Source organism: Sardina pilchardus, chromosome 2 (genome assembly GCF_963854185.1).
Source record: "Sardina pilchardus chromosome 2, fSarPil1.1, whole genome shotgun sequence".
Lineage (NCBI taxonomy): Eukaryota > Metazoa > Chordata > Actinopteri > Clupeiformes > Clupeidae > Sardina > Sardina pilchardus.
Window position 1 is genome coordinate 34,287,720 of NC_084995.1, and position 111,148 is coordinate 34,398,867.

Consider the following 111,148-nt stretch of genomic DNA (forward strand, 5'->3'; position numbering starts at 1 on the left):
TGAGACTTCTTTCAGACCGTCACCATGGTCTACCTGTGGATGGCATCATTCATAGGTATACCGTGGTGACGGTCTGAGGGATGTGAAAATAGATCTATAGCGAGAGGACTTGGAGAACTGGTTAACTTTCAAACTGTGGAGAAGTAGTAAATGCGACTAAAACTGATGGTTTTGCTTGTCGTACCACCTCAAGCTCATTTTAACTGGTGTTGCTGGTCTACATTGTTGGTTTTTACTGGCCATGCCAGCTTATGTTGGTCATTCTAGCAAGCCAGCATGACCATCTCACACCAACAATGTCAAGCTTGGCAGGCTGGTCACCAGCATGACCATCTAACACCAGCGGTATCCCACACGACAGGCCATGACCAGCTTCCTCAGATGGTCACGCCAGCATGTCAACCTGGTGGCCTAACCAGCTACACCAGCTAGCAGCAATAGCTGGAAGAAAACTAGCAAAGATCAGCTCAAACCAGCTACCAGCGTACCAGTAGGGATGTTTCACAAATGACCACTGTCACTTTATGGTCCTGGCACACAGGCCGTGTGCATTTGGAGCAGGAGAGGGTGACTTTTCTATCACTGGCAGTTGGACAAAGGCTGCATCGCTTTCTCTTGGATTTTCTTGTCTTAAGTCCTCTTGTGGCTGGGTTGTCTCAGCACTCCCCATATCGCCATGGTCTTGCAAATATTATAGTTACATAAAATGGTTCACATAATATTCATTATCTTACTCACAATCACACTTTGCAGACACAGGTCATTTCTGACCCATGTGTTCAATCATTGTATTGTTTCACAAAACTTAGTCACATTCATGGAGTAGGCATAGAGGAATGAATATAATTATTGGTGTTTGTTAAAATATTAATATGTAATGGTAAATTTTAATATGAAATGACAAATGACACTGATTTCAAAGAGTACTGCAAATAAATTTTGATTATAGGTTCATTTTACATAGGAAATGAATGCGGGTCATTTGTGACCCATGTGTTCAAATGTAATTTAGGCACATAAAAAGTGTTAGAATTCAAGGAGTGACCATCAATTAATGAAAATAATGATTGGTGTTTGGAAGAAACTAAATAAGTGATGGAAACCTGGAATATTAAATTATAAATTGAATTATTTTCTTGAAAATAGCTGAGAAACCCTAACCCTTCAACAAAACTCCATTGAAAATGAATGCGGGTCACTTGTGACCCATGTTATGAATTAGAGGGGTATTGACAGAAAAGTGTTTTTCTTTAAAAAGTTTAAGAGAAAAAAATACAACTTAGTCTTGTAATGAACAAAAACAAGTTAATTGAGGAATTCATGGAGTGCTGGGTCATGAAAATAAGTTTTTTTTAAAGAAATTGCTAAGAAACCCTAGCCCTTCAACAAAACTCCATAGAAAATGAATGCGGGTCACTTGTGACCCATGTTATGCATTAGAGGGGGTTTCAATAGCTCATGCATCAAAGGGTTAAGCTGTAACCATATAATTCCACTTAACTGGGAAATGTGAACTGTGAAATGGAATACACTGCAACTGCACACTAAAGTAATAAAATGACGTTGTACTTCAGCTTTGTCTCATTCATTCATTATGTTGAGAAGAAATATTCCACATGGCTAGCTCCTAAAGAGACTGCAGTGGTACACTATGTCCATTCTCCTTTTTGATTAAAAGATTTGATTCATTGGGCTATTAGGGACCTTGTGAACACTCAATCATACATACAACCTTTTGAAGCCGGTAGAATGTACCAGTGTGTTGTGACACTCTAAAATAACGTTTAAAAAACTCCAATTAATACATGTTTATGTATATATATATATATATATATATATATAAAATACTATTCATTCTGAAAAAACACTTAAACCCATTTTAACCCAAGTGTAACCACACTCACTCTGTTTGAAACCATAGATGGGGCCTAACTGATATTAAACCAAGAAGAGGAAATTACTTTGATCTCTCTTCATGAAAATACATCTGTTTGCCTCTGAGTTTTTGTACAGCATCACAGTGAGTTTGTATCACTGGGCGACCTGCAGAGCACAGTAGTAGAGGCCTGTGTCTGCCAGAGTCAGACGTTTAATATTGAGCTCAGTGGATGATTCTGAGGCTTTGGAATCATATCGTTTGTCAGGGATGACTGCAAATGAACCACCTTTTCCTTGTGTCTGTAACAAATATACCGGTGCTTGGTAAGGATACTGCCTGTACCAAAGAAGATATGCAGAGCTACTGCCTGTTCCATAAGAGCATTTCAGTTTGACAGCTTCATCTTCAACCTTGGTAAAATGTTCCTGTGTGGGATTGATGTGGTCAGCAGTTACATCTGCAAGAAAGACATTTTTAGGAGACAGTGCTCAACAACAAAAGCAATATGCAAACAGGTCATCCACAATTTCAGTGTCATTTTTAAGGGTAGACGAAAATAGAAATGTAAACTGTTAGATGCGTGATGCGTAATTTTCTATGGTAATGAGCATCAGAAGTAGTTCACCTGCTGCCATGATGAGGATGAAGAGCAGTGCTGTCTCCATGTGGAATACACTGTGTTCTGTGTTGGTGCTCACAGCCATCAGAGCTGGTACTGTGTGTGTGTGTGTGTGTGTGTGTGTGTGTGTTGTTACACCCCACTATAAACATGGCCCTCTAGGGGTGAACAATAATCCACCACTGACCCCAAATTCTAATAAACAAGAATGCCTTCTTAAAATAACCCAACCAGTGGGATTTATTAACATTTAGACATACAATCACAAGACACTAAATAACAACATAACTAAAGTCCAAATCAAGGTAACAAGACAAAATCCCAGATGAGAGGCAACGAGACAGTCAGCAGTCCCCACGCAAAAAGCCTCTCCTGAGGAACTGGATCCTGGAGCCTTTAACTCCCAGTCAATCACCAGGTCAGGTGCTGCCAATTAAGGTCGTTGCCCGCATGCACCTGAGCAGAGATAGGAACGGAAGAGGAACAGGGACAAACAGCACTAGGAACACACAATACAAGAAACACATACAGTCGTAACAGTGTGTGTGTGTGTGTGTGTGTGTGTGTGTGTGTGTGTGTGTGTGTGTGAAAGGAGGGAGATTCTGCTTTGAGGACATCTGTAGATCGATGTCAGCCTGTACACAACACGACTCTGTGAGGTTGACATTGTATGGATTTAAGTCTGTTAAATTGATGATAAACTGATCATATTGATCATAATAGTTTGACATTAGATGTAACATTACTGACGTGGGCTGGAATAATAAGAGCAATAAGAACACTTTAAAGGAACACTCCACCGTTTTTTCATATTAAACTACGTCATTCCCTTAACCAAGACGAGTTGATACATACAGTACTGTACCTCTCACGTGTCAATGTGTGCACTCAAAGGCTCTGACGCACGGTGCTACTTTGGTAGTACTTAGCTAGCGCAGTTCATTCATTAGGATCCAAACAGAGATGAAGTTAGAAACGACCAAACACCTTCATGTTTTCCCTATTAAAATACAGTTACACGAGTAGTCACACGACCAAGTATGGTGAGACAAAATAAAACCTGGTCCATTTCTAAGCGGATAAGAAGGATAGCTATATTGTGTGGCGGAATAGTACTTTGACTCGGCGCAGTAATATCATCACTCTTGCACTTTCAGTTTCACTTTGGAGTGAGCTGCATTGAGTCTTAATTGATCACAATGGCAAGAATTGCTTTCTCTTGGAAAATCAGCTAATGTAAGTTTGTATATTTTTTATTTAGATATTCATGGTGGAGCATGATGTTTTTGTACAGTGTTGTTGGGTTTCCTGTCACTGTGGGCCTCAAAGCACAGTAGTAGACAGCAGAGTCAGACACTTGAAGATTCCTGATTGTCAGAGGAACTGTCTTTGTAGTTTTGTTGAGTTCAGCAAGAAATCTTTTTTCAAATTCCTTTTCTCCATCACCACCTCCAAATGAATATCTCGCCAGCATATATTGAGGATGATCATTAGGTTTCTGTTTATACCAGAACAGGTAGGCATTATCGGCAGTTGTATCATAACTACAACCAAGTATCATGGTTCCTCCTTCTGGTGCAGTCTCAGACGTTGATAACTGGTCAACAGTGTCCTCTTTTCCTCTGCACACTGCAGATACATTCAGATACAGATTAGATCAAAACCAAACAGCCAAACCAGCAGAAATTAGCAGTGACTGTCTCAGTTTTAGTCTGTGATTGCCTGCTCAGTTTCCAAAGCTGTAAACAATACTATACATATATTTAATTTCAAACACATGTACAATTATTCAATATTAAATCTGCAATTTAATCTGTGCAAATAAACAAACATAAACTAAACTTGGCATCCACTGACTACAGTTTAGTGATGGATAGTAGACAGAAAGGAAATCACAATAGTAATATCATACCAAAACATGTTGCTGCAATAAGAAGAGAGACCCTCAGCCAGTGATGCATGATGACAAACTGTGCTGATTTTGATACTGAAATGAATCTCTCTCTCTCTCTCTTGTTCCCACTCTCTTTCTCTCTCTCTCTCTCTCTCTCTCTCTCTCTCTCTCTCTCTCTCTCTCTTGCTCCCGCTCTCTTTCTGTCTCTCTCCCTCTCTCAATTTAAGGAGGAGCTTAGGTATGTTGTGGCAATGACATTAGTAATGAATGAAAAATGCAGAAACTTAAGAATGAGCAGACAAATGAGCATAATCACCAACACCGATGGTCAGAGAGGGTGAAATGGCACCGAGATTAGCAGTGAATTACTTCTCGAACTGTGCATCATTTTTCCCAGTGTCAGTCCGAGTACCATCTCAGCCCAGGCTTCCTGTGCTGCTACCAGTAGAGATTTGGAAATTGTGAGCTGCCGCTCTACATGCTGAGAATCACTGAATCACCCCTAGGTATACCTCCAAGTCCATCTGTCTGTCTTACTGGGTCTTCAGCTCAGGGGAAGCCCAAGGGGTGGCAACGTACATGCCAATTCACAACAGTACATGACATGGAAGAAAGTAAAATGCACCTTTCCTCCCCTTTCCATATACCTTGTTCAATGAAATGACACTAATAGACTGATTATTAATAGTAGGACATGTGCTATTTCCACCTTGCCTGTGTGGGTTTTTTGTAGGGAGCAATTGGGTCTTCCGTCACTGTGGGCCTCGGAGCACAGTAGTACACAGCAGAGTCAGACACTTGCAGATTCAGGATTATAAGAGGAGCTGAGTTTGAGGTGAGACTGGCCACAAATCTCCTCTTAAAACCTTCATCATGATCAGCCGTGCTTGCGGACCGTCTCAGCATGAATACAGGGAGTCCATTAGGTTTCTGCTGGTACCAGAACAGATATGGTGCTAGCAGTCCTGTGCTAATGCGGGTGTAATTGCAGGGCAGAGTTACTGAAGCTCCCTCAGTAGCAGTGATAAATCCTCCAAGCTGATCAACAGAGTCCTTAGCTCTGCATTCTGAAATCAGAAATAAAACAACATATTATCATTTAACTTGCAACTAAATGTGGTGTTATTGCAAAGATGATGACAAATGGTGACCATTATGAACCCACCAAAGCAACAAAGAGCAAATAGGAATATGTTCCACAGTCGCAATTCCACAATTTCCATGGCTGAACAGCTTTTCTGAGGAGAGGAGGAATTCAGTTCAACAGGTTGTCATCTCAGTGTGTAATGAAATGCAGTGTTTCTGCTGCCTTGTACAGAATGAATGACATAGTAAGTGCTCTCTCAGTGTAGGGAGCTGTAATGGCGCCACCATGTGGTTGATGGTGATGGTTGGGGACTGGTGATTTCTCAGACTGAAACCCCATTTGACTATAAAGGATAAGCCCAGTCTAATAACAATAAGCACACATTTGAAATCATATTAAGTCTGAATTGAAACAAATATTATATAATGAAGTGTTTGATTTCCCCAAATATCTCCAATGACACACAGACTGACCGTTGGTAATGATTTTTGATAAGGAGGATCACAGTTTCTCTCGAGGCCTGTGATTACATGTTATGTTAAGTTGTATGTGGAACATTATTCCTGTGTCATGCAAGGTAACTGTGACCAAAGATACAGTATGTCACTTTTCACCATTTTCAAAACTCAGACAAAATGTGCAGTGCTATTAAAAGTGATGATGACTCTACTCAAATTGATTTTACCCAAATAGTCTTTTAGCAGTAGAGTGTACTTATTGATAATGAAAGGTTAGCCCACTCATTATAATTCAATTCAGCTGCCCTTGCCTGTACAATATTTGGCAGCAGTAGTGATGGGGATTCACTATTTAACACAGAGAACAGGTGTGACCACAAACACTCAGTCAGGCTTCCACCATAGAGTTGTGGTGCATTGCTATCTGAATTAATCAGGAAATTCCTTTGATCTACAATCTTTTCAAAGGCATAATTTGTGTGCAGGTTTTTGTACAGCATCTCAGACACTTTGTATCACTGGGGAAGGTACTTCTCAGAGCACAGTAGTAAAGAGCTGTGTCTGCCAGAGTCAGATCATTAATATTAAGGTCAGTGGAAAACTGGGATGCTATGGAAGTAAAACGACGATCACGCTCATCAGAGCCAGCTGATGAGCGAGCTGCTTTGTAGAGTAGATACTGTGGTGCCATGTTAGGATACAGCCTGTACCAGTAAAGGCGCACATAGCTGCTGCCTGAATCATATGAGCACTTTAGAGTCACTGACTCTGACTCCTTTTTATTTACTAAGACGTTGTCATCTTTTGGACCAATTGTATCTTGTGCAGACGTATCTGTAAAACAGAGGAAATTATGTCATAGAACGTTGCTATTGTTTTGTTTGTATTTATCCTGGAGAAAATATTGTGTGTATTGAAAATGCCTACCTGTGGCCAGTATGAGAATGATGACCATAAGTGATATCTCTATCTGAAACATGTTTGCTCAAAGCTCTCTGAGCTGTTGCTACATGAGTGCATGAGTTGTGAGAGAGCATTAAAGGTATGAGTCATGACAAGAGAAACGTTTTGATTGGTTAATGGGCTTTCCTGGAAGCGACTGATGTAAACTGGTATGTGACAGTACAAACTTTGAATTCAAACGGTTTCTTCACAATTAATGAGTTGAAACACATCGTTTTGCCCAGAACATTTTCAGTCTGTTAAGAGGCAAAAAGGCACGTTTAGATTACGTCCCCAGACCTAGCATTGTAGATCACTGGGAGCACTGGCCATTTAGCTGCAGCTACAGTTGTAGCACAGATTTTTTTTTTTCTTTTTCAATTTCAGATGCATGTCCAGAATATTAATGTTTATGCATGTCACTCAGGATTACCAGTTAATCTCCATTTATGTGTTGCCATGTAGTAACATATCATGTCCATTTGGTGACACTCCAAATATTTCCATGCACTAATGATTTTATTTTTCTGCATGTTGATTAATCTACAGGGAAAATATTTAGGATCTGACTGTAGCTTTCTTAAAGGAATATTTCGGTATTTTACACTTTAAGCCCGTTTTCTGTATTGCCTAGCATGAAAACGAGTGTTTGATACCAAAATCTTGACGATTGAGCCTGTTTGTGGAATTTGGCAGCTTTAGAATGGAGCTCTGTATGGCTTTAACATTGCTCGCTTTGTAGCCTACATGGACTATTCTGTCCTTAAAACACCCCTAAACGTTCGTTTTTAAAAAATGTGCAGCTCCCCGAGTGGTTACTGGTCTTCAACTATCTTCTATAGCAAGTTTAGCAGCAAAATACAGCTTCTGTCATCTTTTATCATGATTTTCGAAAAAACCCAGAAGTACTTTTTCAGATTCCTCACAACCACTGTGTGCCTAATATCACACACCAGAATTTGAATTTCACTGTGAAACTTGCTATAGAAGATCGTGAGCCATGTGTTTTTCTGCTGGTCAGAACAGGTACGGCACTGAACTGGTGCTGGTGTACTGTAAGTACAGGGCAGAGTTACTGAACCTCCATTTGTGAGAAATCCTCTTAGCTGTAGAACAGATAACATCTAACCATACATCTAATTTTAATGCAATGTTGAAAATGGTTGGACACCTACCAAAATGAAATAAGATAGAAATAAGAAATAAATGATCATGGCTACATTACATGGTGTCTTTCAAGAACAGTGTCTTTCAAGAGGGTTTTATCAGCTGATTTTCTTTTCAACTTGATTCTTCAGAGTCTTTGACAGGCTTACAGTAATAACCTACAGCGAGTAGGGATGTCATGTTGCCACCTGTGGATGAATAACAGAACTGTAAAAAGGGACTAATGCTGTTGAATGTGGAGAGCAACACAGAGGAGCAGAGAGAGAGAGAGATGCCTGAGTAAGGGAGGGGAACAGTTGCATGAGGGAGAAGAAAAGGGCCAGGGAGAGGTGAAGCAAGAGTAGGCAGATGAGTAGATGGACCTGCACAAGTGAGTTGGACCAGAACAAAAGGGAGAAGCAAGGTTGGGAGACTCTGGTGGCGTTCAAACAACAGTGAGAGTTGCTGTCTCTGATCAAATATGGAACAGCACTTTTGTGTCCCTTCTGTGAATTTTTTACTGTATTTGTGTATTTTATTATGACACTTTTGGAAACAAGGGGTGATTTATGTCAGATGTCAGATGAAGAAGACTTAATTTCCCACATTCAAACAAAAAGAAAGAGGTTCAGTAAAAACGATGGTTCAAATAATGCAGTTTTTGAAATGACACCAAATGTTAGTATTTTCAGCTGGTGTACAGTGATTGACTAAATGTTCCTCTTGGATAAACAAAGACCCTAATTTAAATGCTTTGCAAAGTTATTGTGCAAATATTTACGCCATTATATTATATATCTGACCCATTGCATAGCATTTTGCATAGCTATTAGTCAGACTTTGGACTTTGCACATCCCAGCAAAAAAACAACAACAACAAAAAAACCAATCTGACACTTAAATAATAAATAGGATAACTTTAACTACACTGATAATAAACATTTTTGGGAAATTGTGTCAAAACATTCTGGCCGTGGCTTGTTGAATTTACTCAAAGATTGTTAGCATTCATATGGTATTTAAATTTGCCTGTGTACTTTACGTAAAACATGATTAGGGGGGAAAAAAATACATATTTGTACGTTTTAACCTTTTTGGGATTAGACCGTGTCATCTTGAATTTAGTTCCATCCACAGTCAGGTTTTTGTACAGCAGTCTGTCGTTTAGTATCACTGTGGGCGCCATGGCACAGTAGTACAGCGCAGAGTCAGAGACTTGAACAGAGGAGATCTCCAGAAACACTTTAGTTTTCTCTTGGTTTAGTTTGCCCATCAGGCGAGGATGTTTGCCTGGACTCAGGTCTTTCCCAGTGGCGTGCAGCATAAGCAGGAGGAACTGTGGAGCTGATTGGGGATACTGGACATACCAATGGAGATAATCTGCAGAGGAGTAGCTACAGGACAAGCTAACATTTAGTCCTTCCTCTGTGAACACTTCAGTGCTGTCTGGTGTGATTTTGTTTCCCAAAACAGTACCTTAAAACCAGAAAAGATGAAAACAGTGACAAAAATATTACCATTACAAACATATTTTGTGCATAACAGCATTTTCTTCTCATCAAAGCCCATATTATATAGGCCTAATAAATGGCATAACTTACTTGCTAAGGCACTGAGTAACATAAGTCCAGACAGCAACATTGTGGAGGTGTTTACTGAGTTCAGTACAGAGCACTCATTGCTACTTCAATCCTCTTCACAGAGGAAACATCCCACCTGCTGCTGAGCTCCTCCTCTTGGCTAAGCGCTCAGACTTCAGCTCTGGGATTCTGACTGGAGACGAGATCACACCACACACCCAAACAGTGCTCAGTATTTGAAATGTAACATGCCATGTAATTCCACTTAACTGGGGAAATGTGAGCTGTAAACTGGAATGCACTGCACACCGAAAATAGTGAAATTACTTTGTACTTCAGCTCTGTCTCATTTATTCATTATGTAGAGAAGAAGCATAGATAAGTATTAGATAAGAAATTAAAAAATGTCAGATGTGCTTTGTACTACAATATTCAGATAGGACACCAAGTGGAGGGAACGTTCCAACAGCATGTTGCAGGGTCTGATGTTTTATTCATATGACTTTTTGACATTTTTTGTCTGCACAACTATTCTAATATGTTGTGTTCTCATAACCAGGGATAAAGTGCAACATTCGGAAATTGTTAGAACTGAAGCTTGTCCTCTAGCTCCTCTTCTGAAGAGCCTACAGTATGTATGTTCATATCCTCCTTTTGGATTAAAGATGCTCTAAGCGATTTTTTTACACGGTTTCTAAGCTATTATCACATACAGCAAACATCACCTCATCATCCACAAGCTGCCTGTGCCCTGAATGCACTGTAAAAAAAAAATACAGCCTCTGTGGACAGCCCCCTCAGAGTCAGTTGGATGCATTGACACATCATTATACACCAATGCCAGTTACACATTAAAACTTTAAATCCCCTCATGTGACTTTACAGTAAATCACTATTGTTTTTGTGCTGTTCCCATGCATCTTGACTGTGAGGCTTTTTGTTGAGTGCAACAGGGTTTCCTGTCACTGTGGGCTGCATGGCGCAGTAGTAGACAGCAACGTCTGATACTTTAGCAGATGACATCTCCAGGAACACTTGTCTTGCTGTCTTGTTATGTTTGATTGATATCCCAGGAACAGGGGGAGTTGCATTGGTGATAAAACCTTCATAATCCAGAATGAGAAACTCTGGCACAGACTGGGAGAACTGGCGATACCAGTGCAGACTGTAATCAGTTCCATTGTACCTGCAGGAGAGCTGAACATTTTCTCCTTCTGTAGCATGCGTCTCTACAGTGTCAGGAGCAATAGGGCTTTCAGTACTTTTACCTACAAATAAAGGGAAATTCAGTTCAGAAGTTCAGTTTTGCAGTATACAACTAATAGTAAGACAATGTTACGATTGGTTGTCTGCTGATGATTTTGAGTGATGGAGAGCATACAGTACCCAGGCAGGTTGAAAGCAATAGCACTGTCAGAGGAATCATCATGGTGGAGCACATTGTGTAGTTCATCGTGTGTGAGGCTGAAATCTGTTTGGAGTCATTTCTTTCATCTCATCAGATCTCACCTCCTTCAGCTCCTCTCCTGATTGGTAGACAGAGTGTGCAGCTGTGGGCTGTCAAAGCACAGTAGTATACAGCAGAGTCAGACACAAATCTCTTCTTGAAACCTTCATCATCGACCGTGCCTGAGAACCGTCTAAGCATGATTATAGGGAAGCATAGGCTTCTGTTACCTGAGCAGATACTGTGTTGATATTCTGGTTCTGGTGTAAGTAGGGCAGAGTTATTGAATCTCCCTCAGAAGCAGTGAAATCAATCATTCTGAAATCAAAAAAGTAGAACAGATTTTAATGCAGTTGATACTGTAATGGTTGGGACACCATTATCACCATTACCACGATCTGGATCACTCTGAAAATCGTTTCTTCCTTGGGTCATTTCAGACCTTTCCTGAAAATTGAATCGAAATCCATCCATAACTTTTTGAGTTACTGTATCTTGCTAACAAACAGGCAAACGAACAAACAAACCCAGATGAAAACATAACCTCCTTGGCGGAGATAATAACCTAGTTATGCTGATTTTCAGTTGTCTTGAGGAATGTGATGCTGCCATCTCATGGATGAATGACAACACTGTTAAGAGGGACTTTTTGAATGGATGTTGTTGTTCAGTATGAAGAGCAACACAGGGGAGCAGAGCTAAAAAAAAGTAATGCCTGGACCAGGGAGAGAAACAGTTGCATGAGGGAGAGGAAGAGGACCAGGGCGAGGTGAAGCCGGACTGGGCAGATGAGACATTTGACCTGGAAAAATGTGAGATGGACCAATAAAAAGACACCTGAAAGGGTGTGGTGGTATTCTAAGAAGAGTGAGAGCTGTTGCCTCTGATGAAGTATAGTACAGCACTTTTGTGTCCCTTGGGTGCATTGTTTTACTTCATTTTATTTTGAGACTTTTGGAACCCAGGGTGATTGTCAGATGTCACTGCATTTCTCAAACGTACTATTTTTTGTACTACGCATTCTCAAGAAAGTTTCAACTTGAATCGCATGTCGTATCGCGTATCGCATATTGAGTACAGAACCATTATACTATCAAACATTACACAAATCAAATTGTCCATTAAAGGTGGGGGAGCACATGCTAGAGATGAAGAGGCTCAAACTCAATCGTTCAGCTCCCAGCTCCCCCACATATAATAGTGATATCATGTAGACTGAAAATGCATTTAATAACATTATATTTGAATATTGGGAAATCCTCCCCAAAAATACACCTATTTAGGTACTGGATTAGATGTAAACAGACATTATGACAAACCCCATGGCAATCTTTTTTAATCATCCGTATAATTGCCATTGCCATTACCATATCAAATCTTTGAGTGTTTTTGTTGGATGCAGCTGGGTTTCCTGTCACTGTGGGCTCCATGGCACAGTAGTAAAGAGCAGAGTCTGATACTTCAGCAGATGAGATCTCCAGGAACACTTGCTGCGCTGTCTTGTCATGTTTGATTGATATCCCAGGAACAGGGGGAGTTGCTTTGGTGATAATGTTTTGATAATCCAGAATGAGAAACTGTGGCACAGACTGGGAGAACTGGCGATACCAGTGCAGACCATTAGCAGTTCCATTGTATCTGCAGGAGAGCTGAACATTTTGTCCTTCTATGGCACACTTCTCTGCACTTTCTGGACCAATATATTTTTCAGCACTCTTTCCTACAAATGAAGGGAAATTATTCAGTTTTGTGTATGTAAGTGTACAAGATATCATGCCGAATACAGTTGCAAACTGTTTAGATTATGAAATAATGTTTCTTACCTAGAAGCGTTGAAAATAGTAGCAGCGCTACTGAACTCATCATGGTAAAACACATGGTGTAGTTTATGGGGAGGCTGGTGAACACTTCTGCTTGGAATCAGTTCTCCACTCAATTACTTGATGTCACCACAATGCTGTTTGTCTGTCTGTTCAGCTCCTCCTCTGGCTATACAGTACGACGTGCAGGAGAGAAGACAGAAGGAGTTCTCTAGAAGCTGGAGTGATGTCATCTTGTAAACTGAAACCTGAAAAAAAGAAAAAGTTAAGATGTTCATGAAACACATAAGAATGTTTCACAACCTTTTGCACTTTTGAAACTCTAACCATTTGTGTTAGAAATGCAATACAGAATACAGTCTGAGGACAGTGATGGTTTGTTGTTGTAGTATGAAACGAAAGCGTCTAATGAAAGAATGGCATTTTGATCTTCTGAATTGGAAACTGAATCTATAATGTGAAGCAAGCGGCGGACTTTGTCCGACGCTAGTCTAGTTTTAATGAACCCAGTTTGGTCGTGGTGAACCAAATGGGGCATGAAGCACTCTAAGCGTGTCGCTAAGACCTTAGTGTAGAGCTTAACTTCACAATTCAGAAGACTAGGCCTGTAAGAGGAACAGACGTTGGATGGCTTGCCCTTCTTAAGCAGCAGAGATATTATTGCAATATTTGAACTAGCATAGAAGGAGCCTCTGTTAATGGAGAAGTTAAACATATTCAACAAAAGAGGGCCAAGCTGGGGCCAGAGGACCTCAAACAATTCTGGTGGTATTCCATCCAGGCCCGGAGACTTGCCTCTGTTCATTGCTTTAATGGCTAATCTCAGTTCTTCCAAATGAATAGGTGCCTCTAAGGAACACACAGCTTCAGGAGACAATTTGGGTACAGTAGTTGCAATGGTTTGAGGAATTCAGAGCAGACAATCCTGTGGCACCTCTGATGTGTAAAGACTTCAGTCTTCAGACTTCAAACTTCAGTCCGATGTTATGTCCCCCTCCTTAGTCCTTATAGCTGATATATTTGCTAGATCATCATTCTTTCTTAGTTTATAAGCAAGCAAACGGCTGGGACGAGCGCTGCTTTAGTAAAGATTTTGCCTAGTCCGATGGATAGTAAATTCCGCTTCCCTTCTTAACAAGCTGCCAAGTTCATCACATAATTTTTGTCGCTTACAGATGTTTTTTGGAGAAGTATTATTTAGCATTTCTTCTTCAAGGGCAGCAATTTCAGACTCCAAGCAGTTTACACAATGTTTTTTGGATTTATTGAGATTACATGAGGAAGTCGTTTTATTTCTGATGCACCCTTAAATTTAACTGCCTCCCACAGTGCACGTGGATCATCCACTGAAGGGCCATTTATTTGAATAAATTCCTCCAACTCTGCCTCCAGCTCGTGTATGAATGTGTCATTCTGAAGCAGTGATGTATTAAAACGCCACCGGACTGCCCTAGGTTGACCAACCCTTAATGAGAAACTAGAACAGCCCTGTGATTGGATAAAGCTATTGGAGTCATTGCAATACTGCAAATGTCATTGAAAAGAGTTTTGGATGCAAAAATGTAGTCTATTCTTGAGAAAGATTTATGACGAACGGAAAAAAGGTATATTCTCTGGAAGAGGGATTCATCATTCACCATATAGATGCCAGTCGCTGATCTCTGCTTATCTCTGGTACTGTATACTGATGTTAAGTTTTGCCTATTGTAAGTGAGTATACTGAGATGATGATGCTTTTTAAGTGGTACAGTATACTGCCTAGTTCTGTGTATCACATAGACTACAGCATTAGAGCCCTTGGTGTCTCAAATAGTACCAACTGAATTTGATTCACTTTCATTCAGTTATTTTCAACGGAACAGGCAACATTTATCCACTTGATGGCGCCATGTAGCCTATGTGTAAAACAGGTTCTATGTTGTGTATTACATATGTAATATGTATGTGTGTGTGTGTGTGTGTGTGTGTGTGTGTGTGTGTGTGTGTGTGTGTGTGTGTGTGTGTGTGTGTGTGTGTGTGTGTGTGTGTGTGTGTGTGTGTGTGTCTGTCTGTCTGTCTGTCTGTCTGTGAAATAGATAAATATGTGAAAACATTCTCTAAGGTTACTTCTAGCATTCAGATGGTATTCAATTGTATGTATTTGAAAGCGAATACACGCCGACTCTTTGGACAAGCTACTGATAACGGGGATATATAATATGAAATACAGAAAGAGAGTGCACACTCCAGAAGTTAATTGTGTATGCCCATATTCATTGAAATATGAATTCACCCTCAGTCAGGTTTTTGTACAGCAGTCTGTGGTTTAGAGTCACTGTGGGCCTCAGAGCACAGTAGTACAGTGCAGTGTCAGAGACTTGAACGGAGGAGATCTCCAGAATCACTCTATTTTTCTCTTGGTTTAGTTTCCCCATCAGGCGAGGATGTTTGCCTGGGCTCGGGTCTTTCCCAGTGGCGTGCAGCACAAGCAGGAGGAACTGTGGAGCTGATCGGGGATACTGGACATACCACTGGAGAGAATTTGCAGAGGAGTAGCTACAGGACAAGCTAACATTCAGTCCTTCCTCTGTGTACACTTCTGTGCTGTTGTCTGGTGTGATTTTATTGCCCAAAACAGTACCTTAAAACCAGAAAAGATGAAAACAGTGACAAAAATATTACCATTACAAACACACAGTATTTTGTGCATAACAGCAGTTTCTTCTCATCAAAGCCCATATTATGTAGGCCTAATACATTGAATAACTTACTTGCTAAGGCACCGAGTAACATAAGTCCAGACAGCAACATTGTGGAGGTGTTTACTGGAGTTCAGTACAGTGCACTCATTGCTACTTCAATCCTCTTCACAGAGGAAACATCCCACCTGCTGCTGAGCTCCTCCTCTTGTCTAAGCGCTCAGACTTCAGCTCTGAGATTCTGACTGGAGACGAGATCACACCACACAAGCAAACAGTGCACAGTATTTAAGCTGTAATATGTCATGTAATTCCACTTACCTGGGAAATGTGAACTGTAACCTGAAATCAAATATCCTTAATTACTGACAAGATAGAGCAACATAATGCATCTCTATGGAAGACAAATTCAAACAGTTCCTGTCTGCTTAAAGAGGCGTGTCGCAAAGACGTCATAGTGGGATATCGATCTCTGTCAGATTGGCAAGCAGTTCAGTTTGAATGTTAACAGGTCTGCTTAAAGGGGGATTTAGCCCCCCTCCCCTTTGCGAAGACAGAATGCGGAAATGATCGAACGTTTGCGCCTCTCGCTCCGCTTTAACCCTCTCTGCTGAAATGCACTGCAGACTGCACACTGAAAATAGTGAAATGACTTTGTACTTCAGCTTTGTCTCATTTATTAATTATGTAGAGAAGAAACATCATGCATAGATAAGTATTAGATTAGAAATAATAAATGACAGATGTGCTTTGTACTACAAAATTCAGTTAGATGTCTACCAAGTAAGGGAAAAAGTATTGTCTGCCAGTCATTATCGGAAAATAAGTCCTGACAGGGACAACAGGACACCAAGTGGAGGGAACGTTCCAACAGCATGTTGCAGGGTCTGATGTTTTTTTCATTTCACTTTTTGGCATTTTTTGTCTGCATAGCACAACTATTCTAATATGTTGTTTTCTCATAACCAGGGATAAAGTACAACATTTGGAAATTGTTAGAACTGAAGCTTGTCCTAGCTCCTCTTCTGAAGAGACTACAGTTGTACAGTTCAGACAGGAAACTCTCAGAATTAGTAAATAAGATTTTATTAGTGTAAGTACAAGGTAGTATGCTTGGTCATGGCGCCCTAGATCTGCTCAAGATGCTGCTGCAAAGTTAAAGCTGCGAAGCTGCATAAATACAAGTAACACTGTAAATTGCTGCCACAATAAATAAGACAAGCAGAAATTAACGAGAATCCCCCTTTAAGCAGATCTAGACAGGTGGAGCTGGGGAGGAGGAGGGAGCAAATAAACGGCGTCATAGCGCAAGAGCTAGGTGAATCTGACAGCGGAGACTGCGGAGAATTTAAACTAGCGCAGGCGTATAGGAGCTAAGGTGATTGGTTAGGTTGCGTTGTCACTAATTAGGGGCGTCACTCCGATTTTCCTGTATGAACTTAGTCATTACATTCATTCTCTTTTTGGGTTAAAGGTTCTCTAAGCTATTTTTTACACGGTCTCTAAGATAAAACTTTTTTTTTTCACATACAGCAAACATCACCTCATCATCCACTAGCTTCTTGAATTTCCCCTTGAGGATCAATAAAGTATCTATCTATCTATCTATCTAGCTGCCTGTGCCCTGAATAGGACCATTAGAATGTTGCAGAGTCTGGTGCTTTTTCATGATACGTTTTTACTTTTTTTTGGTCTGCACAAATTTTTTCACTGCACTTTCACTGTTGTTTAGGCTATATGTTCTGCTCTGATATACATAATTCAACATTTGGAAATGGGTAGAACTGAATGTTAAATTGCTGAATTGTCCTCTAGCTCCTGAAAAGACTCTGCAGTGGTATGTCCATTCTCCTTTTGGGTAAACAATCTGATATCATTTACTTGGTTATTAGGCACCTTGCAGACACTCAATCCACAAGTTAGTAGTTTCACAGAACAGTTTGAAGCCGTTATTCACGAAAGTAGTGTTTGACACATTACAGCAATATTTTACATTAAACTCCAGTTACTGTAATACATGTTGTGTTATTTGCAAGAAATACTGCTATTTTTAAAACTTTTTAAACCCATTTCAAAAACATAAAGTCCCTGTAAGTCATTTTATACAGAATGTTATCCACATTCAAATAACAGGTGTACACAATCGCTCAATTTAAAACCATGGCGGCTAACTGATATTAAACCAAGAAGAGGAAATTACTTTGATCTCTTTACATAAAAAATGCATCTGTTTGCCTCTGAGTTTTTGTACAGCATCACAGTGAGTTTGTATCACTGGGCGACCCACAGAGCACAGTAGTAGAGGCCTGTGTCTGCCAGAGTCAGACGTTTAATATGGAGCTCTGTGGATGTTTCTGAGGTTTTGGATTCATATCGTTTGTCAGGGATGTGTTCAGATGAACCACCTGTCCCTTGTTTCCATAGCAAAAAAACAGGTGCTTGGTGAGGATACTGCCTGTACCAGTAAAGAGTAGCATAGGTGGAGCTTGTTTTATAAGAGCATTTCAGCTCGACAGCTTCATCTTCAACTTTAGTAAAATATTCCTGTTTAGGACTGATTTCGTCAGCAATTATATCTGCAAGAAAGAAAAACATATTAGGTAGGCAGCAGAGGCGTCATGCAAGCCAAAATTCTTAGGGGGCACAATCAGCGACGTTGCAATAATTTTCCGACGGGGGGGGGGGGGGGGGGTAGTGCCCTATATTGGACTAGGGGGGTGGGTGGCCTTAGCCTATAGCGAGCTATCTGGCTACAATACACAACTGAAACAAAAGTCACAAACTCTGTAGAACCTAACTCCACATTACGGTTTCATTTACAGTAGGATAAATTGCTAAAAACTGTATTGCTCACAAATACACTGTAGCCTACGAGAATTTGAGCTGCAACTTGTCTTAGCTTTGACTTCACCTGCCAACACGTCAACGCATCCCTGAACTTGAAACGCTTCCTCTCCAATCGCGACATAGCCTATGCTTTCAATCACAACGAGTTCTAGCCACGTTCAGAGTGGTAGATAGGCTAAAACAGTTTGTCCTGGCGGGCTACATCCCACTGCCCATTCACTCCCTGAGAAGCCGGCTTCCCTGGAAATGCGATTTTGGAGTGTTTGGTGAACTTTGTGATCATCACCAACATTTCCTGGTCCACAAATAATTCCGCTACTTTTTAATATCTTCCGAATGTAATGTTGATTTATTGCATAGCCTACTTACCACTTCAACACCATTGACTGTAGCAGTCCAAACTGCAGTTTGACTGTTCAAAGTGTAGCCTAACGTTAACTGTAACAGTTCAACATAAACACAACAATGCGTGCTCACCGTGCGTGCGTTACTACGGGAACATATACAGTATGCTACAGACACCAATTTTAGGAAAAGGGCTGATGGCCGGTCATTAGCTATAGGTTTATTACACATCCAGAGTTGTTATAGGCTCTGGAATGGATTATTATGGAGCATAATCGGAGAGTTATGATTAAAAAAAATATCAGGGACGAAAAATCAGAGGGGGCACGTGCCCCCTTTACTTCAATGGGCATGACGCCACTGGTAGGCAGTACTCAACAATAGCATTGGGCAAACAGGTAATTCATGATTTGAATGTACTCTAGAGTTAGAAGAAAAATGGAGATGTAAAGCATTAGAGGTGTAGAGCATCAGAAGTACCTGCTGCCATGATGAGGATGAGGAGCAGTGCTGTCTCCATGAGGAATACACTGTGTTCTGTGTTGGTGCTCACAGCCATCAGAGCTATTACTGTGTGTGTGTGTGTGTGTGTGTGTGTGTGTGTGTGTGTGTGTGTGTGTGTGTGTGTGTGTGTGTGCTCTAGCTGTGGAAAGGGGGCAGGTTCTGCTTTGAGGACATCTGTATGCCACACTGCAGATCCATGTCAGCCTGTACACAATAAAAACTCTTACATGTCAAGGTGATTTTAGTCGGTTACATTTTCTGATAAATAAAGTGACTAAATTGATCAGAATATTTAATATTAGATGTGACATGAGCTGGAAGCTGGGATAAAAGTGAAAATAGATACCTTACACTGTAAGTATGATATCTGCAACAATAGTATCAAAATCAACTTTGGTCCATTCACATTACTGTAATAGTGTGACAATTGTGTATTACATTTTATGGAGAGTTTCTGACATCATTAATTTGTGACATTCTCATTATAATGTGCATCAACAATATCCATGTTATAAATATCCATCCTTTTGCACTAAGGACTCCACTAGTCCTTACTGATTATTGCATAAAAAAAAGATAGCCTAAAGAAAAAAACGAAAGAAAAATAATCATAAAGTCATTGATCATCATGAGATACACATGAACTGATGGCCAACACAAAAAAACAGAAAACTTTTTTTTTTCAATATACTTCCTCTTTAAGTATAACAAATATTTTTCACGTACAGTTCACCTCCTTAATCCTTGCCCTCGACAGGGACATGCACAGGGCAGAGTTGCCCGGGCAACTGCCCGTCTGTCCTCTTTGACTGAGATGCCCTCTGCAAATAATGTACGCAAAAGTGCCACATATATTGGTCAATTGCTGTAGCTCATGTAGTATCATTTTGAATGGCATTGTTTTGAAATGGCAAACATGTGACTTTATGTCAGATTGATGTCTTATGCAGAGAACCGTGTTCAGTGCATTTAAAAAGTGCCATTTTGAATTGCAAAATGTGTGCAAAGCAGAAAATGTGTTTAGACTTTTGGAGACTTGAGAAGAAGTTTTGCTCTCTCTGTGTTAGTTTAAATAATTGTGCTATGTGTGTCATTTTAGTGTGTTAGCAATTGGAAAAAACTGTAATTGGGAAATGTGAACTGGAAACTGGAACACACTGCACACCAAAATATAAAAATTACTTTGTACTTCAGCTTTGTCTCATTCATTATGTTGAGATAAAATAATCCACATGGATAAGTAAGAAATGACAGATGTGCTTTTTTTTTTTTTTTTTTTTAAGATATTTTTTGGGGCTTTTATGCCTTTAATCAGACAGGACAGTGTAGGGTGACAGGAAACGAGTGGGAGAGAGAGTAGGGTGGGATCCGGAAAGGACCACGGGGCGGGAATCGAACCCGGGTCGCCGGCGCGCGGCGCAGGCGCCCCAGCCAGTCGTGCCACGACTGGGGCTGACAGAAGTGCTTTGTACTACCAAACATGGTCTATCAAGGGATAATGTATTGTCCACCAGTCATTATCAGAAAATAATTCCTGACAGAGAGAACAGGACCATTGGAATGTTGCAAGGTCTGGTACTTTTTCTTTTTACATTTTTTTTGGTATGTCCATTCTCCTTTTGGGTTAAAAACCTGATATCATTCACTGGGCTATTATAGGGACCTTGTCACTCAATCCATAACTGAGTAGTTTCATAGAACAGCTTGAAGCCATTATTCACATGAAATGTAGTGTTTGACACTTTAAAGCAATATTTAATAAACTCCAGTTAATACATGTTTTGTTATTTGCAACAAAAACTGCTATTTTTAAAACCTTTTTAAACCCATTTTAAAAATGTATTGTCCCTGTAAGTCATACACTTTATACAGGATGTTATCCACATTCAAATAACAGGTGTAACCACAATCGCTCAATTTATAACCATAGATGGCGGTTAACTGATATTAAACCAAGAACAGGAAATTACTTTGATATCTCTTCATAAAAATACTTCTGTTTGCCTCTGAGTTTTTGTACAGCTCCACAGTGAGTTTGTATCACTGGGCGACCCACAGAGCACAGAAGTAGAGGCCTGTGTCTGCCAGAGTCAGACGTTTAATATGGAGCTCTGTGGATGTTTCTGAGGTTTTGGATTCATATCGTTTGTCAGGGATGTGTTCAGATGAACCACCTTTCCCATCTTTCCATAACAAAAAAACAGGTGCTTGGTGAGGATACTGCCTGTACCAGCAAAGAGTAGCATAGGTGGAGCTTGTTTTATAAGAGCATTTCAGCTTGACAGCTTCATCTTCAACCTTTGTAAAATATTCCTGCATAGGACTGATTTGGTCAGCAATTATATCTGCAAGAAAAAAAACCTTTTAGGCAGTATTCAACAATAGCATTTGGCAAACAGGTAATTCATAATTTGAATGTACTCATTACAGTTGGAAGAAAAATAGAAATGTAAAGCATTAGATGCGTGATTGTGATTTTCTATGGTAATGAGCATCAGAAATAGTTCACCTGCTGCCATGATGAGGATGAGGAGCAGTGCTGTCTCCATGTGGAATACACTGTGTTCTGTGTTGGTGCTCACAGTCATCAGAGCTATTACTGTGTGTGTGTGTGTGTGTGTGTGTGTGTGTGTGCTGTAGCTGTGGAAAGGGGGCAGGTTCTGCTTTGAGGACATCTGTATGCCACACTGCAGATCCATGTCAGCCTGTACACAATAAAAACTCTTACATGTCAAGGTGATTTTACATGGATTTAGTCAGTTACATTTCCTGATAAATAATGTGATTAAATTAATCAGAATATTTTTAATAGATGTGACATGAGCTGGAGTATGGAGAGTTTCTGACATCATTCATTTGTGATATTCTCATTATAATGTGCATCAACAATAGCCATTTTGTAAATATCCATCCTTTTGCACTGAGGGCTCTTAGTCCTTACTGATTGTTGCATAAAAAAGATAGACAAAATGGGAATTAAAAAATGAATGAAAAATAAAAAGCAAGTCATCGATCATCATGAGATACACATGAACTGCTGGCCAACATATAAAAACAGAAAAAGAAAATTCCTCAATATACTTCCTCTTTAAGTATTCAAAATATTTTTCACATACAGTCCACCTCTTTAATCCTAACCCTCTAAACAGGGACGTGCACAGAGCAGAGCTATAGTTGCCCGGGCAACTGCCCGTCTGTCCTCTTTGACTGAGATGCCCTCTCCAAAAAAATTTACAATATGCAAAGGCATGTTTAAAGTAATGCAATGAAGGTAAAAGAGATTTAAAACTAAATGTCCACCTTTAAAGAGATAATTTCCACTATATGATCCTTTTGGGGCTCCATATATTTTGAGTGCGATTTAATCACAGTTTATTTCATGATAAATTGCCAGACACTTATCCATAAATGTAGCTGTTCACACTTTTTGTTGGGGAAAAGAATCTGGCAATATATATAAAATAGTCTTCCTTGCCATTGAGAAACATCTATATCTATCTATTAAATCTTCTTGACCTGATCATGAGTAGCCTAATGGATAGTGACACAAACATTGAAATATCAATTGCTCAGTTTGACTTGAAACTGATATGGGCTAATTGATTTCTTACTAAGAGCCAAATACTTCCATCTCTCGCAATATAAAAAACGTCTGTTTGCTACTGACTTTTTGTACACCGTTCCAGAGAAGGACCTGGATTAACAATATAAGCTCAGTGGATGTGAAGTTTTTATCTCACCGATGAAACTGTTCTTATTATTTCAATTTATTGCACCTTTTTATTACAAACACTGATGTGAACATGAAATATTGCAGATATACTTCCCAAGAGTTTGTGATGAATATGGAAGGCCAGTAACTAATATAATGTTCTCATACTGTGCATCACTTTGAAAGTGTCTGCAAAATACCTTACCCATGATCTGAGTACCATTGGCTTGGGTTATGAACATTTTTCTCATTATTAACCCCTTGTTGTAATGAGGATCATTATTTGTGGTCTACATTCAGTGTTGCTGCTTAAAGTCCTCATTGCTGCTTCTGAGTTAGGTAGTGTAGACTTCACTGATGCAAAGCCTGCTGTGAGGATTCTTGCATGTCATGTTAGATATGCCCCTCCCCACAGCACTTTCAGCGTGTCTGCATGTAGTAGAGGGAACAGCATGTTGGGCACAATCTGGAATGTGGAATAAGAACATGAAATTGCAGAGCTAATTCTTGGAATGTTTGAGAGTGCTTTCCTTCATTCACAATAAAAGTGTTTTTTTAATTATTCTGGTAATATTCTAATATACAATTCAGTATTGTATATTTAAGCATTATTGCACGAGTGGGAGTGGTGTTGTTGGCCAATATCGCCACGGCTGTGGTTCGCCGCAGGCACGAAGCCGAAGGCTTATCTATGACAAATGTGGTGATGGGAGACCATTACTATATTTTTCACTACCATGCATCCTCCTTCAAAAGAAGTTCTGGTTGCAATATCATCAAAACGTGATTCTGTCATAACAATTAGGTAGTTCAGGGATTGTCTATCGTTTCACTCAGAGTATATTCAGGAAGTAACTAACACTAATGCCCTCTGCTGGCTATAATTATGTGTTACATTAAATTGCAAAATATTCATCATCCATTTCAGTGGTTTGCCGTAGGCTAGGACATATATTGTGCCAAATACTTTTCGCAATACATAATCATTTTTGTAATACAGTAGAAAATTGAAGTGGACAAAACTGGAATATGGCACGGAATGATGTTTAGTGCATTCTGTATTTTGACATAAGATACATGCTGGCCTAGGGCATCTATCATGTGGGCAGAATCACCTTTGTTGACAAGAGAAGTGCATTCAGCCTTATTATGTCCACAAAAGGAAGTAGTTAATTTTAGTCCATGAAAGTGTTCAGTGTTTCATGGACACAATACAATCAGATTTTTGTATTGCATGGACAAAAGACATTATGAAGCTTTATGGTTTCGTAATACATGTGTCTATTTTGTAGCACAAAATGCATTCTGTCTGCTAAACTTTTAATTGATTTATAATTATTTTGATTATTTTTACATATTTTCTTTTCATTACTGTGCACTGACTGAAGTCAAGGTTACAGGGGCACAGTACCTTCATGCAGAAGGCAGCCATGGTGTACTGGTTAGCGCATCGGGCTTGTAACCGGAGGGTTGCCGGTTCGATCCCCGACCAATCCACCACGGCTGAAGTGCCCTTGAGCAAGGCACCTAACCCCTCACTGCTCCCCGAGCGCCGCTGTTTGGGCAGGCAGCTCACTGCTCTGGGTTGTGTAATTCACCTCACTGTGTGCTCACTGTGTGCTGTGTGTTCACTAATTCGGTTAAATTGGGTTAAATGCAGAGAACTGAATTTCCCTCGCGGGATCAAAAAAGTATATATTCTATTCTAAGACCTCCACCTTTAAGCTATGGTTGAAATGTTCTCACTGTAGTGTAATTATATCAATTACAAGGATAAGCATGTGGAATTACTTGAAGTGAATATAACATAACAATGACAATAGACATAACAGCATGCTGTTCAAAACGGGAATATCACAGCCCTGTGTGTATCCTTCAAGTTTCAAATATCTGTATCCTCACCTTCTAACATTAGACCACTTTGTGTTATGAAAGGCTGGGTTTCCTGACACTGTGGGCCTCATGGCACAGTAGTAGAGAGCAGAGTCTGACACATTAGCCGATGAGATCTTCAGGAACACTTGTCTTGCTGTCTTGTTGTGTCTAATTGATATCCCAGGAACAAGAGCTGCACTGGAAACAATTCCTTCAAAATCCAATATAAGGAACTGAGGCACAGATTGAGAGAATTGACGATACCAGTGTAGTCCGTAGTCAGTTCCGTTGTACCTGCAGGACAGTTGAACATTTTCTCCTTCTGTGGCATGCATTACTGCAGTGTCTGGAGCAATGTTCCCAGTATTCTTACCTACGAATACACAATGACTGTGCATTGGAGTTGGTTATCATATTAAACACCATGCATGTTTAAAGTAATGCATAGGTATTCCCATTTTCATCAATTTACAACAACTGGATATTGATTTAGCTTGAAGAAAATCCCCAATTTGCCTTAAATAGATGAACATTTTTGTGATACCTGCAACAACATTATATACCGTAATACCAGACATTTCAGGTGTGCATCAGCTTCTCAGACATATACATTTACTGTTTTTTTTAAGTCAGTGTAGCATCAAAATAAGCTTGAAGCTTAATATCTCTTACCCAAGAAAGTTGAAAACAGCAGCAGTGCTACAGGAATCATCATGGTAATGCCCATAGTGTAGTTCATGCGGGAGGATGCTGATCGGATTCAGTTTTTCACTTTCAAACACTTTAATCTGATCAGCACAATGCTGCCTGTCTGTTCAGCTCCTCCCCTTGGGTTGGTTGGTCACAACCTGCCCTCATCTAGTCCTAAAAGACCAATTAGCAACAACTGATTATTGTGTCTAGAAAATAGTTGAGTAAATATATTTTTATTGAGATACACATTGTACACGTTATTTAGGTACAGATGATTTTGTACAGTGTTACTTTGTTTCCTGTCACTGTGGGCTGCAGAGCACAGTAGTAGACAGCAGAGTCTGACACTTGAAGGTTCTTGATTGTCAGTGGAACTGACTTTGTAGTTTTGTTGAGCTCAGACAAAAATCTTCTTTCAAATTCCTTTTCACTATCACCACCTCCAAATGAATATCTCCTCAGCATATATTGAGGATGATCATTAGCTTTCTGTTTGTACCAGAACAGGTAGGCATTATTGGCAGCTGTGTCATAACTACAGCCAAGTATTATGGTTCCTCCCTCTGGTGCAGTCTCAGACGTTGATAACTGGTCAACAGTGTCTTCTTTTCCTCTGCACACTGCAGATACATTCAGAATCAGATTAGATCAAAACCAAACAGCCAAACCAGCAGGAACTTGTTTTTAGCACTCTGTTTGTTGTTTGTTTTAGCATGCTCTAGTAGTACATCATTTCAAACACACATGTATAAGATGACTTAAATCTTAAACGTGTATCTGCAGTTCAATTTATAAAAAGTACATTGGGTAACACTGAATAGAGTTTGATGATGAGACACTCCTCAACTGCCAAACAGAAAGGCAGCAACAGTTTCAAGAAATTATCAATATCATACCAAAACTTGTTGTTGCAATAACAAGCGAGACCTTAAGCCAGAGATCCATGATGACAAACTGCGAAGATTGTGATATGACAATTAGAATCTCTCTCTCTCTCTCTCGCTCTCTCTCTCTAGGAGGAGCTATAGTAACTGGTGGTGAAATTAGATAATGTGATATCTCCAGGGCTCCCCCTAGAGTTGCAGAGTGTGAATATATTACCCCGTCATTTTCACAAGCAAGCTGATTATGTGCCACATTACTGGTGGACATAAAAGTATGTTGTCTGAGGGAGGATCAGTCAATCCACATGGACAACATAATTTGAACATAAATTCACCTATACAAAAAAGCTATCATTTTTGGGTGGTATACTTCCTCCCTCTCTCCAGTTCTTTATAATACCTCCTTGAAACTGATGCTCAATTCTACTGACAGATATAATACATTAATGTTAGTTCAAAATAAAAACCCTTTGAGCCCTTTAGGTGACTTTAATAGAAATTCGTTTATATTATGCCTTTTCCATGCATCTTGACTGTGAGGGTTTTTGTTGAGTGCAACAGGGTTTCCTGACACTGTGGGCTGCAGGGCGCAGTAGTAGACAGCAGAGTCTGATAATTTAGCAGATGACATCTCCAGGAAAATTTGCTTTGCTGTCTCATTATGTCTGATCGATATCCCAGGAACAGGAGGAGTTGCCTTGGTGATAACACCTTGATAATCCAGAATGAGAAACTGTGGCACAGACTGGGAGAACTGGCGATACCAGTGCAGAGTGATACCATAACTGCTGCTTGCATTGTACCTGCAGGAAAAATGAACATTTTCTCCTTCTGCTGCATGCTTCTCTACAGTGTCTGGAGCAATAGGGCTTTCAGTACTTTTACCTAAAAAATAAAAGGGAAATTATTCAGTTTTGCAGTATACTAATTATAAGACAAATTCAACACTGGTTTTCTGCTGATAATACAGAGTGTAGAGAAAAGATATCATACCTAAGACAGACAAAAGCAATAGCACTGTCAGAGGAATCATCATGGTGGAGCACATTGTGTAGTTCATCATGTGTGAGGCTGAAATCTGTTTGGAGTCATTTCTTTCATCTCATCAGATCTCACCATGATGCCGTCTGTCTGTTCAGCTCCTCCATGATTGGTGGAGAGGGTTGGTCATGAGCTGCACTGAGACGTACTGCTCACAGCAGTGAAATAGTTCAAACAGCACATACAAAAGAACCTTGTGTTTTTGTGACTCTTTTGGAAGCATTCCTCTCAGTATAGTTGCCAGCCAGTGCTTATCATCACATAAGTTATTTGATTGTGTCCTGTGTGATCGGAATATCGTAATCTTTCATAAAGAACAAGTTCTAAATTAAAGGAATTTTTTTCTCAAATGACTGTTAATATTATAATCGATTCATATGTACGTTTACCTAATCTGTTAACAAATCAACATCAATGTATTATACAGTAGTAACACAGTGGCACATTCTTTAAATTGATGTTTAATCAGTGCATATTCTCTGTGTGACTACCGTATCTGTGTTTTTGTATGAACGTTGAGTGTGCAGCTGTCACTGTGGGCCTCAGAGCACAGTAGTACACAGCAGAGTCAGTCACTTGCAGATTCTGGATGGTCAGAGGAGGAGTTTGAGGTGAGAGTGGCCACAAATCTCATCTTAAAACCTTCACCACCATTGTCCATGGCTATAGAACTGTCTCAGCATATGTTCAGGGAATTCATTCTGCTGGTACAGTATACCAGAACAGATACAATAGTCCTGTGCTGGTGCTGGTGTAAGTACAGGGTAGTTACTGAACCTCTCCCAGCTCTGCATCCTGAAATCCATGACCAAACAAGATATTATCAGCATATCAAAAAAAAATTGGTGACCAAATTTCCATGAACAACTCTCCTGAGGAGAGGAGGAATTCAGTTCAGCAGGTTGTCATCTCAGTGTCATACGCTGCAGTGGATCACATGATATAGGCTGCCTGTCTCACAGTTTTGTTTTGCACAGTTGCTAAACAGTACACCCCATTCTCAGAGGCCTGAACACATTTGTTGAATGAATCACTCCTTTGGCAAAATCATAAACAGTTTTCACCAGTGAAACACAATTTGCACTTCTCATTCTCCCTTGTTCGCAGACTCTAAACACTCGCATGCAATAAAGCATATTTTGCACTTGTGATACACAGTTGTATAACCACAAGTAGCCAAATATAAACACAAAAAGACATTATTATAAATTAAACACAACTCAACAACTTAGATTTTGTCCCATTTACGGTGCATTGTCTGTACCTGTCTTTTCTGTCTTTTCATTTTCACTCAATATACAGTAAATGCTGAATCCACTTAGATGCAAAATAGCATATGTACTCAATAAACATTTATTCAGGAGCTATATGCACAACACTGTGTTTCCAGTGTAGTGAAAGGCTCATTGGTCAGTGTTTTCATTTTGATCGCTTTAATGATCTGACGATATTGTTTGGTTTTGAGTAACTTTTTTTTGAGGTGATAGTCCTTGCAAAATCAAACAATCAGAGCTTTTGTAACTTGAGAATGGGGTTTTGTGTGAACAATTTTGAGGAAAGGGTGGCAAAAATGCATTTTGTGAAAAACTGTAATTGAGAGGTGCTCTAGGGAGCTCCAATGGTGCCACCATGAGGTTGATGGTTGAAGGTGAATGTAGGGGGGTATTTCTTTTAGACCAAAACTCCCAATTTACTACAAAAGATGTGTTGAGCAAGGGCTAATGGGAAAACATGAATACCATTTTCATTTTGTATCTAAAAATGAGACACTATACTTTTATATTATTCTAAGTCACAGTTGTTTATTTGGAGTTTAGGCTGTATATACCTTCACAATGCCATTACAGTTAACTTTTCATTAAAAAAAAATCAAATAAATAGGCCAAGCCGGCTACTCTTGATATTTATCTGCCCATTTTGAATTGTTTCAATATTTTCTTTGATAAAGTCTCTCCAATTATCATTTGTCGGTCCTAGTTCTGGAGAACAGAAAGCAATGACCTTCTCAAAGTGCTTACCTGTAAATAGCCTACCACAAAGGGTGAGAAATACAATCCTCAGGAAAAGTTGGGACGTTGTGTAAAATGCAAATAAAAACAGAAATTGATAATATACAAATCTCATAAACACATATTTAGCAGCGGATAGAACAAGTCAAGTCAAGTCAAGTTTATTTATATAGCGCATTTCATACAGAGGTCATTCAATGTGCTTTACATAAACAAAAACCAAACAGTAATAGCAGATAAAAGCATAGATGAGCAAAGAGGAATAATAATGATAATAATAGTAATAATGATAAAATAAAAAAATAAAAAGAAAGCAATAAAGAATAATTAACATAAAAGACATAAGGTGGAATAACAAGAAGACAGGTCTGTTTTTAACAGATAGACTTTGCCAGAGTCTAATTTAGCAAACCAGTGATAGTGATCCTTCTCAAACACCCAGAGCTGTTGCCACTCTTTGGAGATTCGTTGACGTAGGCCCATCTGTGTGCGCACACAATATTTCCTTTCTTACTGGGGAGACCTTAATGTCCAGGGCCGATAGCTCAGCCGTCCCTGACGCTGACTACCACCCAACAAAAACTATCCCCAAACGGGGGCCCTACTCACCTGAATCTCCCTTTGCCCAACCAGGGGCAGAACGTAGTACTTAAAAGGAACAAACCAGTACTACTCACCATGAGTGCAATTCTCCGGCATGTTGAGGGATCACACACATCAGGTTTCAATTTCCAAAACAAAATAAAAACTTATAAGGAAAGCATAACATCATTTAAAAATAAAGATTCATAAAGACAGCATAAAAGACTCAAGGTGAAATAATTAAGACATTTAGCAGAAAGCATCTGAGAACAATTTTGTCTTAAGTCTAGATTTAAAACTGGCTGCAGTTGGGGCCTTTTTAATGTCATCTGGAAGTTGGTTCCAAAGCTGAGCTGCATAGCAGCTAAAAGCTGCTTCACCATGTTTAGTTCTAACAACGGGTTTTACTAACAGGTTTTTCTCCTGAGACCTGAGAGGACGAGAAGGTGTGTACTGCTGAAACATGTCTGATAGGTATTTAGGTCCTGCTCCATTTACTGATTTATAAACAAGCAGTAGTGCTTTAAAGTCAATTCTGTGACTTACTGGAAGCCAGTGCAGAGATTTAAGAATTGGAGTAATGTGCTCAGTTCTTTTTGTTTTTGTGAGAACCCTAGCTGCTGCATTTTGAATCACCTGAAGCTGTTTGATAGTCTTTTTAGGAAGGCCTGTGAACAGTCCATTGCAGTAATCAACCCTGCTAGAGATAAATGCATGAATGAGTTTTTCTAAATCATGTTTTGACATTAGCCCTCTCAGTTTGGCAATATTTTTGAGGTGGTAAAAAGCTGATTTAGTTATCATTTTCATGTGGCTGTTGAAATTTAGATCACTGTCGATTAATACACCAAGATTTTTAACAGAACAGACACACTATGTCAAATGTTGACTATTCATGGAAAGTATATATTTTTGAATTAATGAATTTGATGCCAGCATCAACATGTTTCAAAAAAAGTTGTGACAGGGGCATGTTTTCCTCTGTGCTATTCATCTTTTCACTGAGCAACATTCTCTAAATGTTTAGTAACTGAGGAGACCAGTTGCTAGAGTTTTGAGAATGAAATGTTATGCAGGATGCCTGATTTAGGATTTCTGTCTTAGACAATCTTAAATATTGTTTAAATATGAAGTATTTATATAATATTCTATGTGAAATAAATGTTGCCATTGCATTGTTTTCCTGTTTCCCTGGAAAAGACATTTGCATTATAGGTTGCTCAAAACTTCAGAATTGATTGCAAGATACCCATGGTAATGCACTACCGTCATAAATATTTTGTTTCAAACTTCACTATAACAAGTTGGATACATTGGATACCTGGACAGGCATGTTCTCTTTAAGCCAGATAAGCCCATGATTTAAAAAAATTATTGCAAATTTTGATTGGTCTATAACACAGGACCCTTTCACATGTTCCATTTTTCTGTATCACGTCTAAACACAGTTTTGGCTGTTGTGTTAAGTTTACACTGGCATTTCTAAATTGACTATCAGACTGTGCTCATAATGGTTATCAGAAGTTTTCGTGAGCCCATACCATGATTTTCTTTAGAGAAATAGCTCTAGTTTTAATGCAATGCCATCTGAGGTCCAAAAGACCAAGGCCATCCAATTATCCCTTGTTTGCAAACATTTCTCTGGATTCTCCATGTTTGAATGATATTATGTTCTGTAGATGATGAACTTCCAAAATACTTTACAATTAAGTTTAAAGTGTAACTTCACCCCATAACTCCACCCACTTCACATTTCTGAAAAAGGCTTTCAAAATGGGCAGGACGTTCTGAAATTTGGAAGGTAGTGCAGCACTGCTGCAATCAACCAGTGATTTCGTGTCAATCTGGGAATGAGTGCTGCAGACATGGCATATCACAGGTAGGCTAATCAGGGTAGCAGATTGTGTTTTCTCGGGAAACAAGATTTTGTCGATATTAACCCTGGTAATAGTGTAGGTCACCACTTATGAGTAATTTCAATCAATCAACAGCTCAACAAATATATTTTAAGTACAATTACATGGTTTCATCATTTGTCCACACAGGTTTACAGTGATGAATACCCTTAGGCCTACTATGAGACCCTTGGGGTGTCCTACGAAGCTCGATTAGTGGCTTAGCGAGGTATGTTGCGCTCAAAACCAGGGTATGCTGTCATACGAAAGTGGATTTGTTTTAGCGTCGCTGGATCACCATGGTATCTTATGCTCGCAACCAAACCTGCTCGGGAGCGGGTTATGTGCTAGTTATAGCTCAAATCGTGAAATATCACCGCCCTCTGACCAATTCTAACCAATCCATTATCTTGAACAACGAAGTTATCTCACGTGTGCTAATCTGTCATACTTTGAACAGGTTCGGCCCCGCCTCTGCAAACATTTTGAATCTCGAAGGCGCTTTTAAGTATGTTGTGCGTGCAAATATGTCACTACTATGGACATGCATGCCATACAATATCTGATGACCATCGACTTTTTGATGTTATAGGTTAGACACTAAAAAAGACCACCCTAGATTTCGCTACCGCTCATAAATGCGGAAGTAATCGTTTTTAAACCTAGGCTGTCTTGTGCGTCTCCACGTTTCCCGATTGGTCAAAATCACCCCAACCACGAGAACGCGCACAGATCTGAGCTGAAAGCCTAGTTTGACAAATTTATCACATACCTGCTGTCGTAGGATCACTTAACTTAATACCCGAGCTGAGCACTGAAAAAAATGATTAGTAGAATTTACTTAAAAAAATCTTTGTAACAAAATGCACTCATTAAGATTAAGTAAATGTAATGCTGTAATATCAAGTACAACTTACTTGACAGAATCAATTAAAATGTACTTGCTACTGTCATTGACATTTCTGAAAAAATTAAGTAAGTTTTACTTGACCATGTCAATATAGAAACACCATGGTCATGAAATATGGAGTAAATCTTACATGTTTATAATAAGTAGATTTTACTAGATTGTTTTGTATTAAGAGGTCTTACACACTAAAGTTATGTAAATGTTACTTGTTTTCTTCGGATAAATGTTACCAAATGGCAAATTACACCGATCACACTATTTAAGTAAAATGCAAACTTTATTTTACCAATTTAAACAAAAATGCTCTACATAACAAATAAAATATCACTGATATTTCAAGTTAAGATACAACAAAACCACTGGGGTGCAGTCAACTTGATGGAATTAATCAAATAATGAAAAACAATAAATACAATTTCACATATCTCTCACTCAGGTGACTGCTTTTCTGTAACTTATTGGATGTAGCATTAAAACAACATTATAACCCTATGTAGGCTATAAAATATAGATGAGCATCCATACCAACTGGACTTAGTAGAGGGAGAAAGAGAGAGAGTCTCAGAGAGAGAAAGACAGAGAGAGAGAGAGAGAGAAAAAGAGAGAGAGAGAGACCAGGAGCCAGTGAGATAAGCATTAGTATACATGGAATGACTTCTTGCTTTTCATTATACACCAATGGTTCAAGAACAGAGAACACTGTTTGATAGAGAAAGATGGAGGCAGACAGGTCACCAGGTGGGTAACCTGTTACATCAAAATGATCTTTGAGTAATGGGGCGGGGGGGGGGGGGGGGGGGGGGTAATAAAAATATACAAATATATATTTGAGTAATGCAAAATGTCACACAGTGATACACAGTGATTATAGTTGTTTCTAGACAATGCTGTTTCAATGTACAACCTGTTTGTGTTTGAGAGCGCGCGAGAAAGAGAGAATGTTTAAGTGTAGGCCTATATGTGCTTGGGTGTGTGTGTTTAAGTCCGCAATTTGGATTTTAAAGCTTGTACTTTTGGTGTCAGCTTCATCCCATCCAGTTCCACAAAAAGTTTCTGAAACACCTTGAATGTGTAACGCGGTGGTTTGGGATATGCAAGATTCAGGGCATAGATCAGTCCCAAAAGTAATATGCAAGCTCTTGCTGTGTTACCACATCCACGCAACATCTCCCTGCCTTCAAGAATGATGGAGACATCAGGATCCTCTTCGGAATCACCATGGACGACCATGATACGTGACCAGTAGGATCACTGCAGTGGTCCTCCTGCATACAATTGACAAGAAAAGATAATGCTAATGAGGAACAAAACCAAATTCCTTCTATCATTCATATCAACTACATTTCATTACATTACAATGGCATGAACAATAGTGAACAATGGCATGTAATAACAGCAATAATATCCTATCACACACACACATAGATGTTTACTTGCCTGAAGTGCAGAGTCAAACGTAGGGCACTCTCCCCTGGCTCAACCCGCATGATGATGCTTGACAAATCACTGTTGAGAAAAATACAATAGTAAGACCCAAATTAATATTACCATAACATTTTCCGTCAGTATTTGAGTAAAAACGTATGCATACTGTTCTTATATAGGCACAATGTAACATTAGAGCCAGACACTTCAAGTTGACGTTTTGGTAGGTAACTGCTAGCGCTAAATGTGAACTTCAGTGAAATTATAGCTAGGCTAGCGCTAATTTAACAGTTGGAGTCATAGCACTACATTGTTTCGGGCAGTTCTTTGATTCGACTGGACCTCCTCAACCACAAACACTTCCAAATAAAAAAAATAATCGTTTTTGTTTTGAGAGAAGATATTCTAACTTAGAAGTTACCGTGCTTACTATCAAGATAACCTCCAACTCACCCCAAACGTTTGCAGACGTTAACTGACAACGACGTTAGCTTTTGATCAAAACAAATTGTAGCCTGGCTAGCAGCTAGCTGCTAGCACTACCCGAACTACGAACGGTAGTGCTAACGTGTGCTACTCAACGTCAAGCAGACAATAATCAAATTATCAACATGTACACGAACTCCTATACGACCACAAATATAAAACAAAAAGGGAATACTCACTCGTTTCGACAGTCAGGTGTAGCAAAGTGGTGACTTCTTCGGCGACAAGCTTCTTCTTCAAGTACCTCAGCTCAGACCAAAGATTCTTTTTCAACCGTCTTTGCTACCAGGCATTGTCCAACGGCGCATGCGCGAATTCAAATGCGTGAAGGTTTATTTAGTAAAAGTTACTTAAAATGTTCAGGTGTTGGTAATTAATTTAGAAACTACGAGTAAATATCTAGTAAAAAATACTCTTCCAAATCAAGAACATTTGATTACATGAATATGTTGTGTATAGTTTAATGTTTTTTTCTAGTCCCCACTGAAACTTGATATAACACTGTAATAATTGCTACATTTGAATAAGTAAATATTACAATGCCTAAAAGTCATTTTTTTGAGTGAGGCTTTGTGCAGCCTCGATATGTCTAGATAACCTAGATTTGTCTAACTTGCTTCGTAGGACACCCCACCTGCCTCTCAGATGCTCTTTCTCAAACCCAAACATGTTCCATGACCCTAATTAGTTGTGAAATATTCCTATGTTTGTTTTCTTTATCATTACACAACTTTAGCATTATGTTCTCCTGTCTCAACATTTTAAATTCAAGATTGTTTTCCACAAAATAGCCAAATTTGTCATTTTCTACATCTGACATGTTGTTGGTGTCGATATGAGTAGATATGAGTAATGATAATATTTTCAGATTATTAGCCTATACATCGTTTTTATTCTAATTTCCCCAAGTCTCAACTTATTCTGATAAAAAATTTTAAAGGTCTGTTTTGATTTTGTTCTCAAATATTTGTTGTTGTTTTTTGGTTCTTTTTTTGTTTGTTTGTTTTGTTTGGGTCTTTTTTTGCTTGGATTTGTTGTCCATAGTCCTGATTTTTGGACTGAAAATGGGCGCCTGTACACCAGAGGGCGCATTCACTTTTTTAGATATGTTGGACGCTTTCCCCCCCTCTTCACAGAAGTAGGATATTGTGATTTACTAGCGCGGGATAGATGAAAGTCGTATTGGCACCAATATGGCTAAAGCTGTGTACTTGGAACATTATCTGGACAGTAAGTTGGCTGTGAATAACGTTCGTGATGCATGACTGTCTTTTAAAAAGAGTCCAAACGCTCTTGTTTTTGTTTTTTAAAGATTTCTTTAACAGACGGGGGTTTGGTGGATGAGTGTTAGAAAGATACATTTTGCTAGCTCGGTTTGCTAGCTGGTGTACATACTTCTGGTCAATGCAATGTTTTAATAAAACTAGTGTCATCAGCTGCAGAAATACATTTGTGTTACACACTATATGGTTGGTAGGCTACTTATCCTATGTTTGGACATGTAACGTTAACATGTTAAAGTCACGGCAGAATACGCTAATAAGTTAAGTCAAAGTGTTCAAGGCCTCCTCCATAAAGTCTGTAGGGCATGCTCAAAATAAGGTTTTCGTCCTTTTCTCTCAGGTATTGAGGGCTTGCCTTTTGAACTTCAGAGGAACTTCACTTTGATGAGCGAGTTGGATAACAGAACAGAAGGTAACTTACAGCTTTGCCTGGTGACACTACTGATGCGGGCTGATTTGATCTGCCTGAACTATCTTATTTGTAAGGTTTTTTTTTTTTTTTTTTTTTTACAGAACAGAAGGCTGAGATCGATCAACTTGCAGCAGACTATGTTGCAAATGTAAAGAATTTGGCCTCTGAACAACGTGTCCAGCACCTGGAGAAGATTGAAAATGCTTACACGAAATGCAGAGAGTACAGTGATGACAAAGTGCAGCTTGCAATGCAGATATATGAACTGGTTAGTGCATATTACCAATCAGAATAGCCAGCATTTTGTTTTGAATGACATCTTAGTCAAGACATATACCCTTTTCAGGTAGATAAACACATTCGTCGGTTGGACGCTGACCTGGCTCGTTTTGAGAATGACCTGAAGGATAAACTTGACTCAAGCAGCCAGGAGAGCTCCGATGAGAAAAGACTGAAGAGTAAGTTATTTAGCTGCTTAGTATTGCTGTGGTTTGAGCATTAAATCAATTATGATTTTGTTTCTGAGTATGTTTTCATAATGCCACTTTTCCCATGAATATCATTCTACAGAGGATAAAAGTGTCAGAGACAAGAAAGCAACCAGGAACCAGAAAGATTCTGACCCAGACTCCCCTGGGAGGAAAAAGCTGAAAAACAGGTATGTTCTCAAACCTGCATATTCCACTGTTAATCATAGTAATGTTTCTTATAATGGGTTCTATTAGGTATATTATTTGACAATAATTGTGATGTAGGTACTTTCTGTGGTTTTCACAATCTGAGTGTATTTCTCTTTGTCCTCAGCCCCAATGTCACTGACTCTCTCTTGGCTATGCATCCATCCGATGTGCTAGACATGCCAGTGGACCCAAATGAACCAACCTACTGCTTGTGCAGTCAGGTGTCATATGGGGAGATGATTGGCTGTGACAATCTTGACGTAAGTTTAAAATTACAACTGTCATTTACTTACTAATGGATCATGTGCTACTGTTGTCTTTTGATCACTATATATGTCCTGACAGTGTCCAATAGAATGGTTTCACTTCGCCTGTGTTGGTCTTGCAACAAAACCAAAGGGGAAATGGTAAGTTGACAAAAAATTGTTGGCTACAATTGTTGGGTATGGTACAGTTGATGAATTGAGGGATACTTAAATTATGTTTTAACAACTTGATTTTTACGGTTGCTGTAAGCACTATTAAATCACTATTCTCTATCAGAGAGAATAGATTTACATTTACATATGCATTTTTGTTCGTATAACATGAAATTTGGCACTGCACACACTCGTGCCATTAGGATGACACCCACCAAATTTGGGAGCAGTCGGATGAGTGGTTCGGGAGTTATGCATGGGACAGACAGACAGACAGACATAAGCCCCTTTCAGACAGACGTGTATTTACGCAATGTTCACAGACATTTTACGGTAGTTTTTTTTCGTTGTGCTGTCTGAATGCATATGTCCGCATATCTACTATCGGAACTTTTCCTGCTGCCGACCTAGTCATGTTTCCGTAATGTTGCCGCCACAGCTGCTATGTCAACAGCAATCGCGGAAAAAATCTGCACTTGTCAGTGATGATCAAGGGAAGTATTAAGTGTATTTAAAGTGCCCGATATCACTGAACAGTTAGCCTACATCTCTAACACGCTGCAGATCTGTTTTGACCTCACTCTGACCGTCACTACGGTCTAAAAAGGGATGGTGACGGTCATCCCTCGGTCTCACAGATCCATAGTTCCCTTTGTAACCTACAGTAATGCAGCAAGGCTGCTCCTGGTGTGAAAACTACACTCGCATGCACAGCTGTCAGTGCGGCCGCATTTATTAGGCGTCATTATCTGCCCAGCGAACTAAAGCCCAATTGTCGGAAATTCTACATTAGATGTGAACAACAGATGGCCGTATACATTGCGCATATATGCTTCATGTCTGAATGTCCACTACCGTCAGAAATGCGGTAAGCAATTATCGCAAAATGTGCACAAAACCTGTCTGAAAAGGGCTAGAGTGACACACAGACAGACGTTCCTTGCATTAATAGATAGATGTAACTAACTTTTATCTCTGACTTTACAGGTATTGTCCATGCTGCGTCAAGGAGATGAGGAAAAAATAAATTGCTGGAATTTTTGAATATGCAATGAATGTGTTCATGACACACACACAATTCTGTAATCCTTAACAGGTTTACAAAGACTCAAGTGCTCTAATTAACCTTTCTCTTCAGTTCATAATGAATGAAAGCTAGTACATGTCCATCTTCTATTCCCAAAGTGCCATAGTAGGCCTCGATCAATGTAAATGATTTGCACTCATCCACTGTGATAACAGAGCAGCACTATCAGGAAAAAGAAATAGAAATGCAGGTTAGCCTTAAAAGACTAACGAGGAGTAAAGTAAGCCCAGGTTTCCTGGACTGATGTTGCATATTTGATATTTTAGCATTTCTGCACATTTGCTGCTCTCTTCTTTCGTGTAATATGAAATGCTTTTTAACAAGTCAGGGCAGCCTGTACAGGACAACTGCCCGAAGCAGCCAAATGCAGTCTTATTGACTGCCCTAACTCACAACTTACATATGTAAAAAGAGATGAAAATTATAGGAGTTACTGCTTCTTCCCAAAGATGTTGAGAATGTTTTAACAGTATTGCCATTCAAAATGCCACTAAACATTTGAATGTAAAACTATGCATTTGCATTAACATGTGAAATCCTACATTATTTTTGCAAATAAAGTTTAAGCAGCACAACCCAAGTCTATCAGTCAAAGTGAATCATTTTCTGTTCATCCTTGCCAAGACAGTTAACCAGTTTTTAGCTTCCTTCTGTGCTTGATGGTGAACATGGTTTTCAGTGGAACTCTGAGTTAGATGCAGTGTTTGTATTGTTTAGTTTATTGTTGGTGCTTGGTATAGAGATTAGGCCTGTTTCATATAACAAGAATGATTTAAAGACAGAGAATGTTCTGTTATGAGACACTAATCAAACGTCTGAATCCACAAATTAATCAAATAAATCCACAAGTGAAGTAGGCTATAGAGTGCCATAGAAGTTTAAACCCAGTGAAATCTGTGTTCGCCTACTTCAACCTTCATGCACAACCCTATGGCTCTGGCACAACCTATTCTAAACTCATGCCGCCTTCTCTCAGTGCTACACAAAAATGCAGTAGGCTACAATGTAGCCCATCTCCGGCTCATTTTCATGACGTAGTGCCGGATGCTGAACGATGACGGGAAACGTAGTACTGAATGTCAGCTGTTCATTTTTACAAAATCTACTGCGCTACCCATCATTCTGATGTAACCGAAAACTGTTGTTACGAATATCTGAAGGGGATTGTCCTATCAGCTCAATGAGATGGAATGGTTCTTTAGAAGACCATGTAAAAACAAATTAGACTACATTATCAGCTTTTACTGTTAAATCACTTCTAACGTCCCAGACTGGGCTGGGTCGGTAGTTCCGCTTCCCCTCCGCCATAGCGGGTCTATCCCAGGTCCAACAAGAAGATAAAAGAATAAAAAGAGATCCTCGTGCTTGAGATTGCTTTTAATATAGAAACTCGAGAGACTGACAAAATACTGTCTCTTATGACTGGTGAACACAACAGGCGGGGTTAACTTTCAAGAGTTTGTGGGACTTGCGCCGTAGTTTTGTTGGTGAGTTAATTTCTAAGTTAGTCTACACACATTGCATCTAGACATCCACGTACTTAAAAAGGTGGTGAACAGGTGAAAGAAATATTTTAGGCAAGCCATTTCACCGCAGCACGGACCTTTAAAGTAATCTAGCCTAATACGCAATGTGCTGCAGAGATTCTCTAACACCTAACACGTTTACATTGGAAGGATGGCAACTGCATTCGGAGACTTCACTGTAGCCTAATCCTCACGATTCATCAAAAAAGTATGATGTGTCATATTTGTCTGAAGTCCTAAATAATTTGTATCTTAGTTTTGTTTACGTGAACGACTTTACAAAAGCCTAGTTAACAATGCGATTACTATGTTGATTGATTTGGGTGTCATCTGCAGACAGGGTGAAATATGATTTCAGAACATTGGATGGTGTTTTGAGTGCAATGGGCTATCAGTGTGGAATGGATGTAGGCTACATATGCATAGAAGGCACGGAAATGAATGTGTAGTTGCACTCTTAATTACATCTTAGGCTACACAAGGGCATTTGCAGATTGGCAGTGGGAGAGTAGCCTGAATTAGTAGCCTAAAGTGTTTGTGATATTTTCATTCCTGATAAAGGCAGACAGAGTTTGTGTGTTAATTAGCAGGCATTTTAGGATGATTTCCAAAGTTGTTGGCCTACTAGGAGACTTCATGACTTATGGATGACTTTCCCTAGATTTTTATGTAATTGCATTCGTATTTTGATATCAAAACTGACATCAATTCAGATATGTACTTTCATAACATGACCCTGGAGGTGGTTGTTTGACTCTTGGGAGAACTTTGGTGTAAGTAAACTTGTTGAGAAGTGATTTCTCTGTCTGCTGCTAGCTGTGATTTAACTAGACGGTGGCAAATGAAGTGGTGCTGCTCTGCCCTCTGATTGTGAGCAGCGGTGTCAGCAGGCCCGCTCTCGCTTGTGGCAGCTGAGGGGGAGGGCAGGTTTTGTGTACGTCCAGGAAGCCCTGCTCAGAATTTCCTTTTATAGAAGCTGCAAAACACAAAAGGCTCCTGGACGCTCTTCCTGTAAACAATTCCTCCACATAGCCACACATCTGGGGTACGGGAGACCAGGCGTCACAACCTTTGTTTTCTAACTCTGAATTGGATTGGCTGTAGGGAGTGTGTGACCCTCTGTGGCCAAGGAACCCATGGGATAAGGAGGGCTCTCCATCTCTCTCTCCACTCCTGCTGAGGAACTACCAGTTCCTGGCTCAGTATAGCCTCTCATTCATTCATGGGAAATTGTTGACTCTGCACAGTTCTCATTCATTAAAAGAAAGTATGGTATCCCATTGAGCCTATGAGTGGAAAATGAAGAGACTATACTGGACTTTTATAAAATAAAAAAAAGAGAGCACATGTTTTATGAGCAACATAACTGGACTTGTTTGGAAAGGTAGCCTATGTGGAACTCAATCAGATCTGAAATTGCAGCGTTGTTTGTTAGCATTGTTTGTTTGTTTGTTTTTGCTTGTTTGCATGGTTTCCACTCTGGGCTATTTAGCTGTTGGCTTTGCTGCGATGAGGGCTCAGGTGCTTCTGCTGCTACTGTTACCACTTTAGTTTAGCCTGAGCCTTATGTGATGTCTGGCAGAGCCCAACTGTGAAAAACAAACATGAGCTCATGACAGGGGCTCAAGAGGAATTGTAGTGACTCAGGGGAGTCGAGGGGAATGTCCGCACGCTTCCTCTTAAAGGAGTTTCTCTGGAGTAGTGTTTTCCCTTCCAACAGCATTCCAGAGGGTTGAGAAAGCACTAGTACACTTGAACGTCCACCACTGACAGACACAAAGGTGGATGGAAAAGGACCGGGCTGGCTGAAATGTCAGAAATTTAACATCTACTAGCAATGGTGAATTTCTTTTTTTTTTGTAGACCGTAAAACACCTTAAACTGTTGTTCAGTACCTCCGACCTCAAGTAACAGGTTACTGATTCACATGAATGCAATACTGTAATTTAGTAACCTGCAGTCGATATTTAGCAAAGGTGTCGTGAAAGATATGCCTTCAGGTGATTAAAAAAAAAGCCCAGCCCAGAGTGCTTTCTTTCACCGAGCGTTATCACAGAATCTTGCTCTCCCAACCATGAACACAAACACATCTCCAGAGAGCCAGGGAAGGTCACTGGAGTGCAATCTGCTTAGATTTTTGTGCCTTGAAGGTATTGACTGCCAGAAGACCACACCCAGCTTTGGTGAAATGACTGTGTAGGAGAGCAAGTTTAGACTTGGCCACCTGTAGGTTGCTAGTCTTAGCAGCACAAGTGAACTTCTCCAGCACTCTGCCGCTGACTTTTTCCATCTAACATTTTGTCCTGTTACTTTGCCAAGCACTGTCCTCATGGTCACTGTCATCTGTGCTGCAAATAGAAGCACCCTTACGTATAAACAGTTACAATCCAGATTCTGCCCAGGGCCCTCCAGTTGGGTGAGCTCTCTCTTCTTTTTGCAATGGCTACAGCACAGGCTGGGTCGACTAGAGGATGTCTGTTGTCGGATGAATGCAAAGCCACAGGTTCGTGTCTGCCAGCCTCTCCCCACAGTTCACACAGACGTCAACCCTGTGAAGTGCCTGTGTCACATGTGACGGGGTACTTTTCTGGCCGTAGATAAGCGGTGGCAGTTCCTGTCGCTAGGCTGGAGGATGGCCTTCTCATGTCACAGCCGGAGGGGAGAGGGGGCGGTGCCTCCTCTTCTCTTCTGATGCAGATAGAACACCAGTCTGCCGCCGAACAAGACTACACTCGCAGCGCGTGGAGGAGCTATGGAATGAGGCCCGCCTGCTCGGGCTTGCCCCTCGCTCATCTCCTGACGTGGGAAGGAGAGGGAGCGACGACGGACACTTTGGACACGTAGCAAGAGTGGCGAGACCCCCCCTCCCCTCCATCTCCCACCTCCAACACACACACACACACAACCTCACTTGTGTGCCTGCCTGGCTTGGTGGTTGGTTCGCTCGGTCAGTCAGTGTTGTGGTCCGTTGTTTGGCGCACAGGAGTGAGTGTGGAGAGTGCTGGGAGAGGCCATCTGGATCTCTCCTCGCGGGGCATTTCAGGGTGAGAACTTGAAAACGTTGGTTTTTTCTGTGTTTTTTAATCCTTCGTGGGTATGTCAGTATGCGGAAATGTTGTCGGGTTCTTTTGTGAGGGGCCATGGTATGTTGTCGACGCACGGCTGTTCTAGCTTCCTTTTTCTGGTTTCCTAACAGCACGAGGGCAGTGGCTGTGAGATTGTGATCTGATGTCAGAAAATATTTCCTTTTGCTTATCGCCCAAACCTCTCTGCGTCTCAGTCGTGTTATAATGTGCTCTAATAACATGTTGCATAAGTACCTAGAGAATATTAAAATCTGCGTATTGAATTGTATAGACCTTCAAAAGCATGGGACTGGAAAGATTGATGTAGGCCTTGATTTTGGCCCCATAGTGCTGAAAAATGCTGCAGAGGCAAATACCAAGCCTGAGGGTTTATGGTATCTTGGGTTAAGTAACGTTTACTTAACTGTAAACTCAGTGGTAAAGAGGATCTTTTTTTCATTCTAAGCGACATGTTCAGCTCCTCAATCATGGGAGAGTTCTATCTCATAACATTCTGCTTTATTTCAATAACTTTTCTAAGTATTCCAGTGTTCCCATATGGTTGATCATCACTCATGGTAACCAGACAGAGCACTACTGTTGCTACTTCTATTTTTATGAAGAAAACAGGAACTAGCTCTGCCTAGCTCTGCACTGCACTGCAGTTTTGCAACAGGCAACTTTTTGTTTGTCGTTTCTCAACTTTGCAAATTGTCTCGCACCGTGTTGTTGGACCACATAGACCACGACAGAATGTTTTGCGCCGATGCTAACAGAGATATGACTAGCTTTTAGCTTTCATGTGCTTTGTGATGGCTTCATTATTTTACAATTTATTACACCAAGTTAAATACAATCACAGTTGATGTGTCAGTTAAACTTGCTCACTTAAATATGATATGGGTCTGGCCATTTGAACGATACTCATCAAGTGGAACAATTGACAGTGTTGTAGCTGAAATTTCACACACATCAGTTAACTGGAGATGGCTTAGTGGAAGGAGCCTTGGAGCATGCTCGACTGAATTGGAGGAGTTGCATGAATGCTGTGTTGTCAAAAAGGAAGCGACTGTGGTCAGGTTGAGGTCTGCGCACTTACTTGAGATTGGTAAATTCACTGTCATTGAGGCGGGAGAAGCGCTCTTTAACCTTATTAGGGCATGTTAAAATGACATGCTTGCAGAACTGTGAGCCAGCCACATGGCACTGATTTTAAAACCAATCCCCGTAGCAGTGAGCAAAAGTGAACAGGTATGCGAGACTGGGCACGTCTGTCGGTTCGGCCTACAAGCACACACACACACACACACACACACACACACACACACACACACACACACACAGACAGACTCTTACGCAAAGACACTGAATGGCCTCAACTATTCTGACTTTGAGTGTCTCACCTTCGAAACACAGTGTTGGTTGGAGAATGGTTTCGCTGTATGCTGGTCAAGTGAACATCACATTGATGTGCATTGTAGCCGTCACGTTTTGGCTGACACGCGGCACGGTGCTATTTCTCACCGGTGTCCACTTCCTGTGTTGCGTAGTTCTACACCGTGACCCAGAAATGTGAAGGGTGCACTGCACTGCTGACATGGTGGTGCACTGCTGACATGCTACTGCACTGCTGGCTGCTGTCAGGGAGAGCAGCCGTGGTTGCGCTGCTCAGGCCTCGTAGAGACGGTGCTTCCTGGTTGGCAGTAAATTAAGTCTTGGTTGCCTTCTCATCCACACAAAGGCCAGCTGTGTGGATAGTAGCCCATAACAGAGAGAGAGAGAGGATAGAGGGAGGGTGAAGTTCCCTGTGAACAACAGTAGCCTCACTAACACAAGTCTCTTTTTTACAAAATGGTGGGCCTGTTTGCATTGCATGCTTTTCAGAATTGCCTACATGCCTACAGGTAATTGTAGACCAGTTTTAAATGACCTCTGTACAGGTGCAAGCCAACTAAGGAGTAGTAACTTGAACTTCAGGCCAGTGATGTTCCTGTGTTCTAAGTTATGGAGAAAAGCAGCACCCTTTCCTATCAGTTGAATTAGGGAGGACTTCCTTATTGGGAGGGTAGAGCATCATACACTAATTAACCCAATGTTCTCATGCCCTGCAGGTTAGTCTCTGAAGCCCTGTGTTCACCTGACTGCGCCTACTTGTCATGTCTGATAACGGTGAGCTGGAGGACAAACCCCCCGCCCCCCCTGTCAGAATGAGCAGCACTATCTTCAAGGACAACCAGTCGGCCAATCACAGCTCCAAGCCTCTGCCCTCTGTGCCAGAGGAGAGGAAGCCACGCAACAAGATCATCTCCATATTCTCGGAAAAAGGTGAGCTCAGTTCCGTTATATATAGGCTGTAACATTGTCATTGATTGGCTGATCATGTTTAGTTCTGCTTCAGCTAGCCTGTGTGAAGTGAAAGTGAGCCACTTTGTCAAAACTTTCTAGTGGAAGTTTCAGTGGGCACGCCCAATACCATGAAAACCAGGATGTCAGGTAGAGAGTTGACATCAGTGTTGGTTTGACTGTGGTGACGAGGGACAGAAAAGCGGAAAAGTAACATTTTGCCTCGACGTTGTTGTGCCATGGTAGGTGGACGGAAGAAGGACAAAGATAAGGAGCGTCCAGAGATTTCACCTCCCTCAGATTTCGAACACACTATTCATGTCGGCTTCGATGCAGTCACCGGCGAATTTACAGTAAGTACTTTGCATCATGATTAAAGGAAGCAATCATTTGGGGATGTTGTGCTGTACGATAGGTAATGTGTTTGCTGAGGGAAGGACATTTGTATTTGACAAAATTTTACAAAGTTAATACAAAGGTACCTCAGTGGTGCTCCATTTTAAGGTGGCTGTTTATGTTTATCTCTCTGTAGGGCATGCCAGAGCAGTGGGCTCGACTGCTGCAGACCTCCAACATCACCAAGTCGGAGCAGAAGAAGAACCCACAGGCTGTGCTGGACGTTCTCAAGTTCTACGACTCCGCTGGTGGCAATGGCAGGCAAAAATACCTCAGTTTCTCTGCCTCGGGTGAGTGCGTCCAATCTCCTGTGCTAGCTACCTCAGACTGTCCGACTCTCTCTGTTCACTCTCTCCACTTCCCTAGGCCCCTCTCTATTTCCCTTTCTATCTCCCTCACTTTCTCCCCTCTTCTCTCTCTATCTCCCTTTCTCTCCCTCTCTATTTTTCTCTTCCTCTCTCTCTCTCCATTTCTCTCCCTCTCTATTTCCTTCTTATCTCTCTCTCTCTCTCTCTCTCTCTCTCTGTTGTGGCCCCAGTTTCTCTGCTTTTGGTATTCTGTTGTCAAACTCTGAAGCCTGGCTGTTGGTATTGCAGACAAAGATGCACAAGCAAAGAAGGGCACAGAGCCTTCGCCGTCCAACAAAGATGAGGATGATGACGATGATGACGCACCGCCTCCGATTGTAGCACCACGTCCTGAGCACACCAGATCAGTGAGTGATTATAGCCCCCTTACTGACCCTGATGTATCTACTGTAGGTGTACCTGTGTTTTTTCTTTTACACAGTGTTAAACTGTAATTCAGTAATTAACCGCTGATATCCTGTCCATTATAATCCATATAAAGAGACTAAAGAGAGTGGGTAATACAGTGCTACATCATGTTAATGTGATGTACCATACATAGTGTACTCTACGCAAATGCCTGCTGGCCTTGGGGATTTAGTATGTCCATACAATAATGACTTGCTGTATCCCAGCAACATGTGTGTGAGGATGTCAGGATGACCTTTCTTGTTGCTCTCCAGATATACACACGCTCCGTGGTAGACCCCACCCCAGCGCCGGCCGCCAGCTCAGATGAAGCCAGAGGGGCCGACAAGCAGAAGGGCAAGAACAAGGGCAAGATGACCGACGAGGAGATTATGGAGAAACTGAGTACGACACTCGCTCTCACTTCCCTCTCTCTTTCCACATGGAAACAATGCTATACGCCACAAAAATATAATTGCAGTAACGCGCCATGAGCCAGTCCAGATGTTACAAGAAGTCACAGTTCATGTTAAGACTTCAGTTGATTTATTAGGTATTGAATTATGGATTTCACATGACTACAGGCAACTCATAGGAAGTTGTGTACAGGTTTTGAGAGAAGTAGGCTTTTTATGAGCATTCAGTTTATGAGCCAGGGGACGAGAAGTTGAGCTTTTAATTTTCAACATGGTGAGACGGTCTGATTAGAACTATAGTTGAGCAAGTAATGTAGCATAGGAAGTGTTTGCAATTCGGCATCTTATTTATTTAATCAAACACCCTGCTTTTGTTGCAAGTCTTCTACTTACAAGGTAACTTTGGCTGAGATAAAAAATGATCTTATTAGACAACAAGGTTAGTAGGGTTAGGGTGGGAGGTCATGACCTCATGGATCATGGATATTTTGCTTTATGGATAATGATGCTGTAATTAAATGAATATTGATTCTCTCCTCTTTTAGGCATCTACTGTATGACCATTGCCTAATTCTAATTGGAATTGATTAAGTTGATGTCAGTCTGCAGAAGTTGTATGCTTTTGGCTTAACATGTTGATTTTTCACATTGTTTACAGGGACCATTGTCAGTATTGGTGATCCCAAGAAAAAATACACAAGATATGAGAAGATTGGACAAGGGTAAGTTCATTGAAATGTCTCTCTTTGTGTGTTTGAATGACTGCATACACTTGTTGCAGTTGACATTGAATATAATTCAGTGGGAAAAGTATGACCCTTTTCTACCTAATATGTTAACTGGAGTGGTTGAATCTCTCTCTCTCTCTCTCTCTCTCTCTGTCTATCCATTTACCTCTCTATCCCTGTGTCTTTCTCCTCTCTATTTGCAGAGCATCTGGCACTGTGTACACAGCCATTGATGTTGCCACGGGTCAGGAGGTAAGCAGTCGTCAGACCGACTGACATGAAAATGTGAAAATGAGCACACATTCTCTCCAACACATGCTGTGTAATGCAGATGATGCCTGTAAAGGCTCAGGAACAGGATCTGAATTTTGATCCATTTGACTGTCAGATGGAAAGAGGAGAGACTGACCTACTTGTCACAGACCAGTAGCTTCTTCATGAAAAAACGGCTACACTCACATGTATAGAGACCATTAAGAATGCCTTTGGCATGGCCTGAATTGGGCTCCACATGCACATTGTATTGATGCACAGTGTGTAACTACTAGAAGAAAGAATGTTGAAGCTGTGCCTGTACCATGTCTAATATCCAGACATGTTGTGCCAGCTCTCTCTCTCCCTGACTTACGACCACAAAATCCTGTTTGTTTGGAGGGCACTTGTACAGGCTTCCCAGACAATAAGCTAAGAGTGGGAGTGGAGAGAAGTACAAACAGTGGACCAATGACCACTCCTGTAGTGATATTGCAAGAATGCAGTTTTGTGGAAGCTCGGCATCTGGAGGGGGGATGGTTGCAGTGAGCGGGGTGTTGCTGAATTAGTCAGAATGTACACACAGGTGTGTGTGATTTTCTTGGACCGCCTAAATACAGCCTACCAAAGATACAATTGGGACCTCAACATATATATATAAGTGGATTGGGTTGGGACTGGAGTGGAACCTCAAAATATTTACACTCATGACACCAAATAATATGAAAGTTGTCCACATTTGTGTGCGTGTGTGTGCACATTGTGTGAGGTTGCTGAAGCATTGGTCCCCTAAATGTTTGGCTGAAGAGTGCAAAGTTGCATTTATCCACTGACTGCGTAATTTTGAAAAATGCAAAAAAATGGGTATGCAGTCAACTGTATGCCTGCATTGACTTCAAACAGTAGATGGCGTATTGAGCCAGTTTCAACCCATACTGTCCTTGATCTTAACATCAGCAATTGTAACTTTGATCACATGACAGTAATATTAGTTTACAGTGCAAAATAGTATTTAAAAAAAATAAAAAAAGGGCAGTACCCTTCTGAAACCCTAAACCTCAAAAGCCAACACAAGTGAGTTCTCACTGTTGTCCAACCACACCCTTACACCCCCCCAGGTGGCCATCAAACAGATCAACCTTCAGAAGCAGCCCAAGAAAGAGCTCATCATCAATGAGATTATGGTGATGAAGGAACTCAGGCAACCCAACATTGTCAACTACGTGGACAGGTAAAGGCCCGCTTGTTTAACCAGCCTGTTGCTGAGGTGATACTCTAATCAAGGTATTCCTGTAGAATTGTATTGTTGGTGCAGGATTAAAAACAAAAAAAAAGTATTTTCAGTTGGAGGCTACGCCAACTAAGCTGTAAGAAAGACAGATGAATAAAGTATATCTATCTATCTATTATTTAACATGCATGGTAGTGTAGGCGTATTGTAGTCGGAGAAATATGTTTTTGAGCCTTCTGTGTTTTGGTTCTGCTCAGTTTTCTGGTGGGTGAGGAGCTCTTTGTGGTGATGGAGTATCTTGCCGGTGGTTCACTGACTGATGTGGTGACGGAGACCTGTATGGACGAGGCTCAGATCGCTGCCGTCTGCAGAGAGGTGAGACACAGTGGAGGGAGGAGGAAGTGCAGGAGGAGGAGGAGGAGAAAAGCTGTGTGTGCCCTCAGCTCTCCTTGTGTCTGTGCCTCATGCTCTTGCGTTCTCTCTTTTGTCATCCACAGTGTTTACAAGCACTGGAGTTCCTGCATGCCAACCAGGTCATCCATCGAGACATCAAGAGTGACAATGTGCTGCTGGGAATGGACGGATCCGTCAAATTGAGTAGGTGGCCCTTTTCAGGCTCTCTAGCACGTCCGACTAGAATACCTCATCTATGCTTAGCTGTTTATCAGACATTCTGGGAGCATGTGTGTCCAGTTTTCCTTGACGGCCTCCTCTTTGTCTCTCTCTCTTCCGCCCTCTCCCTCCCCTCACAGCTGATTTCGGCTTCTGCGCCCAGATCACGCCAGAGCAGAGCAAGCGTAGCACCATGGTGGGCACGCCGTACTGGATGGCTCCCGAGGTGGTGACCCGCAAGGCCTACGGGCCGAAGGTGGACATCTGGTCCCTGGGCATCATGGCCATTGAGATGGTGGAGGGAGAGCCTCCGTACCTCAATGAGAACCCACTCCGAGTAAGACACATCTTCAGAGAAATCTATACTGGTTTTAAAGACCCCATCCCACACACACACACACACACACACACACACACACACACACACACACACACACACACACACACACACACACACACTCACACGATAAGAAGTGAAAAGCAGTATATAATGCTAGACAGTCTAGCATTATATACATACTGCTTTAGACATATTGACAAGCCTGGCCAGTCTGATGGACATATTGCTGTAGTTGAAGATGTTTTTTTGTGTTTTGTTTTGCCTATTAACAGGCAATTGTGCCATCTTTCCATACATCTATATAGTAATGGCTGTTAACAGATAAATGACCATGTGCTCTGTGATTAACTCCAGGCGCTGTACCTGATCGCCACCAATGGCACTCCGGAGCTGCAGAACCCAGAGAAGCTGTCTCCCGTCTTCCGGGACTTCCTGAACCGCTGCCTGGAGATGGACGTGGAAAAGAGAGGAGGAGGCAAAGAGCTCCTGCAGGTAAATGGCAGCAGAGAGACACACCATAAGCAAGGCTCAGATCTGTTTATTTAGTGTGTATGGAGCGGATAAGCCGTGTTGCCATGACAACGTCTGACCTCCTGACATTCTGGATACTTCTGTCAGTATGCTTCAGTGTAGTACACAATATACACTATGTACTTGTGTAGTGTGCATGTTTTGTTCGGGTAGTGTTGTTGCAAATTAACTACAGCTATGCTGCCCCTTAAAGGAGCATAAGCCAACATTTCGGGAAACTAACTTATTCACCTCCCCCAGAGTTAGGTAAAATGATGCATACCCTTCTCGTCACTGTGCGTGCAGTAACTGACGTACCCACTGTTAGCCTAGCTTAGCATAGCTCATTGAGGTGGTTGGAACCAACTAGCCTAAAGCTCCCAAAATCACAAAAGAACTCTCACATTTTCTTATGGAAGTGATGATTGCCATCTAAATGCCGTTGGAAATCCATTCCATTATGTAGCCAAGATGGCAACCATTTAGGGCCTGAAATGCACATCCCTGCATGCACAGAGATATACTGTATATTGCTCATATAACCTCACACAGATGTTTGGTAGCAATATGTTTTAAATTGGCCCTTGGAGGTTCAGTCATGACAAAAGATTTTAAGTATTTTCCTCGACGTCTAACAAGAGTCCTACCTAACATGAAAACTTGTCAATTTCCTTCCAGCATCCCTTCCTGAAGTTGGCCAAGCCTCTGTCCAGCCTCACTCCGCTCATTCTCGCTGCCAAGGAGGCCATGAAGAGCAATCGCTAGCCTTGCACCGACGCCAGAACTCAAGTGACCTTGTCTACTACATTAAGAGGACATCGGACTGTTTTCCCCTCTTGGCCCAATGAACTTGCACATAACATGTTATCTTTGCCAAACTGTCTGGTCACAGCGCATCATGGTTAGCTGTACAGGGAAAGGGCCATCTCACAGTCGTCATTGTTGATCTGATGAGTATTTTTGACCATTCATGGGAATGGAACAATGTAATGTGATATAACAATGTTTGTGTTTTGTTGGAGATATTGTTGTTGCCTGGCTTCACTAAGCCATAATTCACTCTTTCTTTCTTTCTCTCTGTCTTTCTTTCTCTCTCTCTCTCTCCCTCTCTCTCACTGTTTCTTTCTTCCTATCCCAGGTATACATGATACTTGAAATCTGATAGCCCTGTCCCAATGAATCTCTCACCCTGTGCTGACTACCTATTTGCCTTTTCTTGTCTTAAAAGATTTTTTAACAAAGCGGAAAATTGCTGTATGGAATGAAATGTGTTATTAACAGAGTTGGAGAAGTGAAAAATAACCTTCAAAGTTTTGTTTTTAAATGTATTAAATCCTTTTGTATATTATGTACTTTGAATAGCAAATATAGAAAGCAAAAGCAACACAAGACATCAGGACTTTTTTGACTAGCTATTTGATATTTATGTGTATGTATACTGTGTTTTATATTTTTAACTAACAATCTGACAGAATACCCCAATTTGATTTATTTCAATAGTCTCAGCCAATGATTTGCTGTATGTCTATGTATGTGAAGTCTGATTTGTTTCTTAAGTAAAAATCTATACATATCAATGGAGAATGTGTTCAACAAGACATTCCAGTTACAGAAACTTGTAAAAATGCCCAAAGTTATAAAGTGGTGAAACAAAATTGAGTCCATAATTTATGAGTAAAGTTTGACCATGAATGAAATCAACATGATAGTTTTGTCCTCAGTGGTGATTTGAGATGCTACTCAGTTCCAGCTGTTATTTACATGGCTTGACATGCTGTGGTTATGTAACACAAGGCTGCAATCAGAGAACAAAAATAGCAATTTACTCAGGTGTTCAGTGCATTCATTGGTTATGAACCAGTGTAGATCTAATGTCCTAAGACTCAAGGTCCTTTTCATGGTATTTGGATGGCAATAGCATTGCCTGCTACAGCAGAGGTTCTCAAAAGGTGCTTTTTGGTTCCAAGGGCCCCTTGTGGGAGAGAACATTTTCCATGGACCCCCTCATAATCATAACAGTTAAGTACATGCCATTTGTACTCTCTGAAGTTGTGGCCAAGTTCATTGTCTCATGTTTTCTGGCAGGTGTGTAACTTGGTCTTTTGCCAACTTTGGATTTTCCTTCACTTGACAATGTGGACCGACTCAAACATTTGTCAAGTTCAATGTTAATGTGGGTGGGTGCCAATAGACACAAGTTGGTTGATTAAAAGGGTTTTCATCTAGATATGAATTTTGAAACGATAGGCCTCATCTTCATCATTTAAAGCAAACTATTTTGCGAACCCCTTGGCTATGCGTAGCCAATGCCTCTTTGAGAAGTGTCACTGTCCTAGAGAACATATGAGAAGCAAATGTAGAGTCCTGAGGATACAGTCGTATCCCTTTTTGTGATTGATGCATTTTAATACCACTCTTACAGCAGAAATGTAGGGAAGGAACTTTAACTTACATCATGCACATTTGCAGGGAGATGTGCAGATAGTCTGCACATTTGTGAAGATAGTTCCTTTTTTCCCTTCCTCAAAAGCATCATTTGTGCTCCCACGAAATTGCAATTGGCACTGTCATACATTCTAAAGACAAACATCTCAAACAAAGGAATTCATGTTACTCCTAAATGTTATGCATTGTGCTGCATTTAATATACGTATGTGGTTAAATAGACATCCTCTAGTACCCTCAGCAGTAGCAAGCCAGAAAATAACATATAAAAGGTTTTGTTTCAGAGGACTTCAGCTTACAAGGAAGTACTATTTGAGCAACTGCTTCGCTTCCTGTTTTTGCACCTGCTCTCACAGTTAAGACTGTGACATGAAGAGGAAGTCTGTGCAGAGGCAGTTAACATTGAGGCCTGTTGAGCAAGGTTGACACTATCTCTTGACACTTCATGCAGGCTTGCCTCTATGCAAGCGTTGGTCTTTTCCTTAGTCTATTTAAAGGTTTCAGTGGAACCTGAAGTATCAACCAATTTGTTGGGTGACCAGCTCTGTTGATGGGGGAGAAGAGCCCATCCGGCTCCCCCCTCCAAGCTGAGGGGGCCAGCGGGCCAGGAGTGGGAGTGGGCATGTTGGAGAACTCGACGCAGGAGGACCAGGACAACGGAAGGCTCTCATTCGACGACGCCGGACTCCCCGTCCAGCTTCAGAGTGGCCTGGAGACACTGCGGTCCGAGAGCTCTCTGACCGATGTGACACTGCGAGTCCAAGGGGTGGATTTCCCCTGTCACCGGGTCGTGCTGGCCGCCGCCAGCCAGTACTTCAAGTGAGTCCAAACCTCCACGTCTGACTAACGGAGAGAGAGTGTTTGAATTTAGTTAAAATGTTACACTGAAATGTTGAGTTCTGTAAACAAAGTTTTAAAACAATGCCCGTCTGAAAACCATCTTCTGTTTGGGTGTGTTTACCTTCAGAGCCATGTTCTGTAGTGACCTGCGAGAAAAACATGAGGACAAGATTAGTATTAAAGGGCTCGATGCAGAGACCATGGAAATCCTCGTAAATTACACCTACACGAGCAAGGCACTCATTACTCAACACAATGTGCAGAAAATACTGGAGGCAGCCAGCCTGTTCCAGGTGACATTATCTTACATGCTTTGACTTGCCTTTGTTTTGGGGGTTTTTTCACTCATGCTTTTTTGTCCCCTGAATGCTTTTAATTAATGATTCCAGGCTGTTCGCCTGACATTCATAACAAAATTTAATATTATAGGCCTATACTTGTTGCAGACAGGTGGGGAACGCTATTTTCTTTCTTGTATTTATTTCTCTATGCCTTTTACAAGAGAAGGAGTCAAAAAACAGGATGCAGTAGTGGTCTCAAGGCACTTAGACAGGGAAGTGAAATTGACCCTTGTTTACTTGCACGCATTTTTCCATCTGGTCTAGTCTGATGGGTGTGAGCTGGGTGGCTCCACATGTTTATAGGCAGCACACTGTAAATGTCTGGTTCCATAGGCTGGGTCTAAACATCACTGAAGCGTTAGAGTGACAAAAACAACAGACAGATTTGTATCTGCGTATGGCTAGTTTTAGATATTAAAACAAATGAGAATTTCCATCTATTTAAAAAATATTGTATATATTTTGACTGATCTGATTCCTTGCATGAAGTGTCACAGTAATATACGGTTTTAAAACCCCTACAATAATCTTTGAGAGAAAACCTCAATAATGATAATAAAAACATGTCTCTTTCTAGTTCACTCGCATGGTAGAAGCCTGTGCCAGCTTCCTAGCGGAGGCCCTCCACCCAGACAACTGCGTGGGGATCCTACACTTGGCCGACGCGCACTCTCTGACGAGCCTGAAGGCCCGCGTCCAGTCCTACATCCTGCAGAGGTTCACGCTGGTGGTGGCCCATGAGGAGTTCCTGGAGCTGCCCGAGGACGTGCTGGTGAGCCTGCTGCAGCGCGACGACCTGGCCGTGTCCGAGGAGGAGCACGTCTTCGAGGTGACCATGCGCTGGGTCAGGGCCCGCGAGGCCGACAGGGCCCCCTCCCTGCCGCGGGTGCTCAAGCACGTGCGGCTGCCCCTGCTGGATCCCTGCTTCTTTGTGGACATGGTGGAGGGAGACCCACTGGTCCGCAAGTGTGAGGGACTCTTCTCACTGCTGCAGGAGGCAAGGGCCTATCACCTGTCTGGGAGTGAGGTCAGCTTATTGCCTAATTCATGACAAAAATATATTTTATTCAAAAACAGACTCATTATTGGTTAACTTGATGAGAGTGAAAAGCTGCCATGCCATACTGGTTACAGCATCTGGTCTTGTCTCAATGTTTTCCCAGGTAATTTCAGAGCGCACCAAACCAAGAATGCAGGAGTTCCAGTCGGAGGTGTTCATGATCATCGGAGGCTGCACCAAGGACGAGAAGTTTGTGTCTGAGGTGACATGTCTGGATCCACTGCGCCGGAGTCGTCTGGAGGTGGCCAAACTGCCCATGACCGAGATGGAGACAGAGACCGACAATAAGAAATGGGTGGAATTTGCTTGTATCACATTCAGGAATGAAGTCTATTTAACTGGTGAGTGATTATTTCTGTTTTCTCTCAAAAAGAGTAGGCTAATGTGAGACTTTTATATCTGGATGTGTAGGCTAATGTGTGGGTTTCAGAGTGTCAGAGTGTCAGAACTGCATTTCATCAACGATTGTGCTGGATAATACACTGCTAGTGCTAGATAATATTTGAGGAGGATGTGGAAGTTATTTTGCATTTCATAGACAGTCAGATGAACAGTATGAGGAGGAGATGGGGTGGAGGTGGGTTGGCAAAAGAGTGGGCAGCTTAAAAAAAGATGTCCTAAATGATCTCTGCCAGTTGAGCAGTTAGTCAAATTGCTGGGCATGACTCCACAGCTTGCCTGAACTAACGCTACAGTATATGTTCCATTTCTACATTCCTTCACATCATTTTCAAAAATCTGAAATTCAATTCAGCAGAGAATTTGTACATTATGTTTATTCTGTGGTTTGGGTATTGTGGTTTTAGTATCGCATTCCTCTGTTCTGGAACTGATTACATTAGGAAATACAGGCTATTTAATTAATGTCTCAGGACCAGATCAGTGTATTGTGCATGTTAATCATTATTTTGGTATTAGATATACCAAATTCTCCTCTGCTTCTATTAACGGTCATGCTCATAACTGGCATCATTGTTTGGACCCATATATTTGGAGTTGATCTCAAAGAGGCCTGACAAATGGGTTGGGGTTGGTTTCCACAGGTGGGAAGGAAACTCAGCATGAGGCATGGAAGTACAACGCCTCCCTCAACAAATGGATACAGATTGAATACATGACTCACGGCCGCTGGAGACACAAGATGGCAGTTGTGGGTGGAAAGGTTTACGTCCTGGGAGGTTTCGATGGAATCCAAAGACTGAAAAGTGTGGAGGCATACGACCCTTTTCACAACAGCTGGTCTGAGGTAGGTTGTGTCTTGAGGTCGTAGTAATGGGATTAAGGAATTATGGAGTACAGCTGCTCTGATGACAAATTGTGATAATTTTTCTTTCAGTCGGTTGATTTATTCATTTCCTTCTTTCAGGCTACCCCACTCTCCCTCTGTGTCAGCTCATTCTCTGCTGCCAGTTATGAGAAATGCATATATGTAATTGGAGGAGGTCCCAATGGCAAACTGGCCACAGACAGCATGCAGTGCTTCGACTCAAAGACAAACGAATGGACTCTCAAGAGCCCAATGCCTGTTGAGGCCAAGTGCACCAACGCGGTCACTTTCAAAGACTACATCTATGTTGTTGGTATGTATCAGACTAACTATAGGCCAGGGACATAATCACATCTCAACATCTCACTGATGACAAAAAAAAACTGACGAGTTTCTGCTCTCCTTTTCAAGGTGGCGCGATGAAGGCCCTGTATGCCTACAGCCCACAAGAGGACGCATGGAGCTTGATGACCACCCTGACCTGCGAGAGAGCCAGCTGTGGGATCGCGGCCTGTAACAACAAACTCTTCATTACCGGAGGCCGAGACGACAAGAACGAGGTCATCGCCACCGTCCTGTGCTGGGACCCTCAGGCTCAGCGGCTGACGGAGGAGTGCGTGCTGCCCCGCGGGGTGTCTCACCACGGCAGCGTGACCCTGAGGAAGTCCTACACTCACATACGGAGGATTTCACCCCCCACGTGACCACAACTTGTGCACTGACTGGGCATCAGAACTCGAAACTGCTACAAGAAAAAACTTGATATTCTGCCTGTAACTTTTGTTCAAGCACTGGGAAGTTACTGTGTACTCGGTACTTACCCTTGAAAGTATCTAATGCTATGTGCATCATGGACTTATGGTTTACATATCTTGCCTTTATGTTTGAACATGAACTGGACTTACTTTTAGATTACATTTACCATTTTCTTTTTTACAACTTATCCCAATATCCCGTGCATTACCATTCTCTTTCATTGTTACACCACAATACCCCTTAATGTATATAACCACTGAGTGTTCCGACCCACTACTCTACTATTCTACTACCTAATGTCATACAGTACATTTCATTACAAAGAACAAGGGGGTTACAAATCAGAATTTCTTTTATTTGTATTTTAAGAAAAGACATTATGTACAAAGACCTCTTTCTGTTTGACTTCATAAAAATATACTACATATACACAAACATTCGTAAATCTAATCAATAAACGCAAGCAACAATATGCTCTATGCGTTCCATCCCTGATCGTAGGTTCAACAGTTCAGTTGTTATTCCCCCGGTTTATGCCTAAAGAGCTGAGATGGACTGTAAATGTTCTGTCTTTCGGTCCCTCAGTTGAGTGGTGGCGTGGCCTGGGCTGTCTCCTGTCCGGTCGAGGTGACCGCTCAGCGCCGGTGCCGGCTGTGGCCGTGGCTGGAGTGGGACCTGCTCTGGTGCTTGCTCCGCTGGACGTGCTCCCTGGAGCGTGAGCGTTCCCGCCGTTCCCGGTGGTGGCTCCGGCTGCCGCTGCCGCTGCTACTGTGCTCGTGCTTCCGCTTCAGGTAGTCCCGGTCGCGGTCACGGCCGCGGTCCCGTGAGGCGGAGGGCGAGCGGCTCCGGGTGCGCCGCCGTTTGATGCTGTGGCGGCTACCCTCGCTGCTCCGGTGCTCGCTTTTCAGGTGGGGCAGGAGCGGCGACCGATGGCCCTTATGTTGCCGCGGTGATGGGCTGTGGCTGCTGTGAGAGCTGTAGGTTCCGGAACGACTGCGCCTGCTTGTGATTCTATTGGAACAGAAAACAAAAATGAAATAGCAGAATCAAGCCACACAACAATTACTTTCCGTTATGAAAGACTTGGAAAATATTCAAATGAGCAAACTCTGAGTAAACCGTTAACATCACCCACTATAGAACATAACTAGATACGGAATACTATGGCTATAACATAATCACTGTAATTAGCTGTGAATGGTAGCACTTACTGTCTGTGAGGGGATCGGGAATGTGACCGTGACCGGCTATGGTTTTGACCATTTTGAAAGGATTCCTTGGCGTCCTTGTTGAGGCTGAAAAGTAAAGACAGTGGTCACCAAAATATTCTCAAAGAAAAATTCTCAAAGAAACTCTTCACAGTCATGTGCCCCTAAGTAACCGCATCATGTACTTGTTGCAGGCTTCTTACCCATTTGCGGGGATTTTGGAGATTGGCTGCCTCTCTTCCGATTCCTTTGGTGCTTTGCTGACTGGTGACTTATCTTCTAGTTTCACTTCCCTTGGTGAACCTGCGAAAAACATATTGACGTCAATTACGTACAAGCATTGATGGAACACCTGACCTATTTTCGCCCCGCTATAGCTCACGTTACTATTATAATCTGGAACTGATATTTGTACTTCACTGAACTGAAAACCATTTTAAAACGTGCACCAATCAGCAACCACATGGAAAGTAAGCGTTTGAAATGTAGGTACAACAGTGATGGTAATGCTGTGTTTCAACTTTGAATGTTGTGACAAAGGAGGAAGAAAAGAAGCCCTATAGAGGTCAGTGCTAGTTGGTTAAGACTGCCCGATTCTTTGGCTTCAAAATTAATCCGCAGCTTACGTCTATTAGGATTCAATGACTGGAGACAATTATCAAAGGCGCAAAGACAGGCTGGCCCTTTCTGCCAAATGAATTTAGGTCTGGTCATACAAGGCTAACTACTTAATCTGCACAAAAGAACCAGCTGAAAACTCACAAAAACACAAATGTTAAGACACTCACATGGTTTGGATGCAGGTGAGAAACCCTCGGTGCCAGTGAAGGCGGGGGTGCTATTAGGATTCAGTCCCTTGGCCTTGAGCTTGGCTTCATCCAGGAGAAGCTTCTTCTTCTCCACTTCTCTCTCCAACTGCTCATAGTTTGGCTGTGAAAAAGAGGGGTAGGAGATCCTTCAGTGCCCCTTTCTGAGGACCGCGATCAAATAGTTTAAATATCATTCAAAATTATTGCAAACCATCTATTTCGACTCTCAGTCTAAAAATAACCACATGATGTCAGTGGGGTGTTTTCTTTGAAATGTGTATGTAATTCCACTGTATATTACCTTCTTCCTGGAATAAACCTTCAAGGTGGTGATGCAGATCTCTTTGAGGTCCTCCTCAGTACCACCAAACAGAAGAAACCAGTGTGGTTTAGAGGGCAGGGGGATCTGCAAAGCAATAGACACATTGACAGGAAATGATTAAAGTGGGGTTTTTTTTAGCTTACAGACATCAAAAAGCCCCAACATACGAATAGTATTATTTATGCACCGCAGTATATGAACAAACCTGTAGAGCTCGGGCTGCGAGGTAGATACAGGCACAGGCAATGGTCTCCGCTTCAAATCTCACAAACACGTTTGTGCGAAGAGCGTCATTCATGTAGTTCCTGTGGGTAAAGAGACACAAATACACACCTACTATGCAACACCTGACGCACTGACCTGAAGACACTTTACACACTTAATTTTGGAGTCTCAAACTTTGTCCTTTCTCTCTCAATAAAGATGTAGCCAAGATGGTGAACTTCAAGGGAGCTGTCCATAACCCACAGTATTCCTAAAAAACATTACTGACATTCTTTTGGGTTTAAACAGGGAACTACAATGGCAATTGACAATTTTTGCACTGTGCTTACCTGGTGGAACAAATTCAGTATATTGAAAAGGGGCCAAGTGATGAAAATTAACTGAGCATGAAATCAGCTCATTAACTAAAATCTGTGAGTAAGTGTTCTTCACTACAGTGATGAACACACACTCATAGTCTTTTTCCAGTTATCATTATGACAGAAGAATTTCACTAAGACAATATGTACACCATGGATAAATGACGTACCGTGAAAGGCCTAATATTTGGGCAATGAACAAAAATGGCTATCAATGGCACCCGCAAAAACAAAAAAAGAAAATCCTTGACACCCCAGGCACACAGGCTGATGTTGCCTGGTAGCAAAGGCCCCCCCATTCAGAGAATCTCCGCTGAGAGCTCTCACTGGATTGGCCATCTCGAAAAGGCCAGCCATTATGGAGGGGGGAATTCCTGAGGTCGTGCTGCAGGAGGAGTTCTGAAGTTTCTCTGACACTTACCACCATGGGCTACCCTTTAATCAAAGAGTAGAAAAAGGACAAAGTTAAAGAGAGCTCTCCATTTGCAGTGATCTAATTTGTATAGAGTAATATGCAAACTCATGTAACCAAGGAACACAGGTGTCAAAGCTTTCTGAAGACAGTTCGGCAAGACTCATTTGAAAATCAATATAAGAGAGAGTGTGTGGCCAGAACGCGAAACCCTGGCTTACCTGATTAAGTAAGTAATTCCAAGTATGGTCTGTGCCAACCAACCAACATGTAACACATGCTTTACAGTGTAGTGTTGCCACTAGATCCCGGTGTCTTTGAGCTTGGCTCACTACACAGCAATGCTGTTCAATCACTCTTCCGGCTTGATCACCTACCCACCCATCACTTATTTGGGTTGTTGACCCATTCTAAGTAGGAGAGTGTGCTGTAGAAGTTCAATCTCGGGGGGTCATGACGGTTTACAAAACCTGTTTCCTTCCAGGTTTGGACTTTCAGAGTCAAATAGAGGTCTGGAAGCCCTCCCACAATAATAAATACATAGTTTGGTTGGCTCAGGAGCTATTATATTTTGCCTGACAGTTGGGCATCGACTGCATTCACACAAGTCAACCAGTCATATCCACTGCCAAACAGTCCGGTCAAGTGGATAGACACAGGACAGACTAGTGGAAACACAGCAAATGGATATACATCTTCCCCTGTCAAACTGTGTGTCGGAGAAAAATTCCACACCATGTCCAGAGTAAATAGGTCAACAAATGTAACGGCACATGATTACAAAGAACAATGTCCTTACCATGCTGTCTGGACCAGCATCTGATTCTTCTCGCATTCGAGGACTTGAAGATACATGACGATGACCTAAAACAAACAAGAATTTGGTGATTTTGGGTGGAGATAAAACTTGGGATGTAAGAATGCACAGAGAAGCGCAGGTTGAACTCACTTTGTGTGGATGTTTGACATGAACACAGAATCCCAGTTCCTTGAGAATGCGGCGCTCTGCTTTGATGACTTGGTTTTTGGTGTTGATGTAATTCTGGTCAAGAACCAAGGATGCGAACGACCTGATATGAAAAATAAAATCACATAATTCAATGACTATCATAATGAAATGAATTGAGTGGACCTTAGATTCGGTACAATTAAAAGTGACTCACCGTTTTCTGTCCCTGTTTTGTTTCAAATGATGAAACACGTTGATCACATCCCTCACTCTTCTAGGAGACTCTTCAATTTTAGAAGCCAAATTTATACAGGACATGGCGACAATCTGGAAATCACATTGAACAAATAGGTGTTAGGACAACAACCTGTCTTTGAAGGCTTGACTGTTAGTTCAAGTCCTCCCAAAGGCAACAGCAAAAATCAACAAGTCATTATAGGGTTAAACAGGCATCCATGTTAGGTAAATTAACGTTAGTGACTCTCCCAGAGCCATACACCGTTAGAGATTCGGATTCTGCGACCCAAACCTCTATCGGATTATTCCGTGTAAATACCCCAACTTACCTCGAAACTATGCTTGATGAACGATTTAGAGTAAAAGAAGCGTTGGAAAAGTACTTGTGCCGTAGCCATTGCCACCTGTAACACATGAAAAACAGAAACTCTCAAATGCAGCCGGAGTTGTTTGCTAAGCCAGTGACTCATAGTGCGTCATGCCTACGTTGACTTGCTGCTTAGCCGGTAGACAAAGACCGCTCTCTCAACCAAACCTAGCATTAGCTAACGCTCGCTAGCTGATTACCCAGCTAAAAATAGCTGTCCAGATCATTGAATTGGCACAAAACAAATCTGATTAACACTTCATAACGGTTAAATCATTACAAATATCACAATTGTATGTATTACTGAGTGTATATCAAACCTGTGGTAACCGCAAAAGAATCCCAGCAGATTGAATCAACTCGCAACCCAAGATCCGAAGGTCCGTCTCTGTCTCGAGGTCGAGGCCATCGAGCATGGAGGGTGTCGGAGAAAGCCTTTCCTCGGGTACTATTGAACTATCAATCGCAAGATAAACCTCGGAGTAATGTTTATCGCCAATCAAAATACCCTCATTGAGGGCAGGGGTGTTCAAATGTGGCGATGCTATAATGTTACTCAAAGACATCTTCACACTCGCTTCGGTACAGAATGTTACAGTGGCAAATTGAACAGCGGAAATAAACTTCGCAACGTCGAACGAGCGTCATAGGCGGAAATGACTTCATCATCATATCCGGTAAAATGTTAACGCGAGATTGGGGGTGCGAAGAAGCCAGAGCCAAAGGTTTTACTGTCTGTGCAGAGCCCATCTTCTCACATTCTCTGAGCTCTGTGAGTAGGCATGAAAGTATTACTATAACTTATTGGCTTTGTTTGTTCTTGCTCTAACTAATCCAGGAGTAGACTACTGAAGAAATAAGTGCAGAGAGAAGACTACTCTTTCACTCATAAATCATGCCATAAATGTGGCCTCATGAAGCCTACTGTAGATTTGCCTAGCCTTGGCTATAGACATGCACAGCAGTAGGCCTGATTGCAAAGATGACTTTCCGTAACTTTTTAGGCGACTGATAAAAAAAAAAAATCATCATATCATTGAATGGATACTGAGTAATTTCGCTGTGAAGACCCCCCCATTTAATAACAGCCTAACACTACTTAGATAGATAGATATTGATCCCCAAGGGGAAAGTCAAATTCACTTCCCATTTAACAGGGTGAATGGCCAATTGGTCAATGCCTTTGGCCAATTACAATGGTTTACAACATGATAGCCTGGTAGTAAACCAGACCCTGAAATCTTTCAGAGTATGGGTCTGGCCTAGTCTGGTTTTCACCATACTAAGCTCAATCTTTTAAGATTGAACATTAGTCTGGTGAGGCTGCGCTTTGATTCTACTGCACAAGAGGCGTGATTAATGAGCATCGTTCAAATGACTCTGTACGCTTGGATAGCCCTTCAACCAATCAGACCAATGATCCGGTGCGCCTTTTGGATGATCTAGTTTCTGATTGGAGCCAAAGGTTCTGGCAGTAAACAGAGGAGATAGATCTGCTGGTTTCCAGCCTGAGCCAGGCGAAATTCAAATTCCCTGGAGGTTCAGGCAGGGTTCACCCAGCCTAGGTCTGGCCACGAATAATGAAAATGGCCCAACTCGAGGGGCAGCACCAAGCATACATTTGAAAATCTCACTGCAGTGCACGCAACTGGATAACACTATGGACAATATTTACTCCGACTGATTCTGGACTTCGATGCATTTGGATACATACACCACGTCCAAAAACGAAAGTTGTCATCAGTTTAGCTCGCCCACACCTTTTTTGGTTACCCCAGATGGTTGGAGTAAACGTAACGTGCACTGAACGTGCATCATTGCTCGTGGCCAGAGTATCTTGCGGACAAAATTCAAATTGTGCTCTCGCAAGAACTCCGCGTTTGTAGATGTCATATAGCCTAGGCCTATAGCAATGAAAAGCTTATTATATTTATTAGGGGTGGGAATTGGCAAAAGAATGACAATTCGATACTATTGCGATATTTGGGCCAAAATTCGATATTATTGCGATTCTAAACATATTGCGATACAACAAGTATTGCGATTCGATTCTGCGATATATTGCTATTCATGTCTCTCATATTATTCGAAGGCATTACAAAAAATAAGGAAAATAACACTGTTCAACTCACTTTGTCATGGCGTGGTGCATATCAAGGTCCTTACTATTTGCTTTTTGTTGAAAACCGAAATACACCCACACTTTCAAAGTGATGGAGGGTCGTCTATAACAGGTTGTGATTGTGAAGCCATTTTTATTTGAAATTGCCGTTGAATGCACAATAAAACGCCACAACAAGCGCCACCTTGTGAGTGTAATATCTTGAAATTCCCCTTGGGGACTCAAATAAAGGTAAAATAGATAATTACATTCTATAATTAAGTATTGCGATACTTTGAGCTACTAGTATCGATATAATTGCATGCACAAAATATCACGATACTGAACAGAATCGATTTTTTCCCCCACCACTAATATTTATCCACCTAACATCTGAAATTTCAGAGATAATTTTCCAAGAATGAATCGTCCTCTGATGAAACAGCTTTGCCAATTCATCCACTTCGGCCTGCAATTGTGTGCTATTGATGCAGTATAAGACTGAGGGTAACCACCTTGAAGGAAACTCAGATATACTGTATCATCTTGGACACTTTAATCAAGCTAATCACTGTTACTTCTGGCAGGGATTAAGAGATTTCCTCGTGTATTCCGGACTTTCCCTTACATGAAAAACAATGCTCTTATGCCTCGTTTGGGGGTTAGGCATTGTTAGCACTTTTGACCTATACTGGCAAAAAGATAACATGAAAGTCTACAAGTTCCACAAGCATAAAGCCCAATATAATTAAATGTACATTGTAGCATCTGTTAAAAATCAAAGTTGGGACTCTGAATTGTTTTTCAGCCACAGCTACCTGGGAAACCATGTAATTAAAATGTCATTTGTATTATGAGTCATCAGTTCCATAGACCATGGGGGTTGGTGGGCTACACAGCTATCACCCACACTCCAGAGACTTTGTGCAGATGTGGCCCCTGAGACAATTACATATGTGGCCTTCCACAGATAAACAACAGGCATGTATCAACTAATGAGCCATGTCTGACACCACAATGGACACCGTCTCTCCACCTGTAAGACATGTTTGTCTGCTGTGGTCAGAATCCATTTCCCTGCTACTCTACGTTTGCACCCAAAATGTATACCTTTCACAAGAAAAGAGAGAGCAGCTGAATTTTCCCCTCACACTGTAATGTTTTCTTTGGGCCCTGTGGCAAAGAGGCTTAGCAACAAGGGACAGGCCCACAGCACTGCGGAGACTGGAGCCAGCTGATAGTAAACACAGGGCCACTGTTTTGGCTCTCCCTGACCCTCTCACCTCTCACTTCACTCCTTTGCATCTCAGCGTGTAAGGCCTGAGGTCATTTTTCCCATTTTGCAGTGTGGCGTCAGTGGAAGGATGCCAGGGTGTGCGCTGGGACTATTACTAAGGGTGGGGACAGGAGTGGAGTGTTAATAGAAAAAAAAAACCATGCCACAGTGCCCCCACTCAAACACACAGCCTACACACTGAGAGCCACACACAGCCACACTCCTAAAACATATGCATACGTAAATGCACACAGTCTCATGGAGTGACCTAGGGCAGAAGGTATGGAGCGACTGACCAGCGCTCCGCATAGATGATTTGTGAGGCATTAAGCTTCAGCTACACCCAGCCTCATTACTTCTCAGCAGGTATTAATAGTTCAAGACTAACTCGTCACCTATACCTCTGCACCTCCCAGAGTCATTTGAACTTTTCAGTCATGCACGTCTGCCTCTGTTGTGGTGTTCCCAATAAAGGGGCAATGAAACACCTCATTGGAAGCCTGTGAGTATTTCCAAAACATATTTCTGTACACTGTGCAAAGTAATCACATCCGCAGCAAGTTGTTCATGGTCCTGAGCACATTTGTAGAACACACGAACTCTGAGTTGCCCCAATTTTGCTGTGCGCAATCCCCCTGTCAGCCCCCTCAAGGCTAAAAAGTCTAAATATTTCCATCTCCAGATGTTTTCAATTTTCTCTTGACTGAGAGGGGAGCACTGTTCTGAATAAACTGAACGGTTCTATGATCAGCACTGAAGAACTATAGCCTTAACACTGGCTATCAGTTTTAAAGTCTATAAACAGTGCTTATGATATTTAATTTCATAATGTTCGTAAAATAATGTTATCAATGTGATGGATCAATAGCGGCTGTTTGACTTAAAGGCAGGCAGCATAAGGAGGTGTTGAATTTAAGAGACAGCATTAAGATTACATCTGCTGTTACACGTTTTCTATGGGTGAGAAACAGAGTTTACAGTAAGTCTTCCCCAAGCCTTGACAAGCAGCACTGACATGATCACAGAATGATCAAACAAATGTGAGTGTTTACCTGTTCTTGACAATTACCATTATTTTGTAACAGGTCTGACAAATGAACAAATGAATGTGTTTATGTACACACTTAGATTACAACACAAGACTTGCAATAGTAAATTATCTGTGTAATTTTTCATTTGTAAATTTGACTTCCCATTCATGTGAGTTCAATTGTTTTCTAAATTTACATTGGTATTTACATTGGTAAAAGGACATGACATTTCTTGTCATGGATGAGTTATTTCAGATTAATATCGAAGCATGTCTCTTATTTGTTACACCTTTTTACACCACCAGCAATTTTTGAATGTATGCCAAGTAAAACATTTCCTTCAGCATCTGATTTGATTTAAACATATAAAACTGTGACCGTGCTGAAGCATTCAACTCTCGTTGAACTGACAATTGCATGACTTACTGAAAGCTGTTGGCTCTAATGCATTATTGTTTGTCCTGTATATCATAATATTTCATTCATATTTGCTTGTGCATTGTATTTGTATTTGCCTGAAATGCAGGTTTGGGATTAACTTTTTTTTCTTTAAAAAAATAATGCTTAGATGTCCAAACCATACAACAGAGTTTATGTGGCGTCACACTGTTTGGCCAAGAGGAAAATACCCGGATTAAGCATAACTTTGTCTGTCCTCTGATTATGGCGGCTTGTAACTCATGGGGTTCCAAATTGGGATTATAATATCATGGATGAGTTAGTTAAATAAAGCTGGCACTGGAGGTTCCGGCTGCAGTGTCAACATTAGAAAATCTGCCAGTCACTGGGTTGCGATGAGGACGTGAGATGAAAGGGGAAACGGTACAACAGAATTCATGAGCGACATCTACATGGATGAGGCCTGAAGCCGCATCTATGAATGCATAACAGAGTGAAACATTTTGAATTATTAAAAAAGTATGCATTCAGGAATTTATGCATTTTTGATTCAAAAGGCAAAAGACAAAGGTTTTGTTTTGACAGTCCTCAATAGATATTCAGGGTTTTGGATTATTCACAACTGCTTTGACACAGATGTCATAAGGAAATGAGCAACTAAATATTTATCAATATAGAAATATAAACAAACAAACACTGATTCATGGTTGTTGTCATTTTCTTGGCTTCCCTGTGCTTGGTGATTGACCTGCTTATCTAAATACGTCCCTTTGAACTGGAGCATATGATCCCATTAGGATGTTTAATATTTTTAGCTGTATTTATGACTTGCATTTCTCAAACATCGGGTGCATGTTCCCTGTAATTACATCAAGGGTACACAATGCGCGTAATTTTATTTGCAAAGTGTGCATCCATAATAGTAGTGTAAATCAGCAATTCAGCATGCATGCATTATTGGTGTTGTTCATTCCAAGAATAAAAAGACAGTGGACAAATGATTAATATTAAGAGAGAGCAGCAGGACTGCAGAGAAAATGGATGGATTAGTTGTGTCCATTTGTCCATGTGTCTAAGACTTACTCCTAAGGGAACTTCAATCACCTGCTCCTTCTGTTTTAATGGGTGTTTGTAACCTTCCTGTGACACATCCTCTTTGAAGCAGGCGTGACCCACCCCAGACATGGCCATGTGCCCCCAGGTTACCGTGGGAGGACTTAACAAGCGGATGTCATCTCGGCTATAAATTACTCCAGGTTGTTGTTTTTCAGTTGTGTTCCTCATTGGCAGTGGGTGGACAGAACAGTCTATTCTGGTGCTTATAACCCGAATCTGATTTAAAAAGTGAAGGGGCAAGGTCTTCTCCAGGGCAGAAGGGGGCATGTGTCAGTATACCACATTATGACTTCCAGGTGTTGAGGCTGGGAATGATTTAAAACATTGTTTTGAGGGTGTAAACTCATAACTCTAGAGGGATTAACATGATTTACCTATTTTCTTTTTTGTTTTGTTTAAAAACAAAATTACATGTATATGTGCTTCATGCTTCTTTTGAGTGATGCTGACTGTTGTATTTTCAGTGAGGGTCTAATTTGGCATGATGGAAACCAGTCCACATAATCTGACAAGATCAAACAACCCCTTAGTTTATCTGAGTGTCAGAATTCCCAAAAGCATTTTTTCCATTAAAGGCGCATGTGCAAAGCCTCTGTTCTCAGTCAAACCTTAATCCTTTGGGATAACTTCTGCCAGACTTCCCATAGCAAAGGAAACTCTCCCTGCCTCCTTGCATGCCCCGTCTCCCCCCACACCCCCCTTGAACATGTCTTGCCCAACCACCAGGAGAGGCTGTGTGATATTTGAGCATCTCCCACGGACTGCCCCGTATACTGCACGTCCGTGGGCCCCGCGTGAGCCGGGCTTAAAAGAGAGTGCCAGCCTCGTGTTGGCTCAGTCAGCTCGCTGGCCAGTGCATACTTCACATCAGGGGACTCTGGCTAGCCGGCTGCCCAGTGATAACAAAGGAGGATTTTTGGAATCCAAGGCGAGGCAGGGGGGGGGAGAGGGCAGTAGAGTCTGCTGCTGCACTGACTCCTCTTGTACACCTCAGGCTGGTCTGACAAAATAACAAGCATGTGTCTGTCACGGGGATTAGTGGCCCTTTGCATCGCTTCCATGCTGTGTGGCATAGAGCTCGGAAATGGAGAGGACATAGATGTGAGTTATGCAGACTCCTACTACAATGAAATTTCAGAGGATGACCCCTCAGAAGGTAAGGCTATAGACACTTATTATTCTGTTTTGAGAATAAATATATAAACATTGTTCTGTGAATATGGAGGTCTAAATTAGTGGATGGTTTACCTTAAAAGAAGACCTACATTTGAATGCGGACAACTGGCTTTTTATGAGTCCATAAAACAACTTGACAGCTCATTATGGCACAACTTCACCTTATTCTACAGTAAGCTTTGTCTAAATAAAATTAATGGAATTAGGATCATGAGCTGAATTCGTATTGTTTAAATTTGTTAAAAAATGGGTACGGTTTGTCTGTGTTCATCTTGAATAATGTTGGACATAATGTACACTTCTACGAGAGGCACAATCACCATGATCATTTCTGTCAAAATTCCCATTGTTTGCAACAGCATTTATGTTTTGAGCTGAACATAAACTCCATGTGTGCATCTTGTGTTATTTTTTGTATAAAAATTCCACTCTACAAAGTTATAGCCAAGCCTCTACTACTACTACTCTTCAGCCTAAAGATTCCCCTCTGTCCCTTGCTCTTTCAGCGGTGACCCCCACAGTGGCTCCCTGTGCTACTCGGGACCTGAGCAGGTGGGACAAGCTCTTCATCATGCTGGAGGACTCCCACATGCGCCAGAACATGCTCCTGCAGCACGTGGACAACATAGTCCGAGTGGAGCTCCACTCCCTGAGGGACGAGATGAGGCGCCTGTCAGCGGGCAACAGCGGGGCCTGCGTCAATGCCCTGGAGGGCACCTGTGCGGGGCTTGGCGAGCAAGTGAGCCGGGGCTTCGAGCGCAGCCAGCGTCAGCTCCGGGAGGCGGAGGAGAAGTGCCAGACGCAGCACAACGCCACGCGTCACCTGCTGCAAGACGTTCAGAGGGCTCAGGCTACCTGCCTGGCAAAGCTGGAGAGCGGGCATGGGCACAGGGGGACTCTGGGACAGGTGCCCATGAAGACTCTGCCAACACATCCCAAGGAGCAGGATGCGACATCTGCAGTTGGAACCAAGATGGAGAGGACTCTTCTGGCCATAGCCTCAGACCTCCAGAGAGTGCAGGCACAGTTAGCAGTCTTCCAGAGGTCATATGCCTCTCGATACATACCCTCAGGTTAGTGCCAAATTCTGTTTCTAAGAGTTCATTCACAATAGTAGTATAAGACACATAATTGCTTTCATTATCATGGCTACTGATATTTTTATTTGTTTATTTATTTATCGTCTTTTATTTTGTCTGGGTTTCTCTTGGGCTTTTCAGGCTGTGAGATGGCCATGTTTTTCCCTATGCGCTCTCAACAGGCCCTTGCCACAGTGAAGCCCGACATACCGATGTCCTTGCGCTCCTTCACAGTCTGTCTCTGGGCCAAAGTGACCGAGTCCCTCAACAAGACCGTGCTCTTCTCCTACGGCACCAGACAGAACCCTCAGGAGCTCCAGCTCTTCCTGTCGGGCCAATCGGTTCACTTCACCGTCGGCGGGGAGTCTCGGCTGGTGGGGGCCCAGAGCACGGCAGACTCAGGCCAGTGGTGGCAATACTGTGGCATGTGGAGCTCCAACCAGGGCCTGGCTTCCCTGTGGGTCAACGGGCAGCAGGTTGCCCGCTCCCCTGGGGTGGCAGAGGGGCACGTCTTGCCTGGGGATGGCACAGTGGTGCTGGGGCAGGAATGGGGAGGTCCCGGGCTGGAGAGAGAGATTGACCCGACGCTGGCCTTCACGGGCAAGATAACGGGGGTGAATGCGTGGAACCATGTCCTACCTGCAGAGAGGATCTCGAAGGGGGCAAGGCCAGAAGGCTCATGTGATGGCCGTGGAAATGTGATTGGCTGGGGCGTCTCGGAGATGACACTGCATGGCAGTGTTCAATACATCAACTGACTGTCTTTCCATGGATATATCCGGGAAAGAGGACTTTGAAGGACAGATTTCCTTTGAGGGTTCCATATTCATTGCAATAGAAAAAAGAAATACAGAAGTTAAAATGGACAAATGTGTGTATCTGAAAGAAGAAATTATTGACCAATTTAAAATCCCTTTATAAACCAGATAACAATTTTGTTCTACCAAATGGTCCCCTCAAGACCTTTAGTTATAACCTGGGTACAGGTGACTTGCCAATGTATTATTTACTTGATGAATTCACCAACATCTTTTGTGATATTTTTTTCATCAGCCTTTCAAAGATACTCCAAATGTATGCTTATGATTTAGACTGTTATGTCAGTCTTTGGATTCCCCTCAACTGTGATACATATAGGCCTACTGATGCTCTCTATATAAAATGGAATGTGATTCAATGTTGTGGTCCTTAAGAGGGCCGTAGGCGAATGCGAAGGAGCATAATGTATAGCCTAATGAGCAAACAGGAGGACTACTTTGATGTTAGTTTTAGTGTACCATGAAAATGAACGAAAAAGAAAATCTATGTACCTGTAAATAATTGTCTTTTTTAAATAAAGGCCAATAAAACATATCATGGCCCTGAACTGTAGGCCTAATTTTAAATACGTGTATTTTTCCATCTTTTCCATTTTAATGATACAAGGTGGAGTTGGTCTAGTCTTGGAGACATACTTAACAATTAACACTGTTTACATTGTTCAGTGCTAATCAAAAACAGATATGCTTTTTTTCTTTCTCTGTTGTTAATGTGCCATTTATAGTTGGCTTGCCCATTATAGAACTGCTGTTTGCTATAGGCCTACTGAGAATTATGTTGTCAGTCTGACCACAAGGCCAGTGAAAAGAAAGCCGTTGCCAGTCATATGCCCAGCCCATATTGACGGCACTCTTGAAATTACGCCCACATGTGTATCATGAAATGTTTATTGCAATGAAGAGAGTTTTCCAGTTGTGTTAAAGGCGGAGACGGCTTTTGCCAATGATCCGTGCCTTTGCCAATGGCTCCGTGCCTTTAAAAATGTCAACACAGTGCCCGGTTATGAATAATCATCAGTCTGTTGAACGTCTAGCTATTGGACGTGATAATGGGTTTTGAGACAATGATTACATAGGCTAGAGTATAATTACTTGACAAACATAGACAGAAGTTGCAGTCAAATTCTTAAGTCTATGCAGGAGCATTTGAATGGTTTTGGTGCCCCTTAGAGGAATTCGTTCATATGACTGCTCTGTGATGTGATGTTGGGTAGTCAGAAAGTCAGACGAGCTCATCTTCCTGAGCCATGTATATTACAGTTGTGTATAGGCTTAATGCTGGAGAGACGTCAGAGGAAAACGTAATTTAAAGGAATTAGGAAAACATCGATGAGTGCATGCATTGCATTTGTGCACATTCTTTTGCTATACAAGGCTATTCCATTTGTGGATATGCTGCATACATGCTATACAATGTAATGCGCTATATTCTCAACTCAAACGTCTGTGTCTTAAAGATAAGTTGATTCATGCAATTAAATCAAACATGATTTAGGCGTCTCAACAGAACTGTATCGGCTGAGCTATTGCGGGAGGAGGGACTTCCTGAAGAGGAACCTTTCCACTCAAAACTTCTTCACAGTCCTGTGACACGTAGCCTATTAGAAATTGTGAACAGTGGAATTTGTGTGCTTCTTTTCCTTGGCTCCAAACTACTAAGAGATTACGAAGGGATGGGCTTTGTTTTTACAGTCGTCAATTATTCTGCAAAATGAGTAACGCCTTAGATAAAGTCGACGCAAACCAGTAGCAGATTTGAGCAATTTTTCACAAACTTGCGAAAACTATGCATTTACCATAGTAAAAAGGAAAACAGATGAACAAAAATACGCACTCCCTATCGTGTCTGACTTCGACGACCCAAGCGAGACAGAAGACACTCAAGTGAGAATGGGGAAAGGAGTATGTTCCAGGAGACAGAGGAAAATATTTCAATCTTTTTTACTTATTACTGTCATCTGTGGAAGTATGTATGCATTCATGATATCTTACGAGATGCACAAGCAGTTAAAAAAGACGGAGGCGATGGCCCTGAAGTATCAGCAACACCAGGAATCACTGTCAGCCCAACTTCAAGGTAAAGCTAAACAATGCATCGTACAGAACAGGCATTACGTCACACCTGGATGAAACTGACAAGTTGTTCGTGTCATGTATGGTGGAAGTTGCATGCCTGTTGTAGACACAAAGGATGTGTGGCATCATTGCGTATTCCATAATATTGCATAGGCTAGGAAACGCAACTGGCAAAAAACATCAGAATTAGGTAGTGTTCTGAAAGAAAAAAATGTTTTTAATAGTGCAAAGTTTTTTTTTTTTTTTTTTTTTTTTAAAACATATTTTATTATGATAGGTTTGTTTAGGAAATGGCTTTGGCGCATGGATGAAACAGTTGGGCCGATATGTTCTCCACAACAGCAGCTACAAAGGCACAGGAGATATCACCATATTGTGGTATTTCTGCTGTTTGTGTGGTGTACATATTGACACACATGGTCTCTCTCTCTCTCTCTCTCTCTCTCTCTCTCTCTCTCTCTCTCTCTCTCTCTCTCTCTCTCTCCCTCCCTCCAACATCCCATCTCATTCACTCCCTATTCTCCCATGGGTTAATGTTATTTTTTTTTATCACATGATGTTCATACTGATAGAGTCCAGATTAGCTCTTTTTGGCAGTATTAGATATTGGATGATATTTCTTTAATACGGCAAAAATGCATTTATTTGCTTTAGCAAACATACGTTTTGCATGGTGAGAAAAAATGGCATCACACTTTTAAAAAAGTAGCATGAGCATCTAGTCCACTTGCACACACATAGTCTATTGCCATTTTGTTGTGATAGCAGTTGCACGCATTTCATCTGCTCTGTCTCTTATTCTGAGCATCTGTGGTTTGTTCCTCTGTCAGTGGTCTATGAGCACAGGTCCAGGCTGGAGAAATCATTACAGAAGGAGAGAATGGAACACAAGAAGGCCAAAGACGGTACAAGCCAAACCAGATCACAACACCGACTCTCCAATGTTATTCTGGAGCTCTCTACATTGTGGCCATTTATGTGGTTATAGTTATGGTTAAGGTTATGTAATGGTTATGGTTGTATGGTTTGCATATTCCATACAACAAAGCCACAAAAACATTTTTTGTTTGATCAGATTACATGCACATGGATTGTTGTTTGGTTATTCCCTAACGATCATTTGTTCTTATTTTCAACAATCACAGATCACCTTGCGTATAAGCTTGAGTCGGAACAGTTACTGACCAAAGAAAAGGTTTGTAAAATATGTGTACCTGACTAAGATGTGGGTGGTTGAAACGTTATACCGCACTGGAGCATGTTAAGATATTGTGCTGATATTTTCTCTTGTAAAAATATGTGTACTTGATATACTGTAAATGGCCTAGTTTTTCATGTTTTGTTTATTTCTGGCTTTTGTGAGGTGTTCCAGTTGGATATATGAGGAGAAGAATGTATGATATAAATTCAGGGTATATGTTGTAAAGAATGTAATGCTGTTTTATTTGTCTATTCTTTATAATGAAATAGCAGGAATCAAACAATCGCTTCAATGCATTACAGGGCCAGCATCAAATACTAAAGGTATTTCACCCACTTTCCATGTACAATTGTGATGAAAGACTCTGTAAAGGACTCTGGACCATATATTGACCAAGTAATCTCCCATATACTTTAGAGTCAACATGAAGACTTGAAGAAACAGTACTATGAGTTGCAGGAACAACATCAGAACCAAGGGGAGAACCACGAGCGAGTTTTGGATGAACACCGAGAGCAGATTGACCATCTCCAAAGGACCAAAGAAATGGAGATATCCAGACTCAAAGGTGACTAGTGTCCCTGAGCCGTGTCTCATCAATAGTATTGTAATTACGGTAGTACAGGATATCAGATATGATGATAACCATACGAATTATACTATTGATATTAAATGAGGCACTATTTAATTACACTAACAAAATTGCACTGGTCATATATAGATATGTTAATTTTAGAGAATTCTGTGCACAGTGCTAGTGAGAGATCATGGACTAACTGACAGAGGGCTACAGTTCGAATGGCCCTCGCTGAGTTTTTTAACTGAAAGTGTTGGCCTTTTTATGCGTGCTTCTATGCTGTAATGTCTCACTGGAGGTTGGGCTGTCGTAATAGTCTTGCTTTGTGAGCTAACAGGATGTTACCCTTGCTGTTTGCCCAACTACACTTGTTTGCTTATAGTGCCAAATACAAAGAAACACAAATACACAAGGGAGAGCATAATGTGTGTCTGCCAAGATGCATTCATATTTTATGTGGATATTTTTGTGAATTGTATTCCCAGACTGTCATAGGAGCGAGACAATGTTTGGATAGTTTTGTCAATATTGGCTTTGGATGGATTTAGGAAAATGTATATGTAATCCTATAGGAGCAAGCGGAATGCAAAGGGGATCATCCCATGATGTTATTCCCACCTTATTGTACCATGAATCATTTGATGGTCATGAAAAGAGCAAAGTTTGTGTAAGTCTGCTCACTCGGTCCGATGTGTGGTGTGTCTTGTTTCATTTGTTTCAGAGAATGTATATAACCTAAAGGAGGAGAATCGCCAGCTGAGGAAGGCGCATCAAGACATTCGCACTCAGCTGTTGGATGTGCGGGTCAGACATGACAGCCCTGGCTGAAAATGTTCAATCATATTTTCATTTGAAATCTAACTGCCATCTTCAGAACTTTAGTCAAATGTATTCTTAAAAGCATGTGGAAAAGGACTTGGATAAAAGTGACTGCAGTGCACTGCACTAGAATTATAAACGGCATCTTCAATTTGTATCCAATTGTAGACAGACAGTCATTCATTCATTCATTCATTCATTCTCAAAGGAGAATTGTAGTGTTGCAGTAATATCATTGCTGACAGAACACAGACACAATGCGGGGACAAATCACTGTTTAAACAGATTAATACAGTTAATGGTTCTGATCAAACTATTAATAGCCTATCTGATTGGACAAAGTGAAGAAAAAGCAGTGGGGGAAAAACATTCATATTTAATATATTCATGAATATTTCTGCAGTATTCAGGGTGCAATCTTTTCATATGTGTATGCGTTTTATTACAGCAGCAGCACAAGGACTTAAGGACGGCAAATGATCAACTTAAACTAACTGTAGAGGATCACAAGAGTGCTCTCGCTGTTGCAAAGGTGATGGGGTTGTCCTTGAAAGACATGGGATCTGATGAGGCATGTTTGTATGATTGAGGAATGTGAGCTGCAGTGCTTAATTGATTCTGTCTGTTACTGCATGTCTTCTTCAAACAGCATAACACTGAATACAGTTCTGCAGCCATGCTGAACTGTTGTTTTTGCATAGACTTTAAAATGAGGAATGCTAACCTTACGATCTGTCTCTTTACTAAACCTAAGTCTTGTCTGTTAGAAGTGTAGAAATGTGATACACCAGTGCCTCTTCAATCAAGGTCACAGCCTGCTAATTGTTCCTTTGCAGCTTTGTGTATTCCTTTGTCATTTATTAGAAGCGAAGATTTTGACGAGACAGATCTGAGATGGGGCTCAGTTGGTACTGTAGGAAACCCATGGCTTGGTAGGTTTTCAAATCAAGACCACCTAATAGCATTCAATCAATACCCTTGTGCATAGAAAGGTAGTTTCCCCCTTCCTTTTGTAGACAAGGAGGTTCTGCTGTCATCGTTTTCAAGATTGCAATGTGTTAGGAGTGCATGTGATGACTGATCATTAACCATCAGTGGCACAAATGACACAGCAGTTGGACTGAAGTGAAATGGCTGATTGCATGCTGTTTAGAGCAGAGGGAAACCACAGCTCCATGCCACAGGCTCCACTCGTGGCAGACACCACAGCAGCAACATACAAGCTATGGCTGCCCCTGATGTTGTTTTGTTTGTTTTTCATTGCGTCTAGTGTTCCATCGGCATACGCTGTTATATGATGTCGTCAGCTTGTTATTAGTGTCATTAATGCAGCAAAGGTGCACACAACTTAAGTAAATATTTTTGCTCACTCCACTTCTCATGTCCTTGATCCACCACCAATAATATGGAATATTTGATATTAATCTGTATCAATTTGTACTGTTATGATTTGTAAAAATACAAATGACTCAATTACAGGTCAGTTATATTCCCATTCTTCAAAGCCGCAGGTAGAGAGCACTGTTGCATCTGCTTATTGCTAAGACATCAGGTTATTATTATGATGACCTATTAAGTCATGCAATTCATCATTTAACATTTGAATGAATCTGCATGTATGCGTGTGACTATCTGTGTCAAGTCAGCCTCATCAGTTGCCGTGGGGGTGGGTTTTGCATGTTGTTTTCTGGGTGACTCGCATGTTTCAAATTCATGCAGCTTTTTTGTTTTTGTGTAGCTCGAGGTGGTGGAGCTGCAGCGTCTCAAAGGGCAGTCTCCCAGCACTACCCAAGCGGTGCTTCACAGCCACAGGGCAGATCCACCTCACATCCAGAGCCATGGCCTGGAAGTCCCTGAGCTGAAGCCCAGCCCGCACACACAGCCAGGGCACACCACCACACAAGCCCACACTCCGGTATGACCACCACAACATTTCAGTAAACTGACCAGCCAGCCCTGACCAGTTATTTCTGATGCCACAGTTCTTAGTCTTATAGCTTAACTGTGTTTCTTTACAAAATGGCGGTAAAAGCATGACATTTTCTGACGTATTTCTTTGCAACCTTAGGAACCATAATTTGGAGGTGCCATGTCAACAATGCTTCACTACAACACATATTTACGATTTTTTTTATTCAAAATCCTTTTTAGCAAATAGCACTCTGGGTCCATACAAGTCTTTCACAACCTCTGTCATGCAGTCCCCCAGGGTTCTGTTCTTGGGCCCCTCCTCTTCCTTACATATGTCCTCCTTGGACAAACCCTGGTTCACTCCTTCATTACGTCACGTCTAGACTATTGCAACTCTCTCTCAGTGGCCTCTCCACTAAATTGCTTGAAAAGACTGCAATATATTCAGAACTACTTCACACTTTCAAAGCCCTCCATGACTTTCCTCCCATCTCCCTATACACTACCATCCCGTTCCCTTAGATCCTCTAACCAGAATCCCCTCTCTGTCCCTGCACCAGACTCTCAGGTGGCAGGTCTTTCACCACCATGGCCCCTAAACTCTGGAATTCCCTCCCTCAGTCCCTCTGTGACTCTCCCTCCTCTCTTTTCTTCAAAGCTCATCTCAACACCTTTCTGTTTCAGGAACACTTCTCATCTTCAGTCACCGCAGAGACCCATCGGAAATTAGTTTTTTTTTTGTTTTTTTAGTTTTTTTCTGTTTTATGGTCTGTTTGTGTTGACTTGACAAGTGGCCTTGAGTCAGAGAAAGGCGCTATATAAATAAAACTTATTCTATATGACCCACCATTGCTAAAGTAATGCTCAATTTCAGTGGGGTCTCAGCTTGAATCTTTATTGTTAAAACATTTTATAGGATCTGTGCTGGCTTTAGGAATTTTATTTCTGGTTAAATATATTAGATGAGCCTAAGAATGAAAAAAAACATGATTCTGGTAAAATAATATCTCTAAACTGTTGTGTTGTAAAGTGTATGGCTACACTAAATAGCAAGATGTGAATTTATTTCTCAATGTCAGGTGGCCAGTAACAAGGAGAAGGTGGAGCCTGAAGTCTCTCATCACATATTACCAGATGTGGTGGATGTTGAGAACGATAAAAAACAGACAGTGAAACCGAAACAGCTTTCTGCCAAAGAGGAGGCAAACGATGAGAAGGGAGAGGGCCGAGAGAAGACAAGCTTTCAGCGCTGGCGTAGTCGCCTAGAGCACCACGGTGTGTTGGACGGCGATCCTGGCAAGAAGCTACTGTCCTCTCCTGAGGAACACGAGAGGAAAGATGGGCTAAACAGACAGAAGAGGCAGCCAGAGATCTTAAACCCAGACATTGTCCTTGGTGAGGGAGACTTTTTTTTGTGAGAAAGTGAAAGGATTTGTTTTTCTCAGTTTGAATACGTGGACTGCAAGTCTGAAAATCCTGTTTTATTTATTTATTTTTTAGAGGACTCGCATCCACGTCATAAGGACAGAGATGAGGTTGAGGACATTCGCATACCTGCCAAGGTGAGGACATTTGACACTCAAGTTTCATGAGACTGTCTGTTTCTTTGTAAAACAGTAATGCTGGCTGCACAGTATAGAGTAGGCCAGGGGGTCTCCAACAGGGAGCTCGCGAACTGCCAGTAGCTCTCCAGCTGTTTGCTCTCCAAAAGGTTTGAGGATGATGTTCATAAATCTGATAACCCAGTCACTTGAGAGAACCATGTTTCAATTCCTATGAAATCAAACTCAGTCTATAAAGAGAGAAGGTAAATGAGTTGAAAGCAACCTTTTAAAAGCATACAAATCTTATTCAGCGGTTTTGGGTGGAGATCACCTATCACCTAAGTAGCTATCGGAGGAAAAAAGGTTGGAGACCCCTGGAGGAAATAGAAAACAGTGATTTACCGTTCTTTTTTGTTTTCTGTCTCGTCCATGAACAAATTTGAATGTCTGGAGAAAATCGCCAAGCCTTGTTGTATAGCTTTGAGCTCATGGCCGACAAGACGGCACCTCAGTTTGCATGCTGTGTGTCCCCTGTCAAAAACACAGGACCTGAATGATGATGATGTGCTGAATCCGGCAGAGGACCCCAATAACCAGGGAGAGGATGAGTTTGAGGTGCAGCAGCAACAGCAGGACGAGCTGGTCCGGGCAGAGCCTGCGGCCCGCCGGCCAACCGGCAGCCAGGAGCGCGTGGCCCAGGAGGAGCAGCTAGTGGTGAGAGGGAACAGGAAGGGCCCCCGTTGAGAGTGGAGGGCATGACCCCCCCCCCCCCCCCCAGCCCGCGGAATGCAGGCAGATTATTATGTGATACTGTGCTTGGCTGCACGTCAAGACAGCACTGCACTAAGGAGGACTGGCAGAAAGTGCCCCGATAGGCGAGAGGCTTATAAGATCTTAAGCTACTATATGAAACCATTTGAAGGACTGAAATAATCAACATAATTTACCACCTTTTGAGTACTCAGTTAATGATGAAGAAGAACATACCAGGACACACTATTCAGTGCTTGATGACAATATGGTGCTTGCATTTTTTTTTTTTTTAATGCAGATGGCAGGAAGTCCAGACCAGCAGGAAGACAATCTGGATGACCAATATGAAGAGGCTGAGGAAGAGGTAAAGGATAGTCTTCGTTGAACGTTTGGTGTGTTTGGTGTTTAGAATAAGCTCTTCAGTAGATTGCAGAGCACATAACGGTCATGCAATTGTTGCCAGCAGGCTGGGGATGATATGGGGGAGGATAATCAGGCAAAAGAGGAGGAAGGGGGAAATGAAGACCCATACAGTGAGGAGAACGCTGAGCAGGTTAGTTACCCTGAAGAACATTTTTGGTTATCTCCATCTTGTTCAATTACTGTTCTAGAAGAAGCGAAATATAAATATCGGAGATGAACTCATTGACTCTCAGATTGTTGATTTGAAACTTAATTTATTTGTTAGAAGATGTTCTCTGTCTGAACCCAGATAATTATCTTATTGAATCCGTGACCAGAAGTGTCTCCATTGTTTCAGGGGCCATGGAATGAAGACATCCAAGATCAAGACAGAGATCATAAAGAAGAAGAATACAAAGAAGATGTGGAAATCGTTGAAGAAGATGAGGGCCACAAGGAAATCCACACAAACAGAAGAGCAGAGATGTGAAAATTGAATAAAGTTCTTTTTAAGAAAAAGTAATCATTGTCTTTGTGGTCTCAACTGCCTGCTTTTTCTTCTGTTTGTGGCATTTTGAAAGTGTTGTTAAGGCTGTCTCCAACTGTTCAAGGGGATAGAGGGGATCACTTAGCCTACCAATGACAACAAGCCTAAATAAATGGGAAGTTAATGGCAAAGATTTCAGAGCGGAGTGCTCTGAATTTTTGGTTGGTGGCCATGGCCAATATCTCACAAATCAACAGCACCCTATGGGCCCTCTCAGATGACTAAACCCTAAGGAACTGCACTCAAACATGTAGAATGTTTCTAGGTAAATGATGACCAACGTTTCAATGCACCTTTATCAGAGTCAAATAGGTTGACTGATCTGACTCTGAATCTGACTGGCCATGCTACGCGAATTTGCATAAAGACTACAAGTAAGCCCGAAATCTGATGGAAGGAATCTTCAATTTACAAAATTTTGGGATTTAAACACAGACACAAAAATATTTAAATGACGTGAGTTATGAAACAAATATTTATTGGAATTGTATAGCATTTTTCACACAGCATATTATTGTAATCAGAGGAATACTAGGCCTAGATCCTAATATAGAACTTATTCTTATTTTGGGACAAGTTGCAGGCTCTCATGCAGCTTAGCCCATACTAGGCTATAGACTATCAGGGTAGAAGCTAAAGGATATAGAGGTAATACAGAACATAGTATTATAAACTTTCACAGTAGGCTACTGCTAATAGAAATCTTATACTAGACTTAAAAAAAAAAAAAATAGAGTTTAATTATTTTGTAGTAGCTGCTACTGCCGGACCTCTAGGTGGCAGCAGTGCACATTCCAACATTGATTCCTAAAGATCAATGTACTCGAAGAAGGCAAATGGCAACATCCGTCTTCCGTTTTCAACTCGAAAAAGAAAACACTGCTGATCAACAAAAAGGAAGCCATTATTTCGATTCAATTGTTTACGTTGTTGTTTAAATTATAAAGAAGAGGAAAAAGGTAACATTTCATCATATTGGTAGAGACATTTTTGGCTGCTGCTTCTATAAAATCTCGACAAAACACACACCTTACAAATGGCAAACCCGCTAAAGTTAGCCAAGCTTATTGGCCTCTAATGAGTCAGTTAGCTAGCTGGCTAACTGTCTTACTGACTTGCTTTAAAAAGCGACGAATTCAAACAATTGTTTGTACTTGTGTTATCGTTCATATTGTGCGTTTTGGGCGTCTTAAGTGTAGTCATGGTTGTCTGATTATTATTCGCAATATTACTTGGCTGGCAACACGATTAACAAGCTAGCTAATTGCGGAAATGGTGTATCCATTTACGTCATGTTTACTTTGCCCCGGTTAGCCAGCAAAACAGTTAATTATCACAAAGTGGATTATGTGAGGGTGTTGTGTTACTGTTTAAAGTCAAACTGAGGATAGAACTGTCAAGTGCTTGTCCTCAACAGGAAAGTTCCTGTAATGTTTTGCCCTGTGGCATATTACTAATGGATGAAATGGTTGTGGTATATGCAAAGTTGATGATGGTTATTAAGAACGACACAGTTTGCCTGAGTGGTTAAATAAAATGTCTCTCTCTAGAAGAAACCTTGTCAGCTAACTGACTTGTATGGCTAGTGAAGTCGTCCAAGTGCTGGTGTATTTGGCAAGTGGTGTCGTTTTAATTCCTTCAGCCTACGTTTTCTGTCGATCACAGAGTTAGAAAGTGGTATTACCTTTATAGTAACACCAATGCATAGAAACAATAACGTCACTGTGTTAAGTTTTGCGAGACCAAGAATGCCCTTTTTAATGCATTCAGGGAGATGGAAATATTAAGGCAATACGTGCGTTACAGCTGTTTCTGTGTACTTCTTGGGGAGAAAGAGGAATTATCCTTACTTAGCCTGAACTGTTAGACGTTGGCGATAACATATGTCCCACATCTTGTTTACAGGGTGTTCTACGACCCTAGGACCAGGCTGCTCTTAGAAAGTAGTGGCCTACCTTCCTTGCTCATTTTCACAAGGAGTAGGCCCTCCATTGAGGATGACAATGGAAGAGATGAAGAATGAAGCTGAGACGAACTCAATGGTCTCCATGACATTGTATGCAGTCATGTACCCAGTTTTCAATGAGGTAATGGTTTGTGATTGCATAGCAGTTTGTAAGTTGTAACATTCTATACTGATGTAACATTATGGAGTGTAATATAAATCAGCTAAAGTTTACATAAGAGTCTCCTGATGTGGCTGTTTGGTATAGAAACCTTTTGTCATTTGGGACTCTGTTCCGGTGTTTCCCTGTTGACACTGTGACACACTCTCTTCTGGACTTTTTTGATTTGCAGTTGGAGAGGATAAATTTGTCAGCGGCACAGACACTGAGGGCAGCATTCATTAAGGTATGAACAGATTTGGTTTCTCCCAACATTTCTTGTTTTGACAAACAAGTTCAGATTCAGTCCCATGAGAAGAGGAACAGTGGTCAGGGGAAGGCAGTGTATTGTCTTTGGTATGTTATGTTTATGGCTATCCCCTTGTGTAGGCAGAGAAAGAGAACCCAGGACTCACTCAGGACATCATCATGAAGATCTTAGAGAAGAAAAACGTGGAGATCAACTTTACAGAGTCTTTGCTTCGCATGGCTGCAGATGACGTGGAAGGTGGGCAGAACGTTGAGTTTTGATTCTCAACCATTTTTATTTTAATTCCGTTAATTTGTTTCAGTAAACGTGTGTAAAATGGCATCAACTCTATTTTCTGCTCCAGCATAATTAATTCATGATGTTCAGAATAACTTGTATGGTGTATTTTCGGAAATGACAATTGCCTAATTAGGGAATAAAGATAATAAATGCAGGGGTGTCTACTACGGTAAAATACATCACACATCCTGCCAATGCAGATAATTTGCCAGACTTTTTTAATTATCCAAAGTTTGCCCCTAAAATATTGAGGAAATTATAATTAACTGTGTTGTGTAGGAGTTCATTATGAAAAATGGCCACAGTCACCACTTTCAGTTGTAAAATCCTGGCTTTCAGACATGCCATGATAATATGAGCCATGCTTCTCTTTTTAGCCTTTTTAGCCTGAAAATGCTCTATTCCCCTCCTTCCCAATGAACATTTCTTTCTGGTCTCTGGACTTTGTGTGTGTACTGTATTTTTGTTCAGATCACAATATTAACAATGAGGACCATTTTAATTCTGGGCTTTATTGCAGAATATATGATTGAAAGGCAGGAACAGGAGTTCAAGGACCTGAACGACAAGGCAAGGGCACTGAAACAGATCCTTAGCAAGATCCCAGACGAGATCAACGATCGAGTGCGTTTCCTGCAGACCATAAAGTGAGTTCAGATTTATGTTCTGCTTCATCAGATTTTCTCTCCCTACTCTCTATGTCCTCTCCAGGGCTGTTGTTAAACATATGTTCATCTGCTGCCTTTGTGTGCCACTACCCACTCAAAGCACCCCCATGATAATGGAAAAAATATGTCTCAAATAGACCTTCGGAGCTGTTATTAGACATTTGTATATGCCATGAACTGTTCCTACCTTAGAAAATGCAAGGCTAGGCTACTTTGAATGTTCATTGTCTAAAACAAATGTCTAAATCTATTAACTACCCCTCACCTGACTTAACTGACTTGCTGTCCTTTTCTCCTCACTTCCACAGAGATATAGCAAGCGCTATAAAGGAGCTGCTGGATACAGTGAATAATGTGTTTAAGAAGTATCAGTATCAGAACCGTCGGGTAGGTTTAGACACAGACGCACACACACACACACACACACACACACACACACACACACATAAACACACACTCCCATCTCCCACAACAGCTTCTTGGTTTGTCAGATTTGAGTCCTAGAAAATCCTAGAATTTCCCAAAAGAGTTGTTGTGCTAAGACGACCATAACCACAAGGGAAGAGAAGTCTGTTATGTAAATGGTGTGCGGGAGAGATTTTTTTTAGTTTAAATCCTAATAGAATTACCTAGGAATACCAACAGAAAGTGACAAAATAATCTTTTGGATGTAATGGCAAAAATAGCTATTGTCTGTGTTGGCTAGATATTAGCTAGCCTCGACATGTGCTCTGCTGTAAAAAGCTTGTCTACCTCAAGGGGCACGGTATCATTTACAGCTCAATGGAAGAGTGTTGTTCCTTTAAATTTGTTGCCATGAAACTTTTCTTAGCTGGGGCGGCAGCCTAGTTTTTCAGCGTTATCATCTATAATCAGTGTAAACAACCACCAGAGATTTCAGGGAGAAAGAGGGAGAGGATCTACAGTATGTGTCCAAATATAGTGGCATGATGTAAGTTTGCAGTAAATCTCTGGAAAATTTTGCTTTTCATTAAAGTTGTTTCAGTCTAAAGATTGTTGTATATTACCAGTCTTGACTGATTGGAGTTGGAACATACATGGAAGAGCTAGCATTCTTCCATTGCTTGGTTTTCTTGCTTTTGCATTTATTGAAATCTGACTGCTGTTAGTCTATTAGCCAATCAGAGCGCAAATCAACTATTCAAATGCACAACTGCAGAACCTCTCGCACTCTCATTCTATGGGGTGTTAATGTGGGAAATAGATGTGTGAAAAAGAAAACAAGGCTGCTTTGATCTTGGTGAATAATATAGATAGAATATTGCAGAAGTGATTAGACCCCTTTAAGTATGTTGTAGTGCACAAAATGTTGCTCTGGTCTATGCTGATCAAAGCTGTGGCATAGTAACAAGTGTTTTCACTTTGAACCTCTACTTATCCTTTGCTTTGCCTCCACAGGCACTTGAACACCAAAAGAAGGAGTTTGTGAAGTACTCCAAAAGCTTCAGTGACACCCTGAAAACATACTTCAAAGATGGAAAGTGAGTGTTGTTTTGCTTTGTTTTTTTGCCACTGCATGTCACGTTTAAAATTGTCCTAATTCCCTAGTTGTCTCATACACTGAAGTAGTAAGTGACCATGTCTATTTTCTTGTTCTTTTCCTTCTCTTTGCAGGGCAATAAACGTCTTTATCAGTGCCAACAGGCTCATCCACCAAACTAACTTGATACTTCAGACCTTCAAAACTGTTGCCTAGGTGGCCAGAACATAGAGGTGTGACATTTATGTGGGATATGGGCACCTATATATGTAAAATACATTTTTTCTTTTTTTGTTTTTGTTTCAAAGTATAATTTATAAACCTAGCCTCAAAGGAAAGATTTGAGGTGAGGCATTAAAGACAATTTAAAATATATATTAATTTACTTTTAGCTTCCTAATCATAAGTTCACCACTGAGACAGCTTCACTACCTTTTACTATCGTTCCAATCAAATGAAAGCCAAAAGACTTTGCGCCTTAAATGTGTCATGCAACATTCCTTATACAAAGTGTAAATATTGGTATTCTGTCTGAAGTTCTGACTTGAGGAAGAGCAAGAGGTGGGAGTAATGTATTTAACATAAGTTTTGGTTGCAAATGTTCAATAAATAGTTTCCAAATGTTGACATTTTTAACCTTGTCCATCTAGTGTGGTGTGTTTTTATTATTATTTATTTGGACAGTGTGTTTTCATCCCTAGTCTGTATGAGCAAAGGGGATGGAGCAGAGAGGGGAGGGGGCGGATTATAAAGGTTCTGTCTCTGATAAGCAGCCATTTTCAGTGGGAGTGATTTTTTTTTTGTCTCCATGTGTGTGCTTGTCCAGGAAAGGACCATTTACTGTCGAGCTTTAATCCGTGAGCCCTGTGGCTGCCGTGAAGTGTTTTCCAGAGATGCATGCGGCCGAAATGCAAAGCAGTGAATCTCTGCAGGTGCTGGCCACTGATGCCCGTCCATCCGGTGCCGCTTGCACATTAGTGCCACTTAAGTGTCCTGTGAAATGCCGGTCTTCTTTACCGTGCCCTTTTGGCCCTGATGAGAACCCTCTGTGGCCCAGCACAACTGCGCTCTGTATGGCGATAATGGCATGGAAATGGAAAGTTGATCGGGTGAGGAGGGTTGTGCTGTTTGCCCCCTTAGGGCGCTGGGCAGAAACGGCTAAATGCAATCCCTCAAGATGCATCATGGAGCGTAGCAGGAGCAGGGGCAGAGGCACAGGCAGACAGATGGAAACTCTTTGTCAATGCTAATACCTGCAACGACCCCAGAGGGCTCTATCCCGCCCCACACACACACACACACAAATCCCCCAATGTGTGGCTTCGTGGAGGAGGAGGAGGCAGTCCTTATATTCCCACTGTGGAGATAAGGAAATGATGTGTTTGCCAGGATGTACATGTTCCACACATGCATATGGCTGGCATGCAGCGAGCAGGAGGGAGAGAAATGTAGTGCCTGATTTGTATGTGTTGTGCTGTTTTAGCACAAGAAGAGACCCAATTCTAACCAGTGCAATTGCTCTAGCGAACGCCAAAACAAAAGCCGGTAAATTGTCCTCTCATCTAAGGCACATCCCCCGCCTGTCACCCGTGCCTGTTTTTTTATGTGCACCTAAATCCTTTAGGGGAAACCGTAAGTGACAGCTTGAGCACCCCACCAGATGAGGCCAGTGAGCGAAAGCATTTATTAAATTCTCTAAATGGAGCCCCCGTCGGCTTGAAGAGACAGGTTGCTGCCGCCTCTCTAATAACTCATGATGCCTTTTTAGGCTCCTGTATTTGTCATCTGAAAAACCATTTAGCCCAGTGCTATTAGTTAGGCGTTTTTTTTTTCTTCTAACGGTTCTCGGGCGAGACGTTTTATCAGTCGCAGATGGCCGCGCTGATGGAATGCCGTTGCCTGCCCTGTTCTCCGCGACAGTGCCGTGAGGCGCTGTTCTCACGGTCACGGCACCTTCTCTGCTCATTACGCGCTCCTCCTGCTCCGATGGGCGCTGGCGCTGCCTCGGCTGCTGCGGGGCCCGAGACGTCGGATCGTCTGATGGCCATCGTTAAAAGACTGCCGCGCGCGCCCTTCGACAGGCAGAGGCCGCCGTCGGTGACCCTGTAGGAGAGGGGGGGACATGTGGCATGTGAGCGCTGGTGCCTGCGCTGCCCTTTTGTAAGGCCGGATCCCTGGCTGACACACTATCTTCGGCATGTCTGTCAGAGCCATCCTCATCACAATAAGTGGCTGTTATGGCATTTAATAAAGTGGCCCCTTTTGGAGGAGATGGCTGCAAACTACAAATTCTGCCTCATTTTCCCACAGAGGGCCTTGCGTTTGGCAGATTTTAAATTCAAATGAGATGCCCAAAGTCATTCCAGTCAAAAATTTCCAATTTAATTTATACATAGTGCTTGGTATTCATGTTATTCTTTGCTGTCCTAAAAATATGAGAAAGCGCAGGCATTAGTGGAAAATAGCCATGAGCAAGCACAGAATTAGCATTTAAAATGGAAAAACCTCGATGTAATGAGCCACTGCTAGTAGGAGATTTGTTTTTCATGTATGGGTATTCTTCCACAAATTGAGCATTGTTCAGCGAAAATAAAATGATTCGCCTTAAATAAAAGTGTTAATGAAAGAATGACTCATCCTTGGAAACAATAGTCACCTTGTAAATGCATTTGAGATTAATTAGAAGAAAGTAGAGCATAAAGGGAGTAATTTAAAGACTGCTGTTTCTCTGCTCAGTTGTGATTGGTTAATTTATGGCCATTTAGAGATCAAACACCCATGCAAAATGAATCACACTGAACACGATGCACGGCTTGCATAGCCTCAACAGCTGTCAAAGGCAAGTTGTATTTACATGTGTATGTGACTGTGAAGAAGGGATGCAGTGGAATGGAAGTGTCTGCCAGAGTCAGTTCTGGTTTGGGTTAGAGATCAGCTTTGGTGTTATATATTCCATCCTGCAATGCAGACAGTTCGGTCTCAGCTTGAAAAGCTTTTCTTTAATGGGTTTGGAATGAGTCAATTACAATAGTTCCAAGATAATTGGTTAATCCACACAACAGTCATAATTGTTTCATTAATTGATATAAGAGCTACTTTAGATGTTCTACTTTGCATTCATAGTAGTCTTCTTATGTCACAGTCATAGTCAAGAGTCAAACCAATTTACCAGATTGAGAAGAAGAGTTTTAGTTTTTGTTTTTGTGTTTTGTTTTGTTTGCAGAAAGGGTGTTTTTATAAATCACAAGGAAATACCTGAGGATTTTCTCACATCAGTATTAGATGCTCAATGAATCTTCATTAAATATGTTCCAGGAGACAGTTTGGGGTTAATTTCAATGTACTGATATTGATTAGTCACGATTTAATGTTAATTGTGCCGGGGAATCACCTCAAGCCTCCCACTCCATGTCCAAGACTTGTGCTGCTCTCTTCTCTCTTGGAGTTGGAGAGAGGGGAGTTTACGATAGCTCAGCTCTAGATGGGCTGTTGCCATAGTAACACACTTGATGACTTGATAGATTAGCGATTTGTCTGTGCGCCGGGTTGGGGGGTGATCTGTGTAGAGGATGGTGTTTATTTTCCAAAGCTACCAAGAGGGGAAATAGGATGAAAAGTCCACAAATGATATGAGGGGCAGCACTGCTATAACCCAGGCCATTAAAATGCAGAAATCTGCCAGAAATCCCCAGGTATTTGTGTGCTCTTCCATGAAATTAAAATTGTTGTTGAACCATGGATTAACTTGGGGCAAGATAATTGAATATAAAATTATGGGCGCTCTGACTATTATGTGGTCATTTTTTTGTAGTCTTTGCATGTGTAATTCTGCTTAGTCGTATTATATCCTCTCTTACGATATTTGTTTTCATTGTCCTTACCATCATATTGTTTATTGCCTCTTCAGATGAGTAATGTGTGCTTTTGAATGTGTCTCATTAATCTTGACGTTAGTAATTGGATATGTGCTGTCTAGGACAGGCAAGGACTCATATGTATTTTAATATGGTGAATGCTGACAAAGATCTTGAATAATTCATGACATATGAAGTTGCTCCTCTACATGAATGTCCAGTGTGTGTGTGTGTGTGTGTGTGTGTGTGTGTGTGTGTGTGTGTGCGCGTGTGTGCGCGCATGCATGCACGTGTGTGTGTGTGTGTGTGTGTGTGTGTGTGCGCGTGTGCGTGTGTGCGTGTGTGTGAGCGTGTGTGTATGCGTTCGTGCGTGCGTGCGTGCGTGCGTATTAGAGATGAGGGGGGGGGGGGGAATTGAAGAGAGACTTCAGTGAATTTGCTTCCCACACTACTATCAGCTCCCCTAAGCTGCCACTGGATGCCAGTATAGTTCTTGAGTAGCACTTGTCCCCATAGCAGCCACGACCTGCCAGCAGAGTGCTATGGTGTCATTGGATCCCTCCAACACAATCTGTCCTTTTAATGATGGCGCAACCTGGTGCCAGTGTTGCCAAAGACATGAACATTTGTGCCAGAGTCCCTTCTCTCACCAGAATGTTTTAGTTATACCAGGGCAATGCTCAGTGTTGGTTCAGATCACTTTTAAATGTAATCCATTACTGAACACTGACCAATGAAAAACACCTTTTATTTACATATTCGTTTAATTTTTGTCATTAAAGCAACACAATGTTACAGAACCCTGGAGGTGTCACTGCAGGATTTTCTGTACATCCAGAAATTGTGCACTCATTTTACTAGATTGTGCTCTCATTTTAATTTTTATGTGTATGTGTATGTGTACACATGTTTTACTAAATTGTATATGCTCATTTTACAAAACTGTGCTGTCATTTTTTTTTTTTTTTTTGAAAAATGAGACCACAATTTAGTCAAATGACACCAACATTTTGTAAAATGAGCGCAATATTTCAAAATGTCAAAAATGTGAATTCCTTCCTTGGGGCCTCAATTAAAAGATGGGCAAAGTGAAAAATATTTATTCAAGTTCCCGTACATGAACTGTAGCTATAGATTTGTGTTTGCGGATGTGTTGGGAATGCAAGATACCCTGCCTGATACTGTATGTAAAATACTGCTATTGTGATAGTGTAGTTCAGTGATGATAGTGTACAATACATTCAAAATCAAATCACCAATTTTACCTCCAGAAACTCATGGCACATTGATAAAATGTACTTTGATGGTCCTCCAAAATGGCGTTAAGAAACCACTGCTTTTTATGGTCATTGTGGGAAACCCATTGTGATAGTCACAATTATGTTGTTCCTTGTTCTGTCTGTTAGTTTCTGATTTTAGTTTCTTCTAGGGAATGAAAGCAGCAGAGTGAGGAAGAAAGGAAAATGGCATGAGCCTTGGCCAACCCTTGACTGAGCTTAAGGCACAGCATAGCAAAACAGCTCATCAGGCTCAGTGAGTACATTTGCTAAGTGCATTTTCAAGCCCCCTGATGTGTATCCAGCACATCAAAGATGTGCCTCTGCTGTGTGTGTGTGTGTGTGTGTGTGTGTGTGTGTTTTTTTTTTTTTTTTTGTGGTATGCATCCGTCTGTCTGGGTCATTTCACTGATATTTCAATAGGTCAGCCTTATTTTCTTCACTGGGCAGGACATAGTTGTGGAAATATCCTATACTGGCGGCTGCAGCTGAGTCTGTCACTTCATCAGAGGCAGTTGAGGGTAAATCCACCTGTCAGCAGTGTCGCTGAAAAGGTTGAGGGTCCTTGTGATGAAGCCGATTCAGAGCACCATGCAGACATACACCCACACAGACTCGCCCTCCTGGACCCTCACAAACAATGTGAAACGTTACTGAGGGATCTTGATATCTCTATTCAATCTGTAAACAGTGGTCAACGGTTAACGGTCTACTGTCACTGTATAAGATATCTGACCAAGATGATACATTTGGCTGTGGGAACACAATGGAAGTGATGTGATTCTGCCAGGCTTTGAATATCGCAATAAACCTCATGGAACTGTTTAGGAGTGGTAATGCATGCTATACTATGAGGAATGACAGACAAGCTGAGATGTTTATGTAGCCAAAGCACTATGTACCTTGCCTGTGAATAAAAATAATCTAGGCTTATAAAAGTAATCATATGAATGCAGATAAGTATATCACGGTGTAAGTTTGACATGTTTTCGAGTGAGAGTGAAAAGCAGTCTGCATTAACGCTAGGCCTACTCCTAATCATTGGGAACACTGTGGCGCCCCAAGCGCAGTGCCTGGGAGCGACGAGACTGCTGCAATTACGCAACCTTCCCCAAAAGTAATTATTATGCAACTGATTTACACCAGAGTCAGTAGGTTACTGGTTTGACCATAGCCACCAAGGTTCGCTAAATGATTGGCTAAAGCTCTCCCTCACAAGTCACAGTCAACACTGACTTAGAATGTAACCATGTAATGTAATCATTTTGGCTGTCACTTGCCATCAGATATGCCTATACTGATGACATGTTATCAGACGAATATCGACCGAAATGCAGAAATGTTGCACTTGTTTATATTATTATATTTGGACTAAAAGTGACAGCTGATGTCCTGGCACAGCAGTACGGGGTTGAATGGATGACATCTGCACAAGAAAAAGGTTTTCCTCCTTTCTTTGAGTTGACGACCTGGTTGGAATGGCCCTGCTGACACATTGGGGCGACTTCTGTGTTCAGAATATAGCGATCGCTTCAATTACTTGAAGTAGGCTATAGGCTAATTTGATTTGGAAAATCAAAGTCCGATGCTGCAAATGGCATTTTGTGTTAATATCATCCATGAATTGATCTGAGGACTTATAGTCATTGGGCTGAAATTTTCCTGAATAATTGAACATGTATTCGGGAAGATTTGTTTATCCATTTATTTCCGAATAATGTAGGCCTAACCCATTCCCCATGGTCCTGCTTTCTCAATGACTATGTTTACATGGATGAACACTTGTAGTCTGACTCTTGGCCTCATTCAGAATATGAAAATATTGAGATTATAGGGCTTACATGGGTTGGTTGATATATAATTCCATTCATACTCCCGTTTTGCAACACAGCATTGTCCGATTATTACTATCAGACAATCAGAAAATGGCAGTGTCTTATTTGGAACATTATCTTAAGGTTAATATAAAAAATATTAGTGTTCATATAATGTGTGTCTCGTGTAGTCATTTGATTTGTTAGCAGTAGGCTATGACTAGATTAAATGAATGTTTGTCATGTGTTTAGCCCTGTTGCTTATTTGTGTTGTCTCTATTAAGTGTTGACCAAATATTGATATTGCAATATATCGTATAAATTATTTTTGAGAGGCTACATAGATACGCTGGTGTCAAATATCAATATTTCTACAGTTCCAGCATCCATCAATTTGACTTACCAGAGTCACTAGCCTACTTTATGCATCCTCATGGTGGCAATTATTTTAAAATGAATGAGGGCAATCCTCTTCACACTGTCAAATTGTTTGTATATTTTAACAGGCAAAAGCTAAAAGACTTTGAACATTGTCTCAATTCAGTTGAAATGCACAGATACAATTTACACAGATATCATGATCATGAATCTTTTGCAATATCACTGTATTGTGATATTATTGCTATCATGGTCAAAGTATTGTGATGATATCAATATCATCTGCTTCCCATAGTCTATATAAATACTGCAACATCTTTTGTTCAGGTTTTAGCAGTAGACAAATGGCTGAGGTTCATTTTTAAAGTCATGGCTTGAGAAATCTCTGTGAGTCACACTGCTGAAACATTTTATTGCAAGCAAGATGTTTCCACACTGCCGAGGAGTGAGTGCCTAAAATGCTTCTTGCATTATGCACAGTGCATAGCGAAGATGCAAAGCAGCTTGTGCCATGACTGTTTAATTGGTATTCAATTAGGACGAGCCACTTTGAGCTTAAATTAGTGAAGTGCCTCCATTTTGCATGGTCTGCTGAGGATATGTGCATGTCCAGTCTTGCAGCAGGAATACGATCCCTGAGCTCCAGGCTCCCCATCCCCAACCAGACAGCCTAGCTCAACCCAGCCTAGCCCAGCCCAGCCCATCCCAGCCCTGCCAAGCCATTGCACTGTGGGTCGGGTGCATTTTTAATTGCATCAGGTTGTGCTCTGGAGTCACAGACTGAAAAGTGCATACAGCCTTCACCAGTTTTTCAGAGCTGAAATGTGTTTTTTAAGTGTGGCTCTCTGCAAACCATCTGAACCGTCTGTTTTTTTTTTTGTTTTTTTTTCTCCACAGGGCAGGGCCTCTCTGTGGAATTGCAAGCTTTTTTCCCCTCTTCCACCATGCAGCTGCCCATTTCAGATCCTTCCCCTGCACTGTTGTCCAGACTGGGGTTGGATAATAGAGGAGCATTGGTGAAATGTGAAATCCCCCCCCCCCCCCCTCACAACCCAATACTGAGAGATGCTTCTTCCTGGTGACTATTGTTTATTGTGTGAAAGGGAGAGCTAGAAGCTCAGCAGTCTCGCATTTCTGAGGGAAATAAAAAATCCTGTTATGATGAGCCATGAAATTTAATAATAATGCTTTCTAAATTTGCCCCCTCTATTAGCTCTTGGAGAATGCCAGGCTCTAAAATGTACTGTCGGGCCATATGTAATATTTGTTCCTTTTTTTGTCAACTTCAAATTGGCCTGTTTTAATGTTATTTTATGGGCCTGTCTGTGTGGATGCTAGACCTGTCTGTGCTCATTTCCATCAAGCAGGAGGATCAAGCACTTTAATTTGTTACTGATAAGATGCTGCAACAGTGCCAGGATTACAGCAATACACAGCTGGAAGGAATCCATAAGTTCATCTAAACCTTTATTTAGATGTCACTGCAGAAATATTTCTGAGGACATTTTACCTCCCACTCAATACAAACACATCAAGGTCATTAAGAGAGAACTGTCGCTTTTCATAAATCATCTCCTTGCACAGATGATGGAACCAATCCACATGTTTTCAAGAATTAATATTTACAGATAGATTCTTTGGCCCACACCTTTGCTTTTGAATGTTTTTCTGTCTGTCTGTCTGTCTGTCTGTCTCTCTCTCTCTCTCTCTCTCTCTCTCTCTAAACAAGCACACCTATTTGCATTCTGAGTTTACTGTATCCCTGCCCAATTTGCAGATAAAAGTACTGCAGCAGCTCCGCTCCTGAACAACCACAAGGTAAAGAGTGAGTGTTGTTTGTCTCTCCAGTGCATGAGAGCAGGAATAAATGAATTAGTAAGCAGTTTTGTGGTCGGGTGGAGGCTCTGTAGTACCGTGGAGTACCTTCACTCTAGCTAAATTAGGTCCCCATGGTAAAGTGCATCCCAACTCCCTGCACACCAGCAGTATGCTTTCGCAGTCCACAACTCTGCCATGAAGATGATGATAAGGGTGATGTGCACCCCATTGTTTCTGTCCACTACTTACTTCTTTTAACCCCATCTCAGTCCATTTATGCACAGCATGTGCCTTTGAGCAATTTATAATTTATGTCCTTACAATTCATTCTGCCGGACAGTCTTAATTACAAATGTGCCAGCAAATGCGCTCCATCCAGGCGATGCTCTGATTTAGAGCTCTGACACTTATGAAATGGTGCTGCAAATTGACTTGATGGATACTCCCTAGAACAGTTCACAGAAGGAGCTTTTTTTTTTTTTTTTAATCACGTTTTAATTAGTCATTGCAATCATACCAGCTTAGCTTCCACTGACAACCTGTGGTTCCAGCCTACCCATAAGCCCCCAGTACGAGCTGGAAGAAAAATGAGCGTGCTTCAGCATTCAGTGATGAATTATATCCACATGTGATATGCGGACGGAGGGAGAGAGAGAGAGAGAGAGAGAGAGAGAGAGCAGTCCAGCCTCTGTATAGCCTTTAGTATGATTGGTTGTTTCTTGTTATTGGTGGTCTTCAGTGGTTTTTTATCTGTCAGTTTGTGTTTTTGTCTTGATTGACAGGGTGAATGTGCAGTGGCTAATCCATCTCTCAGCAGGTTCCACCAAGCCGACACATTCTTTTTTTCTCTCTTTCCTTTAGTTCCCTCCATATGCTTTTCTGCAGCTAGGTTGCTTCGCAGGCTCCCCGTAGGCAGTCAGGGTTTTATTAGCTTTTCTCCTCCTTCCTGTTAGGTCTCTCAATAATGACGGGATGAAGAAGAAATTGCAAATAAATATAGGAGCCCATAAAACCCTGAGGTGCCCTCCTCACCCACCCTCTCCCCCGCACAATCCCTCAAGCCCTGCTCTCTCATTGTGTGGCGAAAGGCAAAAATGGCCCAGGTAACAATGCGAACATAATTGTAAGCTCTCCTGAGCAAATTCAGCCTCCACGTCCCTAAGTCTCGGGCCTCTTATTGTCATTCCCAAGGTTTCAAGTTAGACAAGGCTTCCTTTCTCCCATCAACCCTCTGCTTTCATCTGCACAGTTATTTAGCGCAAACACTTTGTTGTCCTCTAAATCTAATTACGGTGCAACTAAATAGCAAGACCCAGAAACCTCATTCAGCGCTGCTCCGACAACAATGCGGTGCCAATGTGTTCCGCCGTTCTCAAAACTCCCAGAGGCGGCAGAAAATGAGATCCCTTGTCCCAGAGTGCAGATGGCGGCACGCATCCACTGTTGTCCCACAACACCTTTGGGTTTCCAAGTCTGTGGCCAACAGTAAGGACTAGACAAAAAGAGTGATTGAATTTGCCTAATTTCCGCCACTCATGTTGGCCGGGAACAGGCTTTATATGTCTCTCTGCAGTCCGAAGATTAAAGCCCCACATGGCGTCTCACAGAGTGCTCCCGCTGGGGCGTTGGGGTGTCATCTGTGGAAACAGTCGATTAATTAGTGCAGCTCTGTCATACCAGAGCGGCAAATGTTAACACAAAGATCAGATTCATCATGTATTTGGGCCATGACATCAGTAAAATATACCACAACTAGTAGAGGTGCAGGCCTTCTTAAAGGCAAGGCAAGACAAAGGGACAATTCATTCACACTGGCAATTCAAAGTGCTTCACAAATGAACAGATGCAACAGTGGAAATATAAGATAATGTAGAAGGTAAGATATGATTTGAAATATGATTCAATTAAAACAAATAAAAAATAAAGCAATGTACAAATTGCTATTCACCCCTTCAATGTACCTCTTCTGTGACATTTTTCCCCAAAAATATGTTGCAAAATGAAACTTATTGCATTGTTACAGGGGTAGTTCAGAATTTTGGACAGGACCTCATTTCTTAGTTGGCCAGCCAGTGTGATATTTATCAGTGGAGACTTCTCATCGAGTCCTTCAAGTTGCAGAGTTTGCTGGTGCTAGGCTAGCACAAGTTAATGGTATGTTCTAGCCTGCCACTAAAAGCAGTCTTACACACTCCACAGTAGGCCTACACCAGAGGCAAATAAATTATAACATCAGACTATCGATGACTGTGTTAATAGAATAATGTCAGAAATAAAACTAGCCTTTAATAGTCAGCATAGTGGTCACCCACAGAACTATGTGCCACATGTGACATCACCAAATTACTTTGCACTTCACACTTGTACAAGCCACTTGGTACAATATTCTCCCAAATGAAAGGTGATGGTGCGGAATAAATGATCTCACCCAACGGCATCTTAGAGGCCACAGGGACGAAGTGCTGGTAGTGTGTAGCTAGACAACATGCACAGTGAAATACATGACGTGACAGACTGTCAATCACATGGCAGCAACTTGATTCATTTAGGCATGTAGACATGGTGAAGACAGTGCTGAAGTTTAAACTGAGCATCAGATTGGGGAAGATGTAGGCTAAGTGACATTGAACTTGCCATGGTTGATGGCTGGTCTGAGTATTTTAGAAACTACTGATCTACTAGGATATTCACATACAGAGATTGATCTATAAAAGGAAATACCCACTGAGTGATAGTTCTGTGGGTGAAAAATCTTTGGTCAGAGGAGAATGGCCTGACTGGTTTGAGCTGATGGGCAACCATAACTCAAATAATCACTCATCCCAATCGAGCATTGCACGAGAGCATTGAACGATACACATTGATCTTGAAGCAGAAGGCTACAAGTTTCTGAAGGCTAGAGCAGCAGAAGACCACACTGGGCGTTTGAGGCTACAATTTGCATGGGCTCTCCCAAATCCGACAATAGAAGATTGGAAAAAAATGATGGCTCTTGATTTCTGCTGCGACATTTGGATAGTAGGGTCAGAATTTTGCGCAAACAAAATGAAAGTCTGCTTCAATGGTTCAGGCTGTTGGAGGTGTAATGTTGTGGGGGATTTCTGCTTATTGTGGGTGTTTCAGCTTGAAGTTTTGTCTTCAGTAAGTGAAAAGGATGCCCAATTTAGGTTATCTAAGATGATCTAACTGACTGGACCATTCAAGACTATTCTATATATGATAATATAAAAAAATAGCTAGCCAATCGCTTTAGCCAATTGGCTTTTAAGTTAGCCACCACCATCTTTAAAAATGGTGACATAGTCACTACAATTTCACTGACCAATCTGGTGCCTCATTGCCACAAAATATAGTCTAATGGTCTATGGATTTGTGGATGTTCCCATGATTTGGCAGTTTCCAAGATGTGAGGATCAGTTAATCCATTCCACATGGACAATCAGATCAGTGAAGGAAGTCCACTACACCATGACCTCCAAATAGAATAATTGCTATGTAACATTTCGAATGTTAGCCCTTGTGAGCTCATGATGAAGTGGACTTCCTTCACTTATTTTGTTATACCCAGTTCGTCCAGCACCCAATTTCAGAATTTTAGATGTGTGTGCTTAATTGTTATTATTACTTGACTATGAGCAACTCTTCAAAATCCCACCTGTTCCAGATGTTTTGCTTGTATAACAGTGCTGGCTGCTCCCCAGTTGTTGGGGAGATCTCTTTGCATTCTTGGAGGATAGAAGCAGCTCATGACATTCTGGACTAGTTCACTGTCTAATCACATCCACTAACTCCCTGAGAATACCCGCAAATTAGCCCATCTCAGCGTCTGCTTAAAACTTGAACTGCGAGACCACGGCTAAGAGGGCATAATTATGTCACTTTAATCCTCTTTATCCTGATGAAATCATTGGGACAGCGCTCAGCTCTTTGCATAGAGAGATTTCAGCCGAAGCATAGCAACTATCGTTCATTTAAATCCACCCTTGCCAGCAATCATCTTAAATGAAGAGTAAACCACTACACCAATTATGCCTGATATTATTTATTTTATCTTGGTGGTCTTTGGCAGGAAGTAAGGATAGGAATCAAATTACAGTGCTGACATAATCTCACAAAGGGTGTCTAATAGCTGTCACCCATGTATATTCATGCGTCCTTTTGATTTTTTTTGTGAGAAAATTATGAGTTGTCTCCCAACAATCAAACATTTTCTCTCCTCTCATTTGATGAAAGACAATTAGCTTATCTCCAGCTAACATGCCACCGCTATGACAACATGATAGATGGAGTCCTAAGTGAGACAATGCGCCGCTCGCGCCTGCGATTTCCCTGGCATGGCTTCTGCAGGGACACAAAACATATGCATCAATCATCCCTCAGCCACCTTTTAAAACAATAGCGCAGGATCTGGGGGGAAATGGCAAATCGGTAATTGCAATTTCATTGTCAGTCTCTACTCCTCCCTGCTGTATTATTCCTCTGTAAAAGTTGATCCGACACCTCTGCATATCTAATAAAGTGTAATTATAGCAATTAAGAAATGATATGCTACAGCAGAACACAGAGTTGACTATTCCCACAGCCCATTCGCAGAGGTAATTGTTAATAAAAACCAAGGTGTCTTTGTGGTGGATTTGATAAGGTTACCGCGTAATAACACCAGTTTTGCACTTCTCCCAATTGTACAAGCACGAGTAGAACTTTTTGATGGTGTGATTTTTAAATGTTTGATTTGAGAAGAACACCTAGAGGAAGCTAATGAAGTACACTCCAATGCCTTTGATTCCAAATGCTCAGCTTGTCTACCATAACCGGGGGCCTCTCCGTTGCAGCAATTATCAAAAGCATGTAACCCGGTGAGAGCCATCTGCAGCCTCTGGGAGCTTAATCTTTATAAAATAGATTTATTTTTCCCCCAGAGCTCAGAGTAAAAGAGAAGATGGCGTTTCAAATGAACTCCTTCTCTCCCTCTCTCTCTCTCTCTCTCTCTCTCTCTGTATTTTTTTCCAGGTCCTGTATCCACTGAATCATTTTCTCGAGACTTTATATTTATGGCCCTGGATGCTTGGCCCGGGTGTGTCCTGCCCACTAGTCACAAAATAAAGTGTTGGTGGGGGATGCTCTTGTTCTTGTTGGTCTTTTTGCTCTTTCCACAGGATCACAGGCGTGGAGCCGGATGGCTGAAGGCTACAAAGGCCTCTCGTGGGTCCACAGCACTACTGCTACGATATCACACACATCAAAAGGCTGTAAGACAAACACAGTGTTTATTTACTTCTGAGAATCATCAAAAGGGGACTTTTTTCCTGCCTTCGTGTTTTCTTCTCTGACCACAGCAGGACCGGTTGGATATTCATAGTCTCTTCACTGATTTTAGGGTAGGAGTGAGCTCTTTGTTTTTTTGTTTTCTTTTGGAGATGGGGATGTGGGGTGGCAGTGGCACACAGGATTTGTGATATTCCTTTTGAACATCAACCGTATTGGCCTGCCTAAGAATATTGAAAATCAGTACACACGTCAGATTATCTCCAAACAATTTCTTAGGCCTATAATTAAATTCTTCAATTGACGAATTACCAGCTGCAGATTCAGCCTACGCTTTTGGTGAAAATTATTCTCATTTATGTACAAATATCCCTAAGACCACATACAGAAACAAGCCCCATTCCTACCCACCAGTATGAACACACCCTACGGTTAACATCTGATTGGCGGAGGTCTGAAGCAAACATGAAACATGACATACACCGGCGTACAAACAGGTAACATAAAATAAAATAAGTCAAACTAAAATATTAGATGTGGGACGGGTGTCAGATTCAAGCAATATTAATAACTCATAAACAAGGTTATAACAAGGGTTTGTCTTGCACAGCAGCCTGTCAGGCAATAGGAAATGCTGAGTGTCTAAGGAGGAGCTGGTGCTGTGTCCAGTGTTCCAACACGCCACGCCAGCATCCCATTATGAAGCGCATTCTGCAAGGTCATCACTGACTCTAAAACACAAATCCCTGTCTGTGCCTATCTGTGTTCAGTGTAAGTATTATGTTTATATGATGATGAAATAGAAAATATTAAATATTTGCTAAGGAGTCTGATTAGAATATGTGAAAAAAGCATCATTAAAGATCTCATTACCCATTGCTGTTTGGCAAAATATCGGAAAACACACACACACAATCTTTGAAGAGAGAATCCCGGCATTTTTGAACCTGTGCCCTGTTGTTCATCCCAAAGGAAGAGCTCTTGTCTTCTTTGTCTCTCGAGAAATAAATCAACATTCATTGAGATCTCACCTGTTTGTCCTAAGGGACACTTAAGATAAATTAAGTGTGGTAAGACTGAATGAAGACCAAATTAAGTGTTCAAGGCACGAGTTCAACAATGAACTAAACCTTGTAAGGTGTTTGGGTCTGACCCGTCTTCATTTTCTAAAAGAAAAAATATGCTATTTATTATTTCTTCAAACTCAGCCTCATTGGCCTTGACTACTGTGAAGAACTGAAAAAAATAACTTATTTTCAATGACCACACACGGTACCCCCCACCTTGCAAGGGATGACCAAAGAAGACAGACCTAAGTTATTGCCTATAAACACTGGAAATGTGAACATTTAGACTAGAGGATAGTCACTGACACTGTGTAGATTTTAGGTGATAGAACTAGTCAGTTGGTTCTTGTTTACCAAAACCTTACATTTGAACACTGGTTAAGATATTTGGGAATCTTTTGTATTTTGAATTATTCAGTGTTTATCCACTACTGACATAATGTTTCATTAAAAGTCATTACGGCAGTCCCTGATCTCCGCTAGGCTTCATATATCCTGCTGTTTGAAGTCACTCTTAGAAGATCTGTGACATTTTTTTTAAGAACTACAAAAAGCTGAAGAATTTTGAAACTACACCAGGTCATACAAAATTGTGTATAGTTGCTCCATTATGACACATCTGTCCCTATGTAACACATATCTTCACAACTGACCAAACTGTAATGGAACAAAGCCAGATGTGATCAAGTCAGATGGTACCTAGACTGCTCTCACCACTGGATGATTAAACCTGCGGCTACATCTTCCTGACAAGAACAGGACTTGGTGACTGCCTGAGCAGTCTGATATGCATAAGAACGTTGCCATCGTGGGAAATACTGTACAGCAATATTTTTTTGAATGCGTGCCAAGATAGTTGGCAGCAGAAGGTACAAGTATGCTCAAGTCAAAGACCAAGGCATGTGGGAAATATCCTCAGCACATTTCAAAGGAACAGTGTTTATGTTCAAATCTGACGAAGAGCTGTTGAACCTCGGCAGTAACAACACAGCCTCGGATGCTCATCCCAGCTGAACAGCATCGGATGAGATCTGCTCACAGCTCATTTATCTCTCCCAGTGCAGGCAGACACAGCACAGGCAGAGGTGTCAATGTTGAGATGCTTTCAAACCCCCTTTCAATAAATGATTAGCAGGCTTATCAGAATGTAAATGGTGAGCGTTCTCTCTCTCTCTCTTTCTCCCCCACTCTCTTTTTCTCCCTCTTGTGTGTGTGTGTGTGTGTGTGTGTGTGTGTGTGTGTGAGAGAGAGAGAGATATTTTCGGAGATTTCTTAAGCATTCTATAGAAAATATAACGTGTTCAGCACTTATATTGCTTTTTTGCTTTTGTTGACCATTGACCCATCAATCTTAGTCTGTGGTGTGGAATCAGTCAACATGTACCTTCTCCGTTAGAGTCCAGCTGTTGGAAATCAATAATAGCAATAATCTCACGATAATCAGTTCACCACCTCATGACATACAATGCCAATGACGTTACAAGCATGTCCAACAAGGGTGTTGATCTTTTGCCATTATTTTCAACATTGTTATTATTTGTCATATTTACATGCCTTTGTTCTCTCCTGTCGGCCACTATTGACAACTTATTGCCAACCTCATCCTTATAATGAGCACATTAACCATATTCTGACGTGAGAGTTCAATCAAATCTCCTTAGCGAGGCACTTTTCTGAGACATTTAGACCACCTGCAGCCCTCCATCACAGATAATGGCTGCCAGCATGAAACAGTGCACACAGTGAGTTCTTCTTGGTATGATGTAAATATTCAAGGATATTAGTCCATTCAGCTCTCACACCATTGACCAAAGCTTCTATGTAGTTAACAGACTGACTCAAGCCTTTAATGTCCGTAATTAAAGTCTTAGGTTTAATAATGAGCATGTCTTGTATTGTTAGCTATAATCAAAGTGACAATTATATTTTTAGATGATTATTTGAATTTTATGTTTGCCTCTCTCTCTCTCTCTCTCTCTCTCTCTCTCTCTCTCTCTCTCTCTCTCTCTCTCTCTCTCTCTCTCTCTCTCTCTCTCAGATCCTCTGGCCCAGATCTGGTATGATCCCATGTATCATTTCTGGATTGAGGCCAGATCTAGCCCAAATGATGTCACATTCCCTCACACAAACAAGCTTCCTTCCACACACACACACACACACACACACACACACACACACACACACACACACACACACACACACACACAGACACACACACACACACACACACACACACACACACACACACACACACACACACACACACACACACAGACACACACACACACATACACACACACACACACACACACACACACACGCACACACACACTTGTCATTGGCTTTCTAATGTTGCTCATGCATTATGATATTTTCGAAGAAGCCGTAATGGTGATAAGTGTTGGCAGTAATTGTGTACTCATGTATTTTCCCTCTCCGCTAAGAGCACAGCTATAAAGTACGCAATTGACCTGTTTCTTAAGTAGAGCAACATAGTGCCTGCAGTCTTCTCCTGATTACTGTAATGCACTCAGCTAATGATAAGGATCCTAAACATGAAAATAGTCTTACATTATTTATTTTACTTCCATGTTCACAATAAAGTGCCTGCCAGTTCCAACACAAATGTGAGTCACACAAAGCAACTGCGGTGTTGCCTTACTAGACAGAGCTGAGAGGTTATGGAAAGATTATCCTTAGAAGACAAATGTGCTATGCTTGTGAATGATGCAATCTGTATTACTTACAACCATGCAATTGGTTGCATTTCTCTAAGCAGTCCAAAGGATTTCACCCAATATTGTAATTGCTAAATAATAGAGACTGTAGGAAATTATACCATTCTGGTGTCACTGATGGGGCAGGTTCAGTATCTTTGCTATAAAACAGGGTATTTTCAGTATTTATGTTTGTAAGACCAGCATCAGAAAATCATTTAGATTCTTATTGTAGTCAGACGGTTGATGTGCCTTCTACCTGAAGCGAAGGCAGACCAAATTTCCCCAAAGTCTTTGCTTTCGCAGCTTCATATCAGTGTGGTGCCTGTAAGGCTGGATGCTAGCTGGCAGTCTGCAGTCCCAGCAGCACCAACAAAGGATCCACAGTCATGCAACAGAGCCTGAGACATGTGAGGGGCTCTGTTTTATTATTATTATTATTATTATTATTATTGTTATCATTACTGTTCTATTTGTCTTATTTGTTCGATTCACTATGAGTTAAAGGTCGACATTGCTGCCGCACAACAAGATGTTATTGAGTCAGCTTTACGGATATAATCAATAGACCTCTTTACTGAGGACAGTGAAAAAAGGAAGTAGATGACAGAGCATGCTTCCTTTTCTCCAAGGCGAAGTGGAGGCATTAAGTTTGGCCCTCTGAAGCGAGCCTGCCCACGGAGCACACTATGGCTGTGTCTCCAACCGCCTACTTGCACACTTCAAATACTTAGCTTAAGTATACAGTGCAAATACTGGGACAATACTGACCATGGAAAAGTGGGCACAACGCAAATAAGCGCTCAGTGCACACTAACAGTGTACTAATGGAAGTATGCAGTTTGAGACACAGCCAGTGACAGCCTACGGATGCTTTTGCCCATGCAGCTGTAAGGCCGAAAACACAGCGCAAGAACACCAGCCAGTAGCCTGTTCACCAAGCAGCAAAGCAACGGACTCATTCAGATCTGATTGAAAACACATTCATGATGGACAAGGTGACTGAAGTCAGACAACCAACCAACAGGAAACACAGAAAATGAGAGAATAAAGTGTGAAAGTCAACCGCAAGCTTGCAGATTTTAGAATTAGCATTTGAACACTTCTAAAAACAAAGCTTTATGGGAAAATTAGGGTTTTTTGCTAAATCAGAAAAAATAAGGTGGGAGAGGAACAATGGCAGAATATATAACGAAAAGGCATAATGGGAATTTATCTTATGTTTTTTATAAAACACCCTTCCCTATTTATCTTAGTTGTTCTTGAAGAATTCTGTTCATTTTAAATGTAAGCAAGACTTACTGTTGAATTAAGTATCTTTAAAACCCAGTGAAACGTTTCATGGCATGTTTTCAACATTGGAGTGAGCTTATGGTGAAAAAAAGAAAGTGAGTCATTATAACATTTACAATGCACGAGGTAGCAAACTGATGGGCTGGAAATGTTTATGGCTCAGTATGAGCCATTATATCTGTGCCCCATTTCCATTCTTCAGCACTGATTCAACTCTTATACTGTATATGGCGCCTGATGGCCTTGAAAAAAACATAGTTGTGATTGGTCAAAAAGGCAGAGATGAAACTTGCCTTTTGAGCACAAGTCTGCAAGTAGCACAAATGTGCGTATCAGTGTTTCAAATTGAGCCATAAAAAAGAAGACTTGGCGGCGGCCAATGTCTGAATATTCCCCCGTCATTAAAGCTTTAAGCCATAATGCTGCCACCGCTTGAACACTTACCACATGAAAAGTAGCAGTATGGGGGCGTCTCAGCTTAGCAATATTAAGATATTTCAATTAGTTCAAGACAATGGAACGCTTACGAGTGTGGCGCCATGATGACATGTAGTTTTGTGTGAATCATGAAAGGACTTTTTTTCCATCTCGCTAAATCCCAGCCTATAGGCAAATGAGGATTTAGACTGCGGTGCTTCCACATGCCCCTGTTTAATGAGTTCCGCACTTATTTGCACTTTTCACTGGAGTCTCAGACTGACTGACTGACTCTGTTGCTTCAGTCTGGTACCTATTTTCAGTCTTTGGCTTTTGGGAAACATAACCTTTTGCGTTCTTATGTTCTGTATACACATCCAGACCAGGCATTGCCCCTATGGCTGTGTTCATAATATTATAGCATAATGTAGCATAATATTATGAATCATGCATGAATCATCAAGGATGAGCTGTATATATTAAAAAGGATTGGGGAAGCTCAGCACAACAAAACACTATGAATCGTTAATTTCAAACAATACACTGTTTTACAGTCAAAATGTAGATATAGTTTGTTTCTGGTTGATGCTGCATTTTTCGCAGCTCCCAAAAACCCTCAGTAATTCAATGCATCTGGAATCTAGCATCTCTCTTTTAAACAGTGTCATTTGCAGTATAGGCTTCATTAACGAGAAAGGCCAAACATCTCAAGGGTCCTGTGAGAAGCGCTCTGGGATGGAACATCACCTCCGTCGCTCCCTTCCTTTCATCCGTCCTCCTTTCCTCCCTTCCATCCTTCCTTCCTCCCATTACATCTTAATCCCACCACAGCTTTTGCCGAGCAAATCAACTGAAATGAACTGAGCTTAAGTGAATTATTGATATCTCTTAAAGATACCATCAGCAAGCACTTATACAGGGCTGGTGAAAATGCATCTGTGAACGTAGTAGCGACAAAAGCGACGTAGGCCTACTGTAGGTATATTCTGGTCCGGTGATTCAGGGGCACAGAAGTAAACGGTTACCACGCCACTGACCTTGATCCCTCAGAAAAAAAAAAAGACAATGAAGTCCACGGCTCTGCCTATAGCGAGCCCAGCGCATTCTCATGCCGCCTTTCTAATTTCAGCCGGGTTGTTTGTGTTGTTCACAGTGCATTTAGGCAGGTTTCAGAGAGCCGGGTCGATGCAGGAGTGCTGCCAACCCTGGGCCCCCAGAGCCATCTCCAAACAAAACCACTCAAGCTGTACACACAGCACAGCACAGCGCAGCGCACACCGGCAGGCCTGCATGGCAGCGAGCGCGGCAGCACAGATACACAACACCCCCCCCCCCACACACACACACACACACACCCGTACACTTCAAAGCAAACAGCGGTTTTATAGCTGTTTTTTTTTTTTTTTTTTTTTACCCCTCTACAATAATACAATATCCATTCTTTAAATATGCAGTTTGTAAATGTGGTGTCATCTGTTTGTTTACCTTTGTGCTTTGCTTTGCTTTGCTTTGCTTTGCTTTTGTTGCTGCTGTGATTGCTCTTGTTTTGCTTTTGGAGCTTTGCTTTCCTGAAGCTGAGAGTGAGGACCTGGGTTGTGCATTTCGGAAATGTCCACCAGCAAAAGTTGCATGTCTGTTCAGTTGTGCAAGAATTTGTGAAAAGCAAGATTATATACTTTATGCTGAGAGGGTGTTACAGCTTATTACAGACCACAAAAAATATGATTCTTGCACCTGCAAGTAAATAAATGAATAGAGAATGCTGATGTCAGGTTTTGTGTGTATGTTATGCTGTGTGTCAATGCGGTGTGTGTTGTACATGTACATCTGTGCACACGTCATAGAGTGTGTGTGGGAATCTGCTTTGTATGTCTCACATTTAGTGTGCAATTTTGCCAAGCCCGATTACAGGCAGCTCACTCTATTGAGTGAGGGAGAAGCAAGAGGTAAGCAGGAAGCTCTCAGAAAACACACACAGACACACACAGACACACAGACACACAGACACACAGACACACACACACACACACACACACACACACACACACACACACACACACACACACACACACACACACACACACACACACACACACACACACACACACACCACATACCACACATAGTCTTTTTACAATGTCATCCTGCAATACAGCCTCTTGCCAGAGAGAAACAGGCTTCGTTTTTTTTTATTTCTTTTTTTACTTTTAGCCAGTATTCCACATCTGTGTATAAAGAGCTCCTGTGCCAGATTTCAGCACAGGCTCCCAAGGATCTTCTCCGGGGAGTGATTCCATGTCATCAAAGAGCACATCACCTGTTATTGTAATGAGTCCTGACTCTGACTCGACTCTGAATCATTAGTGAATGGATCAACGCCACTCATCGATGCGGCCGGGACCCAGCGGGGATGTGTGTCTGATTGGGGCCCTTCCAACATGCCCAGATTGATCATTATTTTAATCGCGGCCGGCAGACAGTCATGGAGACCACAACAGCTCCCAAAATTCGGAGGGTGAGAGGAAAATACGGGCGCAAGTCCAAGCAATCTCAAATAAATGGACGACTGGTGCAAAATATAATTTTGAATTAGGCCTCAGTTGAGCACTTAGCCGCGATTTCTTTTTTTCATCTGAGGGAGCACAGCACACCTACAATTTCAAGCCACATAGTTTACCTCCGAAAGTGAACAGGTTAGATTAGAATAAGCCAGAGGAATGTTTTTGTGTTCCCACTGACTGAAATGGAAGTCCACTGGCAAATTGAAGAAAATTATTGTCATTTCATGCGGCTTACCCCTATCTTACAAGAAGCATACCGAGAAATGGCAAGGTATTGAACCAGCAATTCATATTTGATGCTATGCATGAAAAATAATAATAATAAAATAACTATTTTCATTCTCTGGGCAAAAAGTCTTTTGACCTGACTTCAGGTTCTCATAGATACTGTACACTCAGAAGCAGTTGTTTTCTTCAGGGTGCTCCTACTAGCATGACTATGAGTAATAAATCCAGAGACTTAAACAAAAATGCTACCAAAGTCCAGTTTCCCATTTCTTCAAAAGGTTACCTCCCACCGCACTGCCTCGCTGTGCTTTCACAAGGTCACTTAACATCCACTCGCAAGCTTTTGTGCCATTAGTTTACCAACTGTGAGATATAATATGTTGCCCAGAGACCAGGCTTTGTGTTTTCCCTTTCCTTAGCGTTGTCTAAGGGTAAGATCAGTGCTGGTTAGCCTTGCTGTTTGAAAGCCCCTCAGTGTGCTGCAGAATCAGACAGAAACATAAAGTGTTCCCCTGGCATATCGCAAAAGGTGTCAGCATCCAAAGAAAATAGATCAAGAGCCAACCTCCAGAGGAGATATTATCGGGGGATATAAAAAATACAGTGGCCTGGGCTAATCTGATATTAGAAAATGCCAGACTGCTCTAAGGTTCAGGGAGAAGTGGGTCTATATGCTTTCTGTCCACAAAACTCAATCTACTGATTTGATAAGATAGTTGGTGTAGACAAGGGCCATCCTTTCTCTCTGACACAAACCAAAGTAAGACCCTCGTCCCCTCCCCCTACATCCCCCCAATCAGCAGCATGCTGCTTTTAAGAGTTACTCAAGATGGTCATTATCAAAGCCTTTATAAAAACATCATCCCTGTATAAACATTCGATATGAAGTATTAGCAAATTAAGCAGCTTCTTGACAATTAACAAGATTAACTTTTGTGTTATTAATTAGAGGACTGGGGCAATGCAATCAAGATTCATTTTTTGCCCTGAATAAGGCTCACTAGATGAGTGATTGGGTATACTTTATGTTGTGCCTCTCTAAATAATGGATGAATTACATGTGCTTTAGGAAGGCTTTGAGTTGCTTAGCAACAGCTGCCACAATGGCAAATTCCACAACAGTGCGCAAAGCGAGAACAGTCAGGCTCCCCCGGCATTCAGTCAAATAAAGAAAAATGGGGAATACACCATGCAGACAAAAAGTTACACTAATATTCAGACAATATTTTAATCATGTTCAGTGCATGGCTAAGAAAAGGTCAATGAGACAATGAGCACCTCAAATGAGGCATGTAAATTAATCTACACATTTGAAATATGGCTAATGATGATTGAGCACCAACACTTCTCTTCAGCCATTTCTTTCACCTGTTCATGTCGGTGTCAACTGCCTCTCTAAATGGGGAATTCGGATCAATGATCCGAATTAACAGGGAAAGGTTAGACCAACACATGTCAGGAGCCGACTTTCTTTTTCACTTCCTGGCATGAATTACTCATGCTCTCTTATAATAACATAATACACTCCTTTGTTATCTCTTATGATTTATACATCTAGAGTCATTTTATTTACTTATAGACCTGCATACACATGAAGTCCCCCAGCATTTACATTTTTCCGTGCTAAATTTTCCCACCATATCCATTTTTCATCGCCCCAAATCCATTTCACAATTAAAGAAGGTGCAATTACTTTCCTCCCCAAAATGGAGGATAGAATCATTCTTCAGCACTGTATTATTAATCAAAGTGCCAGGATTGACCCGGCCTCTCGACTGTGAAATTGTATTTCTACTTTACCAAACAACAATAATAGATCGGGGATGGGTGAGGGGAGAGGAGAGAGAGAGAGAGAGAGAGTAAATTGTACAGCACGGTTCAAATCAGTGGCTAATAATTACAGCACAGGGCCATTGTGTCTGCAGAGACTGCACGCTGCTGAAGTCATTTTCAATTAATGTCTATTGAAGCCAATGTGAATAGAAGCTCATGGAATTCTCTGAACTGGACAATAGTTAACACTGAACTCTGCTGCAGCGGTGGAATTTGGAATATGGCATCTGAATCTGAATCTCTCTCTCTCTCTCTCTCTCTCTCTTGCTGGCTCATCTTCTCTCTCTCCCTTTATCTCTCCATCTCACATATACATTCACTCTATTTGTCTTGATTTCTCTCTCTCTCTCTCTCTCTCTCTCACACACACACACACACACACACACACACACACACACACATATATACACACACACACATACACAGACACCCATCCATTTGCTTACATAATGTTCATTTCATACTGTGCTAAACTGTGGTGATGAATGAAGATCCTCTCAAGTCGTCGGGAGGAATGCAGTGCAGAGAAATGACTGATTCACAGTAATGCTGAGGGCTGAGGCTGT

The 111,148-nt window shown here is 41.5% G+C and overlaps 8 protein-coding genes and 3 gene segments (V, D, J or C); 6 read left to right on the forward strand and 5 right to left on the reverse strand.

Moving 5' to 3' along the window:
* Positions 1 to 2,031: 2,031 nt before the first annotated feature.
* LOC134099438 (immunoglobulin lambda variable 4-60-like) lies at positions 2,032 to 2,583 on the reverse strand. The segment is given in 2 exon segments: positions 2,032 to 2,336; positions 2,505 to 2,583. Coding segments are annotated over 2 exon segments (384 nt in total).
* A 1,472-nt stretch (positions 2,584 to 4,055) lies between these two features.
* Positions 4,056 to 11,098, reverse strand: LOC134099448 (uncharacterized). Its single transcript, XM_062552327.1, has 5 exons — positions 10,992 to 11,098; positions 10,499 to 10,873; positions 9,742 to 9,798; positions 5,107 to 5,459; positions 4,056 to 4,127 (listed from the first exon to the last, which is right to left on the reverse strand). Exons 1-5 carry the CDS (start codon positions 11,056 to 11,058, stop codon positions 4,056 to 4,058), a joined length of 924 nt encoding a protein of 307 aa, XP_062408311.1. The 5' UTR covers positions 11,059 to 11,098.
* LOC134102309 (T cell receptor alpha variable 9-1-like) lies at positions 8,130 to 9,771 on the reverse strand. The segment is given in 3 exon segments: positions 8,130 to 8,234; positions 9,116 to 9,501; positions 9,627 to 9,771. Coding segments are annotated over 3 exon segments (438 nt in total).
* A 10,008-nt stretch (positions 11,099 to 21,106) lies between the features above and the next one.
* On the reverse strand, positions 21,107 to 21,870 carry LOC134102319 (T cell receptor alpha variable 9-2-like). The segment is given in 2 exon segments: positions 21,107 to 21,591; positions 21,756 to 21,870. Coding segments are annotated over 2 exon segments (384 nt in total).
* Positions 21,871 to 35,841: 13,971 nt separating this feature from the next.
* On the forward strand, positions 35,842 to 39,214 carry ing5b (inhibitor of growth family, member 5b). Its single transcript, XM_062556411.1, has 8 exons — positions 35,842 to 35,988; positions 36,382 to 36,453; positions 36,555 to 36,721; positions 36,800 to 36,911; positions 37,024 to 37,111; positions 37,258 to 37,393; positions 37,479 to 37,540; positions 38,540 to 39,214. The coding sequence occupies exons 1-8, from the start codon at positions 35,952 to 35,954 to the stop codon at positions 38,577 to 38,579; spliced, it is 714 nt and encodes a 237-aa protein (XP_062412395.1). The 5' UTR covers positions 35,842 to 35,951; the 3' UTR covers positions 38,580 to 39,214.
* A 716-nt stretch (positions 39,215 to 39,930) lies between these two features.
* pak2a (p21 protein (Cdc42/Rac)-activated kinase 2a) lies at positions 39,931 to 52,390 on the forward strand. Of its 2 annotated transcripts, none has more exons than XM_062528023.1 (14): positions 39,931 to 40,126; positions 45,342 to 45,555; positions 45,820 to 45,926; positions 46,106 to 46,259; positions 46,566 to 46,684; positions 47,000 to 47,129; positions 47,799 to 47,862; positions 48,072 to 48,120; positions 49,239 to 49,351; positions 49,609 to 49,726; positions 49,849 to 49,948; positions 50,104 to 50,300; positions 50,658 to 50,795; positions 51,492 to 52,390. In XM_062528023.1, exons 2-14 carry the CDS (start codon positions 45,387 to 45,389, stop codon positions 51,576 to 51,578), a joined length of 1,545 nt encoding a protein of 514 aa, XP_062384007.1. In that variant the 5' UTR covers positions 39,931 to 40,126; positions 45,342 to 45,386; the 3' UTR covers positions 51,579 to 52,390. The 2 variants fall into 2 exon arrangements, with proteins under 2 accessions (XP_062384007.1, XP_062383999.1); XM_062528015.1 differs by lacking the exon at positions 39,931 to 40,126 and adding an exon at positions 42,869 to 43,209.
* A 1,262-nt stretch (positions 52,391 to 53,652) lies between these two features.
* Positions 53,653 to 57,994, forward strand: klhl6 (kelch-like family member 6). Its single transcript, XM_062528032.1, has 7 exons — positions 53,653 to 54,077; positions 54,226 to 54,391; positions 55,017 to 55,466; positions 55,603 to 55,840; positions 56,543 to 56,745; positions 56,866 to 57,079; positions 57,178 to 57,994. The coding sequence occupies exons 1-7, from the start codon at positions 53,809 to 53,811 to the stop codon at positions 57,468 to 57,470; spliced, it is 1,833 nt and encodes a 610-aa protein (XP_062384016.1). The 5' UTR covers positions 53,653 to 53,808; the 3' UTR covers positions 57,471 to 57,994.
* ccnl1b (cyclin L1b) lies at positions 57,857 to 63,048 on the reverse strand. Its single transcript, XM_062528044.1, has 11 exons — positions 62,731 to 63,048; positions 62,373 to 62,447; positions 62,021 to 62,133; positions 61,807 to 61,927; positions 61,657 to 61,721; positions 60,067 to 60,166; positions 59,841 to 59,945; positions 59,519 to 59,660; positions 58,934 to 59,033; positions 58,734 to 58,817; positions 57,857 to 58,533 (listed from the first exon to the last, which is right to left on the reverse strand). The coding sequence occupies exons 1-11, from the start codon at positions 62,974 to 62,976 to the stop codon at positions 58,158 to 58,160; spliced, it is 1,527 nt and encodes a 508-aa protein (XP_062384028.1). The 5' UTR covers positions 62,977 to 63,048; the 3' UTR covers positions 57,857 to 58,157.
* Positions 63,049 to 69,368: 6,320 nt separating this feature from the next.
* ptx3b (pentraxin 3, long b) lies at positions 69,369 to 71,771 on the forward strand. The gene is made up of 3 exons (XM_062556422.1): positions 69,369 to 69,489; positions 70,016 to 70,582; positions 70,730 to 71,771. Exons 1-3 carry the CDS (start codon positions 69,393 to 69,395, stop codon positions 71,344 to 71,346), a joined length of 1,281 nt encoding a protein of 426 aa, XP_062412406.1. The 5' UTR covers positions 69,369 to 69,392; the 3' UTR covers positions 71,347 to 71,771.
* Positions 71,772 to 72,991: 1,220 nt separating this feature from the next.
* On the forward strand, positions 72,992 to 81,186 carry golim4b (golgi integral membrane protein 4b). 6 transcript variants are annotated; one of them, XM_062528054.1, is made up of 14 exons: positions 72,992 to 73,483; positions 74,313 to 74,387; positions 74,628 to 74,677; positions 74,953 to 75,006; positions 75,101 to 75,251; positions 75,982 to 76,064; positions 76,528 to 76,611; positions 77,818 to 77,994; positions 79,070 to 79,385; positions 79,491 to 79,552; positions 80,081 to 80,248; positions 80,586 to 80,651; positions 80,751 to 80,840; positions 81,048 to 81,186. In XM_062528054.1, exons 1-14 carry the CDS (start codon positions 73,297 to 73,299, stop codon positions 81,177 to 81,179), a joined length of 1,695 nt encoding a protein of 564 aa, XP_062384038.1. In that variant the 5' UTR covers positions 72,992 to 73,296; the 3' UTR covers positions 81,180 to 81,186. The 6 variants fall into 6 exon arrangements, with proteins under 6 accessions (XP_062384038.1, XP_062384056.1, XP_062384065.1 ...); XM_062528072.1 differs by having other exon boundaries at positions 80,754 to 80,840; XM_062528081.1 differs by having other exon boundaries at positions 76,531 to 76,611.
* An 872-nt stretch (positions 81,187 to 82,058) lies between these two features.
* pdcd10b (programmed cell death 10b) lies at positions 82,059 to 86,696 on the forward strand. The gene is made up of 8 exons (XM_062528107.1): positions 82,059 to 82,195; positions 83,142 to 83,323; positions 83,535 to 83,588; positions 83,732 to 83,849; positions 84,412 to 84,538; positions 84,868 to 84,946; positions 85,979 to 86,061; positions 86,195 to 86,696. The coding sequence occupies exons 2-8, from the start codon at positions 83,234 to 83,236 to the stop codon at positions 86,274 to 86,276; spliced, it is 633 nt and encodes a 210-aa protein (XP_062384091.1). The 5' UTR covers positions 82,059 to 82,195; positions 83,142 to 83,233; the 3' UTR covers positions 86,277 to 86,696.
* The last annotated feature ends 24,452 nt before the right edge of the window (positions 86,697 to 111,148 follow it).

Excerpts from the sequence above, each read along its gene's own strand:
- LOC134099448 (XM_062552327.1), bottom strand. The coding sequence starts at position 11,058 with ATGAACTACACAATGTGCTCCACCATGATGATTCCTCTGACAGTGCTA. Across the intron at positions 9,799-10,498 it reads GGAACAGCACAAAAACAATA|TCAGAATCCCAGAGCTGAAG; the intron begins GTGATTTACTGT and ends TCTCGTCTCCAG. Across the intron at positions 5,460-9,741 it reads GAGGAGGAGCTCAGCAGCAG|AATGCAGAGCTAAGGACTCT; the intron begins GTGGGATGTTTC and ends TTCTGATTTCAG.
- ing5b (XM_062556411.1), top strand. The coding sequence starts at position 35,952 with ATGGCTAAAGCTGTGTACTTGGAACATTATCTGGACA. Across the intron at positions 36,912-37,023 it reads CGATGAGAAAAGACTGAAGA|AGGATAAAAGTGTCAGAGAC; the intron begins GTAAGTTATTTA and ends ATCATTCTACAG. Across the intron at positions 37,112-37,257 it reads AGGAAAAAGCTGAAAAACAG|CCCCAATGTCACTGACTCTC; the intron begins GTATGTTCTCAA and ends CTTTGTCCTCAG.
- pak2a (XM_062528023.1), top strand. The coding sequence starts at position 45,387 with ATGTCTGATAACGGTGAGCTGGAGGACAAACCCCCCGCCCCCCCTGTC. Across the intron at positions 45,927-46,105 it reads CAGTCACCGGCGAATTTACA|GGCATGCCAGAGCAGTGGGC; the intron begins GTAAGTACTTTG and ends ATCTCTCTGTAG. Across the intron at positions 50,301-50,657 it reads TCAATGAGAACCCACTCCGA|GCGCTGTACCTGATCGCCAC; the intron begins GTAAGACACATC and ends GATTAACTCCAG.
- klhl6 (XM_062528032.1), top strand. The coding sequence starts at position 53,809 with ATGGGGGAGAAGAGCCCATCCGGCTCCCCCCTCCAAGCTGAGGGGGCC. Across the intron at positions 54,392-55,016 it reads AGGCAGCCAGCCTGTTCCAG|TTCACTCGCATGGTAGAAGC; the intron begins GTGACATTATCT and ends GTCTCTTTCTAG. Across the intron at positions 55,841-56,542 it reads GAATGAAGTCTATTTAACTG|GTGGGAAGGAAACTCAGCAT; the intron begins GTGAGTGATTAT and ends TGGTTTCCACAG.
- ccnl1b (XM_062528044.1), bottom strand. The coding sequence starts at position 62,976 with ATGTCTTTGAGTAACATTATAGCATCGCCACATTTGAACACCCCTGCC. Across the intron at positions 59,034-59,518 it reads CTCACCTGCATCCAAACCAT|GTTCACCAAGGGAAGTGAAA; the intron begins GTGAGTGTCTTA and ends TGTTTTTCGCAG. Across the intron at positions 58,534-58,733 it reads TCCCGATCCCCTCACAGACA|AATCACAAGCAGGCGCAGTC; the intron begins GTAAGTGCTACC and ends CTGTTCCAATAG.
- ptx3b (XM_062556422.1), top strand. The coding sequence starts at position 69,393 with ATGCTGTGTGGCATAGAGCTCGGAAATGGAGAGGACATAGATGTGAGT. Across the intron at positions 69,490-70,015 it reads AGAGGATGACCCCTCAGAAG|CGGTGACCCCCACAGTGGCT; the intron begins GTAAGGCTATAG and ends TTGCTCTTTCAG. Across the intron at positions 70,583-70,729 it reads CTCTCGATACATACCCTCAG|GCTGTGAGATGGCCATGTTT; the intron begins GTTAGTGCCAAA and ends TGGGCTTTTCAG.
- golim4b (XM_062528054.1), top strand. The coding sequence starts at position 73,297 with ATGGGGAAAGGAGTATGTTCCAGGAGACAGAGGAAAATATTTCAATCT. Across the intron at positions 76,612-77,817 it reads GTGCTCTCGCTGTTGCAAAG|CTCGAGGTGGTGGAGCTGCA; the intron begins GTGATGGGGTTG and ends GTTTTTGTGTAG. Across the intron at positions 80,249-80,585 it reads CCCAGGAGGAGCAGCTAGTG|ATGGCAGGAAGTCCAGACCA; the intron begins GTGAGAGGGAAC and ends TTTTTAATGCAG.
- pdcd10b (XM_062528107.1), top strand. The coding sequence starts at position 83,234 with ATGACAATGGAAGAGATGAAGAATGAAGCTGAGACGAACTCAATGGTC. Across the intron at positions 83,850-84,411 it reads GGCTGCAGATGACGTGGAAG|AATATATGATTGAAAGGCAG; the intron begins GTGGGCAGAACG and ends GCTTTATTGCAG. Across the intron at positions 86,062-86,194 it reads ACATACTTCAAAGATGGAAA|GGCAATAAACGTCTTTATCA; the intron begins GTGAGTGTTGTT and ends TTCTCTTTGCAG.